At 36.8% G+C, this 139,799-nt stretch overlaps 3 protein-coding genes across 10 annotated transcripts in view; all 3 read left to right on the top strand.

Moving 5' to 3' along the window:
* Positions 1-6,098: 6,098 nt before the first annotated feature.
* Positions 6,099-26,639, top strand: stat3 (signal transducer and activator of transcription 3 (acute-phase response factor)). 7 transcript variants are annotated; one of them, XM_038278298.1, is made up of 25 exons: positions 6,099-6,324; positions 8,738-8,882; positions 9,230-9,473; positions 9,550-9,642; positions 11,086-11,167; positions 11,270-11,370; positions 11,529-11,680; positions 12,124-12,282; positions 12,400-12,492; positions 12,647-12,706; positions 12,833-12,862; positions 12,945-13,038; positions 13,124-13,171; positions 13,266-13,349; positions 17,226-17,324; positions 17,412-17,547; positions 17,633-17,685; positions 17,772-17,866; positions 18,014-18,153; positions 18,250-18,471; positions 18,581-18,623; positions 20,586-20,633; positions 20,871-20,930; positions 25,572-25,669; positions 25,793-26,639. In XM_038278298.1, the coding sequence occupies exons 2-25, from the start codon at positions 8,755-8,757 to the stop codon at positions 25,831-25,833; spliced, it is 2,403 nt and encodes an 800-aa protein (XP_038134226.1). In that variant the 5' UTR covers positions 6,099-6,324; positions 8,738-8,754; the 3' UTR covers positions 25,834-26,639. The 7 variants fall into 7 exon arrangements, with proteins under 7 accessions (XP_038134226.1, XP_038134224.1, XP_038134229.1 ...); XM_038278296.1 differs by lacking the exon at positions 20,871-20,930 and adding an exon at positions 22,834-22,893; XM_038278301.1 differs by lacking the exon at positions 20,871-20,930.
* Positions 26,640-32,601: 5,962 nt separating this feature from the next.
* stat5a (signal transducer and activator of transcription 5a) lies at positions 32,602-107,332 on the top strand. Of its 2 annotated transcripts, XM_038278304.1 has the most exons (20): positions 32,602-32,765; positions 73,296-73,352; positions 83,705-83,848; positions 83,939-84,095; positions 85,969-86,058; positions 86,860-87,034; positions 89,619-89,749; positions 89,960-90,111; positions 90,383-90,538; positions 93,521-93,700; positions 94,282-94,369; positions 97,676-97,798; positions 98,097-98,189; positions 100,888-101,094; positions 101,730-101,824; positions 101,949-102,091; positions 105,760-105,915; positions 106,049-106,100; positions 106,551-106,661; positions 106,747-106,889. In XM_038278304.1, the coding sequence occupies exons 3-20, from the start codon at positions 83,718-83,720 to the stop codon at positions 106,868-106,870; spliced, it is 2,364 nt and encodes a 787-aa protein (XP_038134232.1). In that variant the 5' UTR covers positions 32,602-32,765; positions 73,296-73,352; positions 83,705-83,717; the 3' UTR covers positions 106,871-106,889. The 2 variants fall into 2 exon arrangements, with proteins under 2 accessions (XP_038134232.1, XP_038134233.1); XM_038278305.1 differs by lacking the exon at positions 73,296-73,352 and having other exon boundaries at positions 32,603-32,765; positions 106,747-107,332.
* Positions 107,333-118,275: 10,943 nt separating this feature from the next.
* si:ch211-210g13.5 (inactive phospholipase C-like protein 2) overlaps positions 118,276-139,799 on the top strand; it is a 97,287-nt gene continuing 75,763 nt past the window's right edge. The window contains exon 1 of the mRNA XM_038278306.1: positions 118,276-118,922. Within this exon, the coding sequence (XP_038134234.1) occupies positions 118,626-118,922 (297 nt within the window). The 5' untranslated portion in view covers positions 118,276-118,625. The remainder of the gene's footprint in view (positions 118,923-139,799) is intronic.

The following is a 139,799-nucleotide window of genomic DNA, read 5'->3' on the forward strand; positions in this document are numbered from 1 at the left end:
TGACTATATGTCTGTTGGCCTGACATCCCAAATATGAGAGAGACTTCAGTTGTTCACCTCAGCAAATAAACAAGCAGCTATCAGGACCCTCTGCAGTTTGCTTTTCGCCTTGGAGTTGAAGTTGAAGATGTCTTCACACACCTGCTTCAACAAACCCACTGTTTTTCAGACAAGGAAGACAGCACTGCGAGGATAAGGTTATTTGATTTCTCTAGAACATGTAACATGATTCATCGTGGTTTATTTTGTCAGAACCTCCAGAAGACTCATGTGGAGGCATCAACAATTGCATGGATCACAGACCACCTGACAAACAGACCACAATTTGTTAAACAGCAGCATCAACTGTCTAATCAAGTAGTCATGAGCACCACAGGGGACAGTGCTCTCACCATTCCTTTTTACTTCTATACACCTCTGACTTCCAGCACCAGACAGAGTCCTGTCATATGCAGAAATACTCAGATGACTCTGCAATCATTGGGTGCATCACAGATGAACAAGAAGCTGAGTACAAGGAGATTTTGAACTGCTTTGTGGAAAAATGTAGAAATATTCATCTGAATCTAAAAGCAAACAAAACAAGGAAGAGGATTGTAGATTTCAGAAGAAACAGTAACAAATTAAATCCCATTAGCATCATGGGAGAAGTGGATGTAATGGAGGAGTATCAATACCTTGGTATTCACCTGGACAACAAACTTCACTGGAGATACAACTGTGAAGTTGTCTAAAAGAAGGGACAGAGCAGACTATACTTATTTAGGAAACTTAGGTTTCCTTGGGTATTTGCAGCAAGATGCTGCATATCTTTTATAAGTCTGTTGTGGAAAAACTTTTATCTTAAGCTATCATCTGTTGGGGTAGCAGCTTCAGAGCAAATTACCTAAAAAGCTCAACAGACTGATAAAGAATGCTAGCTCTGTTCTAGGGACTCTTCAAAACTTCTGGAGATTATTTCACAAAGAAGAATTTTTCATAAAATGAAGAGTATTGTGGACAACAGTGAGCATCTTTTTCAGAAGATTGTTAATCACCAACAGACTGTCTTTGGTCAAGGGCTTCACCAGCTGCGGTGCAGGACAGACAACAACAGAAGATCCTTTCTGCAAACTCATTGACAAAAAAAACGCGGGTTAATACAACATTTAGTATCTATTAAATCAATAGATTCTAAATCAATAAAATGTGTTCAAATTGAATGGAATTCTATTTATCAAAGCACAAAGGTATTTCTTGGTACTATGCAAAATTTTAAATTTGATTAAATTGAAAAATAGTTAATTGATCTAAAAAGGAAAATAAAAATGCTGGATGTCCTTTAGCAATCTGTCTTGAAGCAGATCTGGAGAAGCCTTTGTCTGAAGACTCTGTGATAGTGTTTAACATTCTACTGAAGAATGTAGGTAAGCTCCAAAAGTTCAATATGTAGCCTGGTGAAATATGGAAGTTATTCTACACTGATTGCAGATGCTTGAGAGTTTGTGGTTTGTAAAGCATTTACTCAAACATTTAAATAAAATGTAAAAAGAAGAATCATTAGCTTTGTCAAAATTATTGTATATTTTATATGTATTTCATCTACCTGCCTGACTGAACGCAGCTTTCTACACTCATGAGCATATCTGTACAACCAGTATCATCAAATAATTTCTTGAACAAAACCTGTCTGACTACATGGAGCTTAAAAGGGCTTTAATAAATGTGAAGATCCATGAGAAACAAAATCATTGTCATCTATTACCATTAGAAGGGGTTCAAATGACATCGCCAAGCATCTAGGACTCCAGTACACCACGATGTGCGCCATTATCTCCAAATGGGGAAAACTGTGTAAACCTACCCAGCAGTGATTGCTCAACTGGAGCACTATACATTCTAGAAGGTTGTTCTTGCATAATAGACATCTCCAGTGAGTTAAGGAGAAGCTTGACCAAAGTATCATTAATGGTAAATGGCCATTACTTATATGGTGCTTTGTCAAATCAAGGACTCCAAAGCACTTTACACTAAAATCAGTCATTCTCCTTTTCACATGAATATGAAGAGTTGTAAGCTGTAGCCATAGCTGCCCTGTGGAAGGCAGTTTCATCTTGCCCTGAGAGAGGTAAGACTCCATTATAGTCGTTGCCTCCAGTATCTCTGTTCACAAATAGCAGGCCCCTACCTGTCCAACAAATTTAATCAGCCAATCTTAGGGCACCAACTCAATTCATTTAGGCATGTAGACCTGGTCAAGGGAGGATGGGGATGAAAGGTGATTTAAGTGAATTTGAACATGGTATGATTTTTTGTTGCCAGATGACTATTCTAAGTATCTCAGAAACTGCTGATCTACTGGGATTTTTACCCCCAGCCAACTCTAGGGTTTACAAAGAATGGTCCGAGAAAGATAAGATAGCCAGCTGGTGGAAGTTCTGTGGACTCAAATGCCTTGTTGATGCCAGAGGTCAGAGGAAGATTGCCAGACTGGATCGGGCTGATGTAAGGGCTACAGAAACTTAAAAAAAAAAAAAAAACTCTCGCTACAACCGAGGTATGCAGGAGAATATCTCTGGATACACAACAAGGCAAATCTTGAGGTTGAAGGGCCACAGCAGCAGAAGACCACACCTGATGTCACTCCTATCAGCTAAGAACAGGAAACTGAGGCTACAATTCAGACGGGCTCACCAAAATTGGACAATAGAAGATTGGAAAAGTGTTGCCTGGTCTGATGAGTCTCAATTTCAGCTGTGACGTTTTGACTTAGACAGACTTTATTGTCATCTTTTAAGTCTAAGTCTAAATGTTAGAGCTGACATTCACCAGAACAGGAAAGACTTTTCCAATCTTAGATGGCAGGCTCAGAATTTGGCATAAACAATATAAATCTATCCTGCGTTGTATCAATGATTTATGCTGGTGGTGATGGTGTACTGGTGTTGGGGTAATTGTCTTGCCACACGCCCCCTTAGTACAAACTGAACATTGTGTCAAAACCACAGCCTAGCTGATAAGTATTGCTGATCATATCCATTCCTTTATGACTACAGTGTACCCATCTTCTGATGGCTACCTACTTCTAGCAAGATAAAGTGCCATGTCATAAAGCATGAATCATCTAAGACTGGTTTCTTGAACATGGCAATGAGTTCACTGAACTCAAATGGCCTTCACAGTCACCTTTGGGATGTGGTGGAATGGGAGATACGCATCATGGATGTACAGCCAGCAAATCATCAGCAACGCTATGTCAATATGGACTAAAATCTCTTAGGAGAGTTTTAAGTACCTTTTTGAATTTATGCCACAAAGGATCAAGGCAGTTCTGAAGACAAAATGGGGTCCAAGCAAGTACTGGCAAGGTGTATGTAATAAAGTGGCCAGTGAGTGTACGTAGTTGACAGGCCAAGATAATGTAATGGGCATGTGGGTAAAAAATGGTGCAAGGTTAAATATTTCTTTCTTTAGGAAGAAACAATATAATCAAGAGGGTAGAATCAGAGTACAATCTATCTGAAACTTAAACTTTTATATCAAACATCATGCCTTGTAATCAAAGCTAGTATCATGGTTCTCCCCTAGTGGGACTTTTATTTTTCATCATCTAAGTAATTCTGTTTTGTTTATTTTAGGTTTATTTTCGGTTTTATGTTATATTTAAGCCTGTGTTAAGTTACTCTCTGTTGCCCCCTTGTGCCTGTCTCCTTTCTAGTCTCTTCCATCCACACCTGCCCCATATCTACTGATTATCCTGGTCTTTGTTCAGTCTCCCATTTAAACTCCTCATGTTCAGTCACTGTTTGCTGGTTCCTTGTTATTTTGTTGCTTCCTCATCTGTGGCTGCCCACGTGAGTTTTCCCTGACGCTTGCTGGTTTTCGCTTCTAAGTATTTTTGGATGTTTGCTTCAGTATCCTTAATTAAACCTACTAGAACCTGGCTCTGCCTCACTCATCTCCACATCTAGGTCCTCAAGCAACGTTGACACCTAGACAGTAAATCTTATTCTTCCCTAAACACCTCTGATAAAACACAAAAATACTTGTCAATACATGTAATATGGATTTTGAAAAAATTGACATTTGTTTTAAAATATCACAATAAAATAAAATTGTACAGTATAGGATTCTGTACTGTGTGTTCTTGTCTGCTCTACTGAAATAAAAAAAACCTTAAAGTGGAGCTTGCAATTTTCATGAACCTTTGTTGTCAAATATTTATGATTCAATCTTTTCTGTAGTGCTTAGCATTCATTCAACATGTTGCTTTTGTTGCATTTAGAAATGTACTCAAGTTTCTCAAAACCCACATAATTAGACAGAAAAAAACTGTCTCCATGGTCACAGTTCATCTCAATATATTTGCTATCCTTGATAAAACAATAAGTAGGAAGGAAATTTGAGGCAGAAAGAGAATAGCCTGACAAAATGAGAGATTACTGGTAAGCTATGTAAGGATTATTACATTTGTCCCCCATCCTACATATAGTTTATTAAAATCAGTACTTCGTTCACATTGATATAAGACATGCGACTGCAATGGATGTAAAAAAAAATAAAATTTAAATAAAAAGGCAACAACATAATGCAAGTCTAAAATACTTTTCAGAAAAGAACTAATATAATGTGGAGATCCACTGAATAATGAAAAGGCCCCCTTGCTTAGATGTAAAATCTATCTGCTCATAAATCTTAAAATAAAGCTGTCATCTTTTGACAGGAAAAAAGGGCAAGGAACAATGAAGGGGGGGGGGGGGGGGTGCTGTTTTTGAAATATGCTCAAAAGTTGATGCTAACAAACAATGACACTACTCAAGTCCTGCCACATTAGATCATGAAAGGAAAGCATACGAGGCATCAGACAGGAACAAGAGGAAAGCTTCTTCTTTTCCTCCCTGCAGATTTGTCTGACCTTGGTCTATAGCTGCACAAAAGCCCATGTGGCAAGAAACACTGTTGAAATAATCAATGGATGTGGAAATACAATTAAGGAGAGTGCTCTCTAAACACAGAGCAGCATAAGGGAACGGAGACAAAAAATACAGACAGGGAATGCATGTGTGTGATATTATAAGTATAAGCAATTGTTTCATGGTGAAGCAGAATTAATAGGAGTTGTTATGAATAATTAAATAATAAGTTATTATGTATGATTAGATAGGTATCATATTTATCTTCAACCACTGACAAAACTAAAACTATGTGATTTAAGGTTAGGATTGAGAAAGTATTGTTGTTTTACACATTGGATACTTTGCCTTGTTCAAAACTATATCTTTAAATCTAGCCTTGCACGGCTAAAAAATGTTATTATGAATCACTAATGCTGAATAAACATATATTTGTGTTTTATTAATATGATTAGATACTTATTTTTATCTTTAACCGTTGACAAAATTAAAACTATGTGATTTAAGGTTAGGATTGTGAAGGTATTGTTTTGACACATTGGATACTTTGCCTTATTCATAACTACTTTTAAATGCAGCATGGCACAGCTAAAGAATGTGATAATAATTCACTAATGCTGAATACACAAATAAGTGTGTTTTATTAATACTGACTTCTTTTATGTTAAATATCGTTTTGAAACGCTAATATAAATAAAATAACTTAATTATGAATATGATCCTTCATTTTCTAAATGACATCTAGTTTATTTGAGACACAGAAGCGTTATCTAATATAACTCGTGCTTCCGTTTAGTTGTTTATTCTATCCGCGAACTCTGAAGACGTATTCACGTATCTATTAATTAATTTTAAGTCTCCTAGATCAATAGAGAAAGGCCCTTGTGTTATTAACCTCGATGACGACAGCATTTGCCAGTAACTCAGATGACTTCCAGGCTGGCTGTTCTGCTAAATGGTTCAGCCTCCCTCCGGGACAGTCCAATGTTTAAGCCTAAATATGGTCTTCAACCTGGGAGGGTGACTTTGGCGGAAGAGCACAGTTCAGGCAGCAATAAACATAGGGAGCTCAACCTAGCCTGCTATTTAGTCCCGCCTCTTTTCTGCAAAAGACGCTTTCCTATTGGCTGTAGAAGAAAGGCTCCTTCAGGATTGGAGAACCTTGCTGACAGTAATGAGGAAACTGTGATATGTTTGGCTGGCGCAACTGCAGTCGGTTTGATGGGTTGGGCGCTTAGTAGTTGCGTCGGAGAGTTTTCTCGTGTTGGGGAGAGAAAATCAATAGATATATTCTGTAAATTCCAACTCTCATTTATGGTTGTTCGTTATTTTTTTAACGTACAGGACTTAACTGGCAGCTATTGTCAGTGTATATAGTCTGGAGTTAACGGTTTTCGTCGGAGAAACTTTCGCAGAAGTGACAACGACCGAGGTAAGGGACCATCAGTTGACTTCTGCATTTCTTTTTTTCTTTATTACAAAATAAATTCTGGGAAGCGAAATCTTCTCCGGTATGGTTTAGTCCCGGGTTATTTGTAACAGAATGCTTAGCTAGCTCTATTGCTACCCTGCTAAAAGTACTGCACAGCAACTAGGTCATCGGTTATTCGGTGTGGAAACATTTTCTGCGTCCGCAGTGTTACATAAGTTAAGCGTTTTTCCCCTCTTTCCTTTATTTTTATATTTTAGATCCACTAACTTTACTGTGAAAACACGTGTTATTTTATTTTCGAGATTTTGACACGCGTTATTATCTAAAACTGATATTTGGACGGCTAAAATTGAAGAAAAGTAATAAGGATCATATTTAGATCAAATTAATCTTAAATTGGATTATGCCTTGATGGTTTGTCACGCCCATCTCCATGTCATCTGCGGGCCAAAGTGTCTGATAACATCACGGTTTATTTATTTCAGAAAAAAACAGACGTTTACAAACATCGATTGACTGTTTTAGATGTCAAATAATCAACAGACTCTTTGTTTTTAGTGCGTTTACATTCGGTTTAAGATTAAAAACAAAAAAAAACAAAGAAAAAACTGGAACCTTTGCGTGTTTATGGTTTTCTTTGTTCACGGAAGTAGTTCCTGGAATATCACTGATATTGTTTAAAGAATCCCAATGTGCTTTTACCAGTAAGAGGCGGGCTGTTTCCAGATATTAGACGGCTACATAGAAATACCTGACCTTAAATGGCCGATTATTGTGGATAAATTGTTTTAGGTGAATTAGATCTAATTATATAATTGAAGGTACAAGTGTTTCTTTTCACTTATGATCCATACAAACCAGGGTTTGTGTGCTTTACCCTTTTGACCCAGACTATTATTGTCTTTTAGATGCCTGCTAAAAATGAAACCCTGATGTTTTTTCTCTCTGTGATTGTACACACTGAATTATTTATCACCCTTATGAGACCCTCCCCATATGTCTGTATATTCCTACATAGGTTAGTAAAAGGCAGTGAACATACTGAAGTAAGAATTATTAGGATCGATATTAGGTTACAATAATACAAAGTGGGGAAGATGTCTGTAATTTTAGAAAGTTGAAAGACTTGTCATTGTTTTGGTGGTGAGGGTAACTAGTTCTTTGAAGTGATGCTCTTGGTGGTTTCACTTGCCCAGAAATTCACATCATGAAGCATCTTTTCTATGTGCTAGTGAAAGAGGAACAAAGGTCGTATGAAAGTCTTGATAATTGGGAGACAACTGATATGGGTGGAGTGGGGGGAAAAAATCCCTCTACATCTGTATCAGTTTATTGTTTCTTGAGACGCAAATAAAAAAATCTGAAGATTTTAGTTTCATTTTGAACTGTCCTTTGTTAATTCAGACACCAGATGACTAATTTGATCCAAACGTAACCCCTATGCTCATGCAGTGTGTTATATAAGGTTGTTTCCCTTACAGTATATTATTTATTGTAAAGGTGCTAATAATGATACCTCTGACCTGTTCCGATAATTAATTACATACTTTCACATCTAAACACTCCCATTAGTGTTGTGGATAACTTGCAGTTTATTGTAATTACACCGATATTACAACAATTTCATCAGTGACTAAGGATCTTTTTTTGACTCGATTACTCTGAATTTTTTCCTGCATACTTTATTAGACACGTTTCTGTTATGCAATTGAAAAACTGGTTATTCGTGACCGTTCATTTACTGGTAACCTGTTCATGTACACACTCGTTTTACCGGTACAACACTTTTCAGCGCAATAACAGCCAATCAAAAGATCTCTCCTTTTTTTTAACCTCCAGGTTAGCCTGGTTCTGGCTAAAAGAGAAGCCGCAAGACCCCGCTAGATAGACCCGATGTGTAACACCGGTCTTTGTCTGCAGGTGCTTTAAAAATGTGGCTAAAGTTGCACTTTCTAGGTAAAACGTGAAAAAATCGAAACCGGTCTTTTTAGGTCCATGCTTTATCAGATAAAGGAAAGTGATTCTATAGTTTCAAGTCCATACACTCACTAGGTTCAAGATAACTAAGAAAAGGAAGTGTGGTTTTTGGTTGTTTCCAGAAAGCAGCATCGGGGCAAAACTTTGGTCAGAGATCTTAACTCTAATCTGCTTGGAGAGCATACAGCTGATCAAGACCGCCTATATTTCTTGTTGGAAGCTCAGCTTTTCACTGCACAGGAAGCGAGTTTGCTAAGAAGGAGGCCCCATACAACCTGTCATCGTTTTCAGAGCAAACGCTGCGTTTAGCCATTTCCTGCCGATAACCGGGAGATATGTTCTGTTGAGGCATGTTCTTGTTTCTTGTCAGATATGTGTATTGCTTTGGCTATCCTGCTTTCGTGGTTGTTGCAACTTTTTCGGTGTGTCATTTCAGAAGCATCGTGTTTCAGGATGGCCCAGTGGAACCAGTTACAGCAGCTGGAGACCAGGTATCTGGAGCAACTCTACCACCTTTACAGCGACAGCTTCCCTATGGAGCTACGGCAGTTCCTTGCCCCGTGGATTGAGAGTCAGGACTGGTGAGAATTATTCAGATCTTTGGTTTTTTTCCTCTTTCCTTATTGCTGATTAAGCATATTACACTAGAGCACTTTATACATATCATCCTTCTTTACTACAAAGGAACCATTATTTCTTATTAGCTTACAACACATAAAGCAGTGAAATTTTTTTTTTTCCTTGATTCTACTAAAAGTTCTACAAAATTACCCAAATGCAATATATTACATAATTTATGTTTTAATAAAATGTTACTTTCCGCCTCATATACTTGTAATGTTTTCCTGTTTATTTGAAAGCTGGTTAGGTTTCATTAGAAGTGGGTAAAACCTGATCTGTGTTTTATTTTATAAATTTTTTTCACTAGGGCTTATGCTGCCAACAAGGAATCACATGCCACACTGGTGTTCCACAACCTCCTCGGTGAAATAGACCAGCAGTATAGCCGTTTTCTGCAGGAGAATAATGTACTCTATCAGCACAACCTACGCAGGATTAAACAGCATCTGCAAAGTAAATATTTGGAGAAGCCCATGGAAATTGCACGCATTGTTGCCCGCTGTTTGTGGGAGGAACAGAGACTGTTGCAGACTGCCACCTCTACTACACAGGTATATGTCTGTACCCAGCTTCAGAGAGTAGGGTTATTTATTTAATCATTATTGATTATATTTATTTTTATGACAGGATGGCCAAGCAGCCCATCCCACTGGAACAGTAGTGACAGAAAAGCAGCAGATACTGGAGCACAACCTTCAGGACATCAGAAAGCGCGTGCAGGTGTGTCCCCACTTTTCAGCCACAGTTGTTGCAGACTTTTCTGTGTGCTTTATAAACAGACCATGGTTTATTTTGTTAGTAATCTGCTCTGTTAGTGCAAATTATAAAGCTTTGACCAAGCAGGTGAACATGAATATACATTTGAACTTAAAGCTTATAAATCCCCCGTCATTGTCTTTTTAACCTTAGTATTATGTCCGAGTCTGTCATCCATCTTTATTTATCCTGTAACATCATACCTCTGTAACATGCTGGATAGATGGCTTCATGGCGTATGGCAAGCAATTTTAATATTTAGTGTTCAAGGGAGATTTTAAACAAATTCTCTGCAGGAATGAATTATTTCTATAAACTACATTTCAGATATACTTAATGACATTCTTACGGGTCACAATTAAAATTTTCTGCTCTTCTATTGCATCATTCTGTGGAGAACCAACTCTGCCACTTTTAAAAATAAATAAACGCTCAATAAATAAATAAGCATACAATTAATTGCCCCCCCCAAAAATGCAATAAACAAATAAATGAAGTTAGAAATTAAATTATACAGTGTATCAATCTCTTTTAATTAGCTTCTTCACTTATTTGCCTTTGTTATAATTACTTTATTTATTTATTACTTTAAAATATATGTGTGTGCATGCTGTAATATTTTTGTCTGTTTTATTTAGAGGGAAGTTGACCCTCTAAGACCCACCCCTCCTCATTTGCATAAGGAGGCAGAAATGCATACAGAAATGTAAAAACGACAGGGAGAAATAGTGTTGAAGAACTAAATAGGGTAAAAAATACAAAAAAGAATAAAACACAAAAATATTATCACATGCACATAAATAAATACTTAAAAAAATAAGTAATAAATAAAGTTGAAGATTATAATTGACAATAAATAAATAAGGTAATTAATACAAAGGCGAAAAAACAAAGAAGCTAATTAAAAGAGATTCATACATTTATGTCTCACTTTATAATTTAATTTCTACCCACATTTATTTGTTTATTGTATTTTTGGGGGCAATTAATTGTATGCGTATTTATTTATTGAGCATTTATTTATTTCTGTATTTATTTTAGGATATTTAATTTTGGACACTGTTTGTTTGAATTAGAGTTAGTAATAGGAGCATATCATTTATAATAAATGTTAAAAGGGCATGTCATTCCCAGCAGCTTCTCACACCAGGCCGGTTCTTACTGTAGCACCCTCAACGAGCAACTGTTGTAACAGTTTCACACTGTTTAACTGGTTTTGTTTTATGTTAAACATGGAGTCTATAAGTGAACCCAGAGCAGCTGAGTCGCCCAGACTATCCTGGTGTGAAAACAGTCATATTTGTATAAAGGCATAATTATTTAACATCTTAAAACACAGCCTTAAAACCACCTAAAGTTGTTTTATCTGTGATAAATTATCTGAAATATATTATTTTCTTCCAACAGGATATGGAACAGAAGATGAAAATGCTTGAAAACCTCCAAGATGATTTTGACTTTAACTACAAAACCTTGAAAAGTCAAGGGGGTATGTTTTAAATGTTACCCTATCAGCTTTAACATGGCTGTTGATAGGTCCTTATAAATGTAACTCTTTATCTGATGGACTACATGTTTGTTGTCTCTTCAGAGTTGTCCCAGGACCTCAATGGAAACAGCCAGGCAGCTGCTACAAGACAGAAGATGGCTCAGCTTGAGCAAATGCTGAGTGCCCTGGACCAGCTCAGGAGGGTAGGGCTGTTTTCACTCATATCGAGAGTTGAAAGCAAAAACATGTTTGCTATATTTGTTTTACCCTAATAATGTAAAAAAATTAACGCATGTCTGGACCACAGAGCGCTAGTGTCCTTTTAAACCCTTGTTTAATGAGTGTTCTGTTGATTTTATAGCAAATCGTGACAGAAATGGGAGGTCTTCTGACAGCTATGGATTATGTGCAGAAGAATCTAACTGATGAGGAACTTGCAGATTGGAAGAGAAGACAACAAATTGCCTGCATTGGAGGTCCACCTAACATTTGCCTCGATCGCCTTGAAACATGGTACCTAACTAAATTAAGCTACACTAAAAAGCATTGTCATTCCTATAAAATCTCCAGCCTGGTTCTGCTGGGCGTTTCTTCCTGTTAAAGGGGAGTTTTTCCTCTCCACTGTCGCTACAAGCATGCTTAGTGTGAGGGATTGCTGAGGAGTCAATGAGTCAATGCAATCAACTGGTTTTCCTTAGATAGATAGCTTTGTATTAATTTGACTGTATGATCTGGTTGAACTGTAAAGTGCCTCGAGATGACATGTGTTGTGAATTGGCGCTATATAAATAAACTGAATTGAATTGAATTAAAAGTTCACACAGATTTGACCTCTGTCTTTTTAAATGAAATGAATTAGTCAAGCTCACTGTGTTCTGTTTTATTATTTACCTTCACCTTAAACAAGTTGTATTTGCCTCATAAAATTTTATACCTTCAACTCATTTTCTAATCAGGATCACATCCTTGGCTGAGTCCCAACTCCAGATCCGTCAACAGATTAAGAAACTGGAGGAACTTCAACAGAAAGTGTCCTACAAGGGAGACCCCATCATTCAGCACCGGCCAGCTTTGGAGGAGAAGATAGTGGACCTGTTCAGAAACCTCATGAAGAGGTAGTGTTTTATTTAGTTAGCAACAGGGATAACATCTTGTTACTTGAATAGAATGCTTTTGTATGCTCTTAATGATATTTGCTATAAAAAGACATCCTGGAAATGTTTTACTTTTAGCGCCTTTGTGGTTGAAAGACAGCCTTGCATGCCCATGCATCCGGACAGACCGCTGGTCATCAAAACAGGAGTGCAGTTCACAACAAAAGTCAGGTAAGATTCAGAACTGCATCACAAATATCACCTCAATTCTACACATTTATTTATTTCTGTTTTACATATTAAAACATGAAAATAAGAAAAGTAATTTACAGCTCGACATAAGGATAACCTTCTTCCCGTTTCTTTTTGCTTCGTTTTTTTCAAGGTTGCTTGTAAAGTTTCCTGAACTCAATTACCAACTGAAGATTAAAGTTTGCATTGACAAGTGAGTTTTTGCGATTGATTCATTAATTCTTCTTTCCCTATCGTTCTGCTGATTGTAGTCTCACAAATAGTTATTTTACTGAAGGACAATTAAAGGCTTTACTGATTGAACCCTTTCTTTTCTCAGGGAATCTGGGGATGTGGCTGCAATTAGAGGGTAAGCTGAGGAAAAACATCTTTAATCTTTTGTATCAGAAGAAATTACGCTAAATCTCCTTTTTCTTTTTTTCTTCGTCTAGGTCTCGAAAGTTTAATATTCTCGGCACAAACACAAAAGTCATGAACATGGAGGAATCCAACAACGGCAGCCTTTCAGCAGAGTTTAAACACTTGGTAAGTTATGGAAAGCAAATCTCTAAGCTGTTAAATTGAAGTGATTGGAAAGTGATCTGCTGAGCTGACTTCTTGTGTGCTGCAGACTCTGCGAGAACAGAGGTGTGGCAACGGCGGCCGGACCAACAGTGATGTAAGTCTCACATTCAGGAACATCCATCAAAATGACTCCTGTTGAAGTTTGGTGTACTTGGTTTTAATCATATGGATTATTTATTTTTCTCTAGGCCTCTCTCATTGTAACAGAGGAACTCCATCTTATCACGTTTGAGACGGAGGTCTATCACCAGGGCCTTAAGATAGATCTAGAGGTGAGTAGCTGCTGTTTGTTTCCAGATCTGGGGAGACATTCATTAAAAGTCAGCTGAAATATAGGAATTAATGTCTGATTTATGTCTTAAGAAACACAAATATTCTCCATAATTGTTCCACATATGCTTTAAACGTGCAATTTCATAAAATTGACTTTACCAATAATAGCAGTTTTGACCTCATTGGCACCACTGAGGTTAGAATAACCCAAAAGTGTTCTCAATGCCGTGTAGACATTTCTGTTTGCTGCTATGTAAAAATGGTATAAATAAGATGGAACTTATGCTGTCGGCACCTTTAAAAAATTAGATATAGAAAATATGAAATGCTCAGAGGGTTTAAAGGAAAATATTTTTAGGTTTGTATTTTAAACCAGGTTGTGATTGTTACTGGGTATTTTATTTCTAAGAAAGTCACCAACCTTTTGTCAGTTAAATTTTAACAACCATTCATGCCAATTGTTATAATAACCTCCCCCCAAATGTAGGGTAGATCAAATCCAGTGTCTGTTTTTGATACCAGAACAGCAGACGGTACATCTGGAAAGTCAGAACTTTAAAGACGAGCATACATTTAATGCCTTTCACACCCAGACTATGCTATTCCAGATGGTTTTGGTAAATGTACATTATTTTCTTCCTACTGTGAAAGGAAATCTGTTTCCATGCAGGCTTGTGTGTCCAAGCTTAAAAGTTGTAGGGAAGTCATATTTAGAAAATTTCTATTTAAAAAAAAAAAAAAAAAATCCTGTCTTAAAAATTTTTTTTTCTTCGTTATCTTATGCAGGCCAGTTAGTTATACATCAGCCTGTACACCTAAATTCAGCCAATCATATTTAACGGTCATAGGATCTTGAATTATATGTCGTAGCTAATATATGCAATGGTAGGAATAAGAAATAAGGATAATTTCCTTTCCCATTGAGTTCCATCCTAATGTTCACGGGGATGGACGTCTGTGTCTTCGACAGGCGTAGAGCTAACAGAACTGGCAGCGTTGCGAGGCAAGGGCTAAAACAAACTGTAAGCCTTCTACACCAAACCAAGCTTCTGCCGCCCTGGCGTCCTCTTCCACAACATCTTCGTCCCCGCTTTCCTCCTTTAAATTACCGTATTTTCACGACTATAAGGCGCACTTAAACGCCTTTTTTCCCCCTCAAAATGTGCGGTGCGCCCTATGGTGCGGTGCGCCCTATGTGTGTTGTAACTGCGACTTTTGAGACCACCTCATTGAGGAGATGATGAAAGAGTGGCTGAAGGAGACCAGCTGTTTTTTTTTCCACTCATAACCATTAATCTGTAACTCCATGCGTGCCCATCTCACAGCTGATGTGAAAAACATGGGGAAACAAATTAACCCTGTGCTCGCTGTTCAACCGCTTGACATCGGTGTGAACCGGACCCAGCAGGTGCAGCAGAAGCAGCGAGGAATAACGTGTCTGCTGGCTCTGTTCTTCAAGCTTTTGCAAAAGCAGGAATTATTTCTGAGGAGCCGCGCTGCACGGAAAGTGACTCTGACAGCGCAGAAGGGGAAACTGGCATGTCTGATTTAGCGCAGCTGTTTAATTCAGAAACAGAGGATGATGACTTTGAGGGGTTTGATTAATACTTTGTAATAAATACATGAATAAAGCACAATCATACTCAGTTTTGCTCCCGCTCTATTTTTCTACCTGAAAACTTAATTCAACAGCAGGCTCTGGTCCGCGCATCCGGACTCACCTCCGCAGGTGTTTTTTCATCTAAATAATCTAAATCTTTTTAAGTGAGAAAGTCCACCTGAAAATTTAATCATTGCAGTCAGCTCATCCAGATTATTATCCTGCCTATGTTTTAAGTTAATTTATGCGTCAATAAACGAAGAAGAAGGGGAAACTGGCATGTCGGATTTAGCGCAGCTGTTTAATTCAGAAACAGAGGATGAGGACTTTGAGGGGTTTGATTAATACTTTGTAATAAATACTTGAATAAAGCACAATCATACTCAGTTTTGCTCCCGCTCTATTTTTCTACCTGAAAACTTAATTCAACAGCAGGCTCTGGTCCGCGCATCCGGACTCACCTCCGCAGGTGTTTTTTCATCTAAATAATCTAAAATCTTTTTAAGTGAGAAAGTCTACCTGAAAATTTAATCATTGCAGTCAGTTCATCCAGATTATTATCCTGCCTATGTTTTAAGTTAATTTATGCGTCAATAAATTGTATCAGAGGAGTAATCACAGCCCTGTGTCATCAGCGATGTGTCTCTCATGGCCAGCTCCCAGGTTTGAATAATACTTTGTAATAAATACACCTTGCAGCTTTATTTGCTGTGATCAGTGGGAATAAAGTAGTTTTAATATGTTTTTAAGTGGGAAAATCCACCTGAGAGGACATGTACCTGTATATAAAAAACGCGCCCTATAGTCCGTGTGCCTTATGTGTGTGTTAAATACAGAAATGGGACACATAACTGAGAGTGCGCCTTTTAGTCCGGTGCGCCTTATGGTCGTGAAAATACGGTATAAAATATATGACGCAGGAGTCTCATCCACGACCTCCGAAACAAAACTCTCCTCCTCTTGCATGTTTCCTCTGTCCATAGTGTTCCTTAAAGGTGTCGTTTCTAACCTACTAGCAGTAAGTTGCTAGCTGGTTAGCAAGATGCTTCCGAGAAACTGACTACAATCAAACTTGCTTGCGAGCCTTCCGCCACAAAAATCCCTCCCCCTTAATAAACGACCAATCACATTCACTTTATTCGCTCGTGTAAAGTCGGGCACCACTCGGGAGAATTTGGAAATGCAACCGTTGGAACCTCTGGTGGTTAGTTGTGATGAAATAGAACAAAAGTTACATATGTATCCACAGTTCTATGAATCCAGGGTGACTGCCAGAGATTCTCTATCACTTGAAGTCCTTGCTTCTGCAGGAAGATTCTGTAGAAACAGAGCCGTGATAAGACCTGCATATATAGCTTCTGAGTGGTCATCCAGGGTCTCAAAGGTGACACTGAAACTGTGCATGTGTAAAAGGAACATTCAGTGCTTTTAGCACTACCCTCTGGCAGTCATCTGCGGTTTCATAGGACCGTAGGGGCATAGGTAACTTTTGTTTTCTGAGGTTTGTTACAAATATGGCAAACACTGTCCATGTGTTTGCAAAGCAGCAGCTTTCTCTCATATATTAGGTGTAGTGTTGCGCCGATGCCATTTTTTGGCCCCGATACCGATACCCGATACCTGGCTGTGCAGTATCGGCCAATACCGATACCATAATAATGTAAAATAATTGCCATCATGGCTTTGTCAAGCTGCTGCTTACCTTTGTGAAGCAGGAAAAAATCTAATACAAAGTGAATCCAGTAGAAATTTATATTGCCTACCAGGAGTGGGTGACAATAGTTGAATAAACGTATGGCTCTCAAAATGGTATTGGTGCCCTATTTGTTGGTACTCCCCGATACCGATACCACCATTTTAGGGTAGTATCTGGGCCCCATCTGATACTGGTATCGGTATCGGTGTAACACTAATTAGGTGTATGTCCCAGGTGAGCCCTGCACCAATCTACTTCTGTTACACAATCTCTGCTTGATGCTATAAAAGCACACACACCCTGTGATCCGGGTGGATTAACTGTTTTGATTTGACTAGATAGAGAGATCTATAATGCTGGGGTTCTCATTGTCTTTTTATGGGAGTATGATGATCTGAAAAAAAGCTGTTTAAATTCAGATATTCTGAGTAAAAATTTGTGGATGAGAAGTGCAGGTACATCAGAAGATAAAAGTTGATCATCTCTGTTTTTTATACGCTAAATGGGAGGGATACAGTTGAATAAAGAAAGTATTTTTTCCGAACATGAAACTAATACTGAAGCTGTCTTTGTGTACAGACTCATTCGCTGCCAGTGGTTGTTATTTCAAACATTTGCCAGATGCCCAACGCCTGGGCTTCTATCCTGTGGTACAACATGTTAACTAATCACCCAAAGGTAAGACAGCACCCTCTAGTGGGAAAGGTCTGATTTTTCCAAGTGGCAAACATTAAAAAAAAAAAAACTCTGTTTCTCCTTTTAAAGAACGTGAACTTCTTCACCAAGCCTCCGGTGGGAACGTGGGACCAGGTGGCTGAGGTGTTGAGCTGGCAGTTCTCTTCAACCACTAAGAGAGGCCTGACCATTGAGCAGCTGACCACGCTGGCTGAAAAACTACTTGGTAAAAAAACAAGCTAAAAAAAAAGTTTCTAAAAATGTTCTGTGTCCCTTTTTATACTTATAGTGTTCTGTTACTTTTGATACAGGGCCTTGCGTAAACTATTCCGGGTGCCAAATAACATGGGCCAAGTTCTGTAAGGTACTACACTTAACAGTTATAAATAGACCAGTCTGCCTTCATTGTTTTACTTTATATAAATAGTTTCTTTCCTTTTTCATTTACAGGAAAACATGGCCGGAAAAGGTTTCTCCTTCTGGGTGTGGCTGGACAACATCATTGACCTGGTGAAGAAGTACATCCTCGCCCTTTGGAATGAAGGGTGAGAAGTCGCACTTTGTTTAGACTCATACCTTCAGGCTGTGTCTGGAAATACTTGTTCACTTCCTGTTATAATGTAGAAACAATATAGACAAGCAATATAAACTCTCTAAAATTGCAGTTTGACATTTGATTTCTCTGTTAACAGATACATCATGGGTTTTATCAGTAAGGAGAGAGAGAGAGCCATTCTGAGTCCAAAGCCTCCTGGCACATTTCTTCTGCGCTTCAGTGAGAGCAGCAAAGAGGGCGGCATAACATTTACGTGGGTAGAGAAAGACATTGGAGGTGAGTCATATAAAAACCGCTATGTCGTTCCTGTGATGAAATAATCCGACTTTGTTGTCATTACTTTTTACGTTTACGTTTTTGTCCATTTTGTAGGAAAGACCCAGATCCAGTCCGTAGAGCCGTACACAAAGCAGCAGCTCAGCAGCATGTCTTTTGCAGACATCATCATGAGTTACAAGATCATGGATGCCACCAATATCTTGGTCTCACCTCTTGTTTATCTCTATCCTGATGTAACCAAAGAGGAGGCTTTCGGAAAATACTGCAGGCCGGAGGCGGCTCATGAGCCTGAGGCGGCAGGAGACTCGACGAGCAGTAAGTCACTACAGGGCATCTACACAGCTTTAACAAGTGCTTTCAATGCCGCCTGTTTGGGGTCTTATGTGCTCAATGTTTTAACTAAGGACTTATCTTTCTCTTGCAGCTATCCAGCCATACCTCAAGACTAAATTTATCTGTGTGACCCCGTAAGTACCCATCATTCTGCTCTTATAATTGGCTGTCGTTTTTAGTGCATCTCACCTGAAAACTTCCAAACTCAACGTGGATGTTTTCTTTTATATCTTGATATTTTCTGCTGTGAACAGAAAACTTTTTTTGTTTTTTTTAAACAGAACAGAAACTTAATAATCGTCCTGCGAAATTGCAAGAATTTCTTTGCACTCTCAGTGCTGAAACCCTTATGTTTTGATTAAACATAGCCAAAATACAGGACCTTATTAAAGTATTAGGGCTTGTTGTCACAAACCGCAAGATTCAGACCAACACAAAGTTGCTCGTAAAAGCAGATGAAAGAAAAAAAAAGGTTTTTTTTTTTTCAAATTCCTTGCTAAAGGATGTTCTTAAAGGAATAGTACACCCAAAACATGATTAGCCTTCATTTTCTACTCACCCCCATGCTGAACAACACCCTGGAGTACTTTTTTGATATCTCAAATGCATCTGGAGATCTGGGAGGCTTCTTGCTGTCTGCTGACATTCAAATAATGGAGGTCTATTGTGCCCGAGACAGAAAGGTCCATAAAAGTCCACAAAAACGTGTCAATATTCCTCCATACTGCTCGTCCAATGTATTCCAAGTTTCCTGAGTGGGTAGCATCCAGAATTTACTCGAAACGAAGTCCTTTAGAATGTTTTTAGAGCATAAACAGTAGTGTATAGGATTTCCTGAAAGCGCGCGCCGGCGCGTTCATGAAGCTACGGAAGCCGGCAGACCAAACCAGTGCGCATTCAGCGTCTGCTCTTCCAATAATGCAAGCGTAGAAGAAGAAATGTGCCGTTTACCTGTGCAAAGAAAGAAACAACGAAAGAAAAATGTCTGAGGACTTCAGTGTTGAGGAAGAGCATGAGTTCTTTGCCGAGCTGAATGCGCTGGTTTGGTCTGCCGGCTTCCGTAGACTCGTGAACGCGCATGTGCGCGCTTTCAGGAAATCCTATACACTACTGTTTATGCTCTAAAAACATTCTAAATGACTTCGTTTCGAGTAAATTCTGGATGCTACCCACTCAGGAAACTTGGAATATGTTGGACGAGCAGTATGGAGGAATATTGACACGTTTTTGTGGACTTTTATGGACCTTTCTGTCTCGGTCACCATAGACCTCCATTATTTGAATGTCAGCAGACAGCAAGAAGCCTCCCAGATCTCCAGATGCATTTGAGATATCAAAAAAGTACTCCAGAGTGTTGTTCAGCATGGGGGTGAGTAGAAAATGAAGGCTAATCATGTTTTGGGTGTACTATTCCTTTAAACCTTTTGCGTGCATTTGCATCCAGTCTGCTTAAGTCGATACTTTAATGACCTTCCGCTGTTATGGTTGCAAGCTTTCCTATGTAGCTCTATCAGCTCTGCTGACATTTGAGTCCAATCCTCTGCAGAATATGTTTGGACATGAGCCTTTGAAGAGTTTAATAAGGTCTAGACTTTGATTTGGCTATTTTAACAAATTAATTCGCTTTGATAAATATACTTCTGCTGTAGCTCTGATGGAAGTTGATCCTCTGCCCCAATCCCTGCAGCTTCTTGACCATCTCTAACGTACATCATAGAGTAGCTTGATTTATACTGCAATAAATTACACTCAGGATGATTGAATTTACTAAGTAGTTAACTTCTGAGGACCATTGCTTGCACTGGATTTTGTTTAATGATATATCCCATTAGAAGAGTCTGAATACAATACATTTTCACAGACATTTGCTACTTTATTTTTCACATGAAATTATCATTATATGTAAAAGTTTGCAGTTAGAATATGAAACAATATTTAAAAGTCCAAAAAACAAAATATATTTGCAAAGTACTGTAAATATAATTTATCAGAAACTTTCAGAGATGGACTACCAGTAGTTTTGGACTTCTGTTTTCTTTATTTTTATTATTATTTATTTTTGGTTTCTTGTTAAGTCTATTCCATATGTTTACCAGGAAGATGTACATGGCAGAACTTGGAGCTGAACTGAATCACTTCCTAAAGTAAATATAAAAACTTGATGCAAATTTAGTCTGTAATGTGTTGATAAGTAATAATTACTAATGGTTGTAAATTAGTTACTAATTTTCTTGGAGTGGAAAAGACAAAAGGACCTAGAAGAATGGTGGAGGTTAAGGGATAAAGGATACCCGCCGGTGTTACTGTGGTGCTTTGTAGGTTTGAAAGCGTGCTGGTGGCTTTTGAGGTTTTCTCAGTCAGATCCTGACCTGTCTCCATAGGTGTCCCTCCGTGTTCATGGACTTGCAAGACAGTGAGCTGCTTGGGAACGGATTCCCAGGGTAGGCCTCATGGGGGGGAGGTCGCATGTAGGGATGTGTGTTCATTACCTCTTTTTTGTTGTATGTTTATGTTGCATTTTATTATACAGTTGTGCTTCACAGATATTACTCCAGTGATCACATCTGTATAATTTCCATTTTTGTATGTATCTCACAAAGCTCCTCTCAGCTTAGAGAATTTAGCTTTTCTTTTATGCTAACAATATCAATGGCATGTCATTACTGATCGTTGATGCCTTTCGTTTGTCCTCCTGCTTCTCAGACATTTTTTCATAACCCTCCATTCAAAACCACTCACTGTGTCAGTCACTTGTTTCGGGAGAAGGGCACAATGATTCCACGCAGTGATAGTGCTATGTCTAATGGTGCATCCAGACCAAACGCGGTGTCTGCTGTGATTTTCGCCAGTGCCGCTGGAAGTTCACCACTCTACATTTCAGATGCACATTGTTTACGCATTTGGAACGCATCATCAAATAGGAGGAGTTTCAGCTGCGTGAAGCTGAAACCCCACCAATGTGGAAAAACTCAGCAAATAGACTGAATGTTTAGTGCCTCATCAGTACAGGTTTTTGCAGTTAAAATGGTAAATACATTTTTAAAAATCTGGATATTTTTTAAGTCATCCAGAGGTCAACCATACCCCGTTAAACTCGAATCAAAATTACCTACTTTTTTAGTGCTACTTGATTTGTGCATGTTAAACCGGCTTTGGGCTGATTTGCCTTTTAAGGTGAAATCATTTTTCGGTAATTTCAGTTTCACTATTTTGGTTGATGACTTTGCCATCTCAGCAGATATTAGTGCTGCGCTTGTTTCCTGTTGTAAAGTTATTGCATAACTTCACATATCATTCCTGTGCTGGCATTTAATATAACAGCAGGCATGTTTTCCTTATTTAGGGGCTGGAATCATGGTTTATTATTTAGTACATCACCAGCCTCCCAGACCCTTCTTGGTCCTGCCGTTACCCCTAGCAACCCCATAGCATTGACTGTAAAGGTAAAGGTAAAGGTTGGCACCTCACAATAAAAGCACAGTTGTATGTTAACTTCACGGACTGCTGCTAAGTGGTTCTCTATAAATTGGCTTGGGATTAGGTTTACCATCCATTTTTACGAAAATCCTGGAAAGTACAGAAAAAAGTAGATTATGGTAATATTCCGTCATCTTCCTTTTAGATCTCCCCACGTAGAAAGCATCAATGCTGGGGATTGGGTAGCAACAGACTGGGGTAGGTGCTGGAGGTAAGGGAGGATGATTAACAGTTCTTCAAGACAAAATGTTTTTTTTTTTTTTTTAAACCCATCTAAATACCTGTTGAGAGCGTTCCTTATTTCTACCTTTAACATTATTTTATCTGTATTCCATTTTAACTGTAAAAAGCTTCACCTACAACCAGTCCCTGATTGGTTGCTGTGTCGCGATTTCATAGAAAAGTTCAGCTCATTTCCACTTCACCGATCACCTCTCCTCTCTCTCCATGCGGAGCTGCTGTTTGACAACACCTCAGCTCTAACTAGTAGCGCGAGGTGAGAGCGAGCAGTGAGCGTCGTCACCGCATGGGATTCATCGCCGGTCGCTTCTCTGCGCAGTTAGCATAAGGATATGCAAATCCAGCGTTCTCACCGCGGACACTGCACTCGGTCTGAATGCACCATAAAGATGACTTTGATGCAAATCAATAACATTTCAAAAGTCAAGTCAGTTGAGCTTAAGATTAAGGAACCTTGTAAATTAGTTACTAATTTTCTTGGAGTGGAAAAGACAAAAGGACCTAGAAGAATGGTGGAGGTTAAGGGATAAAGGATACCCGCCGGTGTTACTGTGGTGCTTTGTAGGTTTGAAAGCGTGCTGGTGGCTTTTGAGGTTTTCTCAGTCAGATCCTGACCTGTCTCCATAGGTGTCCCTCCGTGTTCATGGACTTGCAAGACAGTGAGCTGCTTGGGAACGGATTCCCAGGGTAGGCCTCATGGGGGGGAGGTCGCATGTAGGGATGTGTGTTCATTACCTCTTTTTTGTTGTATGTTTATGTTGCATTTTATTATACAGTTGTGCTTCACAGATATTACTCCAGTGATCACATCTGTATAATTTCCATTTTTGTATGTATCTCACAAAGCTCCTCTCAGCTTAGAGAATTTAGCTTTTCTTTTATGCTAACAATATCAATGGCATGTCATTACTGATCGTTGATGCCTTTCGTTTGTCCTCCTGCTTCTCAGACATTTTTTCATAACCCTCCATTCAAAACCACTCACTGTGTCAGTCACTTGTTTCGGGAGAAGGGCACAATGATTCCACGCAGTGATAGTGCTATGTCTAATGGTGCATCCAGACCAAACGCGGTGTCTGCTGTGATTTTCGCCAGTGCCGCTGGAAGTTCACCACTCTACATTTCAGATGCACATTGTTTACGCATTTGGAACGCATCATCAAATAGGAGGAGTTTCAGCTGCGTGAAGCTGAAACCCCACCAATGTGGAAAAACTCAGCAAATAGACTGAATGTTTAGTGCCTCATCAGTACAGGTTTTTGCAGTTAAAATGGTAAATACATTTTTAAAAATCTGGATATTTTTTAAGTCATCCAGAGGTCAACCATACCCCGTTAAACTCGAATCAAAATTACCTACGTTTTTAGTGCTACTTGATTTGTGCATGTTAAACCGGCTTTGGGCTGATTTGCCTTTTAAGGTGAAATCATTTTTCGGTAATTTCAGTTTCACTATTTTGGTTGATGACTTTGCCATCTCAGCAGATATTAGTGCTGCGCTTGTTTCCTGTTATAAAGTTATTGCATAACTTCACATATCATTCCTGTGCTGGCATTTAATATAACAGCAGGCATGTTTTCCTTATTTAGGGGCTGGAATCATGGTTTATTATTTAGTACATCACCAGCCTCCCAGACCCTTCTTGGTCCTGCCGTTACCCCTAGCAACCCCATAGCATTGACTGTAAAGGTAAAGGTAAAGGTTGGCACCTCACAATAAAAGCACAGTTGTATGTTAACTTCACGGACTGCTGCTAAGTGGTTCTCTATAAATTGGCTTGGGATTAGGTTTACCATCCATTTTTACGAAAATCCTGGAAAGTACAGAAAAAAGTAGATTATGGTAATATTCCGTCATCTTCCTTTTAGATCTCCCCACGTAGAAAGCATCAATGCTGGGGATTGGGTAGCAACAGACTGGGGTAGGTGCTGGAGGTAAGGGAGGATGATTAACAGTTCTTCAAGACAAAATGTTTTTTTTTTTTTTTTAAACCCATCTAAATACCTGTTGAGAGCGTTCCTTATTTCTACCTTTAACATTATTTTATCTGTATTCCATTTTAACTGTAAAAAGCTTCACCTACAACCAGTCCCTGATTGGTTGCTGTGTCGCGATTTCATAGAAAAGTTCAGCTCATTTCCACTTCACCGATCACCTCTCCTCTCTCTCCATGCGGAGCTGCTGTTTGACAACACCTCAGCTCTAACTAGTAGCGCGAGGTGAGAGCGAGCAGTGAGCGTCGTCACCGCATGGGATTCATCGCCGGTCGCTTCTCTGCGCAGTTAGCATAAGGATATGCAAATCCAGCGTTCTCACCGCGGACACTGCACTCGGTCTGAATGCACCATAAAGATAACTTTGATGCAAATCAATAACATTTCAAAAGTCAAGTCAGTTGAGCTTAAGATTAAGGAACCTTTTTGATCCAGTGATTTATGCCTTTCACTAGAGAGACGCTCAATCTAACCCAGTCAGCATGCTGCACCTCGCTTGGAACGCCTAAATTCTCTAAACCGGTGGTGTCAAAACATTTTGTAGTTAAGACTAAATCGTCAAGGTGAACGCAGTCTACGTTGCACAAAGTTTTTGGTTTGTTTTTTAAATATAAATAGTTTTGTTTTACCTCCTTACTAAACAAGTGATACTTTAATTAAACAAAACTGTCTGATTTGAGTAGAAAGGCAAACTTTAATTCATAGCTTTAAACCATAAGAAGTCTCACATGTTAGGATTTATCAAAAAAGGACTAACAAAAAAGGTGTTTTGTGGTCAGTTATTCTCTACTTTTCGTCTGCATTAACTGTGGCTGTATTTAGTTTTTTTTTTTTTTTTAACGAAGAGGTGTTTTTACTAATTCTTTGTTTGTTTCTTTTGTTTAATCCACTAGAAATGTGTGGTCGTATTTACGTATTTAACATCCAATAAACATGGTTTGTAAATAAAGAGTATATATAGAGTTTATATTAAATCTAACATTGTATCACTTAAACAGATTGCAAATTGAAAATTAATTTAACAGCTTGATAAACTGGTCCTATTCTTAAGTTGTTGTCACAATGAGCCAAATATTCCCCAGTTCCAGGTGTTTTACACTCAAATATTTGCCCCTTTATCTGCCTGCAAACATAAGAAACGTGTAAATAATGGTGCATACTGACCCAAACATTAGATTATTTACTGTATTAATAGCAGACTGGTGATTGAATAACAACTTGAATATTTGTCTTAAAGTGGGACAATGCTGATCTAACCTCTTCGATCTAAGTTCAACATTTCCATAGTCGTTTCAAACAAAAAATGTTTTTATGTGAATATCTTTGATACGCAGTGTTATGCAGTTTGTTCCCGTTTGTGTGTCTTTACAGCACAAATTCTGGAAACACCAGTGACCTGTTCCTCATGTCGCCTCACACTCTGGAGTCTCTGATGCCGCCTGAAGCTGAAGCTAATCAAGGCCATTTGGGTAAGTGGCATTTAGCAAACACAAACATTAGGTTTGGTTGTCCTCAAGCGTTTCTATCACAGCGTTATTTAAGGTTACATTGCATGGCATCAGCATTAATTTTTTTTTCCTCTTTATTTTTAGATTCAATTACTCTGAACATGGATGTAGCATCTCCCATGTGAAAGGAAATATCATCCTCTTTGGGTTTTTTTTCTCCCTTATGTTGGGATTTGACCTTATGTGTGAGGATTTACTAATGATGTCTTTCTCTGTACACACGGTTTCCCTGTATAGTTTTTTTTTTCTGTTCCTGTGTAAAATTACCCTCATTCACATTTAGGGGGGAAAAAACAGCTTTGTTTTTTTTTTTATAATTATTTTAAAGTATGATATTAAAAACTGCCTTTTACATTTGGGTCATTATGTGTTTAAACCTATTTTTTTAGGTATTTTGTTTTCCTTTTTTGTTTTTGTTAAAGTTTCTGAAAAAAATATGCATAGGGAAATGTATTTTTGAGAATACTGTCTGTTTATTGATATTTTAAGCTCTTTTTTTGTTAAATAAATGTAAGACATATTTCGGTATAAGCTATGTGCTCCTTATTAAGTTGTGCTAGATCAAATGCCCTTTTTAACATTTTAAAATCAACCTTAAATTTGGATTCTTCCTGCCTACATCAGTTTTTTTTTTCTTTATGAAAAAATGTAATATATCTGTTACTTTTCAGTTTTATGACGAAAAAAGCGGTAAAATACTTCTACTGATTAAGAGGTTATTTTTTTACAGCTTATTGTTTCCCCTTACAGCGACATGTAAAATGTTCATTTTAAAAATGATGTAGCTTTTAAAGTAAAGTAATGTCAGATGCAATCATGTTAATCAGGTTGGCATTTAAATCAGTGTTTGCATTTAATTTTTGTGCTGGAACTGGTATTATCAGTCATTTATTGTATCATTCATTACAAATTAAATCATGTTTCACACAAAGCACATGGTGAGCTCTGTGGTTATTTTATTTGACCTCTCAAATGTAAAAGAAAACCTTATGTCAGCAAAGATTTGTTTTTCTCCCTGTTTGTTTTGCTGGAATTGAGCCCATTTTTTACCAGCAGATAATTAATCTTAGTACAGGTAACTCGGGTCATACAGAAATATGTTTTTCTTAACTTTACATTTCAAACATGTATGGCTGAGCAGTTTATTTAAATCCAGGATGCTTTAGCTCATCCAGAGGTTTCCCTTTTTACCAGCCTTCCCTCTGCCAAGCATGACAGCCCACACTAACAGATTTAAACTGCTTTTTTCATCCCATGGCCGTGAGACAACTACTACTGATTGCTACAAATTGCAGCCATCCAGTGCAATAACTAAACAAATGCAAACATTCGTGTGCATTTTCATTTACAAATGGTAACATATACATGCTCATCATGGTTCAAATGGCAAAAACAGGACTCATCAAAAACAACAGACTCTGGAGAACGACTGGTGGGTATTTCTGACGTGATTCTTGGGCTGTACTCAGAAGGATGATCTTCCAGTTGCTTAAAAACATCAGTCCTACAACTACAGATTGTTCTGGTGTGGGCCTCTCTGAGCATTTTCAGAAAAACTGAGTCTATCTCCAATTTAAGCCTGGTTTGCCTTTGCCATGACCAGGAAGACTGAAAAGACCATCCTAAAAAGATCATTTTGTTTCGTAGTACTGCACAACAAACTCCATATTTTGGTTCATTACTAAGAAGCTCTACGATGTGTCAGAACCACCAACTAAAAAAATTTATTTTTCTTTTACTGAGACAGTTTTACTTTGAATACAACAAAAACCTATTTTGCAGTATCAAAAAATTCCTTAAGTTAAAAAAACAGACATCCAAGATTTGACACAGGAGCTGAGAAATTTCATTGACATATTTTCAACTTTTGGGAGGGTACAATACCTCTAATATTCAATCCACTGAAGATGGTCGGGTTTAAGGACTAAACAGGTGAGGAGGAAAAAATAGTCAATGAAAATATGCAAACCCATTCAGAAAGTCTGCTGAGCTACTAAAGAAAAAAATTAGCATGCATTATTAACATGACAAACTTTATATGTGAGAAATGGCTAACTAAACTATTAAAAGTGCGAAATATGTATGATTGGTGTTTGTTATACAAACTATCAGGTCTTGGAATCTCCTGTACTTTTTTTTTTATCTTAAAAAAATATGACACATTTGTAGATTTCTATAAGCACAACTAAAATTTCTAAAACGTGTCATGACAGGCTATATTTACTGAATCATACAATGTCGGGTGAGAATAGAATATGAAACATTTATGCACTATCATCAACATGCCAAGCTGGTGATCTAAAAAAAAAATAAAATAAAATCATGTTAAATTATTTCAGATCTTTTTACACCCTTAATGTGACAATATGCTGCTTTTCCACGGCTCTACTTGTCCTGACTCTGCTTCAGGACACCAATTTTCAAACATTTCAATTCATGGCTTGCTTTTTTTGTGTGTGTTTCCTGGCCCTGCTCAGCAGTAGGTGCGATCAGAGATGAGTAGGGATGAAAAAAGCCCGTACCTGTAATGAATAGCAGAGAGATTGTGGTGTTTGAAGAGCTGGTTGAAAAAGATTAAAGTAAAACCCAAAGGAATCCACAATAACTTTGTTGCAAAAGTGTTCCCTTAATTTTTAACTTTGTTTAAAAAACGCATATATTGAATAATGCATATTTTGAAGATTTGGAAAAAAAAAAAACATAAATTTTAATTCTCTGTCATTGATTAAATACAAAGTATAAACTAATTACTACTTATGCTGATTTACATGTGAGAGCTAGGCAAGGCAAGGCAAATTTATTTGTATAGCACAATTTAGTACAAAGATATGGCAAAGTGCTTTACATGATTAAAATACAGGAAGATAAAACAGAATCATAGCAAGTAGGAAAATAAATAAATAAAAATAGAAAAAAAAGGCAGAAACAAAAAGGAATATTAAAAACAGTTGGACTAAAGAAAATAAAAAAGTTGAACTGTTTAACTAGAACAGTCGAAGGCAATCCTAAACAAATGTGTTTTTAGTCTTGATTTAAAGGAACTCAGGCTTTCCACACTTTTACAGTTTTCTGGAAGTTTGTTCCATATATGTGGAGCATAGGAACTAAATGCTGCTTCTCCATTTTTAGTTCTGGTTCTAGGTATGCAGAGCAGGCTGGAGCAAGAAGACCTGAGTGGTCTGGAGGGTTGATACACTTATAGCAAGTCTGTGTTGTATTTAGGTGCTAAGCCATTCAGAGATTTATAGACTAACAGAAGTATTTTAAAGTCTATTCTCTGAGATACAGGGAGCCAGTGTAAGGACTTTAGAACTGGGGTGATGTGCTCTACTTTCTTAGTCTTAGTGAGGACATGGGCAGCAGCATTCTGGATCAGCTACAGCTGTCTGATCCACTTTTTAGGCAGACCTGTGAAAACACCGTTGCAGTAATAAATTCGACTAAAAATAAAGGCATGGATTAGTTTTTCCAGATCATGCTGAGACATTAGTCCTTTAATCCTGGAAATGTTCTTCAGGTGATAGAAAGCCGACCTTGTAATTGTCTACTGTATCTCCTGCTGGTAAAGAAGTGAGATGAAAATTTCTTAAGCAGACGATTCTGACAGAAGAAAGTGGTCTGGCCTAAAAAAAACAAAACTTAGCTTTTAGCCTTAATTCCAAATTGTATGTTTTGGAACTGAAACGGCACTGCACCTCAGCCAACGAATACTATACTTTAAGTTTAACATGGTGTTGCCATTATTTAGCTGCTATGGATTAAAGTAACTGTCCATTTTAAAATCCACTGCAAAAAGGAACGCTACCACAGGTCATTTATACGTGCTGCCATCAGACTTTACAATGCGGCACAACTGCAAAATCTTCTGATTTAACTTATGTGCAATCAATATTTATTTAACAACCTGTGCAAAAATCCTGTTAAATAAGACACTCCAGCTGTTTTATATATATTTATAGATATAGATATGTTGCTCCTTTTGGAATATGTTGGACGGCTGCTCAGAAGCACAGAGGTCTTTCTGCATGGAGTTTGCATGTTCTCCCTGAGCGCGTGTGGGTTCTCTCCAGGTACTCCGGCTTCCTCCCACAGTCTAAAAACATGACTGTTAGGTTAATTGGCTTCTATGAATTCTCCTTAGGTGTGAGTGTGTGTGTGTGTGTGTGTGTGAATGGTTGTTTGTCTCTGTGTTGACCTGCAATGGACTGGCAACCTGTCCAGGGTGAACCCCGCCTCTCGCCCGTAGACAGCTGGAGATAGGCACCTTGCGACTCCACTTGGGATTAAGCATGTCCGAAGATGGATGGATGGTTCCTCCTTTTGGCATCTTTTTTTGACCATTGAGCCCATTTCACAAGTGAATTTCTTCACTTTGAGATCAATAAAGTCTATCCCAATCCAACTAAAAAACAAATAGATTTTTTTCAGCATAATGAGTGCGCATGAATTCATCCAAATTAAAGACAGAATAGTTTCATGAGAACCCATCCCCATCATTGCTGCAGCTACGCTACAGGTCAGCTTGCTGAAGCTTTTTATAATATCTATACCGCCATTCTCACAGCAAGACTTTAGAGGTTTTGGCAAACTTCGTGTGAAATTAGTCATTTTTATTTTTAAGTCTACAGTTGTATAGAAAACTATAATTCCTTTTATTTTAGGCTAATCTTCAATGTGAAATAAATTCATTCTTAGCCATTCTTAAAAGGGCAACTTTGCTCCTGGAGAGTCTTTTTTAAAGCTTGACCAGTGAAGATCCAACACACAGCTGAGCAAATGAACTGTAATTTAGGAATCAGGTTGCCTCTGAAATGAGCTGTCTCTGTACTTCCCACTTTCGCTGTGAGTTTCTCACAGCCTTTGATGATATATCTCTTATTTTTTTTGTGGACTTCCCTAACTGGAAATTCACAATTGTCTCTGTGTGAGATGAGTGCTCTTTATCTCTTCATCTGCATCTTTCATAGAGAAATTATGCGCTCAGCAGCTTTGGGCTTTTATACCCATGAGTCCCATCGTGAAAACATGAACACTGAGGTGAAACTGGCAAACAAACAGGAAGCAGGCAGCTTGTGTATCACTAATCATCTGCTTTTCTCTGTAGCACCTCCTCACTTTGGCTTATGTCTATCTTGTTTTGGGTGTAGGAAATAAAAACAGACCTCTGCGGGGGGTGGGGGGTTGAGATGCGCAGCTATTACCGTCAGGAGCTGCTGACTCAGCTGTCTGAGGAAACGACTGTCACCTTTCTGTTTTGGCCAGCAGCCAATCAAACACCAGAATCAGGCCACATCTGTTTAGAGGGGGTTGCATGTCTGACAAAGAGAGCATGACTGCTACTAAAAAGGATCGCTTTTTATTTAGGTTTCAGAAGATGATGTAATTAACGCTTTTGTCACAAATGGTTAGTCAATAGAAACCAAACTTTTTAAGACTCAGCAGGCAGTCTTTGAGAAATAATGTCAGTAATATAATATAAAATAATGATAATAAGATAATTGTATTTTATTTCTGTTACAGTTTTTCAGGCTTCTTTTTAATTCCTAGATTATTTATTTGTGTTAGGGTAATGTTCTTAAAATGACCCAATTTATGCTGTCCTTTTGATATATCTGTAAAAAGGACTAATGATAGACAAGCTGCTCATTAACACATATTACCCTCCTCACTTAAATAATTACTTTTCCTTTTCATCTGGAGGTGATGAGAATTTTATCCACTGTTTTAACATCTTATGCAAACATTTTAAGATTCAGCACCTTTAACATTTGTGAGATAAAAGACTGAAATCATGCAAATGATCAGACTTTTTTTTTTTTTTACATAAAGCTCCATTTAAGGCCTTCTCCCTGATTCTAGACCGTGAGTGTTCAAATTAATTTTGTAGATGTATTTTTATTTTATATATTGTCCCTTCAGCAACTGTATTTGTAATATTGATATAAAAAAAACACAACAATTAGACTTAGACAACATTTATTGTTATTTTGCATAATTATCATATATAAAAAGATGTAAATACAACTTAATTGATTTCACAATGAAGAAATTAACTTCCTGCATCTAACCCATCTCCTTTGGGGAGCAGTTGGCTGCCACTGTGCAGCACCCAGGGAGCAATCGAGGGTTAAGGGTCTTGCTCAGACAGTTAGAGTGGCAGTCTGTGGGAGTGGGTTTCAAACTCACAACCTCAGGATTCCAAGCCCTATACTCTAACCACTAGGCCACCACTCCCCTACATTATATGATATTGTATATTTTGTAAAATTACCTATCTTCAACCTAAAAAGCTAATTTTTTCCTTGGGTTCCTACGAGACAAACAATGACAACAACAAAGAAAAAGAACAAAGAACAAAAAACAAGAACAACAACTAATGAAAGCAACATAATTGAATATTTATAGAAAGAAAGGCAGTTCAATTATTTTCAGGGTGAAATGCCAAATCTTAGCACTAGGGGGCGCCGCTGCATACTGTTGATTGAGCCGACTGGAGAGAAGTGAAAATTTGCCACTTGTATCTCAGCAGATCACATAAAATATTACTTTTTCCACTAATACAATTGTTATTATATATATGCTTTCGGCATAGCGCTCAATAACAATGCAAACTTTTTTTTAAATTTACTTTTGACAGGTTATTATTTAGTCATGCGTCGTAGCCATGCAATAAAACTTTAAAACCAAACTCAAATAAAGCGCCTTAATATAAGCTTTTTATGCATTTTATACAGAAAGCACACATATAATAAGTGAACATTTTATTATGTGCTGACACGAGGTTAATAACTAACATCAGGCTGCCACTTCTCGACAGTTCAGTCATCAGTGATCCGTAGAAACCGTCAGACGTAGAGAGAACCGCCGGAAGTGGGCGGCGTGTCAGAGGCAGGCAGGCAGACAGACAGACGTACAGACAGACAGAGAGCCGTGGACTGTACGGCGAACTGTTGGGAACTGACTAACGGAGAAATTCCTGCCGGAGGCTGATCACGTCGCTGTAGACTCTCCCCCACATTTTATGAAAAAGGAAAACAACTTTCGTCGCTCCACAGAGGTGAGGGACGCCGTTTATTTTTATTTGATTTTTTTTTTTTAATTCTCATTTGATCGCGTTTTCTCTGTTTATCTGAGGAGGAGACAGACGTCCTCGCTCTGCGCCCCTCGCTTTCTTTTGACGCTCTACGTTGCGAAATGATATTCTGACAGCGCTTTGTAAACAAAGTGCGACAGCGCGTCTCCATCTGGAGACGCAGCCTCCGCGCGCCTGGAAGAGGCTGCGTTTGGGTTTGTTTATGGGCCACTTTCGCTCCTCTCTGCTCGCTGAATCAACAGGCAGGTTCTCCTGAGAGCTCATATCCCACTAACACGTCCTGTCTATAAGCTCAGCGCCTGGAAACGCGCAGCCAGTCAGTTTACTGTCACCTTATCCTGCCTCAGCTGGCATATTTCTATCACTCTAACGACTTTATCATCTTATAAAGTATCATTATCAAGCTTCATCTTGTCTAATTATACAACAGGAGGATATGTTTGCAATTTATTTTTCTATTATCAGTCAAAAACTTTTTATTTTGTATTATTGGGCACCTTCACAACTCCAGCGGACTCCATTATAGGGGGCGTCAGATATGAAGATGAAATATGAACATAGAGCTGCTCCATATGCGGCGCACTAATGTGATCTCTGCAGTCAAGGGCAGGCTTCAAAAGTAGCTTTATTGCTGTCACCCTGTTGCCTCTTCTTAGTTCTGCTAAAACACTGTTTCAGTCAGTGGCGTTTCTAGACAAAAATATACCAGGGGGCCAGGTGGCGTGTTTCCATGGGGGCCCAGAAAAGCATGAAATAAAAAAAAACAGGGCAAGGGATTCAAATATTTTAAGATAGCTGCATGAAGTGAAATTTCTATTCAATTAGACATATAATTAAAATTCTGTCCTATTAGGTCAATAAACTTTCATAATTTAGGAATTTTACATATTTTTTACTTGATTTAAGTTAAAATTACAGTTTTCTATAAAACCTGAATTACAACTCAAGAAAAACTGATAAATTCAGCCGCCCATGGTTTCAGTAATAATCTATGCATTATAAATAAAACTTTAATATAATATTTTTGATAGAACTATTCATAACTATTATCTAACATGGGCAGTTCTAGACAGGGGCCAACGGGGGCCAGTGCCCCTGTTATGGCCCCTGTACTAAAGACATAATACCAAGAGAAATTCTAATGATGGTATGCGCTGGAGCAGACATGGTTTCTGATCGGTCCTTTGGATCTATTTCATTTTTTTTTCTTTAAAAAATTCTGTTTTACTAATTACTTAAAAAAACAATAAGGGTACAGCTTCAGTGATATTGAGATAGGATCCCAGTCATCCGCTGTTGTTTTTTTTTTTGTTTTTTTCAAAACAAATTTAAAAAAATACTCTAACTTTTACAGCTGAATTTCTCAGTTTTTCTTAAGTTCTAATTGAGATTTTATAGAAAACTATAATTTTAACTTAACTTAGGTTAAAAATATATAAAAGTCCTAAATGATGAGTTTATATTGACCTAATATTCCAAATAATAGCTTTATTTGATCTTTTTTTCTGTATTTATATAGCTACAATTTCTTGAGTTGATTTTTTGCTATGCTAAGGGATTTTTATTTTGATTTTAACGATAATCCAAATGAAAATTTTTTGAGCCAAAAATAAATATTTTCAGTTAGAAGATATATAGTTTTAATTAAACTTAATTGAAGTAAATTCACTCCATGCAGCTCTTTTAATATATTTGAATACCTTGCCTGTTTTTGCTTCATGCTTTTCTGTGCCTCCATAAAAACATGCGCCCCCCACCCCCATGTCCATTTGGTCTAGAACCGTCACTGTGTGTATCTGGTATCTATACACATTAATCTTTAAGGAGGTTACTGGTTCAAAATAGGTGAAATATCCTATTGTTTTATGTTCTTTGAATTGCATGTCTGAAAAAGTGAATAATTGGGCTGCTCCTCCCCCACATGTTGCTGCATGACACTGAACAGGTGGTTGTGAGAGAGAGAGAGAGAGAGAGAGAGAGAGAGAGAGTTTCTGCGTATTGTTATGTCTAAAATAAAAAAAGATTTCGTTATTTCGTGTTTTGCAAGATGACGTCTTTCTTTTTAAGAATAATCACAAATAACAGCTTTGCATCAAACTTTTTTTTCTTTTCTAAAACTTCAATAATTTGATTCAAGGTTGTGATACCATGCGGACCTCAATTCCGGCTTATTTCAAACCAAGTTTTGTTTTCTTTGTTTAATCTTGATTATTGAAATTCAGATGTTTGAGACAGAGAACAAAAGCTAATGATTTTCATTGTGTTAATGGTTTCATCTCTGTCAGCCTCATTATGTTGCAACAGAGATCCCTCCTTGTCTGTTTGCACCTTTTAATTGAAAAGATGGCAAGGGTAAAGAGTGTAAAATGGCTCGTAAAAGAAAACAAAGATGCCAAGTGCGACTGGTGAGCGAAGACTTTGGCACTGGTGCCAGCTCACAAACGCGGTCTGAAATGTCAAGCTTGCTTTGAAGTTTCTGCATCATGTGCAAGAAAACCTGCTCTCTAAGTGAGCCTGTGCACTTGTTTTTATTTAACATTATTTCTCCCTGATATATATATATTTTTTTTGTTCTTGTTTTTGTTAAACCTGATTAATTTTGCTTTGTGGTGCAGCTACAATCCGAACAGCATTGCTTTGCAGCATTTAAGTAATAAATAGGGGTTTCCTCTCATTACACGGCAGAGAGAACATTTTGTGTTTGTTTCAGACAAACACAAACAAAAACTCAATCAGCACCAATAAGCACAGAATTCATTATCATTCCAGTTGGAGCTAGTGAGTTTCATATGTTTGTCTTTCACTGCAGTTTGCACAGGTTGCAAAGGCAGTTTAAGTTATTTACATTTTTGGTGTGTCTTTATAGAGTTTCACTGTGACTGCAATCTCTACAAAAGGATGTTCTCTGCTTTCAGTAGCATTTAACCCTGTTGGCAAGCACCATTTTCCCCTTTCGCTGCGGTACACAGTGCAAAGGGATGTAGAGTTTTCATTGGTCTCTGCTCAAAAAAAAAAAAGGTTGATATGGGAACATGGCTTGCCTGACTGACCTGAGTTGACTGGCACATTCTGTCCCTGCCAGCAAGATCCAGATGAAGGAGGAATAGCAGCAAAAAAAGGACAAGCTCATTTGTTACATGTGCTCACAGCATGTCACGTCCTTTAGTTTCTAAGTGCTTCTCACTTTTTAAACTGGCCTCTGTCAAACAAGCGCTGGAGCCAGAAAAGCTGGAAAAGGCGGAACATTTCCATCACTTTAGAGGGAGCGCTTCTCATTGCGAAGCATAACTTAATAAGGATACTTTTAGAAACATTTATGTTTTTATTTTTGTACTCTAAGCTGCTCTGATGCTACTCATGTCCCACATTTGAATACTTTCAAGTGGATCGCTACTAGATGTGTTTCTGTTGTGTGAAACAGCATGAAGGTAGCAGATTAAAGCAAAGGTTTTGATCTGACTGGGCTATGAGTCATGTGTCAGAATCAGTAATGCCTGTCTTCACTGTCGTGGTGCTTCTTGTTGCTCAGTGTTGCTTTTTAAGAGGATGGACATCATCTCTTCCACAGAGGTTCCTGTGGGAAGGGCAAGCAAAAAGTCCTATGATATACATATATGTTCTTTTGGAGAAATAACACTGAAACAGAAAGGGAAAGATACTTAAGGGGAAGTGATAGGGAAGCATGTGGCGCAATGCACACCAACCTCCTCCCCCTTTTCAGTTGGGCTAATACTAATCCACTGGTCATGTGACCTAGAGCTTTCTAGGCCAGGAGTGCTCTGATCCATCTGTCAAATAAGGTTGCTGATTGTTGGTATCGTGTAAACTGCTGTCCAATGACCTCTACTTGCTCTGAGTGAAACTTTTCTTTGATTTCAATGAGTTAAATAAATTCTCGTTTTTCCTTTTCTATGAGATTTAACCCCCAGCCTTCTCTGTGTCTTCTTCTTAGTTGGTTCTTCTTCTGTAAAAACTTCTGCCTTATTTTAGCCCAAATCCCTGCTGACTATGCAGGTTTGGGTTGTTAAGGAGGGTGACTACCATCCCTCACAGTCACAAGTTTTTCACCATAAATGTCTCAAACATGGATCCTTCTTTTCACTTGCTTTAATTAAATGGCGTGAAACGGGAAGTTGAGCAAAGTTCAAGTTCTGGTCAATCTATACTAGACGGAAAGTTGATTCCTCTGCTTTGGACTTGTGTTTTCTACACATCTCATCAAAAACTTAACAAGAACTTAAGTTAGTTGTTTATTTTCTTTCCAAATACCCAATAAATGTTGCTTTTTGTTAGATTTGTATCTAATGGGCCAGTTTTAAGTTTGATAAAGATGTCTTCACATACACAGCATACACATAGTCTATAGGATATGTTTTATTAGTGGATTTTTTAATAAGATATTTATCCAAAATGTATTAAGAAGGCTACTCTTGATAACCAATGGAATTATGGATTAGAATAGGATAAAATGCAATTGAGTTAAACTGAACTGAAACAGACCTGTCAGTGGTAATGCTAATACCCTAGAGGTAAGCACTAGACAACATATATTTATAAAAAAAAGAACAACAATCTAAATGTTTAAATTGAAATACACTATGCAGCAAAAATTAATATATTAAGAAATAAATCTCAAGATTGAGTCATACTTCATTTTTCATACATCACTCTGTGGGGAAAATTTTGGAGGAATAAACAAAATAAAAAGGGAGGGACCCTTAAAAAAGTGCAGTCAGTGCATTGAAAAACAATGCAATTATGGATGTTGAGTTTATAGTAAAGTAAAACTGAATCGTAATATTTGAAAAAGTCTCAGTTCAAAAAGCTGAAGAGTTCACATTCACAGTTTTGTTTTGCATTCTAGATACTATGACATCGTGGGTCATGACTTGGCATAGGTGACCGACTGGCCTACTTTTCAGTTGGTGTTCTTGTCATGCAAAGATGCTCTATAAGTCAAATTGGCATATTTGTTTATTAGCTATATATGGCACCTAGATTATTATTATTTTTTTTTTGCAAGCTTTGGACCATTATATAATTTTTTGTTTTATTTCAATGGCGTTACACAGATCGGAGATTTGTCCGCAGTTCCAACCTCTGTTTTCTTAAGGTTTGGATATATTGGCATTGTTTGCTGATTCCCATTTATGTTAAATAATAATAATAAAAAAAACAGGTAACTATTAAAATTAGAGATGCACGATATTGGGATTTTGGCCGATATCCGATATGCTGATATTTTAAAACTCATGTAGCCGATAACCGATATCGATACCGATGTTAAAGCTGGACAAAAATAAGTAGTCATTGAAAATAGCAGTTTTGTTATCCATTTCTGACACTTTGAAAAATAATATACTCTAATATATTTTCATATGCTGATATCAAATAGATTTTTAAAAACTCGGTATCGATCTATTTTACTTTCAAAATCTCGTGAACTTTCATCGTTGTGTTACAAACTCTCGTGATATTTTGCAAATTCTTGTGAGATTTTGTTAGTAAAATAGATCGATACCGCGTCAATATATCAACATATAAAAATAAAAAAGAAGTTTTTGAGGAAGAAGAAGAAGCAGTATTTTTATTTATTTATTTTTTTTTAGACTTTAGGAACTCAGAAGCTGATCAAATATCGGGTTAAATATCGGTGGGGTGGCCGATGTCCGATATTCAGTTTTATAGCCGATACAGGCCGATACCGATAGGGGGGCGATTATATCGTGCATCCCTAATTAAAATTCTGTTCTGTTTGAATACCCCAACAGTCTGTTAATGTATATAAGGATCAGAAACCATGTCCCCATAAAGCAGTTTAGGCAAGACTGAGTTTAACTAATTTAAAACAAAGTAAAAAAAAAAAATGAGTAGATATAATATGATTAATGCCGTTTGCAATATATAAAAAGTAGCTTTAAGCCTTCTTTTTACAGTAAGACCTTGTTAACACTTATGTGTGATACATTCACTAATTTGAAAAGATCAGGTTTAATTTTAGTCTCTATCTGACAAATTGGAAATTGGCCTTTTCTGCTCACCAGCTATTAATCACTAGCACCAGTCAGTGTGGCAGACTGTATGCATATATACCTAAGAAAAAAAGAACGAGAGAATCTTGATTAATACATTAAAGACGTTTTTTTAAGTCAGACATTTTGCATTTGATGTATTATTATTTTCTTTATAATTTATGTTTGATGCCTGTCACAGTATAAAGTCCGGTTTCAAAGCACATGGGTATTTAGATCTATCCTACTCTGCTTTTCTCAATTACAAAATCTCTTGATAGAGTATACAGTAAACAAACACCGGTGTCTGTGTTTTGCCTGCATGTAGAGGGGCTCAGGCAGGGTACAGTATTTCAGATTAAACAAAAGTATGGGTGTTAGTTTCACAGCTTTGTTAGAAATTAATTGTCTAAAAAAAAAAAAAAAAACCCTGCAGAATCAATAGAAAGTGAACACACAAAAGTATTGATTCCACATCAACCTATAACACATTTTTGTGAAATTACCAGCACAACAAGTGCATTTTATTGATTGGCTGGATGGAAAGGCAAAGATCTGACTTTACCCCCTTTTATTTTGACACCCCTAATTAAAAACAGTGCGAAAAAATGAATTTGAAATTCAACTAATTAATAAATGGATTTGACCAGTGTATAGTTTATTCTTTTTATAAAAGCAGATTTTATGCAAAGGTCACATGGTTTATTAAAGAACATTACTGATTGAACACCATAATGGACTATGTAGCTAAAATAGTGGTATAGACACGACTGTACTGAAAGCAACAAACCCTGAAAGGAGAGCATTAACTCTAGAAGAAACAAAGAGTTGGAAACAAAGGTGCCGGGTTTGATTCTTGGCCCGGGGTCTTTCTGTATGGAGTTTGCATGTTCTCCCTGAGCATGCGTGGGTTTGCTTCCTCCCACAGTCCAAAACATTACTGGTTAATTGGCGTCTCTAAAGTCTCCTTAGGTGTTAGTGTGTGGGTGAATGGTTGTTTGTCCTGTTTGACTCTGTGTTATCCTGCGATAGACTGGCGAGCTGTCCAGAGTGTACCCCTCCTCTTGCCCGCTGCTGGAGATATGCACCAGCACCCATCATGACCCTGCTTGGGATAAGCGTGACAGACAATGGATGGATGGAGAAACAAAGAGCTCCATGATGACTGTGGTTCAGTCTGAGCCATGACAATAATACCAAACTACACACGAGGAGACAAATCCCTAGATTCAGATATAAAAGTGGCTGTGTCATGTAGGCTTGTCCCGATCCGATCCACGTATCGGATCGGGACGCCGATATTGGCAAAAAAATGCGTATCGGCAAAGCATGTAAAATGCTGATCCAGTTTTAAAAAAAAATACCGGTCCGTATTTTCCAGTTTCGCTGATTGAAATGATCCAATTCCACTATTTTGCGCCAGTGTTTCCCTGTTTTGCATTTTTATTAAAACTTACAGTAATACTTGCACCTTTAACTGTTTACGGTTTTACTGTTCACTGTGCAATTTCAGATTGCTATTCATAATTTTGTCCAGTTTGTGTTTATCTCTTAATAAACAGGTAAGTTTGTTGTTACCAAGCATTGTGTTTTATTCAATCTCACCTAATTTAGCTGGCTAGATGTTATCAAGAGTACTAAAACCCTTTTCAACATGAGTCTTACAACTAAGGCTAAATACTTTAACTTAAACTTAAATACATGCTCGGATAGGCTGGTATCGGCCAGTATCGGTATCGGATAGGAAGTCCAAAAACAATATCGGTATCGGATCGGAAGTGCAAAAACCTTGATCGGGACATCTCTAGTGTCATGCTGTGGGGAGGTTTTTATTTATTTTTTTGTCCACATAGACAGGGAAGCTCAGAAGCTGCAAAAGCCCTGAATTTACTGTAGGGCAGACGCTCATCTTCCATTGAAAAGAGCCCTAAACATCCATCCAGAAATACTTTAGACTAGTTTTGATTTCAGCATATGTGTTGTTCAGTTTTACTTTATGACTAGAAATATGTTTAAATGTGAAATAAATGGTGAAAAAGGTGTATGAATACTTCTGCTATGTCTAATCTGTAGAGGTTACTAGAGTGTGATGAAAATCCACTGACCCTGTGTATTTTCACGGAGGCGTAGGTGGCGTAACTTTAAAGCCAATTTGTAATCCAGTCTGGCCTTCCCCACCTTCGGCCATTTTCACAGCCAGCACTTGTCGCTTCAATAAGGTTTCTACCCTGATAGCCTAATGTAACCTGAGGCGGTGTCACTTCGTCTGCCAGCTCAGGTGGAGAGGAGGCAGACAGAAAAAGAAAACTCCAAAAGATACTAATGCTTTGTTATCTGTCTTGCAGCTGTTTGACTGTTTTTGATCCCAAAAGGCCACCATGCAGGTCCTGAAATGCATACTCATTGTCATGTCTCATTTGAACTGCCAAAATAGCATCTAGGGACTGCTGGTGACACAAGCAAAGCTAGGGAGAAAACATATGAGGCAATCAGCATGGGGGCATGAACAAATGATCAGGTCTCTGTTTTTAATATATACACTGATTATAGAAGGTAATAAATAAAATGCCCTCTTCAGAGGAACAATGTCTGTTTTTGCTCCTTGCTCTAGAGGGTTGTATCTAAAATAGTTTTCAGTCAGATCAGCATGGAGTTTCTGGTGTTTTAATTGATCAGGATGAGCGTCAGCTCTTTTTGCTCCCACTGCTACATTCAAGCCTATTACAGGCTTACACTAAAAGGAGATTGAGCAAATGAACAGATCTCTTCTAAGCAAACATTCATGAGCTTTTTATGTTGAATTGGAGGTATAATAAAAGGGTACATGAAATTGAATTTTCTTTGAATTATACGGTGTAATAAGAAGTGGGCAAACAGAGTTTAGTCCTATTAAATCGGTTCTATTATGTACGATCTGCGCTTGCATGGGTGTGTGACGGGTCCAATTGAGATTAAAAATGAAGATAATATTTTTACTTTTGGTGATTTTTATTTTTGTATTTGTTTGTACAACAGATTAAAGGCTGAAGAATTGGGGCTAAATCATATAAATACCGTATAACTAATCCTGCCTCTCGTTCTCTCCCTGTTATGTTAAAAATGCAAGTGAATGCTGTTCTCTGAGAAATTGCTTTATACACCAGAGAAATAGGGAAGTACTCGTTCTTTATAGCTTTTTGTTGTTTGTGGAGACACTTGCACAACATAATTCAAAGTTAGTGATTGTGGTGCTGTTACCCAGTATTGATCTTGTGAGCTCATCTTTACCTATTGTGCTGGTGCCTAATGATGTTCTAAGATGAACTGTGCACAATGGAGGTAAAAGATGCACTCACTTTCTAGCTGAAAACATAGAACAATACTCTTTTTTTTTTAGAAGAAAGTTTCATTAAGTTCAGTTCATTATTCTTTTCTGATTCTCTACCTGACTTCAGGTATTTTACTAGCAAATATATGGATGACTTCCCCTTTCCTTGTGCTATTTGTCCAGTTGTGCATACACACTGAGCATTTTCCAGGAAAAGTCTCTTTGCTTAGAGTCCAGTTTTAGTCAACAATAAAATAAATCACTTCATCCATAATGGAGAAGTTTAAAATTAGTTAATGACCCATTAAATTAACACAAGTCTCCTCCTTTTCACCCTTTACCAACATAATAATAACACCAACAAAACATCTAGAATGCAGATCTGTTTTACACCTTTGAGTATTTGGTCCTGTCAGTTTTGTTGCCATTAACCCCTTCAATTCAGTTTAATTTCTGTATCAACCACAGGCGCTTCTAAAAAAAAAAGGAAAGCTTTGAGCGACAACATGCTTTTTTAATTAGCGTGGCATGGCTAATGATGTATTTTGCTCCTTAACCTTTAAATTTCCTATTATGCAATGTTTTCCTATCTGTTACCTTTTATTTATACATGGCAGCACATGGCACTGCACATAGAATATTTATTACTATTGATATTTAAGAGAAAATAAAAGTATAAAACAGAAATGTATACATATTTTGTCTAGTTATAGGTAAAAGAGCACCAATAGATCGGTTTTAACTAAAGCAAATGGAAACTATAGCCTTTCCTGTTTAGTTAACATAACCAAAGATCTGCCTTTTAGGTGTAGTTATATAATTACAAAACTATACATAAGATGAAAACAGTTTCTTCTGCTGAAAAGATATTTTGTTTGTAAAAGCTTTTATTGCAGCTATTAAATGCTACCCTGAGATAATGACATCTAACTGATTTTGTTTCTCTTCTTTTATCTTAACTTACATTTTTTTCTACATGCAGTTAGGAAGCCTAATTTGAGTTTGATGTTTAAGCAGGATAATCTATAAAACAAGGATAATTTGCTCTAAACTAAAGCCACAATTACATTTATTTGAAAGGGAGCTTGTCATTTTACACGCTTTAAGCAGTTTAGGTAGAACACACTTTTATAAGGTTAGAAAAAACACAACTTAATTTTGCATTCCCAAGAAAATCCACAACAGATTAGTGTCATCAGGGGAGCATATATTTCTATATTTCTTTAAGCATTGGGTTTCTCCCAAAGGGTTTAGAGCAATGCTTTAACAAAATTTCCTACAGCTCTCTGAAAACTTTCCATGACATTTTTTTTTTTTATTCTGTGGGATATTTAGGAAATATTCCTGATTAGAAACTTTTAAAGAGAGTCATGGGGATTAAAGGCAATTTGTGGGAATAATCTGGAAATTATTTATATACCTACCAACATTGTATTTTGTATTATTATATATACTCTTCTGGCTCCAACACATAGTCACTCCAGGGTTTTTGAAATCCTCAATGTATCTGTTGGTGCAGTCCCTGGAGGGGGCGTGGCCTCATTAAGCATCGTTCTACTATATGTACATTAGAGTCATTTGAACATCAATGTTCTTCAGTGTATTTACATTGAATCTCGTTGTTTTATTCAAGATTAAAATATTTAGGATCCCAACGTTCAGCTTTTTAAATCCTGGAGATTTCCATTAGCTGAGCTTCCCACTTTGAAAATTCCTGCATTTTTTCCACACAGTTAATGAAAATTTGTTGTCTTGTAAACTGATCAGTTTTCTATCCTATTTCACATAAGATTTAGGCATTTTCATGAATATACATCTTTCTCAGGGACTACTGAAGGCTGCTGATGCTTCTTTGAATCACTTTTCAATTTGAATCTTAACAGGAGCCTTAAATGGCTTTTTGATATTTGACTGTTTTGTTCTGTTCTATATCAGCTATGATTTTGATCTGTTTATGAAAGTCAATTTATGCAATAATGAAAATGTTTTATATTGCATTTGGAGAAATAAGCAAATAGAAGGTTAGACTGGAGGCCATACTTTTACACAGAACTGCACCAGATAATCCCTGCTGCTACAAGTATCCACACAGTTTGGCAGATATGAAAGCTCTTCTTTTGTTTTTTGTTCATTTTCTGTTTAGCATTGTTTTGAAAAAAAAAAGAAAAAAGAATTGAATTGTTCTTCGTCTTCTTGAAGCCATCAAGTCAATGTGAAAAGTGTCATTGTAGTGCTCTCTGAATGAATCTTTTCTATTGAGAAATATCTTTTTTTTTTGGACACCAGCAAACAATATCTTTATTTTACCATCCCCCTAACTGATCATATTTAATGTGCAGATAGAGATAGGGTGATTATATTAAGGTTTTCAATTTCTGAATGTAAAGTTTTTCTTTCTAGCATGCTACAGCCATGAGTACGTCTCATGGCTGGCAACCCAGCGTTGGATTCTTTCATTGAGCATTTCAGTCTGACAGATTGCATGGAAGCTGCCTGCAATAATAGCCCATCTACGTTGGTGCTACTATATAATATGCTGCTTCCAGAGGTGAAGTTTTCAAGTTGATTCTTGGCAGCAGACATGAGTTGAATTAGCATTATAATAAATAATGAATATCAAATTATAGAGAATTAAACTTCTAACAGCTGGACTTAGAACAAGTACTGCTGCATATATTAGATCCACGCTGGTAATGGATTTGGGCCTTTCCTGCAAGAAGTCCTGTTTTCTGTCACATATATCATGCATTCAGTAGTTTAGGTGTCTCCAGTATCATCATAGTGTTTGCTGCTCTCAGGAAGCACCTGACTTCCTTTCAAGCCTAATAATGCAGTTTGGGTTTTTAAGTGTTATCCTCTTACATTTGGCAGCGAATTAGGAAAAGCTTCCAGTGATTAACTTAACCCTTTAAAAAAGGATTTAAATCTATAATGACGTTATTATCGCAGAGCTAAGATAAATGAGAACAGGACTCTTCTTTAGATTGTGGCTGGTTTGGAGATTAAATAGCAAATGAAGTGAATAATTATCACTAGGTGTAAAAATGTAGCTTTAATTAAGCTGTATGGTTGCCTAAACATCAGCCAGAGGACTATTTGCAACCTAATTATTTATTTTTCAGTGATTTATTCCAAAACAGGCCTGGGCAACTATTTATCACACCTGGCTTTTAACTGATAAAAAAAATTGTATAAAAAAGATATATGCATGAAACTTTAAAGCTTTCTATTAATAGACCCAGTGGATTTTTAAATTCACTTTTTTGCTGTTTTGCACTATTTGTTTTTTTAAAATGTGTTTATTTTATTGTTGAGGGTAAAGTGTATTTATTTATTTTTTTTGAATAGATATAAAGGGAGGAAGAGAGATAAACGTATATGCAGTTATGGAAAATCTAGATTAAATAAAAGAAAAAAAAACAGTTTTTCTTTTGACAGGAAATGAGATTGTAATCCCTCTAAATATAAAGGGAATATCAATCTTATAAGTAGTTGTAACTGGAAATGGTTGTTATTAATAATCATTTTTATCATTTTAATTATTAATGATAACATCATTATCGGCATCATGAAATTTAAAACCTTATTTTGCTTTGCTGACCATTCTGTTGATGATCTCCGATATTTGAGGTTGGAAGGAGTCCTGGACATCACCCTTATTTCCTGCTCCCTCCAAAGATAAAGTTCAACATTGAAGACACCACATATGCGGTACTAAAATATTAACATTCCTTCAAGTCAGAGGAAACATGTTAGTGAAATTAAAATCCTGGTTTAACCTTTTCTGGGTGGGGACATACTGTATGTTGCAGCTATTTATTTTTTTCTGTAGAGACTTGTTTATTGATTATATTTACTCTGTTAGCAGATTTATGTAAGAAGAACAAACAGATAAATGAAGGTTATGTCGCTGTACAGTGGTGTTCTGGTTTGCTCTGTTTGTTCTGTAAAACATCCATATCTGTCACGAAATGGTGCTGCGGGGGCAAAGACCTTGGCGGGGTAAAGGTGCAGTTGACCTTTACTGACAACCCTGAGCCTGCCATGAAAGCGGATGGGGGGGCATGCTGAGGGGAGCAGCCATGCAGTGGGGGATGGGTTGGTGAGCTCTGGTGACGGGGTTTAGATAGTGTGCTTGAGAAACTGCAACTCTCTGACCCCTGACACATCACATGTGAGAGAGATCAAAGGGCAGAGCTCACAAAAGCTGCAGACATTGGTGTTTACAGATGGAGGAGAGGGCTTTTAAAGGGGGATTTTATTAAATTAAAGAAACCAACAATGGAGCACAAAAGGTATGTTATTGATGCGGCTGAATCACCCTTTCGTTCAGGTGCAGCGTTTCCCTAATGTTGTTAAACTAGTTTGAAGATGTTGAAACAATACATACATACCCCTTATTTGTTTTACCAGTAACCCTCCCCCCCTTTCATACACAAGTAATCTGCTGATGAGAGCTCTTAAACCTCACAGCTACCCAGAGAGCAAAGCTAAACTAAATCTATATATAAGAATGAAACAATAAGGCCATTTTACTGTCATCTAAAAATAAATGAGCTATAATGGATTAAACATTTAGTTCAATGTTTCAGAATGGCTCCAGGAAAAATTAATAGTGGTTAGCAGCAGATTAGCTGCACATTTTTATGTCATCTGATGGAAAGCATTGATTTAACTCCCTGAATCCGGTCGTTCTCTTCATAGCTGAACTCATGAAGTGTGCAGTCGTCTCCTCCCATCTCCCTGCACAACGTGAAGGCAAAGTCTAAAGCAGGCCAGGGTATGCAGCAAGATCCTCTTACACATGCAGAGCAGAGACTTTTGGTGACTCGCAGTCAGTCGGGCTGGGCTCCCTGATAGTTTAACAAAAGTTGTATTGAGTAAAGAAAAAATAAAAATTAAATGCAGTTTCTAAAAGTCTTTTAAGCAAACCGACTGTAGCATGTTGAGCCTTCCTGTTATCCTGATCTCTTTTTCTTTATTTAACTTAAATGATCTGCATGTTTATCAAAAATATATATATTTTTTTACTTTTAAGCTTTGGGATACTGAAAATAGCGAAGAACTCTTCCCTTACTATCAACCCCCACCAAGAAGGCTGTTATTACCACAACCTGGTAGCACTTAGGTATGTGGAGTTCACTGTTTTGAAAAAAATCTAGTTTTGAAGGTTTAGCCATCTGGTCACCAGTAAGCTGAAAATGGACTGATTCTAGACACAAGCTGATTTCTCTGCCCCTTAAATATAAAACAAAAGTCACTATCTGGATTTCAGATGTTATTAAAAAATATTTTTCCAATAAAAAATAAAAAATCTAGTTGACATGAAATCTATCACAAAGTTTAATGTAAATAAAGCTTAGATGCATATCTCATGGCTCTGTTTCATGCTACTGTTAGCACAAAGTGAAAAAAATAAGACTCTGCTTCTAAAGAATAATATAATCAGTCATGAAATGTTTAATCAAACCTCTCAAAGTTAGATTTGTTTGTCTTAAAGTGACAGAACTACAGTGACCAAATGCTCTAATGATATAAGTGTACCATTACTGGGGAGGTAACATCCAAACTAGGCGTTTTGTACAAAAACTAATTTAAAGTGTCATAATTCCAGAATAAAATCCATTAAAGGAGGCAGTTAAGACTTTGTGTTATTTTGGAATAAAAAACAGGTAACAGGATATCGCTCTATACACCTTTTAGAGAGAAACTGATTGATAACAATACATTTCTGTCAATGAAATTATCCAGAAATCAAATTTTTCTCAAAAGCAAAGCAATTTTGATTGTTTCGTTATATTTCTATTCACTCAGACACATTTTTGCCTTTTATTTTGTCATTAGAGCGCTGCTTCTGAAACTCAGTGCTGTAACTTCCTGGCTCATACAGTAGAGCTCCTCTGTTTGGCTTTCTTCAGGAATATGTAAACAGAACCCTTGTGGGATTACAATCTCCTCTCATCTAATCAAAACCAAATATTCCCTTTCACAAATCATCTAGGAAGAAATATGGGAACATAAAAAAAAAAAAAACAAGCTTAGTGTTGTTATTTGTCTTGTCATTTTCTGATGAAACTGCTAAACTGTAAAGAGCTTTGTGCCTGTTATAAGCGCTGTTCATTTTTTTTTTTTTTCTACCCAGGGGCCTCTGTAAAAAGGTGGCAAAGAGGCCCTAAAATTACCTTTTTATTTGCTCTTTTGTGCTGGTTACAGAGATTCCACTTGCTCTCCAAAGATATTTTAAAACAGTATGAAGACTTGCATGCATTTTAAATTGGTTTACTTTGCATATATACGGCCATACATTTAGCCCCCCATCATACTGACAGCAATCATTTCTTAACGGGAAAAGACATCAGCATGAAATGATTTAAGGTTGGTATCAGGATATCAGTGCTCCCATCAGTATAACACTGGGATAATCAAGTAAAGCTGTATAAACATCATGACAATGCTGCAATAACAGATGTTTGGATTAGGACTGACCTTAACATCACACTAAGGTGGAGACACCTAAGGGTGGTGTGTTTGATGCACCAGGGGTTGTAAGTGTTTTTAACTGTTCCACATGTTTGCTGAGTGTTTTTAAGATGCAGAAATATGGGAATAATAACTCCTCGGGAGAATATAATCCTTGTGGAGTGCAAAAAATGATCCATAAATAGGTAAGCATTTCTTAAATCAAGTTAATTTCCCTTAATTGCATCAGACAAATAAGATGAACTGCCAATCGAATGCATATTTTTCCCCCTATAATGATATAATTAGAAATGATGCACTTGATATAAGATAATGGGGTCTTTTTGTCTGATAAGCATAAATCTTATTCCACTGGGATATTTTCTTACTTACCTGTTCAAAACAAGTGAAAATACACTTCAAGAAAAACTGACTTGCTTTTTATTTATTTTGTTGTTGTTGTTTGTTGCTGTGTGGAAGATAGCTGGCAGTTCTCTATACAATAGTTTTGCTACAATGCATTTATCTGGTTCATTATATACATTTTAGAAGCACAGAGCCACTGATAAAGAGGCTTAAGCATTTATGCATGCAGCAATGTTTGATGTAGTAAAGTCTGTTAAACCTTAGCAGTGTGATTTTAGGACAAAAACTCCAAGTCCTTCCCAGCTGTCACAGTGAACGTTTTCATCTGAATCGACTGATCAGTCTTTGTGTTCGATTCATGATGTATTTGGATTAAGCCTTTTGTCTCTAGCTGATTATTTTGGCAAAATCTTTTTTTCATTTTAAGCATTATGCTTTCTAGATTTCGTCATTGCGAAGTATGTTGAACGAAAGAATTGTCTGCTGGTTAATTGAACACGATAGATGCAGGTTTGTTGTATTTATGACCAATGTGTGCTCACGGTTGGAGGACACGTATTCAAGCAACCTATTCTTAACGTAAACCAACAAAGGGATGTCAAAAATCTTTGTGATACTTGTGTCATGTCTCTAAGTGACTTTGTGTTCGACTTCCCTTTTTTTAAAAACAAAAATGTTTTCGGGTGAAAAAAAAAAAAGTCAACTTAAAAAAAAACTGCTTCTGATTGGTACTTAGTCCAACATTTGTCAAGTGATTACGGTAATCATCTGGTGTGATGTTGCATGGTTTCTAAACAACACATCCACTTTGTGCAACACATTAGATTTTATAGTGGCTGTCAAAGTTTACTCACTGCTGGTAAAACAATGTTTTGGTTATGGCTTCATTACTGCTGCCTGGATCATTCAGAAGTGCAGCTAGAAGCATTCCCATTCGCATGTTTTCAAGCAGCAGGCTTATTTTGGTGATGCATGTCTTCACTTTTTTGTGTAATGCTCTAATAAAGGAAAAGCTTTTTTTTTTTTATAGACCATGGGTTAAAGCTCAACCAGCTGAAACTGATTTACACATAGGAGCACTGATGTTTGTAAATACTGACACATTTGGGCCGTTTTCTTTTTGCCACGTGTTTGGTAATTCTTCCTTGTGTCCTTTAACTTCATTACACAACACTTAATTTTGTAAGTCATTTTGCAGTCTTTGTATGTTTGGATTATTGAGGAAAAACCCTGGTATTTACGTATGTATCTGCATATATTATGTAATTATAAACACAACAAGATCCTACAAGCTTAACAGGGAAATATTCTCAGATTGTTATTTCTGTTCTCACCAGTTGCATATGTTATTAATCTTGAAACCAAATATTCGGCCTCCTAAATTTAGCAAAAACAGAATGCTTCCAATGGATTAAAATGTGTTCTATGTCGTCTTTTCAGAACTTGACATAAATAATACTGTAATTGTTCAACTTTCATTGCGTTGGAGGAAATATTCTAAGGCATAAACATGCAGAAATGGGGGACACGCTGAGGTTGTTTGAAAAAAGAAACATCACTCAGTGTTTGCCGTATACTAGGTCATAGCCTGGGCTTTTAACTGCTTTTTTTTTAACAGATGACTCTTTGCTGATGGCTCATTAGATCACACTGCAGGACAGCGACAACTGGTTTGCTGGTCCCCTCTGCTGTCTGTTCGGCTCAGTTGTTTTCTGGCTGCAGGGTTCTGCTTCGAAAGTGGCTCCCCTTCAATAAGCTGGTCTTCCTGCTGCCCCCTTACGTGAGCTGTGGGGCTCGGTCCACATTTATATCCCTCTCTGGGTCAGAGATTATGTAACGTTATCCAGCATGCTGTTCTATGTTTGAAACCAGCATGCATGCATAATATGCGTGCATTAAACATTGATACATATTTAAGGCACAGATACAGAAATGTAATATAAAGATTACTCACCATAAGGAGAAGACAATGAAAGTTAATCAGTTTTAATTATGAGTAAATTCCTTTTCAGTGATTCAGTGAACCATACTTGGATTATTATTATATATCTGTTCATAATGTGGGCATTGAACAAACATATTATTTTTAAAAAGCTTTTTTACTCAGTAGCTTTAGCATTAGTATCTTTTAGATAATTATATTAATTCTAAATAAATGATATGCACAACCCTGTACCCGCTCCTGAGAGGGCGGCCTATTAAACGTGTGCGAGACCAAGCAGGAGCCCATTTCTCCTCATGCACGCTCTGTTTAAAAGTTGCAGTTTGCATCTCTCATACAAGATTACTTTGCAAAAGAAAGTAAACATATCCCCAAATGTTTGACAATCATTCAATCTATAGTATCCCCCTTTAAAACCACTTTTTTGATGATCCACCCAGAAAAAAAAAACATCCTTCACAATACCTTTAAGTATGAAGTGTTATGTAGAGAGTGAAAGTGTTTAGTTTCTAGAAAATCCAAACACTGTATTGCACAAAAGTCCAATGAGATTCTGTCTGCAGTGGTGGTTTTCATTCTTTTTCTGATAGAAGCTGTATTGTGAGTTTGTAGTGTGACAACAGCTGAGAAACAGGTGATCTTGCAGCTGAGCCATGATAGTTTGCTCCACCTGCTCTGCATCTGTTGTTTTCTAGTAAACAAATGCACATACACAAGCTCTGTAATTGGCTGCTTCAGGAATTCTACTACACCTTTATAGAGGAAAAGCAAGTGATTTTTTTTATATAATAAACTCCCATTTTGGTGGACAATCTTCTGATATTTTAATTAAGAATAGTTTGAGTGAGATCCAGCCTTTTGTTTGAATGAATGAGTAAACCTAGAAGGAGCTCTGATGATTCAGAAACACTTGTGGGTTTGTTTTAGAGAGGAAGCATACAGTTGTATAAAATGAAAAAAAGAAAATTCTATATAGTCTTCATTATGTGTAAAATTCTGAATAGCACAGGATTCTTTAAGTAATTCCCATTCATCCTTTAGTACAAAAGACCTTACTTAGTGATATGTACAGTAGAGGGATATTTTGATTTTTTTCTTTGCCACATTCAAAAGTCACTTACTGCAGTGAGCCCAAACTAATAATCATGGTTGAAGAGAAAGTAAAGCGCTTTTTCCTTCAGTAACCCTTTGCTCTCACAAGGTTGCAAAAGGGCCACAAGGGAAATAATGGCTGGCCAACTTTTAGTTCCCTTTAAGAGTTACAAAATGATTTCTTCAAATGCCCAAAATTTGAGATAATACCAATTCTAGTAAGGCAATCTACTAATAGCATCTAAAAGACTGATGGGACATTTATTTCTGAAAAGTAATGCCCTGACACATTTGTGTATTACTATATATTAACGATGTAATAACAACGAAAATGTTCCTCGTTTCCAACCATAAAAAGACCCCTCTATCTTTAGGCCATTATCTGGGCCCACACACATAGAAGGGGTTTTTGCTGGGCTTCTAGTGGAACAGGTCTAATAGTGGTGTAGAATCCCACTTACCTCTATAAAACAAAATAAGTTGGTTGCTGGGAGACTCCGGGAAAGCAAGTTATTCGGGCAGCTTTGCTGTGAATGAAAAATAGATTATCAATGCTGTCATAAATAAGCGCCAGCTTCATATTTAAAGACAAGAAATCATAAATGCTTCAGCAGCAAATATAGCATATAAGTTTTTGAATACACACTATCAGGCCTGAGAGGATTCAGAAACTCCTCAGACCTACATCCTCTTTGCCTTGCACTGAGGCCAATGCCATGACATTGCTCCATTTACAAATACATTATTTTCTCTTTGCTTTTGTTATAAAGCTGCACATATAAGTGCAAATGAAAATGAAATTGTAAATAAAGAATTTTACTCCCCCATTTAAAACCACTCTATGAGCAATAACCTTGTCATTGAAGCGTATTCTAAACAGGAGAATAGTCCTCTTAAAGTCAAAAACCATTTTTCATCAGTATCCTTCTAATACACGTCAAAGCTTAACAGTATATAGTTAAATCTCACTTTAGTATTATTCAAATTAATTTTTAAAATTACATTTCAATTCTTTCCACAGAACTGTCACATCAAGGTCAACACTCCTTATCATCTTTGAAAGTATCCTATTTTTTATTTTATTTTTTTCGCATGGATGATTTCATTAATTATGGAAGGACTTTACAATTTAAATAAATATGCTTGAAGGGCACAGACTGTTAATGAGCTGGAAACCCAAAATGACTGTAAATAGAGTAAAACTCTGAATCTAATTAAATACTCTAACCTATTCTAGGACTGCAGGTTCATGGTGTCCATAGAGGTTCATTTGGAAAAAATGGAGAACAAATGTAAAAAAAAAATGGTAACTGTGTATTCTTTGGGGCTGCCTGGTTTACCAGTAGATAAATCAAGAAGCGATGAAAAAGGAGAAAAATGCACAAAAGAAAATGTACTGAGATTCTGGAAAAGCTGATCTTTTCTGTGGTAAATAACCAACATGGCTTAGGGTGAAAGGTTCATTTACTTAGACTGGTTGAAGACTTAAACGCATTGAAAAAAGGGACTTTTTGGTCCAATAAATATTGCCTCGGTTTTTGTGTAAAATGTATTGCGAATTACCGTGTAAGCGCCTTATCTTCATAATGACACTTTTTATTAAATGTGTTACTTAGATTTAATTTGTGAATCTATATCCATCAAAGAGAAGTGAATTTAATTGATTGTACAGAATAGTAATAACAAAACAATTTATATAAGTTCCCAACTTAATAGATGCAAGTAAAATGTACTTGGATATCAGGACTAAAATTTGTTTTTTTCCTTGCCTGAAACTGTTTTGGTCAGAAATAGAAAATGTCTCTTACTTATTAATACGCCAAAACCCCCCCCAGCAGTTTTGATGATTATTGATTCGTATTTTGTGGATAATTTTATATCGGATCCAATGTCAGATTGAATCGAATTCCTGCCTCATCTCTCTGCTCTCATGTCAGTAAAACTGGCCCAGTATCTGAACTACATTTTTTGTAGAAAAATGTCTTCCCAGTTCTGCACTAATTTATCGTGCAATTGGATTGGTCTGATTTATTTATTTTTTTGGTCTGATTTTAAAGTTTGCATTACTCAATCTGCTGGAGAAGCACTATCTATCTACAAGCCACAGAGTGAACAAAAAGAACCGCTTTATTCATCTTCTCCACCATCAGGCAAAAAAAAAAAAAAAGCCCAAAAAAATCTATTCTGGCACCCCTATTTGTTAATACATTTTAAAACATTTTACCAATTTTAAAATATAATAGCTTGTAATTTTTGCAACTGTTAAAGACCAACAAAGCTTGAAAACCAGTGAAGTCAGAATAATTTTCTTCTTTAGTGAAGCTGAAAATGACAGCTTGATTCAAACAAGAATGAAAAGCTGTTAGGGATATTCTAATCACCTTCAAATTAACCCTCCAGAAGATATACTTTTTATTTCTGGTTGATAAATAATACCTTTTCAGACTTCTACTTTCACCAGTAACATTGGCTTATGTTAACCTAATTTTATAGCTGTATATTTCATTATGGCAAATGATCTGAAAAAGATCACAGAGTCTTCTGTAATTTATTTATTTATTTTTTTTACTGTTTGACTTTTCTGACACAATGCAGAAGAATAAAAATAATATTTGAAACGTTGTGAATTCACAGTTATTAAGGAACCTGTCTCTCTACTCCTTTGACTTTTTCAACATACTGCATCACAGTCAGTGTTTATTCAGAATAATGCCTTGGTTCAAAGCAGTTCATCCACAACACAAACTAATTTAAAGCCTTTGAATGTGGAGCGATGGAATAAAGAAAGAGCCTGAATATCAGTTTTCATGTAAAGATGGTCTCATATATGAACCATTTTATACTGAAATGATTAAACACTAGATGTACTTGTGTAAAATAGACTCATTAGAGGAAATTATCCTCTTTTTTGTTAGAATGACATTTGATTATTGAATTAATGCTGTTAACTACAGATTTGATTAAAATTTCTCCAACATTAAGACTAAAAAAAAAAAATTTTTCTTCTGGTTTTAGCCCGCAAACGTTTATGTTTATGCTTTTAGCAGACGCTTTTTTTTTATTCCATTATATCTGGTGTTGCAACGATGCTATTTTTTGGCCCCGATACCTATACCTGATACCAGGCTATGCCGTATCGGTCAATACCGATACTGTACCAATACCATCTGTTTGAAATTTAATTCAATTCAGTTTATTTATATACTGCCAATTCACAACACATGTCATCTCAAGGCACTTTACAGTTCAACCAGATCATACAGTCAAATTGATTCAAAGTTTTCTATCTAAGGAAAACCAGTTGATTGCATCGACTCATTGACTCAAATGCAATCTCTCACACTAAGCATGCTTGTAGTGACAGTGGAGAGGAAAAACTCCCTTTTAACAGGAAGACACCTCGAGCAGAACCAGGCTCAGTGTGAGCAGCCATCTGCCTCCCATTCTACTTTTAGAAATTCTAGGAACCACTAGTAAACCTGCAGATTGAGAGCGAAGTGCTCTGTTAGGAACATAAGGAACAATCAGATCAGGAATAAAATATATTTCTATATTGTGTTGAATCGTATTAAAATGAAATGCAAATGAAAAAAAAAGGATTAGTTATCTGAGATCTGAAAAGGAAGCAACTCTTACCTTGCAGCCAAAAGGTTTTGAGTTTGAATCCCAGGCTTGGCTCTTTTTTTAACTTAAGGGTTTAGTCTCTCTCTGAATTGATATTAGATGGTATTGTGAGTGTGTGTGCTGGAGTGTTTTTTTGAGGTTGTTTGTACCCTGTCTTTCGTCTAATACTGGTTGGGGACTGGCACCAGCTCACCCTGTGATCCTACACTGACGAGCAGGTGTAGAGAATAGACTGATAGATGAGATTTAAAAAGCTATTAAAGCTGTTAAAAGAGAGCCATTGAACGTTTGGATGACAAAAAATAGAAGAAGCATTTTGGGAATGAATAAAACAAATGGACCTAAAAATAATCAAGGATAAATTATTAATTGCTTGGAGTTTAGATTTTTAATGGGGACAAGTTTTAACTGAAAGATAATTTTAAAAGGTTAAGTGTACACATGGTGGATTTAGGTTTAAAGTAGTCTTTTAAATTTTTCCCGAAATTTTTCATGATGGCGTTGAATCACATCACTTCTGAAGGGAGAACACATTTCGGCACCACTGGAGGACAAAAACCTGATTGTCATGATTTTGACTAAAGAATTGTGTTGCCCTTTGCAGATTAGCTGCAAAAATGGCCACTTTGACTTAACTTAGAGCTGGCATGGTCCTGCTCTGCCTTTTCCATAAGAAAAAATGGGGGTTTGTTAACAGTGCTGGTGCAGCGCAGTTAAGGTGGAGGCTTCCTGGAGCTGGCATTGCTATGTAGTTATTCTGTAATCACTTGTTACAGCTCACGGAGGGGCTGCGGTTCAGAGCAGAGCTCATGAGGATTACTCACAGATGCATGAGTAAAAAACAAAACACAACTTAGAGAATATTTTAACAAAGAAACAGCATTATAACACATTTAAAAGCTAAAAAGAATTTGATTTCGCGTGATATAGGCCCTTCAATGTCCAATATATAACTAGATGCAATTAGCTTCTGATATTAAATATATCACATTCATCTTTACGTTTGATTTAAATCGTCAAAGGCAGGAAAATGATAGCTTTAACAACTTAAAGTCCTTGAGAACAAACATCTCCAGGCTCACGTGATACATTTTGCTTTAGAGGCTGCTTTCTATTTAAGACTGCATTTGCTTTACTTCTACAGTTAAGATGCATAATTACATTTCATTGTGGTGTCCTTTTTTTCCCTTTGACTTATTTTCAAATGCCCTCTTTCGAGCAGTTGTCAACTGTAAGACAAATATATGAGACGTAATCAATATATATATGTGTAATTAATATCTAGGTTGATCTTAATTGATGTTCTTTGTGTCTAAAGGAGAGAAGGGAGTAAAGAAGTGCTGCTTAAGCCACATTTGAGTCTCAGAATTGAGTCCCAGGAAATAAAAATATTCCTAGCAGTTTTGCTATTTTCTTTTCACGTTTAGCTCTTATATACTCATGAACCTATACAAGGCTTTGATCATTGGATTAACAGGGGATATAATAAAATGGATGATCCTTTTCATTGTGGCTCATAATGATAGCCAGAAGAAAGTGTCCACAGGTTTCCAGTTCAGCACTACAGGGAACATTCTACCTGGCGCTGTCTTTACAGTTTGATTGTGGATGTGTCTGTGTTCCATGGAGAGAAGGTGCACCACTAATGCATAGTTTCTCTTCAGAATATATGTCTTTGTCTATGATTTAAAATACTGATTTGTCTGAATAATCGATTCCACAAGAAAAACTATTTTTTTCCTTTCCCAAACAATTTAATTGAATAAACTGCATAAAAAAAAAAAAAATGTGTTTAATCTTATCTAAATCTTTTACTGACTAACTAACATATCATTGTTTATATTTGACTGGATTCATTAAATCTTTTTAAAAGCTAAATGACTAATAAAGAGATTGTTTTCTTTGATAATCTAAAACCAAGGCTTCCCAGGTTCTAGGAATTGCACCGTTCTCAGCTTAACCATGTGTCAGTTGTTATTACAGAAAAAGGAGAAATAAGCTTCTACCGCTTTAAGACCGCAGCAGTCTTATAGATATTAGTGGTTGAAGTTGGTGAGAAACCTCCACCTTTCTAATACTTAATTGACCTTGAGGGTTATTTTCTGTTCCCTTTTAATGACTTGTAATTTAAAAATTACAAGTTTTTCATGCAAACGGATCATTTCTGCCTTGAAATAATTGAAAACCCCAGATAGATAATACGTCTAGATAGTTTAAGAAAAAGGCAAATATGAATATCTTTCTCAATAGCATCATTTTATAGTAGAGGTTACACGTCTTTTCATCTGCTTTTTTTTGGAACTTAGGTATGTTATTTATCTTATTATTAAGACTTTTCACTGCCCTTTTTGAACATTTCTCTGTGTATTAAATAACAAGCATTACAAAATATCTCACTGATATAGATAACCTTTATAAAACTGACAGTCTACAAGGTGAATTCCAAGCAATTAATATTACATTAACTTGAAATATTTTGCACAAGCTTATGAAGAGTGTTATATTTATTTACTTAAATACTCTATATTTAAAAATGAAGCAAAAACAACAACAAAATAGACTGAGACCCCTGATCTATGGGGTTGTCACTTAACATAAAATTAAGATTACGCCTAAAATAAATTGAAACCTTTAGTTATTCACCTAAACGTGACTGCAGGGGAAAACAATCCAGACTAGAGGCAGAGAAGGCAGAATAAAGAAGAGCTTATCTTGGTCTAATCTGTCTTTTCATCTCTCTGACTTTACATCCATTTAATAACATGCCCACATTTAATAAACCTACATGTTTTTAGATTGTTGTTCCAACATCATTATCTAAATGTGCTTTACGTCTTCACATTTTATATCTGCCTCTAGTTGTAGCTGTTTGGTCTTCCGACAATTCTTCATTTAGACTGCTTATGAGGCCCTATTTATTGCTGTTATTTTTAACATTTAAATGTCCATATAGTCTAACAATTTACGTAACATACATTTCATTTTATTCTTTACTCAAATTATACTTCATTAGTCTTGGTGCTATGGCTAATAGAGTCAAGGCTTATTGTAATCACCTTTAGTGCCCAATATACTGTAGTCTGTTTAGATGTGTTATTTCTGTTTCACCTCTGCCAAAGTTTTATTTTAATTTTAAGAATGAACATGATATCTAAAAACAATGTCTACAGTTTATTTTTACACAGCTTCTGCTGGTTGATCAATTTGACTGTTTTTTTAGTACAGTGCAAGGTCATTTTGTTTTGTTGATTGTTAAAATAAAGCCTAATTTTACTAACGTGACAATGGTGACAGTATTCATTTCTGTTTCAGTTTAAGGCTAATGTATAGAGAAATCACAGCCAAAGCTGAAACAGAGGTTGAAAGGAAAAGCCTGCAGGACATAGATGCTTTTCTCTTAATGTGATTTGGCCATCAAATGTGTTCCTTTTTTAGTATATATTTAGTCTTGTGAGGCACATTTAGTTAAAGTTTTTCCGCATTTAAATGTGATAAAAAAACAACACGGGCTATGTGTCATCACAATAGAAATGTATTTACACGTGCAACAGTTGTGAGCACGTAGACACAAGCACATTATTGAGCTAATGAGTGATCTTCCTCATGTTGACAGCGTGATGGGATGTGGGTTAGAGCATAGCAACATAACCTCCAGGCAGGTTGGACAACACAAAGATCCTCATGTAGTCATATGTCCCTTCCTCACAGCTTCTGGCACAAATGTTAGTCATGTGGTTCGGTGTGACACCATGTCTACCATGTCCTGCTGTCCCATTACAGTGATTTCACTGTGGTTCCTGTTGCTTGCAGTCACAGTTATTTGATCATCAATAGAATATTGTTAACATTTTTAGAGCAGTTTAGTTTATTACGTCACTGCCTTGTTTTTATCAGATATTTTTCTACCCCTTTTCAGATAAGCAGATTTGTTGAGACTATTGTAGGCAGTGGTGAGTAATAACTAGTGGTATTTAGTCAAGAGTACTGTATTTACTTGAGAAGTGTTTGGAAAAACTACTTGTACTACATTTTACTTTTAATTTTACATGGGTTAAATAAAGAAAATCTTGGTAATTTACCCATCCCTATTTACTGTTTCTTCAACCATTATCTCACCTTCCTGATGTGCCTTTTGTTTCATTTGCTTTGGAAGTTATTACGCTGTAGAAGAATAACACCACTGTGACATTTGAAAGCTCCTTATATGTAGTTTGATGGCCAGCTAAAGCAGGTTATCACACATGTTTTTGTTATTTTAAAAAACTAATTAGAACCAACGTTCCTACAGGTTCTGTATAACATAAATCTAAGCCACTGTTACAGAATTAGGGACTGCTCAGTGGCGCAATATGCAGCACAGCAAGAAGGTTCCAGCTTCACTTCCCGGCCCGGGGTCTTTCTGCTCGGAGTTTGCATGTTCTCCCTGGGTTTCACAGCTTTGTAAGAAATTAATTGGCCTCTGTCTAAAAAAACAACAAAAAAACCTGCAGAATCAATAGCAAGTGAGGACGCAAAAGTATTGATTCCACATCAACCTATAACACATTTTTGTTAAATTACCATCGCAATCAGTGCATTTTATAGATTGGATTAGATGGAAAGGGAATTATCTGACTTTACCCCCCTTTTATTTTGACACCTCTAATTAAAAACAGTGCGAACAAATGATTTCAAAAGTCAGCTTATTAATAAAGAGATTTGACCAGTGTATAGTTTAATCTTTTTTATAAATCCAGATGTTATGTAAAGGTCTCGTGGTTTATTGAAGAACATTAGTGATTGAACACAATATAGTGTTAATAGTGATTATAGACACCACTCTATTGAAATGGACAGCCCCTAGAAGGAGATGATTAACTCTAGAAGAAACAAAGAGCCTTGCAGCAAGAAGGTTCTGGTCTTGATTCCCGGCCCGGGGTCTTTCTGCTCCAAGTTTGCATGTTCTCCCTGAGCATGCGTGGGTTCTCTCCGGGTACTCCGGCTTCCTCCCACAGTACAAAAACAAGACTGTTAGGTTAATTGGCTTCTATGGATTCTCCTTAGGTTTGAGTGTGTGTGAATGTTTATTTGTCCTGTTTGTCTCTGCAATATACTGCCGACCTGTTCACGGTGTACCTTGCCTCTCGCCCATAGACAGCTGGAGATAGACACCAGCACCACTCACGACCTCAGCTGGGATAAAGTGTGCTGAAAAATGAATGGATGGGTTACTGAATTAATTTAACTGTGACAGAATGGCAAAAGTCCACCTTTCATTTGGTATCAGGCTGCACAAAAAGAAAAAATAATTCCCATTATCTCAAACTGATCTATTTTCTGAGTTTGAATGGTAGTTTATTTTGAAAAAAAATTTCTGGATTCTCTCAATTTCATCTGACTTTGACTATGACTCTACTTTTGAGATATGTTGGCCACAAAACCGTAGGTCATGTGATACCTCTGGCCTTAAAAAATTAAATCAGTGTAGCAGAAAAGTCCCATTTAGGTCATCTTTGGCTCCCTGAATTCCACAGCATTGACTCCAGTTTACGCACAGTATACTACACGCACCAAGATCAGAAACTACACAAGCAGTTTCTATTTAAAATAGTTGGAAACTATTGGGTTGCCAGGTTCTAGGAATTGCATCATACCCAGCTTAACCATCTTTCAGTTGTTATTACAAAAGAAGGAGAAACCAGCTTCTACAGCTTTAAGCCCACGGGAGTTGGTTGTAGTCGTTGATATACCTCCAACTTTCCAATACTTAATTGAACTTGAGGGTTATTTTCTATTCCATTTTATAATTTGTAACTTCAAAATCTCTACTTTTTCATACAAACAGTTCATTTCTGCCTTGATAAGTGCAAACCACAGATAATGATCAGTCCAGATAGAGAAAGAAAAATGCAAATATAAACATATCTTTCTGAAGAAACCAAAAAAGCATCTTTTTTTAAAAATAGCTGGAAATTCAATGAACTTGTCATGATTCGTTTTTCTTTGTAATCAGGCAATGACCGTTGAAGTGAAATGTTTCTTACCAGTAGACTCCTCAAAGGTTGATGGCAGATCATAGGACGCTTTATAGAACAGTCTATTCTAGATTGACTGTGGTTCTTTGTGACCAAATATCTTAAACACTATCTACAATAAATCAAATGATCAGAAAACTTAACAAGATAAATTTGTATGAACCAATTTGAATTCACAATCTTACTGTGTTTCACATTAGTGCGCTTAGAAGGGACTGCTTGCATCTACTGTAATGTTCTGTCTGCTATGATAATTCAAGCTTTTAGTTTTGCTTTATTTTATACATTTTAGCCAGCTGGAAGGATTTCCCTGTTGCTGGTTCTAAAGATGATATTGCTTTTATTAAATTGTTTAAATCTTAAGGTATTTGCAGATTAGCCCAGGATCCCCCTGTAGATCAATTCTTTAAAGCACCTTTTACAGGTTAACAACTCAAGCTTTCCACATCCTTTAACAATGAGTGAACCTGGTGAAGTGAAACTTAAGAAAGGTCAACAGCACATCTCTTAATATACAGCAGAAAAAAAGCTTTTGCATGGATCTAGCTTAGATTGTTCCAATTTTTAAACAGGCATCACTTTATATGCTTTGTCTCTTGGCTGTCATCTGGCTGAATCAAGAACGGACTATAATATAGCAAGGTGTAAATGTAATTTAAGTATACTAAAAATATATATTTGTATATCATGGTCATGAAAGGCTATGCAATATGCTTCTAAAGTGAATCTAAAAATAATTAGTTGATTACAATCACGCATTGTGTCCCACACTGGCCCATATAATGTCAGTAATTTTAAGATACACTAAGGAAGAAGTTTTGAAGGCTTGGATCAGGCTAATATTCAACACCCTATCTTGCATCTTGAATGAGCAAGACAGTCGTAATCCTTCTTTAGATGAAACATCCGGATCTGACTCTCCAACCAAAATGAATAATTGAGGATAAAGGGATGCTGTCAGACAGGTATCATATAACCAACTGACGACTATCAGGAATTACATCATGAAGAGGTGAAAACAGAACTGAAAAAAAAAAAAAAAAACAGACACACAAACCCCCTACAAACTAAAACTATGTGGTTTGGCAGAAATCAAATTGTTAAACCTATTGCCTGATTCTCCTCAGCATCACCTCATTAATGATGTCTTTACTGTGAGTCTTGTGTTTAGTGCTCTGCAGGAGGGACTAATGAAATAATGGAGCATGAGGTAATGAAGCTGTGACGCTAAGTTATATTTACAGTTCAGTCCTACATTAATGACAATTATTAATCATGCAAAATATCAAAATCTAAATAAGTATATTTTTTCTGAAAATAAGTAAAAAAAAATTTAGAATTGAGCAGGTAAGTGAGACACTTTGCCAATGCAACAAGACAATTTCCATTTAAAATACGAAAACAGCAATTGTGTTTTCTTATTTCAAGCACATGTTATCTAAGTATCTTATTTAAAGAGTAAAAATACAAATTCCATTGGCAGATCATCTTATTTACCTGCTAAGATTAAGGGTAAATACACTTAATTTAAGACATTTCTACTTATTTATAGATCGTTTTTGCAGTGAATAGAGTACATATGAAACATGTAAGGAGGCTCATAAAGGAACCTTGAGTAGTGTTGCAGTACTTTAATGCCATTTATTTAACTGCCTGACACTTTCTACGTTATTAATGTCACATTTAAAAAGCCTTAATGGAATGGCAGCTTGGAAACACTCAAACTCTGCATGTTTGCCTTGTCAGTTTGTAAAAACACATTTCTTTAAAAGGCCTTGGCGAGCTTTTTGTTTATAGTTGTGTTAATAATCCAAACAACTGAAATCTACTTGTGGCTTAATGTATCATCCTGTTTTATTCTACACATGGCACGACGGCTTTGAATGGGTGGGTGGCACTTCAGTTTCCTAACAGGAAGTGCTTGCACTTATGAATGGCAGATTTCCTCAGAGGAAAGAGTGGGTGACATGAGTTTTTTTTTTTTTTTTTTTTATCAAAGTCAGGTAAATGAAAGCACCAAGAAATTCTGTGACCCCAAAACCTGTCGGCTAGGCTTTAAAATACACGTGTTACATGCTGTTAATCCTCTGCTCTCATTGTGGGAAGCTTAAAAAAAGGACAGCTTAGACAAAGATGATCATTCAAGGACAGTTGTTCATGTTTCCTGACTGGGTAGTTGTGATTACTTGCATGGCAGAACATGGGTGAATTTAAACAGAGCAAGGGAGGAGCCTGATGTTTACTCCGTATTTCTTACAGAGCGGCTAACAGATTACTTTATACCATTTACAGTGGTTCTCCAAAGTGCACACTTGCTCTGTTATGAGTCTGGGTTTTTGAGATGTGTTAAAAATGAGGCTGCAATTAAACATTTAACAACTTATTTTCTATTTTTAATGTGACACATGCCTGTTAAGTAAAAAATAAATTGATTTATTAGAGAAATTATATTCATAGAAATAAAAATTACTGCAATAATATACATCTATGAGGGTGCATACATTTTAACTACTTTGTTTAATTTATTTGTGTCTCAAAACATGAATATCTTTGTGATGAATACAAGTCTGTATCAGATGATATCAGAGTTTTCTGTAACATTTAGTCCTTGAGTTTTGCTTGGCCCTAAAAACTAGTTTATCTTTTCCAAAGATGGCTTTTTATTGTTTATGTGGGTGTATGCTTGGACTGACTTTGGTTCCTAAAAATTAAAACCATATTTATTTTCAGCCAGACATGTGAGGGTGAAGGATATAAAATGACTGGTATTTGGACCTACTCACAAATCACTAGTTTAAGTATGACAGAAAAACAACAACCCTCAAATCATTATTTTTTATTGCCAGTGTTTTACAGTAGGAATGGTGCCCTTTTGGCTGTCTAGAGTGATGTTCTTAAATTAATGTATCTTTTGAAGTTGCGCCCCGAAGATCCCTGCTGCTCCTCAAAGGTCGTTGGCCCCTTCTCAACAGCTTTATTGACCCGTTTTAGTCTTGTCTTTTTATCGGTTTAGCAAAGATATTTAGTTTTGGCAGAGTTACTGCTGTCCTGTATTTTCTCCAGCTACTTGGGTCTGTTTTCAAGGTGTGTTGTTGCACAAAAAATGCAGTATCTCTTTTAAACATACTTCTCTCCAAACTTATCTTTTTGTATACCAAAGTCTAGCTTTTGTAATTCTTTACCCTTTTGCAAATTATGGCTTTAGCTAAATTTAGCAGGCAAGTTCTGCTGCAACCGGTAAACTCTGTTGCATCTTTGATAAAGCTGTCATGGTTTTAGTTTTTTATCTCTGAGTTTTCACTGGGCTTATTTTTCATTCTTGTGTTCTAGTGATTTTTGATTGTATTTGATATTTCCTGTTTGCCCTCTTGTGTCAGTCTCCTTTTCCCATGCTCCCTTCTTGCCTCTGTTCACACCTGCTCCCAATCTGCTAATTAGCCTGGTCTTTGTTTCTCTCTCCCATCTGTTCAGTCATTCTTTGCTGGTTTGTCATCTTTACTTTGTCCCCTTCTTGTTGCGAGTATTCCTGGTTTTCAGCATTTTTGCATTTTTATGGATTTATATTTTTGGATTTTTGCTTCTGTTGAACTTTTGTTATTAAACCTTCAAGTAACCACCTGAAGCTTTTGAGTCTGCATTTGGGTCCTGTCAAACCTCCACCCCCACCTTGACAAGAGCTCATATTTGAATTAAGCACTAATATATTTAATATAAACCAAAGAGTGTATGTGTCAGAAGGTATGCATGCAACAACCTGGCTGTTGCACCTTAAGACCGTGTTAGACCTTGACGATTTAGCCAGCATGCCTGATGTCCCAGAATCTTCTATAGACTATAACGTTGGCATAAGCTGGACTATTTATGTATTCATAAATAGTCCAGAGCGTATGTCCAACGACAACCTTACTCGGCCTGCATAAAAAGATTTCTTTGATCGTGGTATTAACCTTGCTGCTGTTTACCAAATGCAAAACAATAAATAAATAAAAACAAAAAAGAAAGAAAGAAGGTCTGCAGTCACAGCAGATTCAGCGGCATGTCTGCTAGGAAGTTTGTTGGTCCTGGCCGTGGCCGTAAACGCAGGGAGAATCCATCACACTCACCGTCTCGCTCACCCTATGATGGGGATGAAGTCTGGAGGAGTAAAGACAGTTTCCTTCTGTGAACCCCCTTTTATACCAAAACGCTGCCAATGCGCAATTATACAGTAGGAAGTGCCATATTTTTCGTACGTCAGGCAAACACTGGCTAAATCATCAAGCATAAGCTGAAGAATGATTTGAAATGATTTATTTTCCAGTTTGTAGATCAAAAGTGTGACAAACTGACGGGATGTTCATACCTTTTAAGATTTCCGTCATTTCTATATGTTGACTTTTTCTTGTTGGGGAAGCTGTTTAACAAAGCTATCAGCTGTCAGATTTATTAAAAGCATGCCTCTTTTTGGTATTTGACCTTTTTACTGATGTTATATCTTTTTCTCAGTCTCCAATGATTCACACTTGAAGGCTAGCTTATCTGCAAAGGTCACCTGATTTTGGGAAACTTTGGTAATCACAAGAAGTCAGAATCCAGTAAGCATATATTTGTTTATGTGTTGCTTTGAATCAGTGTTAAAGGCTTTTGCAGCTGCTTGAGGACAGAGTTAAGATTAGTTTGTTTTTTCACTCTTGCGTAATGCAAGTTGGGACACAACTCTCTTACTTTGTCATCCAGCGCTTCCCCTGCTCATAAATATGCCAAGGTTTTGTGCATTGGCTCCAGGAAAATTAAAATGAGTTGTTGCTTGCATCGTTGCCAGTGCTGTGTGGATGGAATGAAGAACATTGGCTTTAACTTGCAGTCCAGAAAACACTTTGTACAAGACAATGAGGAGGAAAACAAATGTCAAATATGATTAATTTGTCATTTCACAAGAAGAAACGGATGGAGTTTCTGGTGTTATGAGGGTAATGAATAGTACAGCAGTATATACTGTTGATGAAAGAGGCAAGAAATAAGGTAGAAAAAATGAAAGTGTTGGCAGAGTTGTATGCAGGTAATTCATACTAGACATCTAGAAAAATGCCTCAGTGTTTGAAGTAGCAGCCAAGGTCATCCTCATTCTTTTACAAAAGAAAGATTGGGAAGGATAAAAGAGATTAATTGCTGAGGATCTTTGATGGTTTAGCCAAAGTAAAAGGGGAGGTTATCGTATGTGCACGCATGTTTTAAAATTTTCCTTGTTTGCCTCTGACAAATACTGATTTTCTACATCTATTGCCTTATTGAAAAATGAGCCGTGACCCGCCATCAGAGTAATTTTAAAGCCAGTGCATAATACCATGGCACATTATCCCTGTTTTAAAATCATGTAAAATATTAAATAACAGTGCAATCATAAGCCTGCAGCAGGTCTTTGACTTGAAAACTGAAAGGGAAAATGATCACTAATGGCATACTTAAACTGGGGCTTTTGTCTTCATATCTGACATATTCATTTCCCATCTTCTAACCCTCTGAGACACTGGGATTGCAAAGTGAACCATTTGTTCTGTTAGTAACTTCGTTGGAATATCGGGAGTTTATTTCGCTCATTTACCACAAAACGTCTTAAAGAGCGAACTAATTGTTCTTTGTAGATTTGGTTGCGGGAAGAGGAACACATTAGGGATCATCAACTGCAGAGTTGCTAATTGCTTTTACTGCCTCAGTAAACCTCCTTGCAGCTGTTTTATTATTTTTTTGGTACTGCTGTTGAAATAACTGAGTGCTATGACCTGGGAAAAATATGCTTTTAACTGTTTTATTTTATTAGTCTACTCAAATAATTGTGATATTACTCAAGGTACGGGATTAAAAGATAAATGTATGCTAATGCAATTCATAATTGTTTGTAATTGTTACCTGATTTACATAAAATGGTATTATAAATTCAACCATCTATGATCTCTGTTGGTAAATCATGTACTAACTGTGATTATCCACACTTTTTGGAAATTCATACCCAGGTCATATTTCTTTGTCTACCAACTAGGGCTGCAGTGAATCATATTTTGTAAATCGATTAATCTATCTATAATTTTTTCAATGAATCGATTGATAATCTGATAGCAAAAGTTTCTAAAAGTTTTTTTTATGAAATTAAACTCTGAGAAACTAAAATGTTTCCACTTCAGGAGTTCTGGATAGAGCATATGGACTGAAGAAAACATTTATTTTTTTCTTAAATTTAAAATGTTTATATATTTTTTAAATTTTGATTAAGTTACTGCTTTATATGGGTAGCTCTGTCAGCTAAAGGCTTGTTTAAGAGTCTCTATACTCCAGTTAACATTTAATCGACTGCTAGATTAGTTGGCGATTATCTAAATAATCAATTAATCACGATTAATCAAATGAATTCGGCCTTTCTACCAGCATGAAGTAGGCTAAAATATCTTAAACAATTAAACAGACTATCATGTAAAAAATCACTTTATCACTTGACTTGGATTTTCACTTTATTTGGATTTAGTTTTTACATATGCATAGATATTCGTACAGATATATATACAGAAGAGCTAAATGTGTATATATTTTATCTCTTTTTATTCTTATTTTTTTTATCTTTATTATATTGTATAGTTGGATGCGTGTATATATTATATACAACTGTAACTGGAGCGTGTAACAAAAGTAATTTCCCTCTGGGATCATTAAAGTATTTCTGATTCTGATTCTGAAAAAAACAAAACTAATGAAAAATAATATCCAAGTTTGTGACATCTATTAACCTCAGAGAGGATAAGATATATGTCAAAGGTTTTGTGACTCCAGTGAAGCAAAGCAACACCCGTTATCCACAAAAAATACAAAATAAAAAAATTGGACTAGTGGTGAATCTTTGCCAGGAATTGCCAACTCACCCAGATTAATCCAAGAGCACTTTTAATAACTTTTCTAGTAGGTGCTAAAAGGACTGAAGGCCTGAGTTGGCTCAGTTAAAGTCAGTGTTTTTGGATGAACATAAACCTAGAGACGAGGAATACATTTCATGTCTTGGAGAGCTCCAAAGCCAAAAACACTGCTGGCCAAAAAGAACAGAAAAGCCTACCTTCTATGTGCCAAAAAAAAAAAAAAGAGTATCACATCAACAAACATTATGGTGTTTGATTGTTGATGGTATGGGAATTGTTCTCAGACAGCTTTGCTACTACAGGAGCTGGGTGGCCCGCCTCAAGGGAGAGATCAATAAATTAAGCTAATCTTCCTGAAGGCGGATGTCCAGCTATCACACCGTGAACTTAAGCTGCCTCTGAATGGTTCAAGAAAAACCAAAATAAGGGTTTTGGTTTGGCTTAGTCAGAGATATGACCTTAAAAAAGACGTTCAGGCTTAAAAATCCTCCACTGTGGCTGAAAATAAATAATTCTGCAAAACAAATTCATGAATGTAGTTGTTGCTGCAAGGGATGCGGGGGGGGGGCTGTTTTTGGGACTTGGGAGCATTTGCTTTCCTACATGGGGCAAAGTTGGTTTTAATTTTTTTTTATATATATATCATTTGAGAACTGGGTTTGGTATTTACTCAGATGATCCTTTTCTGATATTGTAATTTGCCTGATAATCTGAAAGATTTAAGTACACGTGTTATTATCAATGTTTTTCTGATATGCATTCTGAATTAAATTATCTCATATCTATGTTTCAAGTTCTTCTCACAGAAGAGCTTGAAACATTTTGGCTAAATAGTTTTTATGCTCTATTTTTCATCTAAAAGAGTGAATGTGCTAAAAAAAAAAAGGATGGAAACAGATTTATCTAATAGGTTCTGATGTAGCGAATGATGACTGATCGGCTTTTTGCACTCTAAGCGATGTACAGTTGTTAATATGAGCTGACATGATAAAGTGCATGATTACAACACATTGATTAAAATCTTAATACTTTACTGATCTGTGGTTCTAGATTGCTAAATCTACTTCCTGTTTATTACAGTCAAGGATTACCTAAACATATGAAGTCATTACCTTTTCGCCTGGGTATTCTACTCCAATAGAACAAAACATGTTTAATTTGCATTTTATTTCTTTTTTTTTTTTTTTTTTAAATACCCCATAAAATCTGCTTGATAATTGGATCGAAACACAGCTAATGTGGAACAAAAAGCAAAAGCAGAAGGAATCTATCAGGAAGCAAACACCTTTTCTCGAACCTGCAATACCAAAGTGGTAATGATTTAAAGGGGTCATAGAATGCAAAACCGAGTTTACATTGTCATAGATGAATAACGATAGTTAAGTGGGTGAAAAGGACATACAGAAAAGTTCAAACCCCATAGACACCTCCTTTCTCTGCAAATCTCACAATATAAACTTCCACCATAAAACGGGTGAATCCAAACGAAGCACCAAATTGACGTCAATTCGGGGATGTTGCCTTATTTGGTTCCGGCCTACTTTTGTTACACCCCAAAATTGACATACAGACCAGCCCACTGGTTCACAGCCACGGAAAATGAATAGAGGTAGATGTAAGACACCAGTTTAGCTGTTTAACCTACAGTTGGGTTTACTTCTACAAGAATAACAAAGCAGGCAGTTCTCTATTGAAAATGAGCCAGAACCACGGGTGTTAATACAGTGTTCCAGGCTGCACGGAGAAAGGAACATTTTCAGTCTTCACAAGGATCCGAAGACTCAACAGGCACGGATTATTTTTGATCCCTGCAAAGTTTGAAGCTCAGCTGCTCTAAGCATTTTACCGAAGACAGCTTTCAAAATCTTGGACAGTTCAAAGCAAGATTTGCTAAACTTCAATTACTGAAACAAGGGGCTGTTCCGACCCTAAGCACAACTGCAAGCTGTAAGTATGATTCTGTCGCTAAGCGGTCGATAGCAATGCTAGCATATCTATGGTGACCAGATTCGGGTTTCTGAAAAGGAGGACAGGCACTGCCTGGACCAGGCCCCAGTGGGGGAGCGACCGATCCCGAGCTACCGTCACAGAACCTGACCGAGTGATGGTCGCTCCGTCCCCCGCTGGCTCCCTGTTTCGACTAGATGCTGCACTGTAGTCGACCAAAATCCCGGAAGATTTTGAAATTCCCCCCGGACATTTTTTAAAAGTAGGATATTCCGTAAAAATTCAAAAAATATCCACTGGACTTGGTTTTCAAGATTTGAAATCAAGATTCAAATCTTGTAAACCAAGCCCAGTGGATATTTTTTGAATTTTTACGGAATGACTATGACCTGGATGACTGAGAACCTTCATCAGCAAAAAGTAGGACATGTCCGTGAAAAGGAGGACGTCTGGTCACACTACCATATCAACAATTTGATGTTTCAGTGAGTGAGTGATTGTTGCTATGATGCGTCTTTACTCAGCAGCTGTGCTCGTTTTAGACCAACCAATCAGCACACAGCTCATCTAAATAATCATGAGCATACCACAAAAGGAAGTAAACTTGTCGTTTCATTCTGAGGCTTTTAACCAGGCTTGCATTAGGGCTCATAGAACACCAAATAGGCCATTTTCAACCCAACCAATGTTACAAACCCTATTCAGAGACCTTAAGGACCAGCACCAAATACCCTATATAATCATTCTATGAGCCCTTTAGACTATATTAAAAAAAAATCCCTTTACAAAGTCTGGAGATATCTATTTTATAAATCTAATTTAAAACAAACCACATTTAAAGCATTATTAACATGTTATTAGAAGAGCTGTCTTCAGATTAACAGAATTTCCTCAAATATGGAGCAAAGTGTCCAGCAGTCAAAAAAAGAGGAACAAGGATGACCATGTATTTTCCTAAAGTTTTCTGTCAGCATGTGGTATCCTGATGTTGGGTCTCTTTAGAGCCCAGGAAGGAATGAGAGCTGCCTGAGTTGGAACAGGCCAAACTTTCAAAGTCTAATCATTTTTTGTCTTTCACAATAAGAGTCTCAACGCGCTGCCTGGTTGTAACTTTCGTGAATCAGCTCCTTTAAATTGTTACGGCTTTGCCACAGTACGCATTTGGATTCAGCTTACAAGCGAGCACAGACAGGCTTTTAGAGCAAACAAATCTAATCATTTTATCAAGGCCTTTAGTTCTGGCAAAACATTTCTAAAGAGAAAATTAAGGCTTTGATTGATATTTTAATTAAGATTCTGTGATTTAAATATCCTTGAGCTTTTCAACAAAAAAGTTTTATTATTTTTCTCAGCATACTTGGACCAAAAAAAACAAAAAACTCTTAATTAGAAAATAGAATTTTTTCCCCAATCATTATGTACACAGATGTAATGGTTCAACAGAACGGTTGCCCTTCCATTAGCTTTGTCTTCTACAGATTGTTTTTTGTTGCCGTCAACTTGGTGTGCCCTCTTAATTTCTCCTTCCACTTTGCCCATTCTGTGTTTAGCTTTCACACCTTAAATTCTTTAAAATGATCAAACCTATGTAAACCAAAGCAATAAAAAACATGACCTTAGCAAAAATGTCCTCACTGTTGGACAATAGTTCATACCAAATGCATGAATTGCAGGACTAGAGACCTCATTAAGTCAAATACATTTGCATCCTAAATGCACATAGGAGCACTGATCCTTGATCCTTTGAGATTTTTTTGCTCCCAATGAATAAGTGCTTTTACATCCATGATGTTATTTGCACAGTTTCTTGCTAATATATTTTCCTTTGAACAATCAGTTGTTCTTTCACTCAAACACAGTCAGAGATGCGTATTCTGTGGGTTTCTAGTCACCTGACTATGTTGCACACTTAGTTTGATTTAATCTGAGTATGCCATTTTGGTAACCCCACATTATTTCTTTTGTTGTGATGTGGGTATTCCCATTACAGTACAGTTCACTCTATTTTTTTGACTGCTGTTTTCTGTAGTTCATGTCTTGGAACAAGTGTTTTCGTGATATGCAACCTCCAAAATAAATGAATACATCTTTTGTTGCTTATCTGTCAGGTAGACAGGCACAGGTTTATGGGCGCAAGGCAGGGTGCACTCTGGACATTGTTGGATAGCTGCATATGCTTCCATGTTAAGCTCCCTCTGGACCGGCCAGAATATTAGGTACAAGTATAAAAGCCGCATGAAGTATAAAAGCTGCAGATTTGGTGTCTGTGGGTCTCATTAACCTAGCAACATATAGGTGCGTCAGGCTTAACTGAGCCTTGCTAGTCATGTTTTTGGACTGTGGGAGGAAGTGAGATCCCATGCATAGGGAGAACATGCACAGCCAGGGAATCAAACCCCTAGTTGTTAGGTCATTGCTAACAACACAGTTCTGTTCTTTTAAAATTGAGATAATCTACAGTCCCCATTTCTGACATTTTTGCGGCTTTAGTTGTTTACCCACAAATGTCTGTTTAATTGCTGCATCTACTAAATTCACACATAATATGGTTTCAATGAATTTTCGAGTAGAAACCGCAGTCTTTGGAGGGATTTTGTTCATTTCATAAATCATTTCAGCTCATTGTGAAGATGTGGAGAGCTGAAATGAAAGAGTCCATTCACTGGACTTTCCCTTTCACCCTTTTCTTAACCTCCCCAGGCCTTTTGTTAAGGCTTTCTTCCCTGTGAGAAATAGACAGCTTCCTCAGAAGCACCCAAGGTTGACTCACTTCCTCCATTTGGTCTCTCTATCTCGTCTGTCTTTCTGTCTCTCGTTCTTTCTTTCTTGCTCTCTCACTTTCTATCTGTCTCAGGTTGGTGGCACTCCACTTTAGAGTTTCCTGCTGTTACATGGTAGCACAGACCTGAAGGTAAGCTTTTTTTCTTTTCATCCATGCCATATTGCAGAAGTTATCATGCACAGAGTGTGAAAAGCAAAAGATAGAGATGTAAGTTGGCTCGAAATCATTCAGGGTATTTGGAAACAATGGCTGGGAAAGATGCCATATATCCAGTTAGATATTAGAATGGAAGTATTTATGGTGAACGGCGTATTCCACCTAGACGTTTGATAGCAGTTAAGGTGTCAGACGTGTGTAAAGCAGTACAAATAAGTTTCTGTCTTCAACTCCCAGCAGTTCTTTGTGGGCATGAGTGTGTGATGCGAGGATGGTGCAGAAACAAAGCTACGCGCAGTGGGTGTCACAGAAAGAGCTGGTTGAAAGGTTTTATGCTCTTCCTGTTGGGTTCATCCTCCAATCAGCTGATAGCTCATGTGCTGATGCTTATTGCTGATTCCCTTGCAGATAAAATGTCAGTGTTGCACACAAAGTGCGAATATGTTTTACTGGGTTTTCATTTATTTAAACATTTTGAAGACTAAAACATGATCGTATAGATCAGCAGCTCTGTGTTGCTTTTTTTTTGTTTTCTATTTGGTGATTTCAATACCGTCAGCCTTTTATATCACTGCAGAGAAACTTGTACTCGCTTTTCTTTAAAAAAAAAATTTTTTTGCAACAAGAGGATTTTTAAGTGAATCAACCTGTTTATGAGCATCTTCATGAAATTTATATATAGAATTTGACATTGCCATTCAGAAAATCTTCTTTTCTGGGGAGTGGGGCCCTTTTAGGATATCTTGGATGAAATATTAATTCATCTATGGCTTCATTTGGTAGAAGGATCACCACTGAAAAGAAAAATGGTACACATGTCAGATTAAATAATAGTCTTTATACTTCAGCGATAGTATCAAGGTGTTACCTTATTCTATCTCTTATAATATATCCGTTGATTGTACTGTTCTTTTTACATCTCTTCGTTTTCTCCCTTTTATCTATTCTTTCTTTATTCTTTTCTCCTTTTTTTCTGTTTTTCCTTACCTGTACTACTTTTTTTTTAATTCCTTTATTTAACCAGGAAAAGTCCCATTGAGATTAACAATCTCTTTTTCAAGGGAGTCCTGGCCAAGACAGTGGCAAAAGATTACATTAAAATTTACATTACAGTTTACAATTACATCTATCTGTAATTAGAAATTCATAAAACAGTTACAAACCATAGATCTCATTTCCAAACCTTTGAGCAATCGTTTAAAATGTCCGATTGGAATCAAATCCTTCAACTTCCAGTCTTTCTGAAGATTGTTCCATGCTGTGGGGGCAGAGTACTGAAAAGCTGTCTTTACAGCTTCAGTGCGGACGCTAGCTACAGACAGAAGCAAAGAATCTTGAGAACGTAGAGAATACAGTCCAGCCGCTCTTGGTTGAATGTACTCACAGAGGTATGAGGGGAGCAGATGCAGAATACCCTTTTAAATCATCATATACCAGTGAGTGAGTCTACGAGTCTCTAATGCTGGCCAGCCCACACGTATGTAAAGTTCATAGTGGTGTGTGCGAGGCTTACAATTTGTGATAAATCGTAGAGAGGCATGGTAAACTATTAAATTTTTTTTAAAATTTTTAGAACTTGATCTGGGGCATTGATATAGATGGGGTCACCATAATCCAGAATGGGTAAAAACGTTGCAGCTACCAGTCTCTTCTTCGAATTAAAAGAGAAACAAAGCCTATTCCTAAAGAAGAAGCCAATTTTCAGTCTGAGTTTCTTGATCAATTGTTCAACATGAGGTTTAAAATTTAGACTTTCATCAATTAAAATTCCTAAATATTTAAAAGATTGAACCCTTTCTATCTCTGACCCATCCAAGGTTACATTGCAGTGTCCATAAAATCTGTAATACTCCCTGCATGAATAGTAATAAAGCTCTTTTTGTGTATAAATCAACCAGAACACTATATCAATAGCCACACTGATCCACTTGTGAAAGCAAAATCTGTTGGGCTCTTTTTTTTTGAGCCCAAAATCTGTTGGGCTCATCAAGACAATTATTCTTTTTGCCACATTGCCAGACAGGAAACTTAAAAAAAAAAAAAAAAAAAGCTGTCATATGTGGACGCACTCTATATACCATTTATATCCCATGCACCTTTTTCTTCCTTTGGCACATTCTTCTCCTTTAACTATTTAAGGTGATGTAAAGAGTACATTTTTCCACTGTGAGATCAATAAAGTCAATCAATCCATAAATCAATCAATTATTAATTGTGGTTAATTAGAGTCCCAAGTTCTAAGACCTAGCTAAGATAATCTTTTCTGTTATTTGGCAATGAAATTGTTTCTCAACTGTTCTTAAAATTCTCTAGATCAGGGAATAATGTGTTGCTTTTTGTGAACTTTTTTCCCACCCTGTGGTGTCAGACAGGTTCTATTTATGGTATTATTTTCACTTAATTGATTTAGTATGAAGAATCAGTGACCAACCCCTACCATGGAAGTGACATATTTTATTTAAAAACAGATCAAGAGGGGATCTTATTAAAATCTTGATTATTTTACCAACACAGTCATCTCTACTTTGAAAGAAAAGCTTATGTTAAGTATTTTTTATTGTTATGGCCATATTTAGGTGTTTTAAATGCAAAAGTAAAGGCAACACCAGAGTTAGCATCTGAGATGTGCCACTGACCTCCAAGATGGAAACATGTTAAAATACTTGATGTAAATTTGTCACAATAGCATAATATTGGAGGAAAGAATTAGGAATGGAAGGCTTTCAGAGATAACGATTTATATAATTATTCATTAAAGTAAATTATGTAATAATGCATTTTTTAGTGCTAATAGTTTCCATGAAAATCTAAAGAAAGTTACATGTCTTCAGCATTAATTAAGAGTTTTAGGAATGAAACAGTGATAAATCAGGCAATGCGGAGGAGCAATATTTACCTTTGTTTGCAAAAAAAATAAAAAATAAAGCACTTAAGCAAGTTCTGGCATCTTGTGGACATCAGATCTTCATTACAATTAAGACCTCTGTGCACATCTTCACCAGTGCTACTAGTAGTTGTGGGGGTTGCTTTGAATTGGCTGTGCTAGAAATGAATGGGTACATAACAGAACCAGCCACCGTTTGGGGCTGAACTCTGACATGGATTCCATAAATCAGCTTTCCAGGAGGTCATATTAGATAAAGAAAGGGTTGATAGAAAGGGTTTGTAGTAGATTAATTTATTTTCCAACTGGCTAATAACTCATTTGACAGAAAGTCATGTGTTGAAGTCATGGTCAGGAGAAGCTCCTTATGAAATTAAGTTGTTCTGTCATCTGCAGCAAAGCAGCTTTTTTCATACATGATTAGTAACCATGTGTAGGTTTTTATCAAACTCATGCTCTTAATTGTTGAACTTTGTTATTAAATGAACCGCATGTAAAGAAGAAGAAAATCGAACAAAACTAACGCAGAGTGAATAAATGGGAGGTCAGGATTTTGGAAATGAGCTGCTGAGAAACAAAAGTGAAAGAGATGTGTGAGACACAGTATCGCATTGGTTGGGAGGCTTAACTTCCTTCTTTGTTTGCTTGTCGGGTTATAGTAAAAAGGATATGTGTAGGTATGTTTGTGTGAAGTTTTTGTGCACAGGTATACAAAAGATGCACACATTGTCAGGCAGAACCACTGACACCACAAACACCTTTACTGTACTGTTCGTCGTCTCCCCTTGTTTTTTTTTTTTTTACATGTTTACCTTTTGCAGCTTATCTGTCATGTTCACAGGGGGAGGGGCCCAGGACATGGAGAGATACAACCATTTTGATTATAATAATAATAATTTTACTTTATTGATCTCACAATGGAGAAATTAACCTCTGCATATAATCAATCCCTTTGGGGACAGTGTGTCTTGCTCAGGAACCTAGAATGGAGGCAGTGGGGTTTGAAACGGGTATTTGCAACCTTTTCAGAGCACAAGCACACTACTCTACCCCACTAGGCCAGCACTCTCCCAAAACTAATGGCAGTTTAGTCTAAATGATCGCGCAGCAGTGTGTCGCAGTGAGCTTGTCAGTGTTGGGCACGTTACTTTGAAAAAGTAATTAGTTATAGTTACTAGTTACTTCTCCCAAAAAGTAACTGAGTTAGTAACTGAGTTACTCCACAATAAAAGTAACTAGTTACTAGTAAAAGTAACTATTGCGTTACTTTTGCGAGTGTATGAAATTAATAACTGGGGATGTCTAATTCTGAAATCCTGTGTTTGGGTTGTTATAGATACTGCAACGTAGCTCTATCTATCTATCTATCTATCTATCTATCTATCTATCCATCCATCCATCCATCCATCCATCCATCCATCCATCCATCCATCCATCCATCCATCCATCCATCCATCCATCCCCCTTTCTCCATATAGGCTAATGATCGTTCACGCTCTCCGTAGTTCCCCTGTGGCGCGAGCACAGGGCGACTGTTGCGCGCCTTTAGCGAGCATGCGCGTTTCCTGTCGCTTGCGCAGTGAATGGTGCCTCCGCGCTGTGCGGAGATGCAGGGGAAACCGTATCTGATGGGGAAACGCAGCTCGACGTAACACCAGTATTTCCATCTGGAAAGCGCTGTTTTGCCGCTGGAGTCATCCTCACTCTCCATCCTCCCCTCTCTCATGACGCGCGCACGAGTCCTATAATGAAAAAAGGTTCATTGTGCGACCTGAGTAATGTGCAGTAACTGCGTTATAGTTACAGTAAGAGTAATCATTTTGATTACTCGTTACTAAAAAAAGGTAGCGGCGTTAGTAACTCCGTTACTTTCAACGCCGGTACTCCCATCACTGGAGCTTGTTGCAGCTATTTTTGATTTATGCCCAATATTAAAGCTTGGTCTGCGCTATGTTATTCCACTCCACGACGCAAGAGGGACAATCACGAACTAGCAAGTTCATTCGACAACGGAGGGACTTGAGGGCAAAAAAGAGCGGGGATCCAAGTGGAAAAGGGTCCCAGCGTTCTCACACACCTCGCTCTTCTAACTGGTCCAAATTCACGAATCGTTTTCCGCTATGGCGGTCATACAAACAAAACAAGCCACTAAGGTACCAAAAAGAAATTATGCATAGTGTAGAGCGGATATAGATTTGACCAATCAGAGGCCTCCTGTCTGCGGCACTGTCAGCGGTCACCTACAATTTTGGAGAGGTGCAACAGGGTGTCTGCGACAGGGGTGGGCGCACATTTGCATTCACTGCGACACACACACAGATGATGTGGTTTCTGAGTATAAGTCAGCCTTAAGGCTTAATATGCTTGATATGCCCACGAGGTCTGTGCGATCAAATTACGTCATTAAACCTTCCACGCGCCACCGCCATTTGTCTAAACTGAACTCAACATTTCAAGCTTGACCATGACCTGGATGACTGAAAATCTTCACAGATATCTCTCGGAAGGAAATTATTCTCACTCTTTGATGACCAAAACGGCTGTATTTTCTGCTACTATATGTATTGTGTTGTGCTGTACTCCTGGAGCCGGCCAGAATATTAGGTACAAGTGTAAAAGCAGCATGAAGTATAAAAGCTGCAGACTTGCTGTCAGTGGGTCTCATTTAACATGCAAAATGTGCATGCGTCAAGCTTAACTGAGCCTTATCAGTCAAGTTTTTAGACTGTGTGAGGAAGAGAGAACCCATGCATGGGGAGAACATGCACACCTTGGAATTAAACCTTGGACTTGCTTTGCTGAAGGACATTGCTCAGAACACAGTTTTGTTCTTTTATAACGGAGATAGTCTACTGTTTGCATCTCTAAATTCTGTGTGGCTTTAAGTGTTTACCTAGACATATGTCTGTTTAATTGCTGCATCAAAAAAACTGCATTTATGGAAGAAGAAAATCAAACAAAACTAACGCAGAGTGTTTTAATGGGCGGTCCGGATTTCGGAAATAAGCTGCTGAGAAACAAAAGTGAAAGAGATGTGCGAGAGACACAGTATCGTATTGGTTTGGAGGCTTAACTTCCTTTTTTTTTTGCTTGTTGGGTTATAGTAAAGAAGCTATGTGTAGGTATGTTTGTGTGAAGTGTTTGTGCACAGGTATACAAAAGATGCACACATTGTCAGGCAGAACCACTGACACCACAAACACCTACAAATACACTGATGCGCACACAAACATGACAAATGTACACCACAAACTTCCCGCATACTCATTTCTCTCTGCCTTTTACTGACAGTGACTGGGCCACTTTTGAGAAGGGTGAGTGGGTGTGTTGACTGGAAACAAGCGAGATTGACCCAACACAATGCATTTCAACCTAGGGATAACTCGAGAACAATTTAAGCCTTAAGCATGTTCAGAGTGAAAACAGAGTGAAAAATAAGTGTTGCACAGAAACACTAATAGCTCGCTGTTATTGTTGAAGATGGAAAAATAAAACAGATTTAAGGAAGTTGTTTCTCATCAGGATGTTTTGTAATTCAAATTACGGATATAGTAAAAATTTTATGTGGATCTCCTCAAAAAATATCTATATCTATCTATAACATCTATATCTCTATGTTCTATTTTCATTTTTGTTTATTTAGAATTGTCTCTTTTTTGCAGACATTAGCAAACCCAGTTGCATCTCATACCAAACTGATGCAATCAGTAACTAGCTGCATACAGTGTGCTTTATGTGAAACATCTCAAATACCTGTAATTGCATGTTAGAAATGAAGCAAACTCTAAAAAATTTTTAATAAACTTAAGAACAGAGGCCTTTGACTGCCACAAAAAAAGTATTTTTCTTAGAGATCCAGCTGGAAGTCACTTCACAAGGTTAAAGTTAAAGGCACAGTGACAAATCCTTCAAACGAGGTAGAAAAATACTGCGGTTAATTGCCTCCACCTGATTTCTGGGAGGCAGGTGGTAAAAACCCTCAACCCAACTGCAAAAGACTTGATGGCAGCAACCACTGAGGTTTTGGTTTTCACAGTAAAGCTTGTAATAAATACTAAAGGGCTCCAAGCCTCAACTCTAAGATATACATCTTTAATGCCATAAAGGCAGAGGAAATGTCTGCTTCATTTTGCTTACAGCTATATCAGTCTGCCAGAGATGGTTTGGAGTTTTGTTTTGTGGAGTGATTATATAGGTTACTTGGTACTGATCCTTAAGATCTGTTCAAGCATTTTCTCTGTTCTATGAGCCTGGTTATAAGCCCTAGAATGAAACGACAGCTTTTCTTCCTTTTATGGTATGCTCATGAATATTTAGCTGAGCTGTCCGCTAATTGGTTGGTTTACAATGAGCGAAACTGCTAAGTAAAGACGCATCATAGCAACAAGCACTCACTCACTGAAACATTGAAATTGTTGATATGGTAGGCTGACCAGACGTCCCCTTTTTCACAGACATGTACTACTTTTAATACATAAAAAATAGTCTGTGGGGAAATTTCAAAATTTTGGTCCATTTTGGTCGCCTACAGTGCAGCACATAGTCGAAACACACCGGGCATTGGAACCGAGCCGTCAGCTCCGGGGCTGGTCCAGGAACCCTGGCGGACAGGGGCAGGGAGCCAGCGGGGGACGGAGCGACTGAGCCGGACCTGGTGATGGTAGCCTGGACACAGGCGGCACCGTGCTTCCCCCCGCCTGCCGCCCCTCTTCCGGCTGAGGACGAGCGGCTCATGGCTCTCCACTGAGGTCCGGTCCAGTCAACGGCCCAGTAGTCGACACTTCATACCCGCCCCCCTCGCTTGGGCCAGTGAACCAGTGGGCTGGTCTGTATGTCAATTTCGGGGAAAGACAAAAGTACAGGCCAGAACCAAATACGGCAACATCCCCGAGCTGATGTCAATTGAGACTTCGTTTGGATTCGCCCGTTTTATGGTGGAAGTTTAGAATTGTGAGATTTGCAGAGAAAGGAGGTGTCAATGGGGTTTGAACTTCTCTGTATGTCCATTTAACCCACCGAACTATTGTTATTCATCTATGACAATGTAAACTCGGTTTTGCATTGTATGACCCCTTTAAAGAACCATTCCAAAAAAAGAAAGTTAAAAACAATCCACCAACCAATCCAAAGTTGATTGTTTTTAATTTTCTGTTTTTGGAATGACTATGATCTGGATGACTGAGATCTTCACCAGTTTAAAGAACCATGTGTGACCTGTGATCATCAAGGTAGTTTTGCTATAGTCCCCTGTAACTTTAGCATCTTTTAAATTGGAGACCTACAGCTTGTAGAATAAAAAAAAAGGATTAAATCGGTTATCAGGAACTTATGGTAGAAAATTTCAAAGAAGAGAGAAATATGAAGCTTTAGTGTTTTTATAAGCATTCCTAATAATTTAAACAGGTTGAATTTCAAAAGAAGTTTTGGAAAATCCTAAAGTGACCTCTCTTGGGGTGCAATTTGAAGTTTTGCAATATAAACCTAATTTGCAATAGGTTTCTATGAGGTATATAAATCTCTTTGGTTACATCCTGATTTTCTCATGAGCTAACTTTGCGTAATTGTTTATGGCTTGATAAATATGTAACCAATTTATACTTAATTATAGCACTCTCCTAATTTTTTCAATAATTTTTAAGATTTAAAAAGCTTGACAAGGAGTGGGCAGAAATTGTATCAAGTATTTGGATCTAAGTAGTGGAATTTTTTTAAATTTTTAAGTATCTCTTGCTTTTTACATATTTAACACACGATTTAAGCACCAAATATTTGCAACATATAACGGTGCAGATAAGACTAAACTCACAAGCTATCTAAGCTTTTAATTTTTCTTGAAAAAAGGAAAAAATAAATAAAAAATCAGTCCAGTATGAACATTACTAAATGTGTTAATGATGTTTGCTGTTGCTTGCTCATTTTATGCTGTGTGTATATATGCCATGGAATTACCTTTTCTTAAAAAAAAAAAGATGTAGTTAAATCAATCATGGTTTTCATAGACTGCACCTTACAATCTGCACCTGCTTTCTGATAGATATAGAATAGTATAATTGATCTTAGTTGAATAATAAAACTTGGGTATTTTCAGCACATTGCATTATTGAATTTTAAGAACTAAAATTTGTGTTTCTTTCATCACACTGTCTCCTCGAGCTCAACAGGCCTCTTTAACAAGCAAACTCAATTTGATTCCTTAAGGACTCCTGCTGCACCTTGTAATGAGATATGTGACAACGTTCACAACCTTGTGTGTAAAGTGGATTTTATTCTATTAGCTATAACAGAATACATTTTTATATTAAGCAGGTGAAGCTGGGTAGCAATTGATATATAGCTCATAGATTTGGTCGTAGATGGGGAGATAAAGGACAAGCAACAAATTCAAAGGATAACAGAATAATGAAATGCTTTTTAAATAAAACATTATAAAACATTGCTGATGAAGATTCTCAGTCATCCAGGTCATAGTCATTCCGTAAAAGTTTAAAAAACTATCCACTGGAAACCAAGTCCAGTGGATAGTTTTTTTTATATTTTTACGGAATTATAAAACATTGTTTAACGTTCATAGAATGTTGGAGACAATAATAGTATATTCACTCATTGGGAGCGAAGATATGAACAAAAGGAACAATCAGATCCCTGATGTAAGATGGAGTTAGGGTATATAGGGCTCATAGAATTTTAAATTCTACTCTGGATTTAACAGGAAGTCCATTGGGGGAACTTGTCCATGGCATGGACTAGTTTCTCAGCATTGTCCCTGTGCAATAAATTTAGATTTTCTGTAATATCCTATAATAAAAATAAGGTTTTTTACACTATATTTCGAGGCTACCGGTAAGTTAATGCCTTCCAGAGGAAGTGACAATAAGTTCTATTTTGTCTGAATTCAAATGAATTATTTTGGGAAGGAGAATACTTACATTACATTTTGAAGGTTTCTAAAAAGTGGTAGTACATTTTGAGCAAAACCAATTAGGTCTAATGTCGGCATGAATATTAAAATCCCCCTGTATAATGACCTTGGCCAAAGACTATTCAGCCAGCACCTTATAGACCATCAAAAAAGTAAAAAAAAAAAAAAGTTTAACATATAATTTCTCCTTTAAAGCCAATTTTTTGTTTAAAACCTCAGTCTATTCTTAGTTCTGTGCTTTGAAAACCTGATTGAAAGGTTTTGCATGTAAATTGTACACTTTTTGTTTCAGAAACATTTAGGGTGTGTTGTAATATATAGGCTTTTTTTAATGTGTAAATGCGAAATCCGTCATTATTGCATACTTTATGTGCTTATTACTGCAGGTTTCATTTATACAGCTAGTTCAGCAAACTGTCAGTTTCCTAACTTTCTCTCTGTATTCAAATCGCACAAATGTGGCTAGTTTTTTTGCGTCATCAGGCCGATACTCTGTTTACTAACTAGTTGATTCCCTTGCAGCTTCAGGGTGTTGATGATGGCAGTGTGGATTCAGGCCCAGCAGCTTCAGGGAGATGCGCTTCACCAGATGCAATCACTGTATGGCCAGCACTTCCCCATTGAAGTGCGACATTATCTGTCCCAGTGGATAGAGAGCCAGCTCTGGTGAGTTTTGTTGGTATCCACTGCATCAAGAGTCATCAAACTACATGCATTCCACATTTATTCTATCTGCGTCTCTCTGTGTTTCATTAGGGATGCCATAGACCTGGAGAACCCACAGGAGGAGTTCAAAGCTAAACGTCTGCTGGATAGTCTGATACAAGAGCTGCAAAACAAGGCTGAGCACCAGGTTGGAGAAGATGGTTTCCTACTTAAAATCAAACTGGGTCACTACGCTAATCAACTCAAGGTAACTTTTGTTGTTGTTGCTGTTTTTCTGTTGAGTTATCCCTTCATTTCATATTGTTGAACCTAAACTTTCCCATGCCTTTTGGTCAAATTGATTATCTCGTTTGTCTCAAAGGTTAATCAAAGGTTTTTTGACTTTTTTGCTTTAAATGACAATTTTCTTGCCGCTTATGCTCTAAGAAGTTTAGAGCATAAGCTTGTGCAAATGTACATGCAGTGGATAAGCTTAAGTACAAAGCAGTTTTTTCATGAAGCCTTGAAGCTGAATATTCTTTCCTGTTTCTAAAAACTCTGACTCTCAGTTCCGATATTCATTTGTTGACATTTTTAAACTAGTTACTTCATCTTTAATCCTCAGCTTGTGCTCGTTCCCTAAGCGATGCAAGCTAAGAGAACTATTAAGATGGTTACATTCAAACTTTAGAAGTAAGTCAAACTTCTTTGAAGCTATTTGTAAAAGAAGAAATGGAAATAAAGTGTTAAACTTAGTATAGAGCTGTGTATTAAAAATTTTAAAGTCCCCACGAGAGGTTAAACAATGCTTAATAAAGACATATAAACTCTGCTAATGTAGTCTTACTATGTATGTAGAGTAAAACAAAAATATATAATCCTGGAGATAATGCCTTCCTCATTGTGCCATAGTGGATAAAACTATAGATTTGTTAAAGTCAGCAGATACAAGTATTGCTATTTACAATGTCAATATATTTGTGTGAAATTATCTATATTAGCTACAAACTAATCTCATGTGTTTAACCTGTGATCAGAATCTAAATATGTTCTTTAACATTAAGCATGGATTAGAAGGCTGAGTGAGCTATTTGAAGCGACGATATTACTTCGTCTGTAACTGCTGATATGATGGAGACATTTTAGATGTATTTAATGGTAGGGTGTGCAAACTTATACAAGCACAGCTGTATATTCATTTAGGAAAAAGGCAAATAGTTACCTGCAGAACTATAGAATTTGCCCTCCTACATTAGTGCATATATATATATATATATATATATATATATATATATATATATATATATATATATATATATATATATAAATAACGTCTGTACACCACAGTAAAAGTGTTTCATGTGATATGAAAGCACAAGGAGATTTAATAATTGATAATATATAATTTATTTTTTTTTAGGAGTACATTTTTTTTTTATTAATGCAAATGATATCTAGCTTTTGTTCAATAAATATAAAAGACAACAAAGTAAGGTTTCAAAACAATATTTGAGTTGCTTACAATGAAACAGGGGATAGGTGTTTATAAAGCAAAAGTGTTTCGCTCAGTTTCCCTCCTTGAAGTAGTTCCTAGAAAGAGTACACAATACACTTGGTGTTTTGAGAACAGGTTGTATCCACATGGAGGAAAACAAGAGAACAGACCAAGTGAGTTCTAAGGTAACCAACCAACACTGCTATTTATGATCGAAGTCCCTGCTCACTGAAAGGTTCCTGTGATTACCATTTTCTCAAGCCTGAAACCTGGCATGGAAATAAAGACGGATTTGCGTATTGATCTCTTAACCATGACACCATGCCTGCACTTTATACAGTAATTTTTAATCAGTTTATGTTTAGATGTTTATCATACTTATTTTTTAATAGCAATCTACTCACCAGTAGTTAAAATATCCCAGCGACTACTCACTAGTTTAATAAACAGTTGTAATTCCCGTCACTGAGGTGTGCCACACTGCGCTTCAAGGTGTTAATTGATTTTAGCATGTCTCCAGCATTCCCTCCAGAACTTAACAAGCTTCTTTGATGCTACTAAATTGGTGTGCCCTGTGAGCAGCGGCTGCTCGGCTCGTCGGGTGCTAACGGATCTTAACATGGCTCATGCTCTCCTTGTCTTTCAGAGCACGTATGACCGCTGTCCGCTGGAGCTGGTCCGATGTATCAAACACATCCTCTACACAGAGCAGAGGCTCATCAGAGAAGCAACAAATGTAAGTTGGATGTGGATGGCGTTTGAAGTGTGTTGCATATAAACACACAAACACCTCCACCAACTATTCATGCCACCTCCTGGACCAGACCTGACATTACTAAGTAAACAAACAACATAATGGTCCTCAATTCAGAAATTGGGTAATTGGATAACTGCTGTCTTTTTCTGCTGTTTGTCCAAAAAATAAAAGCAGATTTTATTTGGCTGGTTTAAAAGTGATTCCATAGTGCATTAGTTTATGTTTAGTTTTTATTTATGTTTTTGCTGAATCTCCTCTTTTGAATTTTACCATTGTAACGCTGCCTTATGAAGCAGTGCTTTTTCCGTTCACACCATGGCACCATGAGTTATAAAACCATGAAACTAGCAGTGCGTAAAAACATCTGACTCCTGCTAAGTCCTTTTCTGAATTGATTTTCATTCACATCGTGTTTTCTTCTTTTTGTGAAATTGACCGAAGGAAATTCACGCCACCAGGCACCGTGGTGCGCTCATGGCAAGCCAGACAGTACACGTGAATTTTCTCTCATCTCATTTTTCCACTGTTGCCTCTGTATTTTTTGTAGGCCACTGTGGAGTTCGTCATCAAACGCCCTAAATACAACATAGAAAAGTCAGCATCCTACCCTAAGGGCTCTAAAATAACAGCTCACCCATTTGTGTTAATAATCAAAGTAAACAAATCCCTCCTTCCACCTGGCAAGCGATTTAACATACGATGTGCAAAAGCAAACTTTTTCAGTCACAGATGTTTGGCTTCCTCATTCCTCCATCTCTGAGTTTCCCATGTTGTGTTTAGTCAAGCTCTCCAGTGGGCGGGATGATGGACAGTATGTCTCAGAAGTACCAGCAGATCAACCAAGGCTTCGAGGAGCTTCGCCTGCTCACCCAAGACACTGAGAACGACCTGCGTAAGCTCCAGCACAACCAGGAGTACTTTATCATCCAGTACCAAGAAAGCCTTCGGATCCAGGGTGAGACCAGAGGACATGCTTGTCAGCGTTGTTACTCAAAACTAATTACTAACATGCATAATGAGCAGCTGCAGGGTTGGTAATTAGTAAGAAATCTATAAATGTGTAGGTTGAACGGTGTGCAACATTTCTTTATTGACATTTACTCAATTAAAACTCGCAGGTCTTATAGGTGAGTTAGAATTACCAAATGTATTTCCGTGCCCTAGATGCAAGAAAAAATACAGATTCATTTCACCCATTTCACAAAACTCAGCGCTTTCCATTACTGTGGTTGTTATGCATAAAATCCCAGATCATGGTGCTACAGTTTAAAAACCTTGAAAAATAATCAAACAGAGAATGTGAAGAGAGAGAAGGAGATAAGCATGGAGCAATGGTCCTAAGCTCTGGCATGAAAATCCTGGGTGGCTTTGACAAGAGTCGATAGCCTCCCTGGATGGGGCACCTACTCTAATGCTGCACCCAACCATCATTGGATGGGGGGGACCCTGAGTTAAGAAAAAACAGCTCTTCCAGAAGCATAAGCATTCAGAGTAAAGTTTTCATTCAAAGTAAATAAAGCTCACACTTTCAGGCACATGTTCTGTGGTCTGATAAACAGAGATTTTTTTTTTTATAATCGGCATAGTTCCAGTACATCTGTATGTCATGGGCATGTTTAGCTGCATTAGGGTTTTGCGCACTTCCCAAAGCAGATGTTACCATGGGGAAAAATCATCATCATGTGAAAATAATGAAGCAACGTCTCAAGACCTCAGCCAAGAAGTCAACATTCAGTTACAAATGTTTCCTCTAAATGGATGACAGCTCTTCAGATCAGCTATTTTAACAGTGATTTCGAGCTTTAAAGGTGTCTACAAGCAAGGAGTCACATAACCCTGACTTAGACCATTTTGTTTAGAAGGAATTGGCCAACATTCTGGGGCATTTAAAGCCCTATTCTGATGGCTTTAATTTTACCATGGGACCACATAATTTGTTAAACAATAATTCCCCCTCAAATTACCTTCTTTATTTTTCTGATCTCTAAGGTCATGCAATTATACTGATCCAATGTGGACCACATATTGGCATCTCTGTGATTTAGACAGAAATATTCGGTGCTGCTATACATTGTGTCGATTTTGTGTCCTGCGCACATTTTTACTTGTTTTAGCAAAGAATAGAGAATGTATTGGAGTGTTTGGAAGATGTTTAGGATCCCTGTCTAGTAAAATTGTACATTTTTACTTGCTTTAAGTTAAGAATAGAGGATGCATTCGAATGTTTAGAAGATCTTTTGGGTCCCTGGCTAGTAAAATCTGACATTTTTACTTGCTTTTAGCAAAGAATAGAGGACATATTGGAGTTTTTAGAAGATCTTTTGGGTCCCTGGCTAGTAAATTTGGACATTTTTACTTGCTTTTAGCAAAGAATATAGGACATATTGGAGTTTTTAGAAGATCTTTTGGGTCTTTGGCTAGTAAATTGTGACATTTTTACTTGCTTTTGGCAAAGAATAAAGGATGTATTAGAGTGTTTAGAAGATCTTTTGGGTCCCTGGTAGTAAAATCTGACATTTTTACTTGCTTTTAGCAAAGAATAGAGAACATATTGGAGTTTTTAGAAGATCTTTTGGGTCCCTAGCTAGTAAACTTGGATTGGTTTTGTGCAGCATAAAAAAAAGGGTTAAGGGAAGCAACAATATCTACAAATAAAAGCAAATGTGATAAATTGTTGCATTCATTATTGGGTCTATATGTCCTTAAGTTAAGAATAGTTAAACATTTAATTCAGAGATATTTATTAAAGTCCTTTACCTGTTTTCATTTTAAGAACATCATATGCAGGGTAGTTAGCGCTGTGACAAGGGTTCAAGCCCTGCTTTCTTTACAATTTAAACCCTGTTCAATGCGGGACATTATTTGAAATTGTGGGATACCAGGACAGAGGTGAAAAATGTGACACATAGGCTACAGTGGTGAATCGCAGGTGGATCACAGCATGCAATGCACTTTAGCTGGCTTGTGCTTTCTGTGGAGTCACAGGGCTCTGAACTACATGCAGCACTTAAGCATCATTTCCACACAGATCATGTCTGTAAATTTCAGAAAAATCACAGCCTAAGCTCCGCTGTGCAAATGCATTGAATAAAAGCAATAATTTATTTATTAGATTGGGTCCTTAGATAGTGCTTATGCTGTTTGTATATGGGTCAAGACATTTGACAGATATAAAAACATAACTTTGAAATACTTAGGGAAATGTTTGTAACAAAGTAAGAAGAATAGTTCTTATTTTGGCATGTTACTAAATAGATGTCATTTTGGTAATCCTAAGTGACTCTAAACTAACAGCTGTTAGCTTAATTTAATTCCATAGAGTGAGTGTGGGGGGGGCTTTCATAACATATTTCATAACAACTTTTTTCATGAGGGCCAGAGTACAATGGAATTCTCAAGGTCTGCACTTCCCTAAAGGGACGACTTTGGAGTAAGCTATTATGGCTCAAAGACTATAACATATGCTGTATTTGCACAGGTTAAAAAAAATCTTTCTCCTCTCTTTTGATCAGTGTTTAACTTGTCCACACCCTCAACAGCTCAGCTGTCCAGCCTTGCCACTCTGCCCCCTTCTGACCGGCAGCTGCGGGAACCCGCCCTCCTCAGCAAGAGAGCTACCGTGGAGGCATGGTTGACAAGAGAAGCCAACACACTACAGAAATACCGCCTGGTGAGAAAGCCTCAGTAAAAGTACTCCATATTTGTCTTTTCAGTTACGCATCTGTAAAGCAGATGAATTAAATTTGTTATAGCCTCTTTGGCATCCATCTAAGGAGTGGCCTTCCATCAGCCAGAGCGGGCCTTTGCACCAAAAGACAACGATACATTTGATTGAGTTTATTGTGATAGTTTGCATTTGTTTTGACTGCTTTATGTACAGGACCTGGCAGAGAAGCATCAGAAAACACTGCAGCTGTTGCGAAAGCAGCAGACCATCATTCTGGATGACGAGCTGATCCAGTGGAAGAGACGGCAACAGCTGGCAGGCAACGGGGGCCCGCCGGAGGGGGGCCTGGACATCCTTCAGTCCTGGTGAGTTCTTTCCCATCTCCCGCTAAGAACACAGCCACTAGAATCCTTCAAACAGCATGAAATTACGGGTTTATTAGCCTCCAACAGGCTTCCTCTGGGCTTACCTCTGAAGCTTTTAATAAAAGACATACAAAGTGTGTATTCACAGGCTGCCATTTCTTATATATTGACTCAGGAGTTCTTATGTTTAACCTATGTTTAATGAGTTTTAGTAGAGGGAGTGTTCTCTGATTATGAAAGTATTAAATCATTGCAATTATTCTTTTGTCAGGTGTGAGAAGCTTGCAGAGACTATTTGGCAAAACAGGCAGCAGATTCGGCGGGCCGAGCACCTGAGGCAGCAGCTGCCCATCCCCGGACCTATCGAAGAACTCCTCAATGAACTCAACAGCACAATCACAGATATCATCTCAGCTTTGGTCACGAGGTGAGCATTCTTTTGGACTTCTTCTAACTATTTTTTGTTAACACTTAAATGTTTTAGATCATAGAATTAATTTAAACAACATGAAAACCTAAATAAATCAGGGGGCGGTTACTTTATGTTGCAGTCAGTGTCTTCATTGTTAACTCTACACACATAGGAAACAATGTGGGTTTACAAATACAGTAGCTTTCCATTTCTTCCCTGCTCTTTTGTTAGTTTTATGTTGTTTTGATTGACAGTTATTTTGTTGCATGACAATAAACTACATAGCTTATTACAGGTTCCCTTACAGGCTACACACTCTATGCTGATGTATATTATATATAATTTACAAGCCTATATTTTTTAATAAAATATGAACTGAGGAGTTGAAAGTGTGCCAGACTGTTAAGAACTCTCAGGCTGGCTTTAGTTTTGTGCCTTCTTTTCACAATTGAACTGATGCTTTATTTTATCACAGTTTCTAACAGGAAAGGAGATGATTAATGTTTACCTTGGACTTTACTTCAATGTTACTATTTTTTTTTACCTTTGCACTCCATATTAATATCTTATTGCTTAAAATAGTATACAATGGCTGTTCAAATAGACAAGAAAATAAAGAAATAAATGTCTAATTATTACAAAATCAGTATCAAAATATTTCCATTGATATTGTATCAAATAAATCTTAAATTGACCTGTAACTCAAAAAATCGCAATTGAGTTCATTTTTGAAATCTCAATAAATTTTTTTTTTTTCAAAATAAGTGCATTTCTTTCTGAATTGAGGAGGTATGTGAGACACTTTCCCAATTGAACGAGACAAATTACATTTAAAGTAAAAAAAAAATAAAAACAATTTCATTATCTTATTTCAAGTGCATGTTATCTTTTTTTTTTTTTACTTTATTTTATAGATCTTTTACAGGTATACAACAAAGACATGACAATGATTAATGTCCTTTAGTGAATCCTTTAGCATTTGTCACAAAAAAAAACAACAAAAAAAAAGCATTAGACAAACAATAAATAATATTATATAAAAATAATTTGTTCATTTACACTTTGGACATACTGAAAGTAAAAAAAATAAAAACACACTTTATGGAGTTTCAACCAGTCAAATAGGAGTGTCCACACCTTTATTCGTAACAAATGAGATAAAGTAGAACAAAAAAAAAGAGGGGAAGATAGGAGTTCTTTATCGCTTCAGTTGTTCTAAAATGGGTTTCCAAATTTTGTAATATTTTTGAGGACAGTTTATTAAATCAAATCTAATTTTTTCTATGTGCAAGACTCCTGTAAATTCCTTGATCCAAGATTCAAAATTAGGTGGTCTGTCAGCCTTCCACTGCTTTAATATGCATCTTTTAGCAATCATCATGCCATAGGAGACCACTGTTGTTACATCATGACCCAATTTGTTAAGAGTGTCCGAGACACCAAAGAGGGCTGTTTCTGGATCGGGTTTTATGTTAACTTTAAGTGCATATTATCTAATTATCTTATTGTAAGAGTAAAAAAACTAATTCCATTGGCAAATCATATTATTTTCTACTCAAATTAAGGTTAAATACCCTTAAGAAATGTTTACTTATTTTGCGATTGTTTTTCAGTGCAGCCCTACTTGTCAGATTGGTAGCTGTTGGCTACCTTCACTCTCATCTCTGGTTGAATTTCTGTCAGTATTGTAGATTGGTATTTGTGCATTGACCCTGCATTGGGTTCTGCATCTGTTTATGTAATTTCCTGGTTATCCAGACCGGGCATTAATCTAACATGATGTGAAACTTTGTGTAAAGAGCGTGTTACAAAAAGTTAAAACATAAATTACCTGTAAGGAGCAAAGCAGCTTTTCACTACACTGCAAATACATTGTAAATGCATCACAATTAAAAAGTGATGGTACCCTGGAAGAGTCAACACTTTTCCATTATAGTATGCTAAGATAAAGAATGGAAGATGAATGCACCTAAAGAGGTCTGCAGAGGCATTGTGGTTAAAAAGACACATACAACTTGTTTCGGTCCATTATTGTACTCCCCAAAGGCCCATCTGCCAGGATGACTTTGCCTTTCCGTGCATCTGAGTGAGAGTATGCTAAAGTTTTTGACAGCATCTTCTGCAACTGTCTTATGAGATAGTCCCCACAGGTAGTGATAACACACAGAGAAGTCGTGTCATTGTCACAGCAATTTATGACTCGCTACAGACAAGTCTGTTACCAGATAGTAATGCACTGCTTCTCTGGCAACATCCTCTTTAGAATCCCCTAAAATCTTCTGAGGTTTCACGCTGTCAAATGGAGATAGCTGCCTTCCTATCGCTACTTATCTCACCTGCACATCAGAAGGATTATAGACTCCTAACAACATAATCATTTTACTCACGCTCCCTTTGGACCTGCAGAATTGTGCTGTTGCTTATATCTTATTCTGTCTGCCTTTTTATTGTATGTGTTTGTGTTTCCTCATAGATAGATTATCTTGACAGAAATATCTCAAGAGACGCTATTGTTGGGCGATTGAAGCGGTGTAACTAAGATGACCTTTATTTTGTGTTTTCATCCTCAAGGGGACTGCACAAAGGATGCAGAGTTTATTTAAAATTTAAACAGAGATCTTAAGATTTATAAACATGACTGCATTAAAAGTGAATAAATTGGAAATTTGTAAAAATGATTTTTGTTGCAGATGGCCTTGGTTAAACGTTACCATTAGAGCTACTTTATAAAAGGGAAAGAAAATTGATAATTAAACCTGCTAAGACACATTGATGACATAAAGATGTCCAAGCATGTCTAATTTAAAATTATTATCTTTTAAAATACAAATAAATAAGAGGAAATCACAGTGTCTGCAGCAACAAAATTAATTTGAAACTTTAACAATTCTCATTTTAACTGCATTAGAGTTGGCTGTAGTAAAGGGAATCAAGCAGATAAATATTGCTTTGCTTTGTTTTTAACTTCCTGTTTCTTTCTTTCTCCTCTTCTCAAAGTACCTTCATCATTGAGAAACAACCACCCCAGGTTCTGAAGACCCAAACCAAGTTTGCCGCCACAGTACGCCTCCTAGTGGGAGGGAAGTTGAACGTGCACATGAACCCTCCTCAGGTCAAAGCCACCATAATTAGTGAGCAGCAAGCCAAGGCCTTGCTGAAAAATGAAAACACAAGGAAGTACGTTCTCAGTACTCTTTTTCTCTCTATGCAAATTTAAAACACAAAAAGAAACACATTAGTTTGTCCATTTTGGTAACAGACAGATTGTTTTTGGGGTTCCATGATGCTTCATAAGATGTTTCAGGCTCTCCCATAGAGATCAATAAATATGAGTTTGTTTGGAATGAGTTTTCTGGTTTCACAGCTTAGCACAGAGACATGACTGGAACTTGAAAAATGCCTCAGAGGAATCTGTGGTGTAGATACAGAATCTGTTTTTAGCCTTTTTCACAGTCTCTCTCCTGATTTTTAACAAATCTCTCTGATCTCTAGGTCAGCTTGGCAGCTAGGGGCAAAAATTGAAAATCAATTGAAGAGTTGAATCATCGTTGGCCATAAGCCTCGTGCTCAAACACAAGTTTTTCTTTGTTCTTAGCAGCATAAGATGGTTACGATGATAGCGGCATATTCTAATTAAAACAGGAGAAACATCATTCTTGGAAAACAGAAAGATGAAAGCACTCCAGCTCTCAGCACATGTGTCCATCACATTAGACAGAAGAGATAATTTACTCCCTCCTTAATTGACTGTGTTCCAGTGAGAGCAGTGGAGAAATTCTTAACAATAACTGTGTGATGGAGTACCACCAGACTACAGGCACTCTCAGCGCACACTTCAGAAACATGGTAAGTGGGGCTTCGCTATCTAAATGGGACGATAATTTTTTAAATATGGAATCACGGGAAAGTGATTTACCCTGCTTCATGCTCTCATTGTGCAACTCAAAGCATTTAAACCACCCCCACACCCTGTTTTCTGTTTTATGTGCATAAATAATTAACTCAGTTGAGAATAGTTAATTGTTTATAGGTTATTACTTAGGAGCATACCTTGAAATACAGGTGTGTTTTTTCTCCCTTCCACCCCAAGTTTACAAGTGAAATCTATTTGAAAGATAAATCATAGAAACCAGAACAAACTGATCCAGGCAGATCCGGCCTTCTCACTTTCTTCGATACCAATCTTGTTAAGAGCTTGAGAGAGGTGTGGGAACAAAGATGTGCCCCACCCTTAACCCACAGCACCCATATGATGTTTTGTCATCAGCTTGTCACTAAAAACAGCAAAACACACCCTGAAGTGTCATCTCTTAACAAGTGAAAACTGTTTTCATTGGACTAGGTGGATGTACAAAATATTAGCCGGGTTGGTTTTGAAGTGTGACACTCAGCTACAGTACAAAGAAAGTACTCCCTATATTAAGAGTTCTGTATATTGATCCATACCGACTACATCACAAACCCAGATCACTCTTTTATTACCTGGAATGTCACTTGTTCTGAAGTGTTTGTCCTGATATTTTGTCTCTACTTTAGTCTTACTGGCGTCTACAACAAAAATCATTCTTATACATATGTTTAAATCTAAGTTACGTGAACAAGGTGTCTAACTGTGGATTTATAGATGTCCTTCTTCTTTCAAATCTCCATTTAGGGGACTTCCAATTATGTCTGAAATGTAATAAAAAACTAAAGTAAAATCCCTGGAAGTATTTCAGGGAAGGAAGCTGGCAGCAGTATAAGTGCTGCTAAAGTTAAGAGGAGTTAAGTTAAATAACCTGGTATTTTGCTTATAAGATCCTTCTGATAATTACATTAAGCCCATGTTAGATGTCTGAGAAATCATTTAGTCCTCCTTTCATATCCTTTTATTTCTTATAAAAGTGTGCATTAGAATTTGGCTTTTTTGTATGCCCATTTATGTGGCTGTAGCCAGAGGTGTCAAGGAACAAAGTAGAATAACTTTGTTACCTTACTTTAGTCAAAATTCTGGCTATCTATACTTTACTGGAGTAATTATTTTTAAGACAACTTTTTACTTCTACTCATTACATGTTTTGCAATTATTTCTAATTTCTACACCTTAAATTTAAAAAATTGACTTGTTTGTTCTCTTCCACTTAATCTAATTTCCCGTTATGAGCTGTTAGTATAAAAAAAAAAAAAAAAAACATAAAATAATTAAATTCATTCAGACAATTAGTTTCTTTGTGGTTGGACTCGTTATAGCACCAAAATAAATAGTTGTTCAAAATGATGTAAAGTTAAATTTGACAGTTTCCATTAGTTATAAAACTAAAAATAAATTATAGAAAAAGTTTCCTTTAATACAGTTGTGCAGTAACCGGTATAGGGTTGAAAGCATTTGTCTAGAACATTGTTTCCTGCATTACTTTACTTTTATACTTATACTAGTATTTTTGAAAATACTTTATTGTACTTCTACACTTTTACTTGAGTAAAAAAGCTTAAGTTAATATTCTTAATTCAACAAATGTGTTTTTAAACTGTAGGATTTATAATTCTACTTGAGAGAGAAACATTAATATTTTTAACACCTCTCCTTTTGATTGCATAGAGATGGAACTGGTGCTAACAAGGCAGCTAATGTTAGCATTCCTCCAGCATTGATGTCAAAACAGGAGGAGGTCCAATATCGTGCTTTATAAAGGGTGCGCACTAGTTTGCACAATGAGCTGACACAAAAAAAAAACAAAGTCACTTTTATAATCTGGATTTTCCCGCAGGTTATTGAAATTCAATAGCAACCCACATGTTTTATCACGAAAAAGGTCAGATTTCCGGGTAAATCAAGTTCAAATTAGATCATTGCTGTGCACATGCATAGGGGAAGAGAAAAAAACATAACAGCAATCACTGTGACTGCATTGGTCTCTTGTTTAGGGGCGTAATGTCATTTGGCGTAAAAACGTTTTAAATATTTAAAAATTATTTTTAAAAGGATGATTTTACCTTTTTAACAAAAAAAATTGCTCACTACCAAATCTTTGATCCTTACTTGTTAAAAGCTATGCTGCTATTTACACTCGTATAATTCCGTCACCTATGACGCTCCAGTTTGGTCCTTATCGTTATCGTAAAATTTTTCTTGCTCTTAGGGAGTCTGTTTGAGGTGTAGGTGTAGCTAGTGGTTTGTGATCCATCTTCATGGCCCCTGTTCTCTTGCTGTGTTGGAAACACACCAGGTGAATGAGAGCGTGGAGCATGCCTGCACGCAAAGCCAGAGAATTCAGCATGAATCACTTTTTCATGAAGTGAACCCATAGAGAACCTGTGGTAAAGAAAGGATAACTCCTCTTACAAAAGAAAAAAAAATATATATCTACTTTTAAATGTGTGCATAGAGACTATGAGAAAATAAGGATGTTATAATATGGAGAAAATGTTATTGGTACCGTAAGTTAGGTGTAAAAGATGATACTCTCAAAGCACCCATTAAGTTTAATGTATTGTGAATAATTAGTGCAAATGTTAGTTAAACATATTGAATTTAATAAACTGCAAAAAATAAAACACTAACATATGCACAAAATTTATGGAAAACTAACAAACATGCTTATACTAATGGTGACAAGAACTCTAGTTTAGGTTAAACAATTTCAAAAGAAACTTTAATGAGTCATTAACTTTTCTGAATGGTTCTACATCCTAAAAAAAATCAAATATCAAGAGAGCTGAAAAAATGTATGTAGACCTGTTTGCTGCAAAAAACATACAAAGTTCATAACTGTAACCGTTGTCATTGGCAGGAAAAAAAAATCTTTCTTCAAGGTCATTGCTGATGTCTTTCCTTCCTGGCATTGTGTTGACACATTTTTATTCCAGACCAACTATCTACTTAAACTCATTTAATTGTTGATGCAGTTACACTTCCTGGCTATCATTTAATCAAATGCTTTATTCAGAACCACCTGGTGGCTGTTTTCCCTTTAAAAATCCTATGAAAGCAGCAATCATATACTTATAAACATCTACTGCACACACAGCTCCTCCATTTTGGTTTTGATCCATCCTCCATTGCCCTCTATGGATAATCAATGTGCCAAAATTAAATTAGATATATGTCCGATAGTTATGAGCAGTATATGCCAATATTCCTGAAATTGTTCTAACACATCTTCTTTTTTGTAGTCTTTGAAAAGGATCAAGCGATCAGACAGACGTGGAGCAGAGTCAGTCACAGAAGAGAAGTTCACCATTTTGTTTGAGTCCCAGTTTAGCGTTGGAAGCAATGAACTTGTCTTTCAAGTTAAGGTAAGAAATAATCTAACATAGGAGTTACATTAGCATTAATATGGAAAGATGCTATCCAGTTATTTTTTTTCTGTAATTGTAGGAATTAATTTATATGCAGAATTGTTTATCGTTAAAAATAATTCTGAATATAAATTGATTCAGAATAAATCTAAGCTTTTGATAAAACATACCATTATGCTTCCCCAATTCTTAGCTAATGTTCATTATATATATATATATATATATATATAGATATATAGATATATATAGATATACAGAATTATGGCTGAATATTTTTGTTTTTCTTTCTGCTTAGACATTATCCCTTCCTGTTGTGGTGATAGTTCATGGTAGCCAAGACAATAATGCCACAGCAACTGTATTGTGGGACAATGCATTTGCAGAGGCGGTAAGTAAAATGTCTGTGTGTGTCAGATTGTGTCTGCTTATCAACATCTAGCTAAAATACAGAATCCTATTTTGTTTTTATCTTAGTTGTAATTTTCTCCAAAGTCAGGAAACACCAGTTACTGACACAGAAATACTGATATCTTTAAAAAGGAAAATAAATAGTAGATGATTGCATTATAATCACTTAAAATAAATACATTCCTAAGGTATTATTTTTTGTAGCCCTGATATTGAGAATTCTTGCTGCTATTCTTGACACATATTTGGGGCAACCCAGTTTATTGTGTTGTGTCAAACTAATACCACGTCACTGTATATGAGAAAGTACACATAAGGAGAAAATTGTTGGTACCCCTCGTTTAATGAAAGAAAAACCCACAGTGGTCGCAGAAATAACTTTAATCTCTCAGAAGTAATCATTATTAAAAATTCAATGAAAGCATGCAAATGAAACTCAGACATTGCTTTTTTAACAATGTTCAATAGAATGAGTATAAACAAATAAACATATTGAAAAGATTTAGGTAAAATGATGGTTCCCATAGAAAAGTTAAATCAAGGTGTGTACAATAATTACCATGACAGGTGTCTCCATTCTTGTAATCAGTCAGTGGGCCCATATATAGGGGGACAAGTAGTCACTGTGCTGTTTGGTGACCTGGTGTGTACCACACTCAACATGAGTCAGAGGAAGCGAAAGAAAGAGTTGTATCAGAAGATTAGAAAGGAAATGATAGACAAGCATGTTAAAGTTAAAGGCTGTAAGACCATCTCCAAGCTCCTTGATGTTCCGGTGACTACAGCTGCACGTTTTATTCAGAAATTTAAAATCCATGGGACTCTAGCCAATAGACTGAAAAAAAAATAAATAATATAACCGTTTTTGACATCTACTGAATCATAGTTATTTTTAACGTAATTACCTCTACCCTGCTAGCATTAAACAATTGTGCTAGAGCAACTTAATATGATTAAGTAGATGCCAGAAATGGATACTTTTTTTTTTTTTTTGTTAACCTCCCCGGATGCGGCCACAGGAGGGAACCTCATGAAAAATCAAAGAGACAGATCATACAAATTTTGACAAAAGAGACCCAAAAAAAACTTCTAAAGAGATTAAAGATGAATTTCAAGCTCAAACAAAATCGGTGTCACTTCGCACCATCCGTTGTTGTTTGAGCCAAAGTGGACTTAATGAGAGATGACTGAGAAAAACACCATTGTTAAAAACAAAATTTAAAAAAAGCCAAATCAGAATTTGCCAACTACAAAAAAATGCTTTCAGAATGTCCTGTGGAGAAAATTTTAACTTTTTGCCAAGGCACATCAGCTCTATGAAAAAGAAGTATATTAAGAAAAGACTGAAACACGGAGGCTCTGTTATGTTCTGGGCCTGATTTGCTTCATCTGGCACAGAGCATCTTGATTCTCTGAAGGTCCAGTGAAACTGCAAGACTATCAATGGATTCTAAAGGGAAATGTTCTGCCCAGGGTCAGAAATCTTGGTCTCAGTCGCAGGTCATGGATCTTCAACAGGATAATGACCCAAAGCTCACACCTAAAAACTGTAAAAATGGCTGAGAGGAAAACATTGGACCATCTTGAAGTGTCCCTCTATGAGCCCTGACTTAAATCCTATTCATCATCTTTGTAAGGAGCTGAAACATGCCATCTGGGAAAGGAACCCTTTAAACCTGAGACGACTGGAGCAGGCTGCTCATGAGGAGTGGGACAAAATACCTGCTGAGAGGAGCAGAAGCATCATTGACAGTTACAGGAATCGTTTAACTGCAGTTAGTGATTGCTTCAAAAGGTTGTGCAACAGAATATTAAGTTAAGGGTACCATCATTTTTGTCCAGGACTGTTTTATGAGTTTAGTTCTTTTAAATCTGTTCAAGCGTGGTTGAAAAGCAATGTCTGACTTTATTTTTTTCATGTTCATAGAATTTTATTTATTGTTAATTTTTGGGGTTCTAGTCATTTCTGTGACCATTGTGTTTTAAAAAAAAAAAAATTAACGAGGGGTACAATTTTGTCCATGTGTGTATAAAAAGTTGTAAAAGCAGCGCTTTCTTAACATTAACCGCCCAGGGTTATTGTACTTTTATTATACTGCGCGGTGCCTAAATTGTGCTTTCCAGTTTCACTCTCAAATTTTTTATTCACTATTCTAAGTCCGAAAAAACTGTCAAAAATGGCTCTGAAGCTTTATTTTGAGTAGCACTGTTGAAGGTTTCTTACAACCCAGATTTCTTTTTTTAATGTTAAAATAAAAAAAAGAAAGAAATTTAAAATAAATAAAACATATAATAAATAAATAAAAATAAAACAACAACCCAGATTTCTTTTTTTTATGTTAAAATAAAAAAAGAAAGAAATTAAAAATAAATAAAACATATAATAAATAAATAAAAATAAAACAACAACCCAGATTTCTATATCCAACATAGCTGTTGCTTGTCTTAAACATATCTGTGGCTCCAGTAATATACAGTTTATTTTTACTAGTTAGCATTTCTATCCCTTTTAATTTTTAACACAAAAGACTTTCACCTTTGGCCTTGTTTGTCTGTGATGCATGATTTGAAAAAAAAAAAAACTGCTTTTGTACATCTATGTATATATATTTCAATTCATTTTTTCTGACAAAGTTTTTAGCTTTTTATTCCCACTTATTCCTCCTGTATGTGTGCAGGGTCGAGTGCCTTTTCTCGTGCCAGATAAGGTGCTTTGGCCTCAGCTGTGTGAAGCCATCAACATGAAGTACAAGGCAGAGGTGCAGAGCAACAGAGGGTTATCTGAGGAGAACCTGGTCTTCCTGGCTCAAAAAGCTTTCAGCAGCTCCAGCAACAATCCTGATGACTACCGGAGCATGACGATGACCTGGTCACAGTTTAACAGGGTTAGCACCAGCCCTCTTACCTCGTGATGCTCTGAACAAACACACAGCTTTCAAAAGTAGTGTTCTGTTATCTGTTAACATTAACTTTATGGATGGATTTTTTTTTTATCCTGCTCTGTTTTGACTTCTTTTATGTTTAAGCCCTCAAGTTATAATGCATAAAATGTTTTAACCGCATGCATAGCTCTTATGGGAACATTTACACAGTAGGGGATCCATACAATACACAGAAATATATCTCTCTGTGTTTGTCGCATCCTAACTGCTCTATTATGTGGTTAACATAAGCGAGAATGCCTCAAGTCTTAATTTTAATCATGTTGTTTGTCCTCTTAGAAGAATGCTGGAGGCCTCATTTGATGGCTTAAAGCGGCCACTGAATGCAGAATGTGCACCCCCCCAATCACCACACATTATTCTCATCAGATGACAGAAATTTGAAGTGTCAGCCTTTTAAAAAAAATTTACAAACACAAACACACTGCCATAACCACTAAAGCATTATGCTCAACCATATTTATGTATTTTATTTTTATTTCAATCCAGTGAATCCATCTAATTTAGGGAAATGTGAAATAAAACTGAACTCTGCATTCTTTCTCTGAAGATCTTTTCCTCAACATATGTGTCTACAGGAAAGCTTGCCAGGAAGGAACTTCACATTTTGGCAGTGGTTTGATGGTGTTATGGAACTTACAAAGAAGCATCTCAAACCTCACTGGAATGATGGGTAGGGATTTCTAAGAAGCTTTTTCTTTTATTGCTCTCATCCAAAAATTTGATGGCAATTAGTACAATAAAAAAGTCATGAATAAAAAATGTCTCTTTGTGTTTACATGTCTCTCTCTTTGTAGAGCCATCCTGGGCTTTGTTAACAAGCAGCAGGCTCAGGATATGCTGATGTCCAAACCCAATGGCACTTTTCTTCTACGCTTCAGTGACTCTGAGATTGGAGGCATAACAATTGCATGGGTGGCAGAAAATCCCAACAAAGCAGGTATGATGTGCAGGACATCACATTTGATGACCAAATTACTCTCCTCAATGAACCCAGATAGGCTCTTTTCCTCTCTGTGATGAATTTACAAATAAAGCTAACAGACCGATTTAAGTTATTCAGACCCAAACCACATGCATATCTGCAAGAAATGCTTTTTTTTCTCAATCACATGACAATTGGCAAATAAAACTCAAGCACTTCAAAGCTCATATTATTTGCATATGCCAATCAGTCATGCATAACAGAAGTCATTTCTCACAACTCTGGTGTCGTCTGCAGCGGTTTTCTTTGATAGATTTTGTTGAGCATCCATTGCGGCTAGCAGTGCATCGTTATACTGCAGGATTGCTGTTTAACATACATTAATTTTCAAGGAATTTTCTTTAGCTATTCATTTTTTTTTTCAGTTTTTAAGAGGAATAAGTTGAGTAGAGAGTGGTTCCCATGGTGAAGTGGTTTGGGTTTGACTTTAATGCAGAGGACCCAGGTTTGAATCTCAGTTGCGTAAGGAAGGGCATCCAGTGTAAAATATTTGTCTGTGAGTCTTAATGGCTAAATACAGGAGCGGTTCAAAGGGCACAAAGAAACTGGAGGAATACGGAAATTATATATGAATGTTAAATCATTCTTTTGCAGAGATGCACAGGAGATGAATGCTAGCTAACAAGAGTCAATGCATTCACTGTTGCGCAATTTCACCTTCGATCCAAAGGAGTTATCTGGGAATTTAAAGGTCCAGAAAAGTAAACACCAGTTTAGTCAAAGGCTTCTCCAGGTCTGCTCCACACAGACCGCTACAGGAGATCCTTTCCATCTACATATAAGAGTAACAACAACATTTAATTTCCTTTTAGAATTAAGTGAGCAGCTCTTTAGCTAAGAAACTAAATGGTCTCTTATTTCATCAAACTGTTTAAAAATGGGATTTAGATAAAGCTGTTCAGGGGACTTTGTATCCTGACTGACCCCATTTTTCAAACATCTAGCCCTCTGGTGTCTGACCACATAATGCCGAGACACAAGTCTGGAGCCAAGGCATCTCTCCAGCTTTCTAGCTTGCCAAAACAGTCGCTATCAATTATAAAGCTGACTGGCTCAGCTTTTCAAGGGTGGTAGTAACCACCCTTGAAAAGCTTAGTGACCTTAGAATAAAAGGAAGGGTCTTTTTATATCTGCTGCTAGGTTTAACCTGTATCTCGCTAGCCTCGATTAGCCATTAGAGTTCCTCAGTTTCGCTGGGAAAGGACTCTACATTAACTATTTTTAAAAAATCCCTATTTGTATCATCAACAATGTTTCTGTCTTTCCTCCTGTGGCCTTTTTCAAAACAGATTTCGTATAACCCTCAACAACTCAAAAACGTCATTCCCTGGAGACAGCAGTGAGGAATTTATACCTATGTCTCTTTTAATGTTAGGTATTGGCTCAATTTGTTTTTTCAATTCACAGATGTGGAGACGAGTGAGTGCCTCATGCTTTATTCATTTCATTATTTCATTTCTCTACTCATTTATTCCACCAATAACTGGTTCTGATTATTGATAACCTAAATTGTTCTCATATATAAATTCCCTGCTCAGATGATCTGATGGTAGCAGAGGTTATTTTATCTGTGGTTCCTCACGCCTCCATGTTTTTAAATAGTAATTTCCCTGGAATAGCACCAGTATTGAAACACGTTGTATTATATGGTTTCTATTTTTTTATACTACTCTAACAGAGCATATATTTTAATTGTTGTTATACATTATATATATATATTTTTTTTAAGTTTTCAATTCAGTTTATTTATATAGCGCCAATTCACCCCACATTTCATCTCAAGGCACTTTACAGTTCAACCAGATCATACAGTCAAACTTATTCAAAGTTTCCCAAGTAAAACCAGTTAACTGCAGCGACTCATTGACTTGAAGGTAATCCCTCACAATAAGCATGCTTGTAGCGACAGTGGAGAGGAAAAACTCCCTTTTAACAGGAAGAAACCTCCAGCACAACCAGACTCAGTGTGAGCGGCCATCTGCCGAGGCCGACTGGGGTTCAAGGAGACAGAAGCAGAGATACAAAAAGCAGCTGTAAACCAGCTCCACAGTCAGCCCCGTCAAGGAAATGCACAGCCAGGCAGACGAGTCATCTCCCATGTCAGAGGATGAAGAGAGCACATCCAGCCAATCACAGTCAGAGAAACAGGACTACACTGAAAAACAGAGTATTCCTGTGTGGTGTATATATATATATATATATATCTATATATATTAGAGTCCTGCACGGGTCGAGTTTTACCAACCCGCACCCGCCCGAACCAGTTAGGATGACTACCGAACCCGACCCGTCACTCGCGGATATCTTCAATTCAAATCCGAACCCGACCCGACCAGTTAATATTTAACCCGCAACCCGACCCATTAACACATCAAGTAATAGGCTATAGTACGCTGCGCTGCAGAACAGCGCCATTAACACTGCAGCAGACGTGTATGCACTGACTGTGGCCTTTTTGGAGGGAAGCCCACACTGCCGGCAGGGCTTTAAGCTACAACAAGGGTGACCCCAGTGCCTGATTATTATAACATTTCTGATGTCCATAACAACACACACGCATAAAAAAAAAATCACCAACTATCCGCCCGCACTAAAAAAATATCCGCCCGACCCGTTTATTTTTATTTATGTATTTTTCACCCTCGAAAGAGCATTTTAGCGGGTGACCCGTCGGGGACCCGTCGGGTACCCGACCCGTTGCAGGACTCTAATATATATATATATATATATATCTATATATATATATATATATATATTTATATGTATATTTATTTATGAAATGTATATATTATTACATTTTTCAACTTGATGGTTATTGACATAGAGATTGAGGGAACTTCATTTGAAGTACATGAATAAGGCTTAATAAAAATAAAAATTTTACATTTCTTGTGAAAATTTGTATCACTCTTGGTGTCAAAAACAGCTACCATCACCATGTTTAATTGACAATATGGTACGTGGATTCTCAGGGCTATGTAAGCAGAACACAATGCAAAAAATAAATAAATAGAATTTGTCAGTATGATGTATTTTGGTTGCACTGGCCTCCAGGGAAATTTTTTACTCCTACTTCATCTTTCTCTCTCTTTATAGTGAATAACGCTCACTGTTTTGCAAGGCTTCAAAAGCCTTAAAGATGGCTTTGAATTCCTTCAGATTATTATACGATCTGTTAAAAAAATTTCAGCTTGCTTCCTGTTGTCAGACGTTTCACTATTCAAATCATTTATTTGTTCTGCGGGTCAGTCAAGGCTACAGCCCTGAGTGTTACTAGTGACCTCAGAAAAACGCGGTTAATTATTGTTAACTCATGATTTAATTGGAGGGGTTGTGAGCTTTTTCTCACGGATGTTGTTGGTTGGGATAGCTTTTATTCCCTTGAAACTTTTATATTTTCTTAGGTTATCTTTACCTAATATAAACACCTAACATGAGCACAAAAAAAATCACATCATAGTAAATCTAACTCACGTTACCTTTCATTTAAAAAGGGTTTACTTTCTTTTTAGCCTGACTCTTAAGTAAGCATCTGGTGAATTTATAACCTGTCTAGTTTTCTTTAAACATCTGAAATAGACAGAAATTAATTCTGTTATTGATTATACCCTCTGTGCATTTAGGTGAGCGAATGGTTTGGAATCTGATGCCCTACACAACTAAAGACTTCTCCATTCGCTCCCTGGCCGACCGAATCAGTGATCTCAATCACCTCCTGTTCCTCTATCCTGACAGACCCAAAGATGAGGTGTTCTCCAAATATTACACACCACCCCTCTGTAAGAGACTGTTTTCATAAAAAGCTCTGAAAATACTGGTCTAAATGTTTTCATTTTGTTATTTATGGTGTGGAAAACACTGTTTTTATGTTTTTTTTTTCTTCTGTTGTGTTTTTTTATTTTCTTTTTAAAGCTAAAGCAGTGGATGGCTATGTGAAACCACAAATCAAACAAGTAGTGCCTGAGTAAGTACTTACATCCTGTTGTATGTTTCGTCTTGTGCGTCCATTTCTGTTTCCTTTTTCCTACTCTTCTCCCTTTGCTATCCACTTGTCTGTTATTATTCTGAAGCAGCATTTAGAGTTAATCACCCAGTGCCGGACCTTGAATTCAGGTCGGCCATTAGTTAGCTGTTACAGTTGGAGGAGGCCAATTAAAGATGGCGGGGGGTTCCTGCATGAGCCTGTCTTCCACTCATCATATGAGTTAGTCTCGTTAGTTATGAAGCTGCGCCGTCTGCCCCTCTCTATGGTCGGTTTCGCAGCGCTACAGAAAAAGGACGTAAGGATGTGAATAAGCACAGGAAACACGCTGAGAATTGTTGCTTTGGAAACTGCTGAATGCATTTTCCGGGTCTTTTAGTTCAGAATTACAATTCCATTTTTATGTATGATTTCTTTTTGTTTTTTTTACAGCTTTGCTACAGCTAATCCAGACCCAGTCAGTGGAAATCCAACATATATGGATCAAGGCGCCTCTCCAGCTCCTGTTAATCACTCTCACCCTTATAGCATGTACTCAGCTATGTAAGTACCCTAGTCCCGGGAAAATACAAAAAGTGTGTTTTGTTGGTCTTGTGCACGTTTGGATATTCTTTGTTTGCCTTGACAGAGCTGACCCCGTGTTAGACGGAGACGGAGACTTCGACCTGGACGACACCATGGATGTGGCTCGGCATGTGGAGGAGCTTCTACGGAGGCCTGTAGAGAGTCAGTGGGGGGGCCAGCAGTCCTGACCTTTGACCTGTCGACATGCAATGCAACCAAACAAGCCCTGCCCCACCTCTCGTTAACATGGTTTAATTCCATTCATCTCTGTTTTGTTTCGTTTTTTTCATACTACTATAAGGTAAAATTGTTAATAATGGCTGTTTGTTTCCTTTTTCCTTTCAGTGTAAGACATGCATGTCAGTGATTTCACATTTTTTTTTGTGTGTGTCCATAACTGTTTGTACAACAGACTAGATTAAACCAACCTACAATGTTACAGTGTCGTGGAAAACAAAGGAAGAAATATCGTCCATGGAAATTGTGCATGTATTTTCAATTGTTCTTCAATTCATTTTGAAAAGTATGCTACTGTATGACGTTATTTCAGAAGTTGAATGTTTTTTATTTTATATTCTCTGCTTTGTAAATTTGTTATTGTTGCTAGTGACACTGATCTTGCCCTTTTGACGAAAGAGAAACTTTAAAGAGGAGTTTTGCCTTTGCTCTTAAAAAAAAGAAAGAAATATTCATTGCTTGTCAGTTATTCAAATGTATATACACTAACCTAAAGCAGAGTGGCTCTCTTTGCTCTCTGCATCCGACTGCACTCACATCAGAACACGGTACTCGCTTGCAAGCTTTACATTTATTTGTGTTCGATTTGTTCACCAGCTGCAAAGGAAAGGAGCTCATGCACCTCCCTTTCTCTCACAGGGCTATATGTCTTCTCTTTATACACAGAAATGCAAATCGAAGCATTTACCTAGCGCTGCAAGCTTTGTCCTCTCAGGTCCCACTGCTCCCCTCGTCAACGCTACCTCGCATTGGTCTCCTGACAGTCGTTCGTATTGGTTCATTCACTGTTTCTGCACTACCCTGTCTCCAGTAGGTACAGTCAGTAAATTTTGTTCTAGTAGATTCCTTTGTTTGTGAAGAAGATCCCTCGCTGCACGGAGCTAACTATCTGGCTGTGTTATGCTTGAAACCACTCTCGTGAAGATGTCCGGAGTCATGAAGTGTCTTATGTCTCGTTAATGCCTAAATATTCAACGTTCTTCTGCATCCTCATGCATTTATTTGTGCAGCTGCATCATGACACTGTGGCATGGGCATGTCTCTTTGTGACAACTTGAACAAGCAAGCAGCAAATGTTGCAAAGCATAAAAAAAGGCTTTAAAGATTTGCAAAAGACTGAAGATCTGCTGCCATATACATCCTGCAGGATGTCACCATGTTTATAAGTTAGGTTGTTGTCCTTTGGTTTAGACTAACTATTGTTGTGCATCCATCAACCTCTTCCCCCCCGACATGTTTCACGTAGATCATAATTAAGACCGCGTTACAACCTCAGGAATAAATTGTGGCGGAACCAGTGTTTTAGCCAAAAAGAAAACGCTGCTTTCAGAAGCTGATCAGTAGATTTTATATATAATGTAGTTTCTGTGGCACTCCACAGTTGAATGTAACCACTTTAGATCACCCTGAGGATTTGCATATAGTTTTTGCTAAATTATGTATAACCTGAAGTAAAAACAGTACAGAGCATCTGATAACCTGAAAGAAAAAAATTTATTTTTAGCCTTTTCATTATTGCTATGACATTTTTTTCCCTTTTTTCAATCCTTTTTATTTAACTTTTCTTCTTTAAAAAAAAAAAAAATCTTAAGCCTAAATTTTTTTTTTTTTTTTTTTGACTGAACCCCAATGCCATTTTTCTGTTCATTTCTAAGATTTGCTTCACTGTAGATCCTTTTTAATGAGATAGACGGTGCTGTGTGTTGTTTGATGTATATGTACCTTGTTTGTTGTTTGAATTTATCACTTGGAGACTGTTCAAAGAGCCACAGCTGTTGAGTTGCGAAGAATAAAATAAAGTTTTCTAAATAAATGTAAATGGTTTTCTTTTACCACACATATCCTAAACACATGGAACAGGGTCTGTTCCATCTGTTTGGCTTCAAACTATTGGTTTTTACTTTTACAACGTACAGCCGGTGTCTGAACCGGAATCAATAGATTAACAGGCATGAATCCAGTGTTGATTTTTCCACACTGGTTACCAGTTACTTTCAGATTTCACCTTCAATGTATTAAATTTTAGGGCCTTGCATGGTCGGGAACCTGAATAAATCTCTAAATATACACACTAAATATGATGGGGTTTTTCTATATTCCACCTATAACATTTATTAATTTAGCCCAGGGGTTCCACAACATTTCAGTCTCTGACTCTGAATATAATACCAGTGGAGACCCCTTAAAAATACATTAGTTACTTTCACTCAAAATTAATTGTAACTATAAAAAATATATACCCAGATTATTAAACACATGTAGTTTTTTTTCTAAATTATATTTAATGTTTAATTTATCTTTTTTATTTCCTGTTATTGCTTAATCAGAACATGCATTTTACAGTTTAACGGCATAATTAGATAATATGTTGTATAAATAAATAAATGGGAATTGTTTATTGCATGTTTTACATATATTTCATGATATATTTTGGCCCTCTATACCTCAGGGATCATCACATCCTGATGATTGTGACAACTTGTAATCCCTGATTTAGTTCCTCTACAAAAATAATGTTCGTTAGCTTTAAAAAAAAATGTGTATATATATATATATATATATATATATATATATATTCTTTTTAATGTTTAGCATCTTTTATTTATCCATATTTTCTGTTGCTGGCAGTATTTAACTTGTGTATGATGACAGTTGAACAACCACTCATTCTGTCTTAGTGTCCAAATAACTGCAATATAGAGCTGTCCTTTCACAGAAGAAGATTCCAGAAGTCCAAAGGGAAAATCCAACAGTATAGAAAACGTATTTTTAATACAAAATGTCACACAACTGAACTTGAATTTGAAAAAGCGAAGACGTGATGCATAATAATGGTTCTTCCTTAAGGGTTTAAATTTTGTTGGTGAAATTTTGTGATTATATTTTTTCTTAAATGTTTTTATGGTTTTCTCCTCCTGCAAAGCAAACTTCCCTCAGGGGACAATAACAGTGAAATTACAATTAAAGTCCTGGTCCCTGTCTAGACTGGCTTTGGCAAACTAAAATCTGGCATCTAAGTTTTTCTTAGAGTGAAAACTTAATTTTTGCTCACGTCTCATGAAATATAAGCTAAGCTTCTGTAATATCTCTCAGATTATACACATTTGCATCAGCAGTAGCAAACATGTAATGTAGGTCTATGGGGATACTTTAGTCGTTATTTTGTAAACATCTTGGGGTAGACATGTTTGGATGATGAAATTTTGTCTGTTTTGCCGGCTGTTATGTTTCCTTTCTACTTGTAGATTATTTATCTGAGAATTGATTCATTGATGTTAAATTCTACTAAGACCTCTTGAAACTTTTATCAGACTCATAAACTGCTTCAAGGACTTATCTGAAGGACAGCTCTGCAGCTCTTAGATCATTGCTTATTCTCTCTCATACAATCAGGGCCATCCTATTTCCAACTCTTGAGAAACTATTTCCTAATCTTATACATCAAAATTGATGTGATTTTTAGCACTTTAAGTGGTTGTAAAAGTGAATAAACCAGCTTAGGGTGCTCTTAATAGGTTTGTTTCTGCCATCTGGTGGGAAATGGAAGCACTGCGTTGTTTTTGTGCAACTGAGCGGAATCCTAAAGACCAATTAAATTCCTCATGTCATGCCTGGGAAAGATAAGACAATCTAATTTACAATCAAATTCAATAAAATGTTACTGGTTACTCATTACACGATTTTCTTTATCAGTTTTGAAAGGTCAGACATTTCACTACTTGAATCAACACAAGGTAACCTAATTGTTTAGATTGGTTCTATTACATTGCATTCCAGCCTTATCTTCGTATTTCATCAATCATTCTGTACAGTCAGAGGTTGACTTCATGTGTTTGTTAGAGATCATAGTAAATGTGGACATAACTCCCATCAGGGCTGGGCTGTCTTTATAGTTTTAAAGTCAGTTTACAGCAGGAGCTTTCTTGTTTGTGTGGTAAGTTGGCTTACTTTACCAGAGGGTAAAACAATATTCCAGTTATTTCCTTATAACATGTTTTATTAACTTCAACTGGGGGTTGGATGAGTAGTTCTAATTGTTTATGCATAAAAAGATGGATTAGGTTATACATAAAGTGTTAAATTAAAACAGAGCTGACTTCTACACTAAATTTACCAGTGGACCAGCGTGGGGCCAGTCATTATTTTTATGGGGGCCCTGAACAAAAGAGTGACACACAAAAAGGTGAAAATATCAAGACAACCAAATAGCCTTTTGCTGATCTGAAAACCTCTAATAAAGCAGATGAAAACTCTGATCATATCTCGATATGCCTGAAGCTGAAAATGCCATAACTTAATTTTTACATCTTCAAGATAAAACTGTCAAGATAAAAAAAAAAGGATCAATGACTTCTATGCCAATGCATATCATTATTAATTTAATCAAAAATGTATCTAGGCCCTGGCTCCTGTATAGGACTGTCCATGAATTTAATTCTGTATATAAAATTCACATTAATCTCTTTTTTTTTTTACCTTATATAGAACACATGTCTTTAATTCCTTTATTTAAAGCTGCCAAAAAAATAAAACTTTTATTGAATCGATTTTTCAGCAACAGTTGATCAAAGTGTCTCTGACTCATGGTAGCACAAGTATGCAGCATGATACGATGTTAAATGTTAAAAACTCCTCCTATTTGTTTAGCTTACACATATTGAGTCCAAGAAGGAGAGTGGTGGCCTGGTAGTTAGGGCATTGAGCTTGGAATCCAGAGGTTCTGATTTCAAGCCCCACTCCCACAGCCCCCACACTGGGTCCCTGAGCAAAACCCTTAATCCCACACCACTCCCTGGGTGCCACACAATGGCAGCCCACTGCTCGTCAAGGGAATTAGTTAAATGCAGAGAGTGATGGGGAGTGTTGGCCTAGTGGTTAGAGCAGTGAACTTGTGCTCTGAGAAGGTTTGATCCCCGGTTTGATCCCCACAGCCTGCGCTCTGGGTTGCTGAGCAAGATCCTTAACCCCACACTGCTCCCTGGGCGCCACACAATGGCAGCCCACTGCTCCCCAAAGGAAATGGGTTAAATGCAGAGGTACATTTCTCCAATGTGAGATCAATATAGTTCAATTATTATTAAGAAGCACATCATTGTTTGTTAGTTCATGCAAATGGCCACTAGATGTCAGTAAAGTATCTTAAGTTAGATGTAATTACGTTCAGTCCTACTTGGCAAATATACTGTACAGATAAGGTCGATCTGTGTCTTCTGAGCCACATTTAGGTTAAGTCTCAGTATTTAAAAGCTTCCAGGTGGACGACTACCTGCCTTTTCTTTACCTGCTAATCACTCACTGGGGAAGCTGGGATGCATCATGTTTGCTTCTTCCCCTGGCTTTGGGGATAAACAGATAAATGCAAACCATCATGGATGCCATCACCTAATTATAAATTATTTTACACCACCGTCTAACATAATTATTGATGTAAAATCTTGTGAGGTGAAATCAACAAGATGACGTACTGTTGAGCTCAGTCTTGGCATTTAGCCTAAGAACAGTCAAGCATGAAAAACAGTGACTCCATAATTTAATGTGACACAAACCTTTAAACCTTTTCAGAAAATAAGAATTAGACATTTCAAATCTATACTTTAATAGGGATACTAGAATATGAACTTGACAGCATTTCAATTTTTCTGTCATTCGATATCTTTATAAGCATCTTATGTCATTAAAATATTGATGCATCATTTATTTTCTTTTTTATTACCAGAATTGGATAAAGGAAAAAAAATATTTGTTCTTATTTTTTTTTTTGCTATCTTTTACACCGAAATGTAAAACATTTACAAGTCAGTTATAATTGTTTTTATTCATGGTTTCAGTTCCTGTTAAAATGGGCTTACACAGGAAGTATGCTGACAAGCTTAGGAAGACACACCCTATCCTCCGCAGTGATGAGAAGCATTAACTTCCGTTGTAGATTTCATCTTTCAAATATGAAATATACTCGTTTATATGTGTCATGATAATGCGGTTTTATTCCTGCATTCAGAATTAACTTGATTGTGATAACTGCTGCTCTATTCAGAGCTGATAAATTTCAGGAAAAACTCTTGATTTTTTTAAGCATCAACAAAAAAAAACCTGATTTGGAATCTTAAGCAGTTATGGAGCATCTCTGATTTTATTCTGATCAGCTGTGGATGACCAAATAAACTTTATGCCCTTTTTTTTATACAGCCATGCACGAGGATGGACACGTTTGAGTCCGAATGAATGGCTTGTTAAAATCCATGGGTCAGAACCAAACAGAATTTGCAGCAGGATGGAGTTTGCCCTACTGTATGCAGCCATTGTTGACATCCTGCCACAGGAAACAGCAGCAAACCTCAATGGAAAAACAGCAGGTGTTATTTTCAACAAAACCATCTCAGACTTGCATATGCAGTACACTGCTTTATTTTCTTGTTTAACAACACCCAAAAACTGTTAACCTGTTTTCTTCCCTTCATGCCTTCCCACCTAATTGACAAAAAAGGACGGTCCAGTGTGACACATCCAGTGTTTGTGGGTGAATCAATCAGAGGCACCTTTTAAAAGGTTCACTGATCAAGCTCTGTGGACCCGTGTGAACTAGAAGTTTGAGGCCTGTTTCATCAGAGGCCTTTTTACATTATAGTGAGACAGCTGGGTCGAGTGAAGAGGCTTTTAAAAGCAGAAGTTTTACTGAATTATTTCTGATTATGCATAATACACGATGCTGGGAGAGCAGCAAGCAAAGTAGAGAGAGGCAGAGAGGGAATGAGGAAAAGAAAAGAAGCATGGAATCACTTTAATCTCCATGCCCCCCCCCCAAAAAAAGAAAATCTTTGTAATACATCCTCACGAGTCCTTTTCTTTTGCACCTTCTGCTATAACTTTTATTGTCTGATTTTTCCTTTTTTTCCTCAAACCTTTCTTATGATCCTTTCTGTGCAAAAAATGGAGCTGACCTCCAAACAGGCTGATATTATTCAAAACTTTATTATTTCTTAATATTGTTGTTGCTTACGTTAAAAAAAGGAAAAACAAAATGATTTTCCTTAGATAAATTCACTATTACATTATACTGGAATACCTGAGAGTGGCATGGAGGCATGCAGTGTTTTGAGGTGTTAAAGAGGTCCAGGATGCTTTAGCAGCAGCCTTCATCTTTTCTTCATCGTTGTTTTTTTTTTTTTTTTGTCGTTACACTGTCACAAGTACAGCACAAAGAAATTTACTCTGCATTTAATCCATCCCCTTGGGGAGAAGTGGGCTGCAATCGTGAGGGGCCCGGGGAGCAGTGTGGGGTTAAGGGTCTTTTTCGCAGGGAGCCAGATTGGCAGTCTGTGGGAATGGGTTTTGAACTCACAACCTTGGGATTCTATGCTTCGTTCTATGCTCTAACCACTGGACCACCATCCCCCTTGTCTCCTGCCTTCTTGACATGACTGCTGAGTTTTCTAGCTGATCAGCATCAGTCATTATATCAGGTATTGCCACTTTTGGCAGAGTGGGCAGGTGTTGGATTTAGCTGGAAATATAATCAGGTTCTCCTTGAAGCTTGTCAGAACAGGGAGGCATGCGACATTTCCAAACAGAAGTGATTTGCGGTTTGTAAAAAAAAAATATATATATTTCAGTGGACAAACCAAAGCAGAAGACCCACCAAATCAAACCTGGATTCTGGGCCTCTCTCTCTCTTTCAAAAGACTCTGGCTTCCAAATCAAATACTAACTTTGATTAGAAAATAGGTTTTTTAAACTACTAAGCAACAGTGCTACCATTTTTCTTCTCCATCCATTAGATATTGCTGAGGTTATTTTTGGTTCTGGAGAGGATTCATTTAAAAGAAATGCAACAATTTTCGCTCTCGCTCACAGTGCATTTTTGCGAGGTAGCTCTCAAAGCATTGACTCATCCTGCAGTCCATGTCCACACTTTTAAAGTACCTTTGCTTCACAATCCTCTCCAGATTTCTGTAATTCTTATTAAACATTTTATGCACCGCATTTTATTCTCTTTCTACCTGACCTTGCATTAATATGTTTGAATCCATCAGCCTGAGAGAGGTCAGCTTCTTTGGCAATGACTCTCTGTGAATAGCTCCCCTTGTGCCCTACCTGTGAGATCATCCACATAGAACCACTAGCATCATAGAATTAAAAATGTAAAATTATCACATTAAAAAATAACTAAATATTGTTTGTTTTCTTTGTGCGATTTCTGTCTATAATTCCTCACATTTAAACAAATTATATTCAGAATATAGCTCATGCTCGGCTTCACTGGACTCTGCCCAGACATGCTCAACAGGACTTGATTTGCACCCTCAGGTTATAAATGGAGTCACATTATCTCAGTTTACTGCTCAAGTCACATCTGATGATGTAACATTAAATGCTTTACCCGCCATTGTGTGGCTCTTTGCTGGGCTGACCATAGAAAGGGCAGCAGATGCATAGAGAATGTGTCCAGAAATGGAAAACATAGTGTGTGCTTTCTAATGCACTGAATCCAAACAAACAGAGCCAAGAGGATTTTTATTTCCCTTCTTAGTAATTGTCTTAAAATCAATACATTAGAAGAATGAAAGTGAGGAGATGGAAAAGCATGCTTGCATCTTTGATGAAGGGTAATACTGTGGAATTATAGATGAGTGTAAACTGATGTGTTAGTTTCCTTGGTGTATTAGGTGAGTGAAAACAAACTAAATGAACCATTATAATGTTTTAGACAGAATTTCATACATGTTTGACTTGTTTTATTGGATTAGGAAGATTGTTTTTCGCTTACATAGACATGGAGAATGTTGTTTATAATGATATGTGAAACACTTTGAATTAAAAGAATATTTTATTGTAGCATCAATATTTCAAAGCGATACATTTAGTAAATTGTAACATGTAATCCGAGTGTATCTACTCAGTATGGAAAGTAAGAAGGTTTAGTCCTATTCTCATCCTATAAATACCCACAGCTTGAAATAAAATGGTAAACAGTCACTTCTTGTTTGCTTTCACTTCCTAAAATAAGATCTGCATTTACGCTGAATTAAAAAAAACTATTTTATATCCAAACAAAATGGATATAAAAGTGTATTTTTCAAAAGATTATTTCATTTTTAAGAGGGAAAAGTGTCTAAACCATTTGACCTTGTGTAAAAAACGGTTACCCTCTTTTGCCAAATCATGAGATAATTGTCATCAGTCACTTTTCTTGTATGACTTCAAATGCTGTAGATATCTACAGTCTGAAAATAATAATAAAACATTTCTGAGAAGGGTCATAAACCACAAATTGTGAAAATTGAGAAGTGTGTCGACCATCCCCGGAAGCTGACGGTCAACACCAAAGTATTTTGGCAGTGCATCTAGGAGGTAACAATAAAGGTTTAAAGAACCTCCAGAGCCCAGCAGGCCTCAGTCCATCTGTGCTTTGTCTATGCATCCTTATTCTTGCAGGGTTAGTGCCTGGTGCCTTTCTCTAGTTGTCTTAGGGTCGAATGAGAGGTGAAGGAAACTTCCCAGACAGGTTATCAGTTCTTCACTCTGTAAAGGTCAGTGTTAATGATTCAACAATAATAAAGAGCCTGTGTAAAATGGCACTAAGGGAAGGAAACAAAAAAGGACGGTCAAGAGATTTAGAAAAAAAAATGTTGATGGGACAAAAGTAGAAGTTTTGAGAAGGGCCATCTTCTGTTAGATCTGTCTTAAAACTAACAAGGAATTTTAAGAAGAAAGAAACAAATATCAAGCAGAGAGTCAATCATGTTGGTTCTAAGTAGGAACCTGCTCAGGTGATCACCTGGATGACTTCTCATAATTAATGGAACCCCCCCCCCCCCCCCCCCGACCAAGGAAAAAAAAGTGGTTGAAAAGACTTTGAAAAGATGACATGATTTACGTCCAAATGATGCTTACGTTTGGTTGAAAAGTGAAAGATGAAATATGGTCAGCAGCACCAAATTCCTGGGGGTACACAACACAGACAACCTCACCTGGACTGTAAAAACTACCTCACTGGTCAAAAGGGCACAAAAGAGAATGCCCTTCCTGCGGAGGATGAGGAGAGCCCACCTGCCCCCACCCATCCTCACCACCTTCTACAGAAGCACCATAGAGAGCGTTCTGACCAGCTGCTTCACTGTGTGGTGTGGAGGCTGCAGCGCCTCAGACTGGAAGAATGCGAGAAGAGTGGTGAGAACTGCAGGGAAGATCATCAGGGCTCCTTTTCCAGCCATTAAAGACATTTCATCCCAGCGCTGATGGTCCCGGGCTTGTAACATCATAAATGACCCTTCACAACCTCACCATGGACAGTTCTCTCTGCTGCCCTCTGGGAAGAGACGTTTGCAGCATTCAATGCAGGTCCAGCAGATTCTGCAACAGTTTCTTCCCCATCAGACTACTGAATGTTGAAAAAAATTAAAAACTGAAAAAAAAAGAATAACAATTTACAATAAAGTTATTTTAAGTCTAAGAAAAGCTGTAATTTTGACCTTCAGCTCAAGTACACCTAGATGAATCTATGTCTGAAAGGCTTAAAGAAAAGTAAAAACTTAAGACTTAAATCTAGTTTAGATACTGGGTCTGGAAATTGAATACTGGTTAAAAGCAGAGACAGAAGAACATTTTAGGGGCCAAACTCTTTGTCCCCCATTTTTTTTTAAATCAACAGCTAAATCACCATATCTTCACTACATCTAACATTTTACAGTGAGGCTACTGAAAGGAAATGCTACAAAATATTTAGTTATCCTGTTGGTAACACGACTTTGTTTCTTTGCTACAGAAATAGAGAGACTTGATCCAAATTCTTGAGAATTAAAACCGAGACTCTGGATAAATCAGAAAAAAAAGATATAATAAAATTAACAAGCAAATAACAACAACAACAACAATAATAATAATATTAGTAATAACAATAGTCCCAAAATAATATTTTTGCTGCCAAGAATACTAAAGGCTGCATGGAAGAAAAAAAAGACTTTAAACGTATCCTTTTACAACTATATCTTTTAGGCGTTGTTGTGCTCCCTCTACTGGACAAAAGGTAACTATCTAAAAGTGGATTTTACTTTTAAACCATCTGATAAAAATGCTATCACTCCAAAAAGTAAAAATGCTAATGCTAAAGTAAAAATGATTCTTGTTTCTTCAGATTTCCTCTGGAGAATCCAGATAGACTGGCTTTAGAACTGAGAATGCGCGCGCATCGCCTGCTGCATTTAATTGTGTCCATTCTTGCACGCGCATGCTGGACACGCGTCTGTGCGCCGACTGTGATTGCGCTTTTTGCACAGTGTTGAATTTGTCCCGTGGATGTATATGAAAAGGGAAGAGCTCCCCTCCTTTGCTGTTTTTTTTTTTTGTTTGTTTTTTTTTGCATGCGCTGCAAAAGTGTTTCAGAACGCGAGGCTGTGCACAAGCAAGGCGTTGGTGAGTGAAACTGTTTTTTAAGAGAAAAAAAAAAGAGAGAATCAAAGTACAAGGTGGCAAACAAAACACCGGAGCAGTGTGTCTCTACTAGATGTGTTTTTCATTGTTTTTGGAGCGCACGCCCCTTTGAGAGCCAGGAGCGGAGGAGGTCTGTTATTATTCCAGTTGATCCTGAGCAGCCCAGCTCCAGACGCTGCTGCGCGCTGCCCCGGACCACAGCTAATCGACTGCGCTCATAAAGGAATGGGTTGTTTTTACGCTGAAGGGGACGGAGCTCTGCTCTAGGTCCACTGGATCATGTCAGGGGTACACGCTTCAGATACGGGACATTTTTTGGATCCTGCCATCAGCGCGCCGCAAGCTCAGGGCGCGACCAACGCGGCGGTGATCGGCGGCGACGGGGCCGCGCTGCCTCCCACCGCTTCTCAGACATACTTGGAGGTGTCCAGGGCTGCCCAAGGCTATGCGGCCGAAGGAGTGTACACCAATGGACGGTACAGGGATCAGAGCAGCCCACGGATCAGGAGTGGCAGTCGTGATAATTCCGCGGAGAGAATCCAGGGAGCTGGAAACGCACCTTGTGGTATAATGAAGGTTAGTGATTAAAGCTTATCTCCACTGTCAGTGATCTCCAAGGTTACACGAAGGAAATCTGTCTCAGGACAGCATCGTAGTCTGTTTTGGAGAGTTTTGGAGAGGTTGTTTATTTAAAAAAAAAATAAATAAATAGGGCAATTACAGCACTTCATGATTTTCAACTCTGAAAATAAGTTATATTTTCAGGAACATGTAAAGCATGCAACCAATTTGCATTTATTAACTTAAAGAAAATGTAAAAGTTTAGGTTTCTGCAAAACTTCATAGCTGTTACTTTTATCCATTTTTTGCAGCATAGTTTCAAAACCAGGTGAATTTAGTTTATGTTTTTTTCCTGGTTTTGCAGAAAAATTAGGTCAATGCATTCAAGAAAGCCATTTTAAAATGGGTTTGGTCTGTAATTAATGTGCAGATGAAAATGTAATCTGCTCTACCTTTAGCCCAAGGGTAATCTTAAGTTTTTAATTGAGTGAGCTGCAGAATACCCTGACATCTTTTTAAAGGAATAGTACACCCAAAACATGATTAGCCTTCATTTTCTACTCACCCCCATGCTGAACAACACTCTGGAGTACTTTTTTGATATCTCAAATGCATCTGGAGATCTGGGAGGCTTCTTGCTGTCTGCTGACATTCAAATAATGGAGGTCTATGGTGCCCGAGACAGAAAGGTCCATAAAAGTCCACAAAAAACGTGTCAATATTCCTCCATACTGCTCGTCCAATGTATTCCAAGTGTCCTGAGTGGGTAGCATCCAGAATTTACTCGAAACGAAGTCATTTAGAATGTTTTTAGAGCATAAACAGTAGTGTATAGGATTTCCTGAAAGCGCGCACATGCGCGCTCCCGACGCTACGGAAGCCGGCAGACCAAACCAGCGCATTCAGCTCGGCAAAGAACTCATGCTCTTCCTCAACACTGAAGTCCTCAGACATTTTTCTTTCGTTGTTTCTTTCTTTGCACAGGTAAACAGCACATTTCTTCTTCTACGCTTGCATTATTGGCAGAGCAGACGCTGAATGCGCACTTTCATCTGGCTTGGTCTGCCGGCTTCCGTAGCGTCATGAACGCGCCCGCGCGCGCTTTCAGGAAATCCTATACACTACTGTTTATGCTCTAAAAACATTCTAAATGACTTCGTTTCGAGTAAATTCTGGATGCTACCCACTCAGGAGACTTGGAATACATTGGACGAGCAGTATGGAGGAATATTGAAACGTTTTTTGTGGACTTTTATGGACCTTTCTGTCTCGGTCACCATAGACCTCCATTATTTGAATGTCAGCAGACAGCAAGAAGCCTCCCAGATCTCCAGATGCATTTGAGATATCAAAAAAGTACTCCAGAGTGTTGTTCAGCATGGGGGTGAGTAGAAAATGAAGGCTAATCATGTTTTGGGTGTACTATTCCTTTAAGGCTCTTGATGCTGATGTGGAATTTGGCCTCTTTTCAAACTTTTTTCTGAATATAACACTCACTTCTAAGTCTGGAGCAGATGATCTTTCTCCTTTTAGCCCTGTCAGTAATAGATGATGATATTATTTTTAATGGCAGCCCTGCCCTAATTAGTGCTTTCATTATCAGAGGTTAATTAACTGGTCTTCCGCAAACCACTGGCAAGACACCAAGGTTATTTTTTCATAATTTAAGATCACATTATACACTTAGCCCTAACTGTGCAGACTTTAGTTATATCAAATTTAGTTTTCATAGAAACTGAGATAACATGTTTTTTTTTCTTTTTTTTTTTTTCTAATTCAATACATGCGTGGGAAGAATACGCACCCCTCCTTTTAACCATGGCATGTGCATCCTATCATTAAAGCAGCTGTTGATTAATTAAATATAGTTTAAAACTTTTTTTTTTTACTTTTTTTTTCAGCCATTAATTTTATTTGGAATTTTAAAAAAATCTGGAGGGTCTGGTTTTTATTTATCTTTATATTATATTATATCTAAACATTATATATATATAATGTTTAGATAATCATAACCTTAGGTTTGAACGTCACACAGAGCGCTGTTCAATCATTTTTAGTAGGCCCCATCGGAAAACTTCTAGCTGCCAAACTAAACCGAGGAGAGCTTTGGAGCTGTACCAATCCACTGCTAAAGTGGGAATATCTTTAGACTGTGGTGGGACCCAATGAAAAGTTTTAATTAGGTAATCTCAAGGTCTGTAATTAATTAGTTAATTATTTGCAATTAATTGTTTCATTAAAATAAAACGTATATTGTCCTTTTAATGCAAACCTTTTTGGCTCCTAAACTATTGAATGTATAAATATTAAAAACACCAATATTGATTGTTTTTCATCCATTATTTAGGCTCTTCAACCATTAGATTGGTTGATGGTTATGATTTTGTAGCATTATATTTTAGAAACTCCTGATTTTTTTATGCAACTTCTTTTAAGAGCCACTTCTTTAGTAGTAGTAATACATCACATAAATTATAGAACAGTTCCCTTCAATAAATATGGTTAAAATATATTGCAACTGAGCTTGCAAGACTGACTTAAAGAGTTTAAAGTTTGCTGTAAACAGTTTTTTATCACTGAGAACAGAGTATGACAGTTGAGCTGTGCATAAAGCATTGCCTTTCAGAGCTTAACATTTGCTATTCAACATGCAACATTTAGTGTAATCCAAACATAGATACCACTGACGCTACTTCTTTGCTTATGCCAGTTATTAAGACAAACAATCCATGTTGCAGCCCACTTTACCGGGGAGTTGTTCAGCTTTTCAGACATGAACTTACTATGTTGGATCTGAAGCTCGTCATCTGATTCGATGTGTGCAGCAATTAGCGTTGTGAACGTTTGTGCAACCGCAACATAAGTTGCACTAGGATGGTGTATAAGCTGGAAAAGCCCCTGTGATGCGGCTTGTATATCGGATTCACGATTGTACAAAAAAACAGCAAATACAAATGCCCCCCTTGGGACTTTAGTATGTAAAATGAGAGAAAAAAAAAAAAAAAAAAAAAAAAAAAAAAAAATATATATATATATATATATATATAATTCAACTACTGAAAGTAGAAATAGAATATGTCCAGTTAGTTTGTATGTAAAATATGTACTTTACTGCCTAATATTGGTCATACATTCAAATCTTCATCAGATTGACCTGATTTTTTTGCCTCAACACTATGCACAAACATTAGCTTTAACAGGTGCAGACTGATTGAGTATTGGACACTCAGTTGGAAAGGTCCATGCATAATTTCAGCACATCTACTCGCATTTCAGTCACACATTGCATGTGTGTTTGAGTAGTGGTCCAAAAGGTGAAGGGGCAGGGATTCATGGGACGAGGTAAGCACACGAGCAATCACAGCAGCTCATTACCTCATTAACATGGCCCTCAACATGCAAATTTTGGAAGACGTGAGTTTGCTTGTTTCTCTCTTTATCTAACATCCGGCTTTGCCTTCTTCTAATGTCCTCAGCAGGGGGAGGATGTCATGCCAGAGAGACTTTCAAATGGCTAAAGGCGGGGATTTGTAATACATACTTATTATGTAACCTTGGGCTGGGGATAGCTGATCAGCTCCTTCATGGCTCCAGGTGGCAGTGAAGAAAAAGAAGCAGATTGATGGTTATTTTACTATTACTTTACTATGTCTTTTGTCTTCATCCTGGAGTTAGAAACAGAAAAGATGTTAGCAATCAAATCTGGGAAAATGTATCATTTAGATGAATTAGAGAGAAGAGACAAACAGGAAGCAGAAAACTTTAAAGGAAAAAATATTGAATTCTGAATCTTTCAATGTATTCAACTACAGGACTATCTATCTATCTATCTATCTATCTATCTATCTATCTATCTATCTATCTATCTATCTATCTATCTATCTATCTATCTATCTATCTATCTATCTATCTATCTATCTATCTATCTATCTATCTATCTATCTATCTATCTATCTATCTATCTATCTATCTATCTATCTATCTATCTATCTATCTATCTATCTATCTATCTATCTATCTATCTGCGCTACATTTAAGGCAGCTAGTTTAACAATTTAAATGAGCAGTTATAAAGCTGTATTTGATGGTTCAGTGATGGACTTGTAGTAAATCTTTTGTCATTTTTATCTTCATCACAATAAACAGCGTAAAATATTTGGACATAAAACTAACTCATATCACCAGTTCGACATTCCCTGAAAACCTGAAAATTTTCTGATAAGATGGCAAACAATCTTCACAGACTCCTTTCGCTGTGGAGGAGCATAGACTCTTCTCAAAGCTCCCTGTCTAATGATTGAACTCCCTAACTTATTTGTAATGCTGAGAGTCCAGCCACCCTATGGAGAAATGTGTTGTTTTTAAGTAAAATCCTTATTATAGAGCTTACTTTTGTTTTAACTCCTGTCTGGTAACAAAATCATTTAATTATATTAACCAATTGAGTTTCACACAGAATAAAAAGAACATAAAGTAATTTTTTTTCTGTATTTTACGATCATTTGTATATACATTGAATATTTTAAAGGTATGTGTGAAATTCAAAGCCTCTGTGTCACCAGGACCAGAATGTAGCCGTATGAAATCTGTGTTAAATCGGTGTCTTATATTCCTCCTTTTGCTCCCACTACTTCTGCTTCTAGCTGTTGATTTCCTAATATTCTGTTTGACTCATCACCCCAAGGACACCTCAGTACAAAGTTAAAAAAGGGATAATCTGGCATGCTTTATATACCTTCCCGCTCATTTTAACACAGTATGTGCAGAAAAATAGATCCCCACGCTATTGAATAGGATGTGATGTAATGAGGATACAGTAACAACAACGAAAAAAAAAACTTGGGGTGAAATGCATATCTTTGCTATGAGATTTCAAAGAGCATAAGTGATTCCCACGTCTCCTGGAGCCGCAAGCTGCACTCAACACTCGGATATTTTTGGAGAAACAGAGAACTGCACTGCGTAGAATAAGAGACAGCGGAAGATGTGAAATGGTGATTACAGACATCTCGGGCTGCTGAATCATCGCTCCCTGCCTTGGATGCTTTCCACAAAGCAGCGAAAGACAAACATTTGAAATAGACCTCTTTATATTTCTATTTAACACTTAGCACCAAACAGTTTTCATCTAACTAAAGGTCCCTCATTCCTCGAGCAATAACAAAGCTCACAAAGCTGGGATTGTATTTGTGAAACAGGAGTAATTAACGCCTCAGTGCTGTCAAGTGAAGCTGCGAGAATGAGTGACTTGTCATGGGAATTTTTTTTCTATTTCTTGAGAGTCTTTATGGAGTTTCCCTATATTCTGTGGTGTTGCATGTTTTTTGTCTTCACTACGCCGGAGTTTTAAAACCAAAGAAAGGTAGAGCTTCTAACAGGCCTGAGTGTTCAGTTTTCACTGACTGCACTGAGAACAAAAATAGCTTGAGTAAAAATGTTTACCATGTTTGAAAGTCTCCTCTCTACAAACAATTCATTTTAGTCAGAAAACATTTATTTGTTTATTATATTAATTTATTCGATTGCGATCCCTGCATGTTTTGAGGAAATTCTGTTTTTCAGTTATTCTTTTGTGAATCTCTTAAAAAAAGTAATGGCACTACAGAGGAGGAAGAATGCCTGCGGTTGTGTTATTTGTCAGTATGTCAGAGAAATAACTCGAGGTGAAATAATGTGAACAGGACATTGATCCGGTCAGAAGATGCATTAGAGTCCTGTGGAATGATCCTCGCCCTTCAGGACGGATGTTGTAAGGATGAGTTATTCTCATATTTGTCAGGCTGATGGTCTCCAGGAACAGCAGTCTGTTGGATGGGTAGGATAATACATCTGCAAGGACTGCTCCGACCTGGCTTTTCTCCTGCATGTTCTTTAGTGCCTATATATGGCACCTACCCCTTGATCACACTTGTTGTCATGTCAATCTGCAGTCAGGCAGAACAAAAATGAAGCTGTGCACAAAGATTAGAGCTAGTGATGAAACCATGTGCAACCCTCAAGAAAAGAAATGATTTAAAAAAAAGTTTTACCTACTGATGTCACTTTTTGACATATTCAGGCTTAATATCAAATGTTTCTTTTTGTCGTAGGTTAGGTTTTATGCAGACTTATCAAGCTATTCATAAGCAGATGATTAAGAGGCATTCTGTTAGATTGTGGTGTTAATTTGAGTGTTTATTGGATGTCAGGGAATGGAGCTCTGCTTCTCTGCATTTCATCCAATACACATCCTAATTAAAAAGAGAAGACAATGATGGTCGCAGGTTAATCCCACACCAACATTTGTAACAGCTTTGCTTTATTTACTCAGACAGTCAATGTGTTAAGTTTGCCAAAGGGAGTCTCTATTCTGTCTTCATGTTCACACAGTCTCATTCATTTGCTGCTCCTCATGCTGCCTGAGGCTTTCTGATGGACTAATCTATGTGCCTGAGATCAGAAGGGAGGAAAAGAAAGATTAATTCACCACAGGGTGTGCACGTGCGCACAAGCACTTAAAAAAATGGGGAAATTTGCAGGCTCCCTACAAAGAGCAGCATCAGCCTTTTATCACCTACACATATGAGAGTTGAAGAAAAAATTGATGCTGTTCGTCTTTGCAATGTCAGACATAAAAGTAGTTTTGAAGTTAACTAGTAACTGGAAACAAGAGCAGAGATTTGTAGGAGGAAGGAAGTGAGGTAGCATGTGACCGCTCCAAAAGCTTCTGCGTGCAAACAATTCCAACTCATTGCAATCAGATCAAACAGATAAGGTATGCTTTATATATATATATATATATATATATATATATATATATATATATATATATATATATATATATATATATATATATGATAAAGCTTTCTCTCATTAAAAATTTGTATTTGCTATGGTTTTTAACAATCTGGTTCAAAATTAGGTGCCTGCAGCAAAAAATCTTTCTCTTGGAGAGGATGGATCCTACTTTTGTAGTTCACTACTAGTATATTAACAGATGCATCCAAGCTATGGATGAAATGTTGCTTCAAGTTTAAGGTTGGCCTTGAGAGAATAAATTGCAAAATGTGTGGAAAAACATAAACGTGTTGTTGTTTCATTCCTTCTACGTAAAAGTATTATTGTCTTCATCTTCAGTGCTGGCTGAACTGGAAAAGGGGCTGCAGGTACTTTAGGTCATTTGAAAATTCCAGCAGCAAACCAAGAGCAAGTAAGAATAAAAAAAAAGTATAATCAGCAGTAACACTGCTATTTTGAATTCACAACATGTTTTGATTTTGGTATAAACTGAAGCAAAGATATACACAAAATGAACAACTTAATTTAGTAGGAGTTTCATCTGCTTAGTACATAGAAAATCAAACCACAATGCTGTTCTCTACTTGGAGGAATAACAATGGGATGTAATACCAGTCTTTTAGTTGAGCTATCTTTCTCAATGGGATATAAAGTTGGATGCTACAGCCACTACAGAAGAGCCACTTGTTTATCATCAGCTGTACTTTAAACTAAGTTACTATATAAAACTTACTGGTGGTGAATCTTTAGGTTTTAAGCCATGATTACCAGTTTTCAGTATAAAAACTAGTAAAGCACTCGGAGAGCGTATGGCTCCACCAAGCAGCAGATCTCCGGCCTTTTTGAATCCGATGCTGAGGCTGTTAATATAAAACTGCTGCCCCCCTCTGGTTTAGTGGGGAGCTGCTTGTTTTGCTAACCATCCTTACCTCTCAATGTTAGAGAATTGAAAAAAAAAATCCTGTATCCAGATTATGATATGGATTACAACACAAATATAATGGATTGTTTCTTGGCATGAGGACACCTCCATAACTTTATCTCGTACACATACAGACAGACAAGCACCCATTCAAGCTCTCCTAAAAACACAACAACCTTGGCGGAGGGAATTAGGGACGCCTATAATGGCTTCTCAGGCTTTTGACCACCCATTGATGAGGGGAAGGAGAAATAGTGTTTATAAAGTAATAGTACTTTATATTTATTTTGTATTAACCTAAACTTTCTAGTTATAGAAACATGGAACTATACTTTTTAAGGATATAGTCAAACCCACCATATTCTATCCAATTTAATGTGAGCAGTTTTATTTAACTATTTAACAATAGGCATTTGGCTCCCTTCTCACTGGAAAAAAAAAAGGCTGGGTGTAAGTCCAAGCTGGCAAACTGCGTGGCCTCTGCCCCCCCTGCGGCTGCGTGTCCGGTTACACCATCCCACTGGGTTAGCTTCGATGATCTCACCAGTGTGACAGAAATCAGGAAAGTAAACAATGGAGAGCAAGGTGTAAGGAAGCCAGGGCGTAGTAAGTATGCTTTATTATTTTATTCTTTTATCAGTCCGAATCCCTTTTATCAGTGCTGCTCCATGTTTATCAAATGTAAAAAGAGTTGTTTTGGCTTTTTAGATCAGAAGCGATTCCGGCTGTGTGTTGATGTCTGTATGTTGCATTCAACGGTATCACGTAATTTAGCGAGTCAACTCTGGTGCAGCTTGCCGAGCAAAGCCAAGGTGATTTTAACTTTGGAAATTTGTTTTTTTAATTACGCATTAAATCTGTAAATGGACCATATAGTGATGCTTTAAAGTTTAATATTCTCACCTCAAATTATCTTAAAACATACTTTTATTGAGCAACAACAAAAAAGTACATTTCATCAAGATGAAATTAGGAAAATGGGACAGTAACGTTTTCATTTATTTTTACAAGTTTATTAGTATCAACAAAAATCAAGTGTAAAAGCCAGGAATATGTATATTAACACTGGTAGTATTTTCTTAAGATTAATAAAAATGATAAATAGTGTTTTTTTTTATAGAAAACTAGAAATGTGTCTCTGGGTTCGGAGTGAGAGTGAAGGGGTCAAGGGCGGTTTGTAGGGCTTTCCAATTTTGGGGGCCTAAAGAGCTCTGCCTCCCCCTAAAGGGAAAGTAACATGAGGAAAAGTATTATTTTTCCTTTTCCAGCATTTTATTGTCATTACACTGTCACAAGTACAGAGCAACGTGGGGTTAAGGGTCTTGCTCAGGGACCCAGAGTATTAGTTTGTGGAAGTGGGGCTCGAACTCAGAACCTCTGAGATCCAAGCTATATATCCTAACCACTAGGCCACTACTCCCTTCTGACTCCTGTCTGCTCTCTTTTTTTACTTTTCCATATAGATTGTTCTTGCTTCTCTTCAGCTGTCCTTCCCATCAGTGTTCCAGTTTTCCTCCACTCTCATTCAGTCTTCTTTCTCTCGCCTCTTCTATCAGTCTTACACTGTTCTAAAACAGAGACATTAATCAAAATCACTTCCAAAATCATTAGAATGTATGACAGGAATACATATTATTATCTCATCTGATTAATACTGAAAATGCTAATTAATATTTATTTTGGATAATATTTTGAGCTAGAAGCAAAACATTAGAATGAAGATTAGATAAGTAGTTGTTTCTTACTCCATCATTTTCAGATCAAACAGGTCGTGTCTGAGTTTTCCTGTCACTGACTCCTATTTTTAATGAGAAATGTTCTCATATCCAAACTTAGTGTAGAAGCAAACCCTAGCCCGGAAGTCTATGCTCATAAATCACCTCCATAAATCAGAAAAACAACTTATAATAACTAACTTTCTGAAATCTAAACTAAAGGTCACCAATCAGTTCTAAAACATTTTTAAATGAACTCTTGTCGAACCTTGGAGAACCACCGTACAAGATTAGCGCATTACAAGGAGTTTTCAGTCCAAGTCTATTTTTCTCATACCAGCAGTAAACCGTGGTCTTGTCTTACTTTTTTTATGGATTATTTTTTTAAACTGGACATGAACCAAACATGTATCAGGGAATCAGCTCAATCCGAATTAAAAAGAATTGATTAACACACTCACCATAACACAGGACAGCTCCCGATCAGCTGTGTCGGATAGTGATAACGAACTTCCGCTTTTACTTCTTCATCTGTTTAAAAAGTGGTGTACCCTTTTTGTTCTTTCAATGGCCTCATTAATGGTGCAGGGTTATTGTTTTTTCCCCCAGCATTTTTATTGTCATTACACTGTCACAAGTACAGAACAACGAAATTAACTCTCTGCATTTAACCCATCCCTCAGTGGGTTGCCATTGTATGGTACCCGGGGAGCAGTGTGGGGGCAGTCTGTGGAAGTGGGGTTTGATCCTCAGGATTCCAAGCGCAACCACTTGGGCACTACTCCGCAAAGCCTGATTTGCTGGATCTGATTTTGGACCATACCTATATTTTTTTTTTTTTTATAACTGACATTCTTAGTAATAAAAACCTTTAGAACCGGTGTTAGAAGGCCACAACAAATCTTCATGTCCCAATCTTACCTTTTTTTTAAACACTGAACAATAAATGTGAAATAATGCAAACTGGCTTTAACTGCACAGGAAGAAAGCCCTTAAATATGAGGGGAAATTAGTTTCCTTCACAGTAGCAAATAAGATTGGTGAATAAGCTGGGTTTGACATACAAGTGTCTGAGTGTTTAACCTAAAAATAAGAAAATTGGTGCCAGTCGATTAATTCTCACCAAACAGATATAATAGCCATTGGTACACGGAATTTATTGGTTTCATTTTCCTGTTTGGCCTCTCAATGATCATATTAAAAGCCTTCTTATGGTAGAAGAAGAAATTAGATCTGATTTGTTTTCTGTGGTGCAAATACTGATCACGATATAATCTGTAGCATTGTGTCAGAAATTTTTTGAATCAAAGGATAAGATCTCTCTAATGGATTTTTGTGTGCTTCACTGGTATTATTATATAATTTAATTGGCAGTGCCATGGCTCCAGACAAATTTAAAAAGTAAGCATCTGGCTTTATCAATTAGTCATCCTGGAGCACAACACCCACATGATAAAAACACCAGATGTTACTGAATATATACTGCATTTTTAACACCCTACTTTTCCTTTTTCCATAAAGGATGAGGCATATTTTTACAGTATATCTGTTTATTACAATTAATCCTAAATTTTCTACAGCTGTGATTGTTGCCTTCTGCTTGATTTTGATTTAAAGGTGTTGGACACCCTGTGTCTTCTGCTGCTGTGTCCTCTCTGAAGCTAGCTGTGACCTGGTGTGTCCTGCCCCGGGGTTTCTATTTGCAGGTTGCAGTGCAAATACAGACATGTGACTAAAGCATTCCACTAAACACATAAGCACTCACACACACGCACACGCGAGTGCACCTGCACACAGTTTTTGAGCAATATTTATTTTTGTCCTTTTAACCTTAACAAAATGCACATGCATATTAACCGACTGTGCCTTAATTGGTACTTTGATTTATTAGATTATAATTTGCATGTCGGTGCACACTGTATTTGCATTTCTCTTTTGCATGCGTGCATCAGTGGTTTTAAGAAAAACAGAACTGGGCATCTATTGTAGACCAAGCTTTCTGTACAGACTGACATGCTGTTGATCAGGTGAAAACATTGAAACCCTCTTAGCAGATTCCTAGTCATACTGTAGTTATTTCATATATAAACAAAAGTAAAGAACAAATAAATAAAGTAAATAGAAATAAAACGGATTGCTTTTATAACTGAAATAAAAACTGGTGACATAATTATGAGGTTAACAAACTAATTAAATCTAAGGCGGCACCTTAATCACACATTGAAATGTAAAAGTTTAAGCAAACCTATTTCCAGTCAGGCACCTACACAACACCCTCCATTAATCATATTGTAGCTGGCATGTATGTCTCTGGGAATCCATAAAAGCCCAACTTTGATCAGATTTGTGTGTGGCCACACATTATGATTTTCAATATTTTATAGGTAATTTTATCTCCAAATACAATTGAAAGTTTTAGAATACAATTTAGAAGTACAATTAAAAAAAAGAGATTATATATACACATTTGTATTATTCGATAAGGTTGTTTTAACTGTTTTATAATAAGCTTTTTTTTTAATATAACCCCAAGAAATCTGGAATGTGTCCATTAGCATATCCAGCATTGTGGGTAATTATTTCTGATAAAGTGTCACACTGCTAAATAGGAAACGAAGCATTTTTTTTAATCTCCTAATAAAATCAGAAACAGGTCTCTCTATTCTAAGCAATGGTCTAGTTGATGCTTAGATCACAGACTGAAAGGATTAATCTGAAATTTCCAAAATAAAATTAATAACAGTCCACTGGACTTGGTTTCTAAGTTTGAAGACATTTCGCTTCCCATCCAGCAAGCTTTTTCAATTCAAAATGTCAGAAATAGTGTTGAGTTCGAGGCTTCATAGAGTAGCCCAACAAAGCCTTGTTTTTGTTTTGAAAACTTGAAAAGTGGAACAGATAAAAAGGGGTCCACCTTTTTGGAATGGGGGTCGTTTGGCTTTTTTTGTTGGACTGCAATACCCCATACCCATCTAAGTGTCTGAAAGGTCGGTCGTTAAAGGCGATTGTCGGACGAGGTCCTCCGCTCTTCTGTACAGGTGGTGGGACAGCGATAATAATGGGAAGGGATTAAATCAATAGCTGCATTGTAAGTTTTCAGATGATTTAATACCTTAACCTTTCAGACACTTAGATGGGTATGGGGTACTATATAAAGCCTCTAACTCAACGCTATTCCTGACATTTTGAATTGAAAAAGCTTCCTGGATGGGAAGCAAAACATCTTCAAACTTGGAAACCAAGTCCAGTTGATTGTTTTTAAATATTTTCGGAATGACTTTGACCTGGATGACTGAACCTTCACCAGCAAGATTAAACTGAAAGTTCTTAATCGGTCACAAGTCTCCAATGCTCAAGTTCTTATATTAACTTGACATATTTACCCTAAATTTTTATTTTCCAGTTATATTTTTTGTATATCAATCATTAAATATTTGCAGCAGAACTCTTGGATGTAAAAGTTTAATCACCCAGTTGCAAGCAGCGGTCTTGATTCACAACTGTGATGCAAAAATGTATGTTTTTAGTTGATATATTAAATGTAAAGTTTTCAGCCCTTTACTTGTAACACCAAGATTTTTTATTTACCCAAGTAGCTTATTAACGTTGTTGCATAATGTAAAAATCCCAATCCCAAGCAGGTCAGAGTGAGTGAATATAAACACACAGCAGTTCAGCATAGTATAAAAAATGTGGAAATTGCTATCAGGGTTTTTTGAATTGGGGAGAAGGTAAATGACTTTTGAGTCATCTAATCCCAATTCATTTTTTCCAGTGTTGTTTTGTTATGAAGTTAGAGGAGTGAACACAGCGGTATGAATGAAGGAAACTATGAGGTCATGATTGATTTTATAAAAAGGTCAGCTAAGCATGAAACAAGGACATCGGTTAGGTAATCAGTAAGAATTAAGGTCAGTGTGTAGCGTTGATTGAGTTTAGGGGAACAAGTGTTTCTATGTAAACAAGTTCATCAATAATTAACAAATATTCACACCTCTTTGAGAGAAGACAGTTGTTTTCATAGTAACTTTCACCAGAGATATAATTTCTGCCACAAAAAACCTAAACAAAGTTTTACAACAGTCCTAGGTTATCAATTATAATTCTGAGTATTTCACATTTAGAAATGACAAAAAAGGAAAAAAAAAGACTGTTGTGGAGGACCGGAACAAAAGGTGTATATCAATAAAGCAAAGTCTAGTGTTTATTTAGCTGCTATTTGATGTCAAAGTGAAAAACAGTTATCTTTGCTGTATAAACTAAGCTCAGTACTTTGTTTTAAGGGTGTGCTGAGATTGACTCACATCGTTCAGCTCTGCACTAGCCCAGTGGCTGCTCACACCTAGCGTGCAAACAAGGGTGCCATTGTGGATTTTGAAGTTATCTGTAACATTTCTTACACCGAAACACTTGACAGCCCAGCCCCAGTATATAAATAGTTGCAGCAAACTCTAAAATAAAATAAATTAGGTCAAAAATATTTATATATTTGATCGATATCCCTTAACTTCACTTGATCAAAAGGTGTAACTGCAATAAAATTATATATAAAACATAATTAAAACATTTTGTCAAATATCAGATCAGTTACATGCAGATAGGTTTGAACTGTGCTGTTATTTGAGATGCACTAATCAATTTATTTTCAATTTTTATTGATATCAATATGGTTAGAGCGATCTAGTGACTGCGCACAGAGCCGCTAGCAATGATCTTTATCTTTGCCAATATACCTTTTTTAATAATGTTTATGTCAGTCATGATGCCTTTAGTCACATGACAAGGTATAAAGTCAACTCCTTCAACAGATCGTATCAGATATTGGCCGACACTTTCCTGTGAAGAATATTTGAGTTAAAAAAACGTTGTATCTGTGTTGTAGTATTATTTTCTCCATTGCAATCGTGGTTTAAAGAAGGGGGTTCAGTAAGGGCCAGGACTTCAAAACGCTTGAGTCTATTAAAAGATGTGAAAATGTGTTATAACTTTCAGAGTTTATCTTCATACAAGGCACAAATCAGTTGGTAGTTGCAAAAATAGTGTGGCAGTAGGTAGAAACTTCTTTTGAAGATGATATGTTAATGAAAATATATTGGAAATTTATAGGTGGAGGGTATACATGTGAAATGCTTTCCATCCGCAATGTGATTTATCAAACCAAAACTGATTTCTGGGTCAGTTTTTGGGTCTATTTTGGTCATTTTGAATGTCAGGTGCAAACTCTTTTATGGGCTCTGCACAAAGCATGGGTATGTTTTATTAAACTTGTAGAGGCCAGGGCAAACCAGGGTCATTTTGAGTTACAGATCCTGATAAATGGAGTCTAGGCTTTCCAATGATATCAAACTCGTACAAATAGAACAATAGAAGAAGAAATGACCATTGGAATGTTGGCACTTTGGAAAGAACATTATGGAGAAAACTAACTTTAAAGATTCTTTATAATCACCCTGGAAGCCAGCTGAGTAGTAACCAAAGGTTAGGGTTATACTAAAACCAGGCCATAAAGTTAACCAGTTTAAAATCTCTGTGACTGTCATTAAGAGCATTGAATCTTTATTTTCACAGAAATTGGTGTTTCTTCCTCTTATGCTGGTGATGATTCTCAGTTATCCAGGTCATAGTCATTCCAAGAAAGTTAAAAGACAGTCCACCGGACTGGACGTTTTAGGATGTTTAATTTCCCATCCAGTAAGTTGTTTGGTTGAGGTAAAGATCAGTGTCTGGTATTAAATGCTAACAAAGAACCCAAAGGACTCAAAGGGGAGGACCCATTCTTCTGGTTCAATGTGCATGTTTTCTAAGCCAAGACAAGTTTTGGGGCTACTATATAAAGCTTCGAATTCAACGCTTATTCTGACATTTTGAATTTCCTGATGGGAAGCGAAACATCTTCAAACTTGGAAACATAGTCCAGTGGATTGTTTCCTCTTTTGTTCTGTTTGCGTTCTGCCAACTTGTTCCTAGTTTAGCCATGACATTTCAGAATCATAATGGGCCTACTTTTTCTGTCATATTTTGAGGTCAAGTAGGTGTTGCAACAAGTCGGTGGAGGTAATCCAGCTGTTTTGTCTCAGTGTAGGTCTGACTTTGTCTGTCTGATGGGAGGTCAGAGTGATGAGCAGACAAAGTCTACCTTTCCTTGTTTGATGACGCATATTTTTGAGGGGAATATTACCACTCCCATTTTAAGACTAGTACTAAATGCTCAGCAGATAATAAAAGGTCAGATAATAAGCAAAAGAAGAAAAGTTCTATTCTATTGCTTTAGTTGATAAAAAGACAATAAAAAAACAAAAACTTTTGGTCCAGCTGAGTTGTATTTATGGATACAGAGGTATGAGCTGGCCTGAACTTTAAAAGTAAGAAACTGACCACAGAGTTTGTTGTGTTATCTCTCAAGGAAAGGCTTAGTTATGCTGTTTCATCACCTTGGCTTCCATCTTACTATTTAAAACTTACTCTGCATTCATTTATACTATACAATGCTGTGTGGGATGTGCAATAATGAAGCAATGATGACTGTTCAGACTCCTCCATTAAATGTTGTAGCAATAGAGGGAGGATGGGTTGAATGTACAGAAGAATAAAAAGGGGTGAAACAGAAAGATCGAAACCAATGTGCCATTAGCACCTTTAGTTGTTGGATATACCAACCAATAGGGGCTGAAACTTTTCCCCTGCAGTCAAGAGACAAAGAGATGCAAAGAGAGAGAGTTGTAGCGCACAACTGAAGCGAGAATGTAAAGTTGTGAAACCAATACACTGCAAAAAATGGAAATCTAAATAAGTCATTTTTGCTCAAATTAAGTGCATTTTTTCTTGACTTCAGGAGGTAAGTGAGACACTTTGCCAATGGAACAAGACAATTTACACTTAAAATAAGAAAAAACAATTGCTTTGTCTTATTTCAAGTGTATATTATCTAATTATCTTATTTTAGGAGTAAAAATACTCATTCCATTGGCAGATCATCTTATTTGCCTGCTCAAATTAAGGGTAAATACACTTCATTTAAGACATTTTTTACTTATTTTTAGATGTTTTTTGCAGTGTAGTTTAATGCAGTGTGGCTACAGTAGTGCTTCTTCAATGTCCAATGTGATCACAAGTGGACATTTGTAAGTACACTACAAAAATAGATAAAACGATAAGTTAGTTTCTTGAAATTAGTTTATTTGTCTTTTATTTGAGCAGGAAAATATATGTTTTTCCAACAGAAATACATATTTCTGTCTCCCTTAATAAAAAAATTACATGTACTACCAGTGAAATAAGATAATGGAGATGTTTTCTTCTTATTTGTTGTTCAAAAAACATTTTGGTTGATAACTTCCTTACCTACTCTAATCAAGTTCAAAAACACTTATTTTAAGAACATTTTGATTATTTTTAGTTCTCTTTTTATATTTTAGGCATTCACTTCTGGTGTTAAATTTGATTTCACATTGTTTTTCTTTTTCTGATTTGAGGATTTGAAGACACATACCTGCCTTAAATGAAAATAAAGATATTCTGCTGCTTTGAACTCGAAATTTAAATCCTGACATGTTTGTCACCATTAAGCCAGCTATTTTACTGTCTCACTAATGGCTGGGAGAGAAGATGCCTTGTTGCCACCTGATATTATATTGAATGTCTTTGCTTTGACCTCCTAAAGAATGTTTTTCTTAAGAAAGTTCTGTAAAATATAGCAGCTTCCCCTCTACTGACAAAAAGGACAATCTGACACTATAGCAAAATGGATAATGATGACTCTATGGATGCCCTCAAAATATATGTGCTGCCAATTTATTAAGGAGCTGCAGCAGAATCGACTGAAACCTTAGTTGAAAACGATGTGGATGTGAGTCATAAAGAAAGCATAAAAACATCCTGTTGCTTACATAATGATGCACATGTGAAGTGTAAACAGATATATGCATGGGTGAAAACAACAGGGTGCATGATTGAGATCGATGGTACCATTTCCCGCTTCCTCTCATTACCGTAGGAATTTTGCTTTTGTTTAAGACAAAACAGCACTGTAAAAAATAAGCATCTGCCCTGTTAAAGATTTCTGATGTTTATATAAAATATATTTGATGGAAGGAATCAAAAGGGAATTGTTTTATTAATAAAGTAGGTAAAAAAAAAATCCTCACAAACTCGACTCAACAAAAAATAAATAGATAAAAAATGGACCTGTTAAAGCGATTGCTGCAAGTTCAACACCTCCTGGTTTGAAACTGATGCACACACATTCGCCTGATATTGTTTTCACCTTCAGTTGTCCTGTTTGCCAGCTGGTTGCCAGGTCTGCCAAATGCCCCAAAAAAGGAAAAGCTAATGCTAATTGTAATTAACGAGCAGCTGCTGCTGTGATGACAGGAAAATAAACAACAACAAATCTTTCATCTTATTTCATACTAATTCACTTGCAAAAGAACCTGCAGCAACACACCTTTGCAACCGGCTGACCTTTGGCCAACCTTACCTGCCCAGGAGGAGAGTAGCAACCTGCCAGTGGCCTCTGAGGCTCTTTTCTTTGTAAGTCTGCATCAACACTCAAAACTTTGACCGATATCTACCCTTTTCTGACTTCCTCTTTGGTCGGCATGAATCTGAGAAAATTTAACGGCGAGATGAAGCATTTTCTCAGCTCTAGCATGAACCTACTAGGATCTTGTAATGCCCGAGCTCCGTCTCAAATACAACCTACAATTCCTATTGGGGTAGATTCCTGTGATGTTGAGGTTGGCATCATAACCAGAAGTAGATAATTCTATATTTTCTGAAACATCAAAATGTATATATATATATATATATGTATGTATGTATTTATGTATGTATTTATATATATGTATGTATGTGTGTATATATACCGTATGTATGTATGTATATATATATATATATATATGTATGTGTGTATATATACCGTATGTATGTATGTATGTATATATATATATATATATATATATATATATATATCAAATTAATACTTTTATCTGAACAACTCCAAATGTGCTGTAGAAATTTTTATTGTTTTGGTTAAAAAAAGTTGTAGCTATGACCTTCAATTACCTCAACCATGAAAAATATGTTTTTGGTTCTGTTTGTTGGTTAGTTAGCTAGATAACTTAATAAAGAACCAATTCTAATGAAATTTTAACCTCAGGTTATAGAACAATCCATTAAATGCTGCCAATGATCCAGATCCTATGCACGTTTTAGCTATAGAATGTAGTCACAATATGGGGCAGAATTTTGTGTTTGGTGGGGTCTGTGCCCTTACAGTGCTTTTCTAGTTACCATTAGGGTTTTGTGATATTGGGCAATAAATCATTTAAAACTTTACTTACCTAACCGTGTTTCTAAAAGAAGCAAATCTCCCACAGACCACTGTGCAACTTTTACTGTTGTTCTTAGTTTATTACCAGATGTAATAGGACACCATGAATAAGTGTGCATCTCATAAATCCGCTGAATATCTTCAGCGGATTTATGTACTCTGCTGTTTTGGGGACTCTTTTAGCTAACTTCCAACTATCAGGCTGGTATTATATAGTTTATTTCTTGTTAAATTGGAGCCTAGATGTAATCAGGCTTAGGGATGGCTTCATTCCTTATCTATACAAATACACAAATCGTTCAAATGAACACATCTTATAAGAAAATACCTTTATACAATATTATGTGCACACACAAAATAGGTTTGTAAAAATGTTTTTTCTTAAGATATATAATATAATCTTGGCTCTTAGCTGTTAATGCAGTTGCTTTTTGCCAAACTATATTCTTTCCTTTTTTTAGTTTTTTTTCACACTGTTCCATCATGCATCAGAAAATAAACAAGCTTTAGACGTAGTTTGAACAGAATCTGCCTTGAAATCTGAAGGATGTGCACTTCTTCATTTTGCCTGTTTCCTCTGCCCTCAGCGATATTACTTATTGAATGCCTTCTGTTGTATCATGTCATGCTCTATCAAAGAGATGTTGGAGAAAGAAGCTACTTAAAGGACTATATCCATCAGATTTCCTGAATATAAGTCAGCCACACTACCACTATATATTTTCAAACTCTTGGTTATCTACTCAGTGGCATTCAGAGGAGATTTTGTAGAAGGGCTCTTAAAATCCACTTGGAGACATAAAAAGGATGCAGGCTTTCAAGCGGTGATGACATAACCAAAATAATATCCAAAATATATTTGCATTATCATATTTCTGTGCATTTGTACCTGTTTCAGCACTACAATGAGGTCAAATTTACTCCTCAATAAGATTTAGGTGCATGAATATGTCCAAAACGTGCCATTTGTCCACAAAATGTATGTTTTCATCCAGTCCTGCAACCTCTGTCTGCTTATTAGCATTGTTTTGAGTAGCCAGATCACTTTAAATGCAATGAGAACCTTCCTTACAACACATCTAATGTATAAATTATGATATAGCTGTTCTTCAACGGAACAATGGAGACCCTGAAACCTTTAGTTTCAAGAATCTCGAGGGGAATCCTAAGAAATAATTACTACAGCCCAGATTATGGTGATGTGTTCTGCCTCATACCAACCATCAACTATAGCCTCATTATTTCTACAACATAAGCTTTGCATGATCCAATACTCCGTATAAAAACCTAAAATTGTCTTACATCATTATTCATGGTGCTTTTACTGTTAGTAAACTGATTTCTTAAACTCCTTGTTTAAAAAATCAACTGAATCCAGAACTGGTTAACTTCTAGATCAAGTTCAAATAACACTTTTTAAAGTGTTAAACAGTTAACATTGCGGAGGAGTTGGAAAACACTCTTAATAGATACAATTAAACACTTAGCGGGGTTTTTTGGCATTAAGATTGTTTTAGTTTGAGAGAAGCATCAAAATAGCAGTTCATTGTCTGGTCTGCCTGGACTAATTTTATTTTTTTTACACAGATTATGGTGTAGTTTTTTATAAAACATTTTTAACTCATTTGTGAAACAAAGATAAAAAAAAAGTTCTTTATATTCTAATGTGGTTAGATTGGAAGGTTCTCCAGCTGTTCTAGCTTGGTTAATACCCATGTAAGAATCTAAAGGGTTTATAAAGTCACTAAAAGCAGAGAATGTGTAGAAAGATAAAGAATGTTCTGTTTTTTAGATTCACTTCAGCTCCCACACTCCATGTTTATCTGAGCATGATTTTGTTCTTTCTCCTGCAGCTGTCATTAGTTTAGAAAACATTCAAGGGAAGATCTGCAGTCGTGAAAAAGACATAGCAGACAGGGGATGTCAGTCATTCCCATCGCTCCAGATAATTAGTATTCACATTGTATTCACAAACAGCTCATGCTGGGATTCATAAAAGTCCCTTCAGCTCTCCATATGTGCGAGTGTGAAAGTGTTGCATTCAGGTGCATAGGTTCTCCTGCTGCCTGTCTTTGTTTATCTTGCTTATGCTTGTGTTTTAGGGTGATACAGTGTGTATGTGTGTGTTATTAAACTGTGAAAGATGA

The sequence above is a fragment of the Cyprinodon tularosa genome, unplaced genomic scaffold, assembly GCF_016077235.1.
Source record: "Cyprinodon tularosa strain WSP-4 unplaced genomic scaffold, ASM1607723v1 ctg14, whole genome shotgun sequence".
NCBI lineage: Eukaryota > Metazoa > Chordata > Actinopteri > Cyprinodontiformes > Cyprinodontidae > Cyprinodon > Cyprinodon tularosa.

Bases quoted from the DNA above. Each gene is read 5' to 3' on its own strand.
- stat3 (XM_038278298.1), top strand. From the start codon at position 8,755: ATGGCCCAGTGGAACCAGTTACAGCAGCTGGAGACCAGGTATCTGGAG. The intron at 11,168-11,269 runs GTATGTTTTAAA...TTGTCTCTTCAG, and splicing joins AACCTTGAAAAGTCAAGGGG to AGTTGTCCCAGGACCTCAAT. The intron at 20,931-25,571 runs GTAGGCCTCATG...GTGTCTTTACAG, and splicing joins CTTGGGAACGGATTCCCAGG to CACAAATTCTGGAAACACCA.
- stat5a (XM_038278304.1), top strand. From the start codon at position 83,718: ATGATGGCAGTGTGGATTCAGGCCCAGCAGCTTCAGGGAGATGCGCTT. The intron at 89,750-89,959 runs GTGAGAAAGCCT...CTTTATGTACAG, and splicing joins CACTACAGAAATACCGCCTG to GACCTGGCAGAGAAGCATCA. The intron at 90,539-93,520 runs GTGAGCATTCTT...CTCTTCTCAAAG, and splicing joins ATCTCAGCTTTGGTCACGAG to TACCTTCATCATTGAGAAAC.